Raw genomic sequence first — 144,179 nt, forward strand, 5'->3', positions numbered from 1 at the left:
CACAAAGCAACAACATATAGATTCTCAAGATTATCAACCTAAAGTTTAAAATGCAACATCAACTAAATATAACAATTTAGCATAATTAGAATATCTAATACCACACATCAAGACATAGATTCTCTAGGTTATCAACTAGAAATCTAAAAGTGTGAAATCAACTAAATATAGCAATTTAGTATGCATATACTTAACAACATCAAAATCACCAATAACCAAAACCACAAGTTAACAAGGTAAACATGATTGTCAACTTGGAATTGAATGCGAAAACAAACAGTGGAAGACTTGGACGTCACGCTCGGAATTCTGCCGAGACCTCAATGGTTATTCCGGGTACTAACCCGCAAGGAAGACCACCCTAAGTGCGCACTATCTCAATGACTTAGAGGACTCACGTCCCCGTACTAGAGCCAAACCCTAACCATCTTAACTCAACAATGTTCCAAGATTCCAAAATAAGCCAAATAAGTTCATAACTTATACATATTACTATTACATAGTAACAAGTTAGCAATATAACTCTCAATTGTGCATAATAAGCATTTCATATCCATAATGCTACGAAATCACAAGCCAATAATATATTCATATTAGAAACATACTCTCATGAATATAAACTTAACAACAATGCTTTTCAATGCATATAACACAATCTAGTGAATACATCACAAGTCTAAATCCATGTTCTTAAAATAGAAACAACTTCTAAAACATGATTAGATCTATGGATACACAAGATAGAATTTAATTATATCAAAATAATTAAACTCTCTAGATTTCAAATCATTTCCAATTGGCCCCAATTTAATATATGTTAATAGACATATCATGGTCATTACATATATTCACATACAAGCTTAATTAGGCCCATGAAACCACCAAAGTAGAATTTAATTAATTCCCTTAATTAAAGTCTCTAGATTTCCAAACTCAACCAAATGCTCTTAAATTAAAGTATGTTAATAAACATGCCAAAACTTAATTTAGAAACATAACACAACTCAATTCCATGCAAAGTATGGCCATGAACTTAAATCTTTCACAAAAGATAAATATTGATTAAAAAGAGCAATTCTTATTTAATTAATCCCAAATTAATATATGTTAACCAACATATTAAAATAAGAGTTTCTACCATACCACAATTCAAATCAAAGTCATATATCATTAGGAATTTTAAATCTTATACAAAAAATAAAAAATTACCAACTTTCTAGATTTGATACAAGGCACATATATAAGTTATATAATCATGCCAAACACTCAACACAACACACACAAAAGCATAAAACATTCCCTACCTCCATTTGAGATGAAATCTCAAATCCCTACCAAAATAAATCGGCTCCGATCCGACGAAACTCCTAGGTTTTGTCGGGGACAACACCCTGAACATGAATCCCAAGGAAGCCCTATCAAAAACACAACTTGACTTCAAACCCATACTCAAGAAATGGCCAAAACGAGATTCCAATCAGTTGGAATCGAAGGCCTCGCCGAGGGGAACAATAAACACAAAGGCATCACCACTTTTTAATGAAGGGAAGAAGTCCAAAAAAGGATAGAGAAGATGGAAGCCATGGATGGAGCTTCAACCGGCCATGAGAGAGGAGAGAGAGAGAAAAATCTGATTTTTCTTTCTAAGACCTGCTATTTATAGAAAACTCAAAAAGTGCCCCGAACGGGCCCCGCCGGGTCCGAAAAAGTGGAAATTGTGTAAACGCGCTCAAATGGCAAAACTCCGTGAACGAAAAAGATTCAAAATGAGATAAAATGAATAATGGAAGAAATGGCATCAAAAACTGAGTCCCGAGCAGAGAGTTATGCCCAAAACAAGTTTGGCACAAATTGGGGCAGAAACCCTAAAACTGGAAAACATCGTCCAGGAGGAAATTCTAAGAGTCCACGACTTGACAAAATGTGAAAATGAGTCCCGTACGAGGATCCAGACTCAAAACAAGGCATTGAGCAATAACTTTCATTAATTGCACAATGACCCCTCTAAAAAGTGAAAACTGCAAAACTGCCCCAGAATGAAAATATCTTCCAAAAGATATTTTCTTAGATACCCCTGAAATAAAATATCTTCAAAAGATATTTATGAAAAACACCCCAAGAAAAGAAAAAGTTTCCAAAGAACTTTGCATTTATGCCCCTATGTACACCGGGAGCAACCAGAGTACTTTCTCACGAAAGTAAAGATACATATCTCATAGAAATTATTGAGAATGAAGATACGTGAAGTCATAAACCAACTCTGAACACAAGAAGTGTGATTACGCAAACAGAGTGACAAACGAGGAAAAGACGGAACAGGGAAAAAAACAAAATAGGGAAAAGACAAAAAATGAATTCGAAAAACGAAAAGTGCGGAACTGACTCGGTCCTCAAAGAAAGTTGCCAATCCACAGAAAAGAGTCTCAGAAATCACTCTAGAGCACTCGAGACGACACTAATCGACAAGAAACCAAACTCAGAAGGGAAAAGACAACGGAAAAAATTTATCCGAAAAATCCGGGTCATTACACTGCTTTACAATCAAACTTGCTAAAGATTTTTGCTCCGCGAGTTTGATTAATGGGAACATCTTTTCGAGGAATAAAATATCCGTCAAAAAGTAAATGTTCATTAAGCCGTTTATAGTTGATTACTATACAGGCTTTTCCTCTTTTTACGTCACTATGGTTTTCTATCGTAAAAGCAAAACTGCTATGAGGGCTTTTGGTTCGTTCAATGAGCTTTTTTTCAAGAAGATCTTGAAGTTAATCATCAAATTCGTCTATATCTTTGCGGAGATATATCATTGGTTTTACACGAATGATGATGTGAGCGTCTTTGTGTTTTAATCTGCAAAAACGAGGACTTCGACTCCACAGATTTAAAGGATTGTCAAAGAAATTTTGTCTCAAAATAGAATATAACCAGTGAGATTCATTTAAGACAAAAAGTTCATTAGTTTCCCTTTTTGGGGGAGAAAATTTTTCATTACAAACAGAAGCTAAATTTTCTTGAATCAAAATTTCAACAACTGTTTTGTCTTTTAAAGTTAAAGAAATTGTTTATTCATTTAATGGTAAAGGAAGATAACTGTAAATAAAGTTACATCCTAGGATGGAATCACCATGCATATATGAAAAACAGAGTAATTTTGGTATGATAAATTTTTTGTCATTTAACCAGATAGCAATATCTTTTGCTTTAAATTGAATGACATTCAGGGGAGCTTCAGCATCAATACCTTGAACACCAATGGGATGTTTCATTTGTCGCCATTTTTCAAATGGGATGGCGCTGTAACGACAACAACTGGTTGTTGCTCCGGTGTCGATGAGTACACAAAGGCTATATGGTTTATAACCTTTGAAGTTAAGAATACCATTAACATAGGTATACTTTTGCTTTTTTCCTTGAGTAGGTGCGATAAGGATTTCGTCATTTCCATGTCTGAAATGAAAAAATTTTACGGATTTCATGGATTGATTAGAGCCAAGAAGGAAAGGTCCATCAATAGGAGCTTTTCCTTTCTCAGCCCAAGTAAACCTTCTACGTGGAGGTAGCAGGTCGGAGGTCTGAGCATTAGAAATTCTTGGGGGAAATAATTTATCCCATCCAGATGGACTGCTAGATATTCATGCTGAAGCTGATCGTTGCTGTGACGGCCCAAGTTTTGTAAACCCGGTGCGTCAGTGATGACCAAAAGATGACCCGATAATGGATCCGAAATACGGAAGCGAAAAGTGAAACAATGGTCTCTAGAGATATAATGCGTCTCTAAGACACCAATGTAACCCTCAATAAGGTCACAGAACCCAAAGGAAACAAATGCAGAAGTGTCGTTTCAAAAACGGACAAAAAGAACCTGGGGGCAAAATGGTTATTTTGCAAAAAGTGGATTCGGGTGCTATCGAGCACACCGCTGGAAAAACAATGACAAAATTTTCAAGTTCAAAATAAAGTTTACTCAATTTGGATTCCAGACGGGGGAGAAAGGTCAAAAAAAAAAAGATATGTCGTGGCGGCCCGACGAGGATAACCCACCACTGCTGCAACTGAGAGTAAAAACGGGCATCTAACGGACTTTTTTGGAAAACTCAAAGAAGAAACCCCCCCTAAAATCAAGTTTCCTACCCCAATCGCTAACAGAAACAAAAAAAAAATGCATTGTAAAATGCCCAGAATGCCCCCAAGAAAATCAGGTCAAGAGGAAAAAAACTAATCCGAGCTACTGCCCAAGTTTTGGAAATAGGGCTTCGGGAGGTTTTTAAATTGCCTAAATTGAAAATACAATCTTAAAATGCACCCACAAGACCTCTGGAAGTTTTAGATCGGTCGTGACGATTTTCAAAAAAAAGTCGATGAATATTACCAACTACATTTGTACTAAAAATTTGCAAAACCTGGCAGCAAGGATTTTTTGGAAAAATATTGATTTTGTAGGGCCAAGATGATATTTTCTGAAAAAACACAAAGAAGAAACCCCCATCAAAATTGAGTTTTCTATGTGACTCGTGAGGAAAAATGAAAAAAATGCATTGTGAAATACCTGAAATGCCCCTGGAACAGAATAGGATAAAACTCCCTAAAAATGCTACTTAGAGTTTTTGTTTCATTAAGGAAGGTATTGTTTGCCAAAGTGAGCATGCAAGTGTATGTAATATGATAAAATAGATGTTCTACAATGGCCTATGGCCTCATTACAATACATTTACAACATTTGACATATTAAACCTCCAAGTTAGAAAAATTACATTTCATAGACAAATCATGAACATGCTAACACTTGCATATGAACAAGAATACTTCTAAAGAAACTCAACTCAGCAAATCACCCAAGCAATTGCAAACTCCAATCTTGTACCCTGTACCTGAAATATGCCCCAGTATCGTAGGGGTGAGTAACATAAAGCTACTCGTAGGAAATGAGCATGCATCGACCTAAAGTTTTACAAGTTGCATGATTTAATTATTGTGGTTCATTCCACCTAACGTCTATGTCAAGGTGAGACTCAGGGAGCATCCTAGCTACCTAAGATCATTTCTAGCATCAATCACCTCATTCATGCAATTTTAACAATATAGGGTCATGCTTACACAAGTAACAACATAGGAGCATGCTTACACAAAGCAACAACATAGTGGTTCTCAAGATTATCAACTTGAAGTCTAAAATGCAACATCAACTAAATATAACAATTTAGCATAATTAGAATATCTAATACCACACATCAAGACATAGATTCTCTAGGTTATCAACTAGCAATCTAAAAGTGTGAAATCAACTAAATATATCAATTTAGTATGGATGTACTTAACAACATCAAATCGCCAATTACCAAAACCACAAGTCACAATTAAACATTGGTTGTCAACTTGGAATTGAATGCGAAATCAAATAGTGGAAGACTTGGACATCACAACTCGGATTTCCGCCGAGACAAGGCAAATTTGGAGCTACTAACCCCCAGGCAGCCTACCCAACGCGTGAACTTTATAGGGCTAATTTAGAGCTACTAACCCCTAGGCAGCCTACCCAATGCGCAAACTTTTGACTTAGAGGACTCTTGTCCCCGTACTAGAGCCAAACCCTAGCCATCACAGCTTAACAAAGTCTCAAGCAACTCCAAAATAAATAAGTTAACAACTTATATACGTATTAAACAGTACACGAAACTACCTTCATGCACAAGTAGGTTGTAACCACACAACACATGCTCTAAATCCACAACAACTATAGGATAACAATGTCGAATTTTCAGAGCGCAATTCGTTATGCGCTATAATAACATCACATATCGAATCTTCAGTGTGCGATTCGCTACACGCTATAACAATATAATCTAATATTGAAAACATAATTTATAAATCTATTACAAGTCTAAAATCATACTTCAAACATACTATCAATATCAATTTCAGGATTTAATCATTAAAGCAATAGAAACGGAATTTAATCAAATAAACTAATTAAATTCTCTAACTTTCAAATCTCAATCAAATGGCCCCTAATCAATGCATATTATATAATATAGCATAGTATAAACATACATTCACTAAAATCTCAATTAGGCCAATGGCACAACAAGGTAGAATTTAATTATATCATGATAATTAAACTTCTAAATTTCAAAGCAACTTCAAATGGTCCCAATTTAATATATACTAGTACACAAGTCCTAGTCATCATGATTATCAAGTAAAAAACTTAATTGGGTCAAGGGAACCATTAAATAGATTTTAATTAATCATTTAATTTAAAATCTCTAGATTTTCATTCTTGTCCAAATACTCTCAAATTAAAGTATGTTAACAAACATGCTAAGACTTAATTTAAAAGCATACTATAAGTTCATTTCATGAAAAGTATGGCCATGGAATTTAATCTTTCACCAAAGATAAATATTAAATAAAAAGTGCAATTCTTATTCAATTAATCCCAATTTAATATATGTTAACAAACATATTAAAACATGATTTTCTAGCATGCCACAATTCCATTCTAAGTTATACACATCCTTGTGAATTAAATTTCATACAAAGAAATAATTAATACTAATTTTCTAGAATTGATACAAGGCATGCAATTAAGTTGTATAATCATGCTAAACACTCAATACAACACACATAAAAGCCTAGAACATCCCCTACCTCAATTTGAGATGAAAATCTCAAAAGCCACCAAATGGAAACTGCTCCGAATCCGACGAAACTTCTAGGTTTTGTTAGGGACTACACCGTGCACATAACCCCCAAGGAAGCCCCAACAAAATCACAACTTGACTTCAAACCCAAACTTAAAGAATGGTCAGAAATGGGTTCTAATAAGGGTGAAAGAAGCGCGTAGTCAACATGAACACTAAACGCAAAGGCCCTTCTATGTTCTGACGAAGGAATGAAGCTCAAAAGAGGAGAGAGAAGGTGGCAGCCTCCCTTAGGCTACCATGGAAGCTTTAGGTCGTGCAAGAGGGTGGGGAAGATGAAAAAATAAAATATCTCACCCCTCTTTTATAGAAATCTCAAAAAGTGCCCCGAACTGGCCCCACCGGGTCCGAAAAAGTGAAATTTGAGCAGACGCGCTCAAATGACAAAACTCTGTGAACGAAAAAGATTCAAAATGAGAAAATATGAGAGAGTCAAAAACCGAGTCCCGAGCAGAAAGTTATGTCCCAAATAAGTTTGGCGCTAACCGGGGCCAAAAACCCTGAAACTAGAAAACAATAACCAGAAGGAATTTCTAAGAGTACATGACTCGACGAAAAGTGAAAATGAATCCCGTACGAGGATCCAGGCTCAAAACAAGGCATTTAGCAATAACTTTTATTAATTACACAATGGCCCCTCCAAAAAGTAAAAACTGAACTAATGGCCCTGAATGAAAATATCTTCCAAAAATATTTTCTTAAAAACCCCTGAAATAAAATATCTTCAAAAGATATTTATGAAAAACACCCCAAGAAAAGAAAATAATTTCAAATAACTTTGCATCCATGCCCCTATGGACACCGGGAGCAACCAGAGTACTTTCTTGCAAAAGTAAAGATACATATTTTGTGGAAACCACTAAAGATAGAGATACATGAAGTCAAAAACCAACTCCGAACACAAGAATTGTGGTTACGCCAACAAAGTGTCAAACGGGGAAAAGACAAAATAGGGAAAAGGACGAAATAGGGAAAAGGACGAAAAATGAATAGTGTCAAAAAACGAAAAATGTGGAAATGACTCAGTCCTCAAAGGAAGCTGACAATCCATATAAAAGAGTCTTGAAAATCACTCTAGAGCACTCAAGACGATACAAAGCGAAGAAGAACTGAACTCAGAAAGGAAAGACAACGGAAAAAAAATATCCGTGAAAATCCGGGTCATTACAGTTGCAACTGTGGTTTCTCTTTATTGGTTATATAAATATTGGAACCAGAGGCTTGAATAGTGGTAACGGTAGGCTCAGCTATGCACAATTTTGGTTCCGAGTTGATGTCTTCGAATAACCAGTTGCTAGGAATTTCCAGATCTGTCCATTTCAGTAATTTTGGTTCAATTACTGAGTCAAAGGGATAAGGTTCAAAAAAAGTGACTAGTTTTGAGTCAATTGTAGGAATGGTGGTAGTCTCGGGTTCACGAGTAAGCCCATAAAGAACTTTCCACTGTATCCCTAGACTTGGAGAATCAAAATCCATTTTGAGATTGGAAAGTTGAAGTTTGACTTGGAGAACTTTCTCAATGTTTGGGTCAAAAAGAGAAACAAAATAATTCGATTTGATTTTAAACTAATTTACGTTATTAACAAGATTGGATTGAACGCCACCAATGAGGGCATCAACAGGATTATGGAATCGATTATCCATAATGAGGGCAAGAATGGGTTGATCAGTTCCTTTGCGGAACAGAGAAGTAATTTTGATCTGAACCATTCCTATATGAATATACCGTGCGAGAAGATTCTGCTATTCACCATCGAGCAACCTTGTCGTTGTTGAGGATATTGAATCCATGCTTGCCACTAGAGGTGTAATCAATAGTGGTATCACCGCTGAATTGTTCAAGGATCCTTTTTGAAAAGATGGAGAACTTGGAAGTTTTGTAGACTTCTTTTTTTTTTCAGCTTCTAGAGTTTAGCGAACTGAATGAGTTGTTCGTTCGTAAACTAGACTTTTTCACCAATAATACTGCTTAATTTAATGTGAGGAGAGGTAAACTGCATCGTACGGATGTCTTCATCGCTGTCATCACTTGATTCTGAGAATTAACTTGAAATTTCATATAAAATATCGTCAGAATCAGAGAGGTCGCTGCCATAAACGACACAGAAATCTTCTGCGTTAAGGCGTTTGATCATTTTAGAAGCTTTTTTACTTTTATTGGGGCAATTGGGTGCGATATGGCCAGGTTCATTACAAATATAGCATTTGCAATCTTTTTTGATCTCCGGAGTCTTTTTCCCTTTGTGTTTACTTCGGTTAGAAGTAGTGGGGGACGAAGAAGATGGTTTAACATACTTCTTGGATTTTTGGATAGGTTTTTTTACTTTTCTTCCAATTCCGCCATTTGAATTGTTTCTTCTTCTTGGACGAGCGGCGTGTAGTGATAGAGCTACGTGATGCACAACCAACCTTCCAGGTTTCTTGAAGAATTTTGTCGCAACAACGCTGTCCAGCGAGGGTGTTGCTAATTTGATTCTTGACCTGTTTTTTGGCTTTGGTTTCTAAACATTTTTCGTTAATAAGACGATAAATGAAATTGGTACGAAAACCAAGGTTATCAGTTCGTTTGATTCGAACAAGAAAGTTGGGGTAATCTTTAATGGCTAACTTATCCCAAGGACTTGGAAGTTTATGGAAGAATTGGGGTAACAAATGTTCCATGGCATTTGGAGGAAGACGCCTAAAATATTTGCTAAATATCTTGATGTATTCGGGAAAACGGCAGATATCGCATAATTCGATTTTAGAAAGAGCGAAATTAGCGTTGTCTGAGAGAAGTACTTCACCGGTATGGCCGACTAGTTCTTCTTTAAGGATTTTCACAAAGCCGCGTAAAACACCATCAAGGTCGTCAAAATTGTTAAGAAGCTCGTCTTTTTGTCATTTACCTTGAGTGGTTTGATCCCATCGACGAAAGCGCGTTTTTGACACTATTTTATCGGTTACAACAACGTGCGGAATACACAACAAAATAAAAAAGCTGAGAATGTTTTACAAAAGAGATTGAATACAAGCCAGAGAAAATATAAAAACAGTTACAACAACGTGCAGAATACACAACAAAATATAAAAGCTGAGAATGTTTTATAAGAGAGAGAGAATACAAGCCAGAAAAAATATAAAAACTTCAGATGCCAAAACCTTCGCGGAGTTTCGGTTTAAATAGCGTTACAAAAGAAAATAGTCCTTGAGAGGATAAGAAGGAATCTTTCTTTATACTGTTCCTTTAAAGTGGATGTCGGCAACTTTCACTGTTGATGAATAGTTTGTCGGCTACTTTCACTATTGATGAATTGTAGAAGTGACAGCTCTTCTTGTTGTGTGCTGGATGAACTGCAGTCAATCAGAGAGAAGAGTGACAGGTTATCCTTCCATTGTATTGATGAGATTATGGAGTACATTTTCATCAAGTGGAGGAGTGCTGACTGGGGACTAGCGTCAGCAATGTCCCAATCCAGATTGATGTCATCAGCATCGCTGCGGACGGGTTCTGGAACATCGATTGTATTAGCCACGATTTCTTTTAGAAATTATTTGGCGGTCAGAATGTGGTTCTCTAAATATTCAGGATCATACATAGTCAGAGTGTTAATGAAAAGTCTTCGTCCATCACAACAATAACCGATTTGATCATTGTTATTAAAAGTGTCGTTTAGGATTCTTCGGGCTTTATCTTGCAGATGAATAAGACTGTGCATTACAAGGTAATACGGATCTATGCTGTTAGCGATTTCTTCAGAATTGAGAAGTTGAGTATGCTCAAGATCTGCTTCTTCAGTAGTTTTGAGGAACCAAATCTGGAAGGGTTGAAAGAAACGAGTTTTTTCTCGCCATCCAATAGTACTAGAAATCCAGAAAGTTAGATTTCGACTGTATTTCCAATGAGAAATGATTTTGTAGATCATTGCTTTGATCATTGCAGGAAATGCAATCTAGGAATGACAGTCATGAGATGAGAAAGTAATTTTGTTAATTACTCCCCATTCGACAGGTTCCATTGACCAGGAAAAACCGGGAACAATTAAAAGAGTCATTTTTGGGATTGTTTTCCCGTTATAGATCATGTCGAAAGTATTAATTTCTTCATGATTTGAGAAGTAAAATTTTTTAATTGTAGCAGAATGATCCACTGTTTTTAAGAGGATTATTCAAAAAAGTTCAGGAGGAAATATGTTCCTTGCTTTTTCAAGGAGACATATACGATTAATTTTAGCAAACGTATTTTGTGGAAAATCAAGTTCTCCAACTAACTGGCCAAGTTTAAGAAAACAATTTATTTGTGATAAAGAAAAATCTTTTTCCCAGTCATTGGTGAGACAGATTTGAATGCAAAGCTTTTTAAGCTCATCAGTCATAGCTGTTTGTTTAGCTACAAGAGAAGTAAGAGTACTCAGGTGTTGCCTGAATTTCTTATTAGCACCAATTTTGTGAAATTTCCAAACATTATTAATTTCATTATAAAAATTGTTTGGAAGACCGGGATTATAGAAGTCTTTTACCTCTACTTGCTCCTGGAGTTGAGAAAACATTTTTTGTGAGGCTTTACCCACATTATAGAAGACGTTTTGGGCTTCTAAAAGTGTGTCGTAAGCCTTGAAACATGAGCCAGAAAATGATCGCAACTGTTTGTGACAGTCGTTCCATTCGGAATAGATTCTTGGCTGGTGACCAACAAAAACCACCAACCATTTGTTAGGCTGTGATGGAGTTGGTTTATCGATTGCTTTTTAGCAATTGTAATCCAACCGTCTTTATCAGGAAGAGGCTTTTTACCTTGATCACTCATCTATAGTCAAAGAAATATCTTGGTTAGATACTTCATTATAATTCCTGCTTAAGCAATCTGCAAGAATATTATTAGTGCCTTTAATATGTTCCATACCAAAGGAATAATGAGCAATAACATTATACCATTTTAATCTTCCTCCTTCTAAACAATTCTTTTTGTTCATTAGGAAATCTTTAACTACTTGATTATCTGTTTGAATAATAAAATCTTCTGGAGCAAGATAAATATGAAATCGTTTTATTGCTAATTTAATTGAAAGAAGTTCTTTCTCAAAAATAAAATAATTTTGTTCATTGGGTTTAAATTTTCCAGAATTATAGCTATAAATCAATTGTTCTTTTTGAAGCTTTTTTGGGATAGGAGTTTTACGTGCTCATATATGATGATTTGTGAAAATAGCTTCATCCCACTTGTCCTATGGAATGCCTTTTAACACACATCCCCAACAAAAGTCGGAGGCGTCAGTTTCAAGAATAAGTTTATCACCATTTTGGGGAAAATAAACTTTAGGGATATGGACCGAATCTCGTTTGATTTGTTATACAACTGTGGTGTCGTTACCCGTCCAATCAAACATTGTATTTTTCTATAGCTTCTTTATTAAAGGGAGCTCTTTTTGAGATAAGTCTTTAAGAAAGTTGCGGCCATAATTCAAGATTCCTAAAAAGCTCTGTAGCTGCTTTTTATCTTGAATAACATCAGGAAAGTCACGGATTTTAATAATAATACGGTCCTATAGTTTTATACCATTGTGGGTTAAAACTAGGCCAAGGAAATCTATAGATTCCTGTTCAACATCTATCTTTGTTGGAGATAGAATGATTCCATGGTTTTTCAGTTTTTTTGAAAGAAATTGGAGATGTTTTTTGTGTTCATCTCTTGTTTTAGAGAAGACAAGAATATCATCGATGTATACAACAACAAAGTATTTAAGGTCATTAAAGATCTTATCCATCCATCTTTGATATATCCGAGGTGTAGTATTAAGACCGAATGACATTACAATCCACTGATAATGACCTCTTGGTGTGCTGAAAGTAGTTAATGGCTTAGATTTTTTTCGTAATTTTATTTGCCAAAATCCTGCTTTACAATCCAACTTGCTAAAGATTTTTGCTCCGCGAGTTTGATTAATGAGAACATCTTTTCGAGGAATAAAATATCCGTCAAAAATTAAATGTTCATTAAGCCGTTTATAGTTGATTACCATACGGGCATTTCCTCTTTTTACCACACTATAGTTTCGTACCATAAAAGTATGACTGCTATGAGGGCTTTTGGTTTGTTCAATGAGCTTTTTTTCAAGAAGATCTTGAAGTTGATCATCAAATTCGTATATATCATTGCGGAGATATATCATTGGTTTTACACAAATGATGATTTAAGCGTCTTTGTGTTTCAATCTACAAAAATGAGGACTTCGACTCCACAGATTTAAAGGATTGTCAGAGAAATTTTGTCTCAAAATAGAATATATCCAATGAGATTCATTTAAGACAAAAAGTTCATTAGTTTCCCTTTTGGGGGAGAAAATTTTTCATTACAAACAGAAGCTAAATTTTCTTAAATCAAAATTTCAACAACTGTTTTGTCTTTTAAAGTTAAAGAAATTGTTTTTTCGTTTAACTGTAAAGGAAGATAACTGTAAATAAAGTTACATCCTAGGATGAAATCACCATGTATATATGGAAAACAGAGTAATTTTGGTATGATAAATTTTTTGTCATTTAACCAGATAGCAATATCTTTTGCTTTAAATTGAATAACATTCATGGGAGCTTCAGCATCAATACCTTGAACACTAATGGGATTTTTCATTTGTCGCCATTTTTTAGATGGGATGGCGTTGTAACGACAACAACTGGTTGTTGCTCCGGTGTCGATGAGTACACAAAGGCTATATGGTTTATAACCATTGAAGTTAAGGATACCATTAACATAGGTATACTTTTGCTTTTTTCCTTGAGAAGGTGCGATAAGGATTTTGTCATCTCCATGTCTGAAATGAAAAAATCTTGCGGATTTCATGGATTGATTAGAGCCAGGAAGGAAAGGTGCATCAATGGGAGCTTTTCTTTTCTCGGCCCAAGTAAAGCTTCGACGTGGAGGTAGCAGGTCGGAGGTCTGAGCATTAGAAATTCTTGGGGGAAGTAATTTATCCCATCCGGATGGACTACTAGATATTCAAGTGAAAGCTGATCGTAGCAGCTGCGGTTTCTCTTTATTGGTTATATAAAGATTGGAACCAGAGGCTTGAATAGTGGTAATGGTAGGCTCAGCTATGCGCAATTTTGGTTCCGAGTTGATGTCTTCAAATAACCAGTTGCGAGGAATTTCCAGATCTGTCCATTTCAGTAATTTTGGTTCAATTACAGAGTCAAAGGGATGAGGTTCAAACAAAGTGACTAGTTTTGAGCCAATTGTAGGAATAGTGGCAGTCTCTGGTTCACGAGTAAGCTCGTAAAGAAATTTCCACTATAACCCTAGACTTGGAGAATCAAAATCCATTTTAAGATTGAAAAGTTGAAGTTTGACTTGGAAAACATTCTCAATGTTTAGGTCAGAAAGAGAAACAAAATAATTCGGTTTGATTTTAAACCAAATTACGTTATTAACAAGATTGGATTGAACGCCACCAATGAGGGCATCAACAAGATTATGGAATCAATTATCCATAACGAGGGCAAGAATGGGTTGATCAGTTCCTTTGCGGAACAGAGAAGTAATTTTGATCTGAACCATTACTATATGAATATAGCGTGCGAGAGGATTCTGCTGTCACCATCGAGCAACCTTGTCGTTATTGAGAATATTGAATCCAAGCTTGCCACTAGAGGTGTAATCAATAGAGGTATCACCGCTGAATTGTTCAAGGATCCTTTTTGAAAAGATGGAGAACTTGGAAGTTTTGTAGACTTCTTCTTTTTTCATCTTCTGAAGTTTAGCGAACTGAATGAGTTGTTCGTTCGTAAACTGGACTTCTTCACCAATAATACTACTTAATTTAATGTGAGAGGTTTCGTCATCTAGAGGATAAGTAAACTGCATCATACGAATGTCTTCATCGCTATCATCACTTTGATTCTGAGAATTGACTTGAAATTTCAGATAAAATATCATCAAAATCAGAGAGGTCGCTGCCATAAACAACACAGAGATCTTCTGCGTTAAGGTGTTTGATCATTTTAGATGCACCTTTACTTTTATTGGGGCAATTGGGTGCAATATGGCCAAGTTCATTACAAATATAGCATTTGCAATCTTTTTTGATCTCCGAAGTCTTTTTCCCTTTGCTTTTACTTCGGTTAGAAGTAGTGGGGGACGAAGAAGATGGTTTAACATACTTCTTGGATTTTTGGATAGGTTTTTTACCTTTCTTCCATTTTCGCCATTTGAATTGTTTCTTCTTCTTGGACGACAACGTGTGAAATACACAACAAAATATAAAAGCTGAGAATGTTTTACAAGAGAGAGAGAATACAAGCCAGAGAAAATATAAATACTTCATATGCCGAAACCTTCGTGGAGTTTCGGTTTAAATAGTCCTCGAGAAGATAAGAAGGAATCTTTCTTTATATTGTTCCTTTAAAGTGGATGTCAGCAACTTTCACTGTTGATCAATAGTTTGTCGGCTACTTTCACAGTTGATGAATAGTAGAAGTGACAGCTCTTCTTGTCGTGTGTTGGATGAACTGCAGTCGATCAGAGAGAAGAGTGACAGGTTATCCTTCCATTGTATTGATGAGATTATGGAGTTCATTTTCATTAAGTGGAGGAGTACTGACTGGGGACTGAGCGTCAGCAATGTCCCAATCCAGATTGATGTTATCAGCATCGTTACGGACGGGTTCTGGAATGTCAATTGTATTAGCCACGATTTCTTTTAGAAATTCTTTGGCGGTCAGAATGTGGTTCTCTGAATATTCAAGATAATACATAGTCAGAGTGGTAACGACAAGTCTTCGCCCATCATAACAATAACCGATTTGATCATTGTTATTAAAAGTTCAGTTTATGATTCTTCGGGTTTTATCTTGCAAGTGAATAAGACTGTGCATTACAAGGTAATACGGATCGATGCTGTTGGCAATTTCTTTGGAATTGAGAAGTTGAGTATGCTCAAGATCTGCTTGTTCAGTAGTTTTGAGGAACCAAATCTGGAAGGGTTGAAAGAAACGAGTTTTTTCTCGCCATCCAATAGTACTAGAAATCCAGAAAGTTAGATTTTGACTGTATTTCCAGTGAGAAGTGACTTTGTAGATTATTGCTTTGATCATTGCAGGAAATGCTATCCAGGAATGACAGTCATGAGATGAGAAAGTAATTTTGTTAATTACTCCCCAATCGACAGGTTCCATTGACCAGGGAAAACCGGGAACAATGAAAAGAGTCATTTTTGGGATTGTTTTCCCGTTATAGATCATGTCGAAAGTATTAATTTCTTCATGATTTGAGAGGTAAAATTTTTTTATTGTAGCAGAATGATCCACTGTTTTTGAGACGATTATTCGAAAAAGTTCAGGAGGAAAAAAGTTCCTTCCTTTTTCAAGGAGATATGTAAGATTGATTTTAGCGAACGTATTTTGTGGAAAATCAAGTTCTCCAACTAACTGGGCAAGTTTAAGAAAACAATTTATTTGTGATAAAGAAAAATCTTTTTCCCAGTCAATGGTGAGACAGATTTGAATGCAAAGCTTTTTAAGCTCATCAGTCATAGCTGTTTGTTCAGCTACAAGAGAAGTAAGAGTACTCAGGTATTGCCTGAATTTCTTATTAGCACCAATTTTGTGAAATTTCCAAACATTATTAATTTCATTATAAAAATTGTTTGGAAGACCGGGATTATAGAAGTCTTTTACCTCTACTTGCTCCTGGAGTTGAGAAAACATTTTTTGTGAGGCTTTACCCACGTTATAGAAGACGTTTTGGGCTTCTAAAAGTGTGTCATAAGCCTTGAAACATGAGCCAGAAAATGATCGCAACTGTTTGTGACAGTCATTCCATTTAGAATAGATTCCTGGTTGGTGACCAGCAAAAACCATAAACCATTTGTTAGGCTGTGATGGAGTTGGTTTATCGATTGCTTTTTTAGCAATTGTAATCCAACCGTCTTTATCAGGAAGAGGCTTTTTACCTTGATCACTCATCTGTAGTCAAAGAAATATCTTGGTTAGATACTTCATTAAAATTCCTGCTTAAGAAATCTGCAAGAAAATTATTAGTGCCTTTAATATGTTCAATAGCAAAGGAATACTGGGCAATAACATTATACCATTTTAATCGTCGTCCTTCTAAACATTTCTTTTTGTTTATTAGGAAATCTTTAACTGCTTAATTATCAGTTCGAATAATAAAATCTTCTGGAGCAAGATAAGTATGAATTCATTTTATTGCTAATTTAATTGCCAGAACTTCTTTCTCATAAATAATATAATTCTGTTCATTGGGTTTAAATTTGCCAGAATTTTAGCCACACATCAATTCTTCTTTTTGAAGCTTTTTTGGGATAGGAGTTTTGCATGCTCGTATCTGATGATTTGTGAAAATAGCTTCATCCCACTTGTCCTGTGGAATGGTTTTTAACACACATCCCTAGCAAAAGTCGGAGGCATCAGTTTCAAGAATAAGTTTATCTCCATTTTGGGGAAAATAAACTTCAGGGATATGGACCAAATCTCATTTGATTTGTTAGACAACTGTGGTGTCGTTATCCGTCCAGTCAAACACTGTATTTTTCTGTAGCTTCTTTATTAAAGGGAGCTCTTTTTGAGATAAGTCTTTAATAAAGTTGCGGCCGTAATTCAAGATTCCTAAAAAGCTCTGTAGCTGCTTTTTATCTTGAATAACATCAAGAAAGTCACGGATTTTGATAATAATATGGTCCTGTAGTTTTATACCTTTGTGCGTTAAAACTAGGCCAAGGAAATCTATAGATTCCTGTTCAACATCTATCTTTGTTGGAGATAGAATGATTCCATGGTTTTTCAGTTTTTCTAAAAGATATTGGAGATGTTTTTTGTGTTCATCTCTTGTTTTATACAAGACAAGAATATCATCGATGTATACAACAACAAAGTATTTAAGGTCATTAAAGATCTTGTCCATCCATCTTTGATATATCTGAGGTGCAGTATTGAGACTGAATGGCATTACGGTCCACTGATAATGACCTCTTGGTGTGCTGAAAGTAGTTAATGGCTTACATTTTTTTCGTAATTTTTTTTGCCAAAACCCTGCTTTATAATCAAACTTGCTAAAGATTTTTGCTCCGCGAGTTTGATTAATGAGAACATCTTTTCGAGGAATAAAATATCCGTCAAAAAGTAAATGTTCATTAAGCCGTTTATAGTTGATTACCATACGGGCTTTTCCTCTTTTTACCTTAGTATGGTTTCGTACCATAAAAGCAAGACTGCTATGAGGGCTTTTGGTTCATTCAATGAGCTTCTTTTCAAGAAGATCTTGAAGTTGATCATCAAATTCGTCTATATCTTTGCGGGGATATATCATTGGACTTACACGAATGATGATGTGAGCGTCTTTGTGTTTTAATATGCAAAAACGAAGACTTCGACTCCACAGATTTTAAGGATTGTCTGTGAAATTTTGTCTCAAAATAGATTATAACCAATGAGATTCATTTAAGACAAAAAGTTCATTAGTTTCCCTTTTTGGGGGGGGCGGGGGGGGGGGGGGGGATTTTTCATTACAAACAGAAGCTAAATTTTCTTGAATCAAAATTTCAACAACTGTTTGTCATTTATAGTAAAAGAAATTGTCTTTTCGTTTAACTGTAAAGGAAGATAACTTTAAATAAAGTTACATCCTAGGATGAAATCACCATGCATATACGGAAAACAGAGTAATTTTGGTATAATAAATTTTTTATCATTTTACCCGACAGCAATATCTTTTGCTTTAAATTGAATAACATTCATGGGAGCTTCAGCATCAATACCCTGAACACCAATGGGATGTTTCATTTGTCACCATTTTTCAGATGGGATGGCGTTGTAACGACAACAACTGGTTGTTGCTCCGGTGTCGATGAGTACACAAAGGCTATATGGTTTATAACCTTTGAAGTTAAGGATACCATTAACATAGTTATACTTTCGCTTTTTTCCTTGAGAAGGTGCGATAAGGATTTTGTCATTTCCATGTCTGAAATGAAAAAATCTTGTGGATTTCATAGATTGATTAGTGCTAGGAAGGAAAGGTGCTTCAATGGGAGCTTTTCCTTTCTCGGCCCAAGTAAACCTTCGACGTGGAGGTAGCAGGTCGGAGGTCTAAGCGTTAGAAATTCTTAGGGGAAGTAATTTATCCCATTGAGATGGACTGCTAGATATTCGTGCTGAAGCTGATCGTTGCAGCTGTGGTTTCTCTTTATTGGTTATATAAAGATTGGAACCAAAGGCCTGAATAGTGGTAACAGTAGGCTCAGCTATGCGCAATTTTGGTTCCGAGTTGATGTCTTCGAATAACCAGTTGCGAGGAATTTCCAGATCTGTCCATTTCAGAAATTTTGGTTCAATTACTAAGTCAAAGGGATGAAGTTCAAACAAAGTGACTAGTTTTGAGTCAATTGTAGGAATGGTGGCAGTCTCGGGTTCATGAGTAAGCTCGTAAAGAACTTTCCACTGTATCCCTAGACTCGGAGAATCAAAATCCATTTTGAGATTGGAAAGTTGAAGTTTGACTTAGAGAACTTTCTAAATGTTTGGTTCAGAAAGAGAAACAAAATAATTCGGTTTGATTTTAAACCAAATTACGTTATTAACAAGATTGGATTGAATGCCAACAATGAGGGCATCAACAGGACTATGGAATCGATTATCCATAACGAGGGTAAGAATTGGTTGATCAATTCCTTTGCGGAACAGAGAAGTAATTTTGATCTGAACCATTACTATATGAATATAGTGTGCAAGAGGATTCTACTGTCACCATCGAGCAACCTTGTCGTTGTTGAGGATATTGAATCCATGCTTGCCACTAGAGGTGTAATCGATAGTGGTATCACCGCTGAATTGTTCAAGGATCCTTTTTGAAAAGATGGAGAATTTGGAAGTTTTGTAGACTTCTTCTTTTTTCAGCTTCTGGAGTTTAGCGAACTGAATGAGTTGTTCGTTCGTATACTGGACTTCTTCACCAACAATACTGCTTAATTTAATGTGAGAGGTTTCGTCATCTTGAGGAGAAGTAAACTGCATCACATGGATGTCTTCATCGCTATCATCACTTGATTATGAGAATTGACTTGAAATTTCATATAAAATATCGTCAGAACCAGAGAGGTCGCTGCTATAAATGACACAGAGATCTTCTGCGTTAAGGCATTTGATCATTTTAGATGCACTTTTACTTTTATTGGGGAAATATGGCCAGGTTCATTACAAATATAGCATTTGCAATCTTTTTTGATCTCCGGAGTCTTTTTCCCATTGCGTTTACTTCGGTTAGAAGTAGTAGGGTACGAAGAAGATGGTTTAACATACTTCTTCGATTTTTGGATAGGTTTTTTACCTTTCTTCCATTTTCGCCATTTGAATTGTTTCTTCTTCTTGGACGACAACGTGCAGAATACACAACAAAATATAAAAGCTGAGAAAGTTTTACAAGAGAGAGAGAATGCAAGCCAGAGAAAATATAAATACTTCAGATGCCGAAACCATCGCGGAGTTTCGGTTTAAATAGCGTTACAAAAGAAAACAATCCACGAGAAGATAAGAAGGAATCTTTCTTTATACTGTTCCTTTAAAGTGGATGTCGGCAACTTTCACTGTTGATGAATAGTTTGTCGGCTACTTTCACTGTTGAAGAATAGTAAAAGTGACAGCTCTTCTTATCGTGTGCTGGATGAACTGCAGTCGATTAGAGAGAAGAGTGACAGGTTATCCTTCCATTGCATCGATTATATTATCGGGTTCATTTTCACCAAGTGGAGGAGTGCTGACTAGGGACTGAGCATCAGCAATGTCCAATCCAGATTGATGTCATCAGTACCGCTGCGGACGGGTTCTAGAACGTCAATTGTATTAACCACGATTTCTTTTAGAAATTCTTTGGCGGTCAGAATGTCGTTCTCTGAATATTCAAGATAATACATAGTCAGAGTGGTAACGAAAAGTCTTCGTTCATTACAACAATAACCGATTTAATCATTGTTATCAAAAGTTTCATTTAGGATTCTTCGGGCTTTATCATGCAAGTGAATAAGACTATGCATTGCAAGGTAATACGGATCGATGCTGTTGGCGATTTCTTAATAATTGAGAAGTTAAGTATGCTCAAGATCTGCTTCTTCAGTAGTTTTAAGGAACCAAATCAGGATGGGTTGAAAGAAACGAGTTTTTTCTCGCCATCCAAGAGTACTAGAAATCCAGAAAGTTAGATTTCGACTGTATTTCCAGTGAGAAGTGACTTTATAGATCATTGCTTTGATCATTGCAGGAAATGCAATCCAGGAATGACAGTCATGAGATAAGAAAGTAACTTTGTTAATTACTCCCCAATCGACAGGTTCCATTGACCAGGGAAAACCGGGGAACAATAAAAAGAGTCATTTTTGGGATTGTTTTCCCGTTATAGATCATGTCGAAAGTATTAATTTCTTCATGATTTGAGAAGTAAAATTTTTTTTTATTGTAGCAGAATGATCCACTGTTTTTGCAACGATTATTCGAAAAAGTTCAGGAGGAAAAATGTTCCTTGCTTTTTCAATGAGACATATACGATTGATTTTAGCAAACGTATTTTGTGGAAAATCAAGTTCTCCAACTAACTGGGCAAGTTTAAGAAAACAATTTATTTATGATAAAGAAAAATCTTTTTCCCAGTCAATGGTGAGACAGATTTGAATGCAAAGCTTTTTAAGCTCATCTGTCATAGCTGTTTGTTCTGGTACAAGAGAAGTAAGAGTACTCAGGTGTTGCCTGAATTTCTTATTAGCACCAATTTTGTGAAATTTCCAAACATTATTAATTTCATTATAAAAATTGTTTGGAAGACCGGGATTATAGAAGTCTTTTACCTCTACTTGCTCCTGGAGTTGAGAAAACATTTTTTGTGAGGCTTTACCCACGTTATAGAAGACGTTTTGGGCTTCTAGAAGTGTGTCATAAGCCTTGAAACATGAGCCAGAAAATGATCGCAACTGTTTGTGACAGTCGTTCCATTTCGAATAGATTCCTGGTTGGTGACCAGCAAAAACCACAAACCAATTGTTAAGCTGTGATGTAGTTGGTTTACCGATTGCTTTTTTTAGCATTTGTAATCCAACCGTCTTTATTAGGAAGAGGCTTTTTACCTTGATCACTCATCGGTAGTCAAAGAAATATCTTGGTTAGATACTTCATTATAATTCCTACTTTAGAAATCTGCAAGAAAATTATTAGTGCCTTTAATATGTTCAATAGCAAAGGAATACTGAGCAATAACATTATACCATTTTAATAGTCGTCCTTCTAAATAATTCCTTTTGTTTATTAGGAAATCTTTAACTGCTTGATTATCAGTTCGAATAATAAAATCTTCTGGAACAAGATAAATATGAATTCGTTTTATTGCTAATTTAATTGCCAGAAGTTCTTTCTCATAAATAATATAATTCTGTTCATTGGGTTTAAATTTGCCAGAATTTTAGCCACAAATCAATTCTTCTTTTTGAAGCTTTTTTAGGATAGGAGTTTTGCGTGCTCGTATCTGATGATTTGGGAAAATAGCTTCATCCCACTTGTCCTGTGGAATGGCTTTTAACACAGATCCCCAGCAAAAGGCGAAGGCATCAGTTTCAAGAATAAGTTTATCACCATTTTGGGGAAAATAAACTTTAGGGATACGGACCAAATCTCGTTTGATTTGTTGGACAACTATGGTGTCGTTATCCGTCCAGTCAAACACTGTATTTTTCTGTAGCTTCTTTATTAAAGGGAGCTCTTTTTGAGATAAGTCTTTAATAAAGTTCCGGCTATAATTCAAGATTCCTAAAAAGCTCTGTAGCTACTTTTTATCTTGAATAACATCTGGAAAGTCACGGATTTTAATAATAATATGGTCCTGTAGTTTTATACCTTTGTGGGTTAAAACTAGGCCAAGGAAATCTATAGATTCCTGTTCAACATCTATCTTTGTTGGAGATAGAATGATTCCATGGTTTTTCAGTTTTTCTGAAAGACATTGGAGATGTTTTTTTAATTCATCTCTTGTTTTATAGAAGACAAGAATATCATCGATGTATACAACAACAAAGTCTTTAAGGTTATTAAAGATCTTGTCCATTCATCTTTGATATATCTGAGGTACAGTATTGAGACCGAATGACATTACAGTCCACTGATAATGACCTCTTGGTGTGCTGAAAGCAATTAATGGCTTAGATTTTTTTCGTAATTTTATTTGCCAAAACACTGCTTTACAATCAAACTTGCTGAAGATTTTTGCTCCGCGAGTTTGATTAATGAGAACATCTTTTCGAGGAATAAAATATCCTTCAAAAAGTACATGTTCATTAAGCCGTTTATAGTTGATTACCATACGGGCTTTTCCTCTTTTTACCTCATTATGGTTTCGTACCATCTTAAAGTTTATCATCAAATTCGTCTATATCTTTGCGGAGATATATCATTGGTTTTACATGAATGATGACGTGACCGTCTTTGTGTTTTAATCTGCAAAAACGAGGACTTCGACTCCACAGATTTAAAGGATTGTCAGAGAAATTTTGTCTTAAAATAGAATATGACCAGTGAGATTCATTTAAAACAAAAAGTTCATTAGTTTCCCTTTTTGGGGAGAAAATTTTTCATTACAAACAGAAGCTAAATTTTCTTGAATCAAAATTTTAAAAATTGTTTTGTCTTTTAAAGTTAAAGAAATTGTTTTTCCGTTTAACAGTAAAGGTTAATAACAGTAAATAAAGTTACATCCTTGGATAAAATCACCATACATATATGGAAAACAGAGTAATTTTGGTATGATAATTTTTTTGTCATTTAACCAGATAGCAACATCTTTTGATTTAAATTGAATGACATTCATGGGAAGTTTAACATCAATACCTTGAACACCATTGGGACGTTTCATTTGTCGCCATTTTTCAGATGGGATGGCGTTGTAACGACAACAACTTGTTGTTGCTCCATTGTTGATAAGTACACAAAGGCTATATGGTTTATAACCTTTGAAGTTAAGGATACCATTAACATAGGTATACTTTCGCTTTTTTCCTTGAGAAGGTGCAGTAAGGATTTCATCATTTCCATGTCTGAAATGAAAAAGTCTTGCGGATTTCATGGATTGGATAGAGCCAGGAAGGAAAGGTGCATCAATGGGAGCTTTTCCTTTCTCGACCAAAGTAAACCTTTGACATAGAGGTAGCATGTCGGAGGTCTGAGCATTAGAAATTCTTAGGGGAAGTAATTTTATCCCATCCAGATGGACTGCTAGATATTCGTACTGAAGCTGATCGTTGCAGCTGTGGTTTCTCTTTATTGGTTATATAAAGATTGGAACAAGAGGCTTGAATAGTGGTAATGGTAGGCTCAGCTATGCGCAATTTTGGTTCCGAGTTGATGTCTTTGAAAAACCAGTTGCGAGGAATTTCCAGATCTGTCCATTTCAGTAATTTTAGTTCAATTACTGAGTCAAAGGGACGAGGTTCAAACAAAGTGACTAATTTTGAGTCAATTGTAGGAATGGTGGCAGTCTCGGGTTCACGAGTTAGCTCATAAAGAACTTTCCACTGTATCCCTAGACTTGGAGAATCAAAATCCATTTTGAGATTAGAAAGTTAAAGTTTTACTTGGAGAACTCTCTCAATGTTGGGGTCAGAAAGATAAACAAAATAATTTGGTTTGATTTTAAACCAAATTACGTTATTAACAAGATTGGATTGAACGCCACCAATGAGGGCATCAATAGGATTATGGAATCGATTATCCATAACGAGGGTAGGAATGGGTTGATCAGTTCCTTTGCGGAACAGAGAAGTAATTTTGATCTGAACCATTCCTATATAAATGTAGCGTGCAAAAGGATTCTGCTGTCGCCATCGAGCAACCTTGTCGTTGTTGAGGATATTGAATCCATACTTGCCACTAGAGGTGTAATCGCTAGTGGTATCACCGCTGAATTGTTCAAGGATCCTTTTTGAAAAAATGGAGAACTTGGAAGTTTTGTAGACTTCTTCTTTTTTCAGCTTCTGGAGTTTAGTGAACTGAATGAGTTGTTCGTTCGTAAACTGGACTTCTTCACCAATAATACTGCTTAATTTAATGTGAGAGGTTTCGTCATCTTGAGGAAAAGTAAACTGCATCATACGGATGTCTTCATCGCTCTCATCACTTGATTCTGAGAATTGACTTGAAATTTCATATAAAATATCGTCAGAATCAGAGAGGTCGCTGCCATAAACGACATAGAGATCTTCTACGTTAAGGCATTTGATCATTTTAGATGAACTTTTACTTGTATTGGGACAATTAGGTGCAATATGGCCAGGTTCATTACAAATATAGCATTTGCAATCTTTTTTGATCTCCGGAGTCTTTTTCCCTTTGCGTTTACTTCGGTTAGAAGGAGTGGGGGATGAAGAAGATGGTTTAACATATTTCTTAGATTTTTGGATTGGTTTTTTACCTTTCTTCCATTTTCATCATTTGAATTGTTTCTTCTTCTTGGATGAGCGGCGTGTAATGATAGAGCTACGTGGTACACAACCAACCTTCCAGGTTTCTTGAAGAATTTTGTCGCAACAATGTTGTCCAGCGGGGGTGTTGCTAATTTGATTCTTGACCTGTTTTTTGGCTTTGGTTTCTAAACATTTTTCGTTAATAAGATGATAAATGAAATTGGTACGAAAACCAAGGTTATCGGTTCATTTGATTCGAACAAGAAAGTCGGGGTAGCCTTTAATGGCTAACTCATCCCAAGGACTTGGAAGTTTATGGCAGAATTAGGGTAACCAATGTTCCATGGCATTCAGAGGAAGAAGCCTAAAATATTTGCTAAATATCTTGACGTATTCGGGAAAATAGCAGATGTCGCATAATTCGATTTTAGAAAGAGCGAAATTAGCATCGTCTAAGAGAAGTACTTCACCGGTATGGCCGACTAGTTCTTCTTTAAGGATTTTCACAAAGCCACGTAAAACACCATCAAGGTCGTCAAAATTGTTAAGAAGCTCGTCTTTTTATCATTTACCTTGACGGGTTTGATCCCATTGACGGAGCCAATCAAGAGCATCACCTTACAGGGTTGCTGCAATGTAATCGAGGAAACGATCTCTTTTCCAAATGGTTTTTTGGTTATTAATAAGAATTGCTAAAGATTGTGCCCATTCGTCAATGGTTTTGAGATGATCTTTATAGGGGACATTCGTAAGATCAAGATAAGTACCATTTTATGAAATAGGAAACTTATTGAGGTCATCCTTTCTGGTAAAGGTGGGAAAGGTCATATAATCATAATTATAGGACATAGCTGATGCAGTTGGTTTTGGTTCCGTGGTTTTAGTAGACTCAGCAGGTGTAGGTATACCGGAGGCTGGAATAGTAGTTTCTTCTGCTGGATGCATTTCTTCTGTTGGAGGAGGAAAATCACCGTAAAATGATTCATCTAAAATAGTGTCAGAAATGCATTTTTGTCAATGAGAGGAAGATGTGTAGGGCTGTGGATCAGCTTGTATTTCTTCATCAATGGATTCTGAGTCGTCAGAATTGTTGAATTCTTCGTGATCAGATTGGTCAGAGAAAACATGTATTTGTTCTTCTGATTCAGTATCACTATCGGACATATTGAAATTATATCCGAAGTGTGTAAGGAGAGCTTCATGTTGTAGAGAAGTCTCTCTTATCTGATTGATGATATGTGTGCTTTCATCAATAGATAGTTGAGGATTTATGTACATTTCTCGTAAGTAACTAAAAAAGTCGACTACGCTGTCATATTCCTCTTTATTGTAACTTGATGAGGGTTGCTCATTAAGTACTTTAATGTCTATATTACCATAGAAAAGGGGTTTTACCTTATATATGGGTTGAGTAGAAGTATACCGATTATCTTCTTTTGTGAAGGAGGAGTAGATTGTTTATTTACTTTGTCCGTTGGATCATCAGGAGGGTAAAGATCAGATAACTTTGCTTTTTTTAATTTTACTAAATCAACAGTCACTTGATGAATCTAATCTTTTAGATCCTGATTGTCAGATAGCGAGATAATCTGTGTAAGAGTATCAAGCTTATCATTCAAGGAAATCATTCCTTGTTGCAAATCATCAAATGAGGTTTCCATTTGAGAATTTGTAGATTCTAGGTTAAGTTGAAATGAGTATTTCCAAGTATACCTTCGACGTGGAGGTAGCAGGACGGAGGTCTGAGCATTAGAAATTCTTGGGGGAAGTAATTTATCCCATCCAGATGGACTGCTACATATTCGTTCTAAAGTTGATCGTTGCAACTGTGGTTTCTCTTTATTGGTTACATAAAGATTGGAACCAGAGGCTTGAATAGTCGTAACGGTAGGCTCAGCTATGCACAATTTTGGTTTCGAGTTGATGTCTTCGAATAACCAGTTGCGAGGAATTTCCAGATATGTCTATTTCAGTAATTTTGGTTCAATTACTGAGTCAAAGGGACGAGGTTCAAACAAAGTGACTAGTTTTGAGTCAATTGTAGGAATTGTGGCAGTCTCGGGTTCACGAGTAAGCTCGTAAAGAACGTTCCACTGTATCCCTAAACTAGGAGAATCAAAATCCATTTTGAGATTAGATAGTTGAAGTTTGACTTGGAGAACTTTATCAATGTTTGGGTCAGAAAAAGAAACAAAATAATTCGGTTTGATTTTAAACCAAATTACGTTATTAACAAAATTAGATTGAACGCCACCAATGAGGGCATCAACAGGATTATGGAATCGATTATCCATAACGAGGGCAAGAATGGGTTGATCAGTTCCGTTGCAGAACAGAGAAGTAATTTTGATCTGAACCATTCCTACATGAATATAGTGTGCGAGAGGATTCTGCAGTTGCCATCGAGCAACCTTATCACTGTTGAGGATAACGAATCCATGCTTGCCACTAGAGGTGTAATCAATAATGGTATCACCGCTGAATTGTTCAACGATCCTTTTTGAAAAGATGGAGAACTTGGAAGTTTTGTAGACTTCTTCTTTTTTCAGCTTCTGGAGTTTAGCGAACTGAATGAATTGTTCGTTCGTAAACTGGACTTCTTCACCAATAATACTGTTTAATTTAATGTGAGAGGTTTTGTCATCTTGAGGAGAAGTAAACTGCATCATACAGATGTCTTCATCGCTATCATCACTTGATTCTGAGAATTGACTTGAAATTTCATATAAAATATCGTCAGAATCAGAGACGTCGCTGCCATAAACGACACAGAGATCTTCTGCGTTAAGGCGTTTGATCATTTTAGATGCACTTTTACTTTTATTGGGGCAATTAGGTGCAATATGGCCAGGTTCATTACAAATATAGCATTTGCAATCTTTTTTGATCTCCGGAGTCTTTTTCCCTTTGTGTTTACTTCGGTTAGAAGTAGTGGGGGATGAAGAAGATGGTTTAAGACACTTCTTGGATTTTTGGATAGGTTTTTTACCTTTCTTCCATTTTCACCATTTGAATTGTTTCTTCTTCTTGGACGAGCGGCGTGTAGTGATAGAGCTACGTGGCGCACAACCAACCTTCCAGGTTTCTTGAAGAATTTTATCGCAACAACGCTGTCCAGTGGGGGTGTTGCTAATTTGATTCTTGACCTATTTTTTGGCTTTGGTTTCTAAACATTTTTCATTAATAAGACGATAAATGAAATTGGTACGAAAACCAAGGTTATCGGTTCATTTGATTCGAACAAGAAAGTCGGGGTAGCCTTTAATTGCTAACTCATCCCAAGGACTTGGAAGTTTATGGAAGAATTGGGGTAACCAATGTTCCATGGCATTTGGAGAAAGACGCCTAAAATATTTGCTAAATATCTTGACGTATTCGTGAAAACAGCAGATGTCGCATAATTCAATTTTAAAAAGAGCGAAATTAGCGTTGTCTGAGAGAAGTACTTCACCGGTATGGCCGACTAGTTCTTCTTTAAGGATTTTCACAAAGCCGCGTAAAACACCATCAAGGTCGTCAAAATTGTTAAGAAGCTCGTCTTTTTGTCATTTACCTTGAGGGGTTTGATCCCATTGACGGAGCCAATCAAGAGCATCACCTTGCAGGGTTACTGCAATGTAATAGAGGAAACGATCTCTTTTCCAAATGGTTTTTTGGTTATTAACAAGAATCGTTAAAGATTGTGCCCATTCGTCTATGGTTTTGAGATGATCTTTATAGGGGACATTCGTAAGATCAAGATAAGTACCATTTTGTGAAGTAAGAAACTTATTGAGGTCATCCTTTCTTGTAAAGGTGGGAAAGGTCATATAATCATAATTATAGGATGTAGCTGATGCAGCTGGTTTTGGTTCCGTGGTTTTAGAAGACTCAGCAGGTGTAGGTATACTGGAGGCTGGAATAGCAGTTTCTTCTGTTGGATGCATTTCTTCTGTTGGAGGAGGAAAATCACCGTAAAATGATTCATCTAAAATAGTGTCAGAAACGCGCTTTCGTCGATGAGAGCAAGATGTGTAGGGCTATGGATCAGCTTGTATTTCTTCATCAATGGATTCTGAGTCGTTAGAATTGTTGAATTCTTCGTGATCAGATTGGTCAGAGAAAACATGTATTTGTTCTTCTGATTCAGTATCACTATCGGACATATTGAAATTATATCCGAAGTGTGTAAGGAGAGCTTCATTTTGTAGAAAAGTCTCTCTTATCTGATTGATGATATGTGTGCTTTCATTAATAGATAGTTGAGGATTTATGTACATTTCTCATAGGCAACTCAAAAAGTCGACGATGCTGTCATATTCCTCTTTATTGTAACTTGATAAGGGTTGCTCATTAAGTACTTTAATGTCTATATTACCATAGAAAAGGGGTTTTACCTTATATATGGGTTGAGTAGAAGTATACCGGTTATCTTCTTTTGTGAATGAGGAGTAGATTGTTTATTTACTTTGTCCATTGGATCATCAGGAGGGTAAAGATCAGATAACTTTGCTTTTTTTAATTTTGCTAAATCAACAGTCATCTGATGAATCTAATCTTTTAGATCCTGATTGTCAGATAGCGAGATAATCTATGTAAGAGTATCAAGCTTATCATTCAAGGAAATCATTCCTTGTTGCAAATCATCAAATGAGGTTTCCATTTGAGAATTTGTAGATTCTAGGTTAGGATGAAATGAGTATTTCCAATCATTAACCATGTCGATTAAAAAGTTCATTCCTACGCCAAGTTGGCTAAAATTGGGCGGATCTGAAGTTAAATAGTGTGGTATATGACTATAGTTATTGGGGTCTTTTCCTACGATATTACATATACATCCGACAGAGGTAGATTGTGCTATAAGAAATAGTTAAGGGTTCTTAAGACCTTTTGATTCCTGTTATGGTGCCTAAAACCTTGTGTTCCTATGACAAAGCTTTTTAATAGTCATACAGACAAACAAGCAAATACAGGACAATATGGGCTTTAAACAGTAGTCAAACGTATGAGATTTATAACAGTAAATAAAGAACAATATAACACTGTAATATAAAAAGGAAAACTTACAATATTTGTCCAAGCTCGAGGTAAGGCTTTGATACCAGTTACAACAACGTGCAGAATACACAACAAAATATAAAAGCTGAGAATGTTTTATAAGAGAGAGAGAATACAAGACAGAGAAAATATAAATACTTCAAATGCAGAAACCTTCACGGAGTTTCGGTTTAAATAGCGTTATAAAAGAAAACAATCCTCAAGAAGATAAGAAGGAATCTTTCTTTATACTGTTCCTTTAAAGTAGATGTCGGCAACTTTCACTGTTGATGAATAGTTTGTCGGCTACTTTCACTGTTGATGAATAGTAGAAGTGACAACTCTTCTTGTCATGTGCTGGATGAACTACAGTCGATCAGAGGAAGAGTGATAGGTTATCCTTCCTTGCATTGATGAGATTATGGAGTTCATTTTAATCAAGTGGAGGAGTGCTGACTGGGGACTGAGCGTCAGCAATGTCCCAATCCAGATTGATGACCGCTGCGGACGGGTTCTGGAACGTCAATTGTATTAGCCACGATTTCTTTTAGAAATTCTTTGGCAGTCAGAATGTGGTTCTCTGAATATTCAGGATAATACATAGTCAGAGTGGTAACGAAAAGTCTTCGTCCATCACAACAATAATCGATTTGATCATTGTTATTAAAAGTTCCGTTTAGGATTCTTCGGGCTTTATCTTGCAGGAGAATAAGACTGTGCATGGCAAGGTAATACGGATCGATGCTGTTGGCGATTTCTTCGGAATTGAGAAGTTAAGTATGCTCAAGATCTGCTTCTTCAGTAGTTTTGAGGAACCAAATCTGGAAGGGTTGAAAGAAACGAGTTTTTTTCTCGCCATCCAATAGTACTAGAAATCCAGAAAGTTAGATTTCGACTATATTTCCAATGAGAAGTGACTTTGTAGATCATTGGTTTATTATTCCAGGAAATGCAATCTAGGAATGACAGTTATGAGATGAGAAAGTAATTTTGTTAATTACTCCCCAATCGACAGGTTCCATTGACCAAGGAAAACCGGGAATAATGAAAAAAGTCATTTTTGGGATTGTTTTCCCGTTATAGATCATGTCGAAAGTATTAATTTCTTCATGATTTGAGAAGTAAAATTTTTTTATTGTAGCAGAATGATCCACTATTTTTGAGAGGATTATTCGAAAAAGTTCAGGAGGAAAAATGTTCCTTGCTTTTTCAAGGAGACATATACGATTGATTTTAGCAAACGTATTTTGTGGAAAATCAAGTTCTCCAACTAACTGGGCAAGTTTAAGAAAACAATTTATTTGTGATAAGAAAAATCTTTTTCCCGGTCAATGGTGAGACAGATTTGAATGCAAAGCTTTTTAAGCTCATCAGTCATAGCTGTTTGTTCAACTACAAGAGAAGTAAGAGTACTCAGGTGTTGCCTGAATTTCTTATTAGCACCACTTTTGTGAAATTTTCAAACATTATTAATTTCATTATAAAAATTGTTTGGAAGACCGGGATTATAGAAGTCTTTTACCTCTACTTGCTCCTGGAGTTGAGAAAACATTTTTTGTGAGGCTTTACCCATGTTATAAAAGACGTTTTGGGCTTCTAGAAGTGTATCATAAGCCTTGAAACATGAGTCAGAAAATGATCGCAACTGTTTGTGACAGTCGTTCCATTCGGAATAGATTCCTGGTTAGTGACCAGCAAAAACCACAAACCATTTGTTAGGCTATGATGGAGTTGGTTTATCGATTGTTTTTTTAGCAATTGTAATCCAATCATCTTTATCAGGAAGAGGCTTTTTACCTTGATCACTCATCTGTAGTCAAAGAAATATCTTGGTTAGATACTTCATTATAATTCCTGCTTAAGAAATCTGCAAGAAAATTATTAGTGCCTTTAATATGTTCAATAGCATAGGAATACTAAGCAATAACATTATACCATTTTAATCGTCGTCCTTCTAAACAATTTTTTTTGTTTATTAGGAAATCTTTAACTGTTTAACTCCCTGTAATCTATACATAGGCGAAGTGAACCATCCTTCTTCTTCACAAACAAAACAAGTGCTTCTCGGGGTGAAGTACTCTTACGAATAAACCCTGGCTGAGTAATTTCTGAATCTGCTTCCTCAACTCTCACATCTCCACTAGTGTCATCCTGTATGGTGCCCTAGCAATAGGCGTAGTACCTGGAGCTAAGTAAGTCACAAAGTCTATCTCTCGACTAGGTGGCAACCCTGGAATCTCCTAAAAACATCCAGAAATTCCTATACAATTGGTATGCTATCCAACCCCACAGTAATCTCCTCCTCCATTTTCTCTTCTACATAAAACAAAAAATTGTTAGTAACCCCATTAGAACATGGTATAGTGACAACGTACATATCCTGACCAGGTATGGTGGACACAATAAACCTATTAAAATAATTAACTTGGGTATGATAATGAGATAACCAATACATCCCAAGTAATACAACATAAATGTGCATGTCCAGGACCACTAAATTGATTAGAAATCTAAGTCTACCAAAATCTAGTGTCACAGGCCCATCACTCTCATGTAAAATGGCAAGTATCGGCTAAAGATATAGATATACCCTGAGGTCTATCGCATAATTATGTCACCAATTAAACTATAAAGGCCCAAAAGTTTTGAATACTTCATAGAGCAAAACACATAAGGTAATACAAAATGCTCTGAAATCTACTCACTTTTAGATTATCGCTCTATCCTGGGAATTCTTTCTTCGAAATCAAACTTACCATAATGATTTACATAATTCCTTTTATAAACTCCTTGATAATCATCCCGTCTCAACACAACGTACTTACATACAAATATTTGTTAGCCCATCCAAAACCAATCACTCCACAGTGACATTACTTTATTATTGCAACAAACACATTCAAATATAGTTTAATACAACCATTTATGTAACCATCACTAAAATGCTCTCATAAAACACAATAGAGATACCAAAATCACTAGTTCACTTTATTAAGAACTTTTTAAAACCATAAATTGTCAAAAGAATAATCGTAAAATATTCTTTAACATACTATTAACGTACATGATTAAATCCATACTACACTTTTACTAATACCTCCATCATGGTCTTCTTCGCGGTCTTCCTCTCACTTGGCTCAACTTCGAGCCAATCTCACACACCAGAAACCTTCCTTGACTTATACTCCGAAGCAACACCTATTGGAACCAATTCCTTGGTCTCCAATTTTGCTTGCTTGGTTGGCCGTCGCAGGGGAATCATCGGAGTAACCTTTTTCTTCCTTGGGTCCTTCTTTGCTTTCATCACAGACCGCATCTTTTTCTTAGTGCCAAACATTCTGAAATTACAGAATAAGATTGACATCTGTACGTTCTAAGTGAACCGTAAAGGAATACAACGAATCCTAAACTTAAGCTCTAAACAAGAGAATACGCAATGCGGAAGTCTTATACGATAGAATCCTAGAGACACTTGAACCTGAAGTGCTCTGATACCAACTGTGATACCCCTCAATTCTAGAGCCACGGATGATCAAGTCCGAGCACAAATCTAAGGGATACCAAGCAATTAATATTTAAATGAACACAGATGACAAAAAGAATTAAGAACAAAATAATAAAGGTTGAAAGAATTCTAAATATTAAATCCTCAAAAGTCAAAACCAATAAAATTCAAACTTATCAATCTACGTACAACTCGGGAATCCATCTAGTGGACCCTTAATAAAATCCCAATGGAAAGTAAAGTACGGAAACAAAAATCCAAAACTAAAACATGAAAAATAATCCTATGTAGTCGGAGGAGAGAGTGACTGTATCTGCTCAGCACGATCAAGCTCTAAGCCTAGAACTGATGAACACCTGAAAAATAGGAGTGGGTCAGACCCACTAGCAAGTTCTATCCTACTACAATCCATATAGAAACCCGATATGCAGATACATCTTAGATAGCTCAGCAATAACTAAACTAGTCCATATAGATATAAATATACACTATAGGACGCTCACTAGCCCACAGGTCTGTCTCAGCCTGAGTAGAAGGTAACATGCAAATCGTACATCACGGTGGGCATGTATACTTAAACCTACCAGGGAACAGCAAATAGGTCCAGTTATCCATCCTAGGCAATATACGCACCCTAACCATGATCCTGAGACTCAAACTCATATCACGGTACCATAAGTATATATATAAATCCTTCCTAATACAGAATATAAAACAAACATCCAATATGTTGTTTAACTGTTTTATTTGACAAGACATGAATCTATGTAGGATTTAACTATTTTAGTTAATCAATTCCGTATGTATGAATAGGTGGGAATTAGTGTTTTGATCTAATCCATCCCTAATATGCCACCGTCCCATACCGGTGCATATAATACATATAATCCATAAATTATACAACACTCAAAATAGTACATAAAATAAAATCCACATAATCCATATAGTTAATAGAAACATAATTTAATGGTTCATCAACCAAAATCCAGAATAACATCCCTATAATTGATAGAACAGTATTTAATAGTTCATCAATTCAAGTCCAGAATAAGCATCATAAAATCTAATAAGTATATGACCCTATTATGCATCCAATACAGATTTAAAAAACATATTATAGTCCGTTAAATTGCTAGGATAAGACTAAGCATTTAAATCCTCCAAACAGTCTAATAATTGATGCAATTTACAATAAATTAAAACATCAATTAATCCAATCTAAGCATAGTTTTTTTCAAATAATCCACTACTCTTATAACATTGTTGAAATATGATTAAACACTATTAAATCATATACAGAAGATTTGCTAAATTTCAGTAAACAAATAAATCAACAAATAGATACTCAACATGTAGGCTTTTCTTTAACTTTATGTTGCTCCATTCCTTAATACATTAATCTAGGATTGCTTCCAAATATTCTTATAGGTCCATAACCATTATTTAAATCATTTATTGCAATTTAAACAACGTAAGAATACCCCAAACGTCCAAAAAGAGCCCTAAAAATCAATTTCTGTGTATTCCAGGGCAAGAGCAGGCTCTCAAAAGTTGAGATCCAGCTCCATACACATGGGAGCAAGCTCCTCACATGTGGGAGCTGGCTTCATACTCCTGGGAGCCGGCTCTGTCCTTGAGGGAGCTGGCTCCCTCATTCAAGGAGCCGTCTCTCTCTCCCTAAGAGTCGTTTTTCCCATTCTGTTCATCTTCTTCACCTCCGGTAATGTGTAAACCATCTGTACTTCTTTTATTTATATTCTTAGGATTCAATCTTAGTCCCAGATTAATTATAAGACATTATTATACATCGACGACATGAATTATATACAAGCTTAAAACCAACGACAACAAAACTTTAATTAAAAACTTCAATCAACTACAAACCAGTTTAATTCAACGCAATTAAATACAGTTCAAACATGCTTAAAAGATATATTTTAACATTAATTTAAACCCTGGAGTCTACCTAGTCATGAACAGAACACAAGTTGAAGGGAAGGAGTTAGAATAAGAACTTGCATTTGGTTTTAGTTTTAAAACATTAAACCGTCTTCTCTAGTAATTCTAGTGACTTTAATTGCTTTCATCGACTTCTATTGCTCCTGGTTCAACCCACGAGCAAGCTTCAATTACTCCACCTTGATTCAGCCCTTGTCCCTGGCCAAACCCTAACTTTCCTCTCTCTGTTTTTCTCTAAAAACTCTCTGTTCTTTCTCTCTACCTCCACTGTTTGTGAATAGGGTTCTAAAACCCTTGTAGACATATAACTTTTATATATATAGGCTTTTATGAAAACCTAATTCTAATACCAAACTAATTATGTAGGCTAACCTAACCCACGTGCTTACATAAACAAAAATATAAAACCCTGAACCTATAGTTATACACATAAAAACTAATGACACGAATTTAAATCATTTACTCGCAACAACAATTACATGAATGGCCACATAAGCATATAATAATAAAAACAAATAAAGCAATTAAATAACTAAAAAAAACAATTACACAAATAAACACATAAATAAATTAAATAATTAAACAAATAAAATAAATACGCAAATAATTCATTTAACCAATTAAAAATGTAATAAAACCATTGATTAAAATGCCGAAACGATCCTTTTAAAATTAAGGGTATTATAGTGTGTGTGTGTGTGTGTGTGTGTGTGTGTGTGTGTGTGTGTGTGTGTTACCAATTGAAACAATGAGCATGGATGACAATAACAAGTATGAATTGTTTACCTAAGCTAGTGTTGTACAATTCATCAAGTTAAGGCATTAACCATTCAATAAACCAACAACCAATACATACATAAATCTAGAGAAATATACTAATTGCAATCATAAGCATGAACCATCAAACAACAAGCATGGTTTGTTTACCTATCTAGGAATTTAAAACAATTATACTACAATTATACTAATGACAAGAAATTTAAACTAATTAAACTAATGGTGTAGAACAACCCATCAAGCATAAGTATAATCCATCAAATAAATCACAAAAGTAGCCAATAAGCACCATGCATTGACCATCACTAAATTCACAATTCCAACACACATAGACATGTATTAAATTTGTAGAATCTAATGTAGAGACATAATCATCCATTCCATTACACATAGACATGTAAATAAAATTGAAAGATAATTGGAAGTATTAAACCATACAAATCATGTAGAAACTCAAGATCTATATCATTGATCATAAGGTCAATACATTAATTATAACATGAATCCCTTAAAAATAACAAAATACTAGAGTTTATGAGGTAAGCCTAGGGGCTATCTCTAGCCCCAAGAGAAGGATCTAGCCACTTATGAATGTGGTCTTGCAACTCTCAAAGGCTATCTTCAATGAAATTTGCATCCTCTTTCTCTTCCTTTACTCAAGAACCCTAATCTATAGAGAGAAAAACTATATCTAGTCTATGTAAAAACTAGCTAAAATATGAGAACTCAAACAAAACGGTTCAATTTGATTTAAATACAAGCTCCTATGTGTGGTCTCCAAGTCAGAATATAGCCTTCTAATTAGTACAATCTTGCAACCCAAAGTTAGGTGGAATTCAGGCGCGTTCAAGAATTAAACAGCTCACTGCCAATAAGATTTTGATCAATTGAAGGGGTCTTCGACGGATCGGGGACTTCAGCGATCGATCGAAGATAACATAGCATATTAATCTTGACATCTGGCAACCTTATCCACTAAGCTGGCACCTTATTAGCTGCTTCTCGGTGAACGATCGCCAATTTTGGCAATCAATCAAAGACTCTCTAATGTAGTTTTTCTGACTTTTTTTGGATTTTCTTCTTGACTCCACAAAGGGCTTAGTAGGTTGTTTTTAGCCCATTTAAACCTTATTGACCTAAAATAGACAAAAACACGAATTAGAACTAAAACGAGAAAGTAAGATAGATGAATGAACTAAAATACCCTAACTTAGGTGCTAAAATGCGCAATATTTAAGCACTTATCAATTGTGTAGCTTGATTTAATGATTTTTGATAAAGCACTTAGGATCTTAAGTTGCCTTTTGTATAAGTATAGTAGTTGGTAGTTTCAACTGTTACATGTTATGTACTTCATGCTTTATGGTATATGCTAATTGTTGAGTATGATTATGTGATAAATGTTTATGTTGGCTTCATGCTATGTGATGAGCATACTTATTACAACTTGTATTACTTATTTGGTTAAAATGCACTTACTTTGTGACAAAGTATGTTTTATGTGTTTCATTAAATACTTGTATAAGTATTTGGACTAGTTATTATAATTATATGTTATATGCTAAATGTTTAGCATGCCTATATGTAGAAAAAAAAGGTGTACTACTTGCTTAACATTATTGTGCTGATAACATGAGATGCAACCATGTAAGGTGTTTATTTTGAGATTTTGCTAAATAATACTCATAATTTTATTGGTAAGTTGCATTGACCATATGCATTGTTCATTTTGGGTGGGTGAGATAAATGATAGGGAATCATCTCTTGGAGTCTATAGTAACCTTAGATGCATTTTATCATTGAGGGTTTTATTCCTTGGTTACGAGAGCTTGTTTTCGTTAGACCCCACATCGGGAGCCTTATGTTATATTTCATTAATGGAGTTCTTTATATGGTGAAATGGGATGTGGGCTATGGTGGCACTATTTGGTCTTATTTCCTATGTAGTTTTATGACATGGTTGTAGGTGTGTTTGAGGTATTGGCACCATCTCTTGGGGTTTATGGTGATCTTAATGCAACGACATCATTAGGAGTCTTGTTCCTAACGTCTTAGGATGGTGAGTCGTGATTGACTTGAGTCCTTCTTTGATGTACGAGAGGTTTGTTTTCTTGGGCTCAACAGTGAGGGCCTTGTGTCTTGCCTTCTTGGGGTGATAATTTTGGGACTTGAGAGGTGTGTTGACTTAGGGTTCATTTTTTAGAATGATTCGGGAAGCTCTTATGAGCTACGATGTTTTGGGGTACGCTTTCTAAGAGATGGTCCTTTTGAGAGGCATTTCATTTTGCCGATGATTATATGGCATTTTTATATATAGTCACCCTTACATGTTTATATGTTTTTTCATTTTCGAGCATGCCTAAGAAACATGTTGAGGATGTGTGGCTATATGTTGGTTTAAATGATGATGGAAATGATGCGTTTATCACATGCTATATTTGCTTATTATGCTAGTATCATTAGTGATGTGTAGTGTGTCATTGTTTACTTGGTTCCTTTGTAATAAGTGGATTATTTGATTGCCTTATGTAAGCTTTGCGGCGTATTTGTAAGGAGTTATTTGGTTTATATGATATGACATTTTGACTATGTGCTAGGTGAGATTGTAGTGCATGCATGGGTTCATTGTGTTGCATTAGAATTGTATACATTGTGTACATTTATTTCTGAGATTATGACATGGTCATTATTGTGCTTATTTTACAATAAAGGACACGGTCCTATATTGATATTTTGTGTTAGCATTTATTTGATGATTTTATTATGATAAGGGGTTTTGCGACCTTAGTAGTCGGGATTGTGATGTGTGAGTTACATGGTAGATTTGTGTTTTGAGGATTTCGTTATCCCTTATAGGAATTTTGATCCAATGTTGTGATTTTTATGTGTAGCCTTATGATAGGTATGTTTTGGAATGGTGAGGTTTTGCACGATTTTTTGATCATTGATGGATTTCTTTGGAGAGATTGGCTTTTGAGCTGATTTTGGGAGACTTATTGACACTTTCATTTTTGGATTCGTTCGGATTGGTCATATTGGTGATAGGTGACCATTTGATTCTCTTGTGAAGAGACTTTGTTTAAGGGATAGATTTGAGATGTGATGTTTGGTTTGGAGACTCATGGTATTGATGAGACTTTGTGTTTAGAATTTTTGGTGGAGTGTCTTGAGATGAGGATTATTGTCATTTGGGAGACATTAAGCTTTCTGTGATTTTATGGAGTTTGATCCTTTATGGCTTGAGAGCATAGACTTGTCAGGCTTTGAATTTGTGACTGGGAGTTATTTGATAGTGGTGTTTTGAGGAATCCTCAATTTGGTTTAGTGACTTGATCTAAGAGTTTTGAGAGATAAAAGTTGTTGGTTTTGGTTGTATTAAAGATTTGAGACCTTAAGTGTAACGGTGTAGATGGTATTATTGTTAGAGTTTTGGGATTGGCTGAGATGGTCTTGCCAGAAGTCCTTCGACTATACCCCAACTCTTACAGAATGCCGAGTTACCATAGTGCTTTTGGCAACGATTGTTTTGTGACATTGATTTCATTAGTATCAAGAGATTTCACAAGTAGACTTAGTAAGGGTATATTATGAGCTAGTGCTTTATATCGTCAAGCTACCATACTAAGTTATACGTCGTGGACGGATGCTAGTTGCTGGCAATGCTACCTTACTCGCGAGTATGTGTGGGCGGGCATTAGACACTACCAATGCTACCATACATTTGAGTACACTGTGGGCAAGTTCTAGTCACTATTCATGAAGTCGTATTGCCTTTAGTTAGGTACCTTGATTCGATGTGTTAGTGTCTTGGAGTTCTTTTAGTGATTTTCATTGGATTCGTGTGTTGATTTGTTTGGAGATGTGTTTCATGATTCGGTAGTTCTTTGTTTCTTTCATTTAATCATGCACTTTTGGGAGTTATCCTTTTAAACTTGATGATGCATTCCTAGGTTTTGACCTTGTGTCTAGTCCTAGTTTGGTTCTCCATAGGATGTGCCTGATTTTGGGGACGAAATCTCCTTAAGGAGGGTAAGTTGTAGAGATCGATTCCTTTTTTCCATTTTTATAGATTTTCTTTTTTTTTTTTTTTTTTTTTTTTTTCGAGTTCGGGTTTTGTCAGACCGGGTTAAGTCAAGTGCTCGGGAATAATTCCCGACACTTCTTTTATTTCATACTTATGTGTTTAACCCTCATATCAAATCGGATTTGTGTTATACTTGTTTATACTTTACCTTTTGGCATTTGGGGGTATTTGTGCGCTTTCATTTGGTTGACATTCCCATTTTTGAGGGTCTTTGTGTAAATATCTTTTGGAAATATTTTTATTGAGGGGTTTTAGTGTGATTATCTTTTGGAGATACTTTATTTTGGGGCATTAGTGTGATTATCTTTCGAGATATTTTCAATATGGGGACCTTTGTGTAATTAACGAAAGTTAAGGAAAAGTGTCTCATTTTGGGCTAGGATTCTTGTACAGGATTCCATTTAGCAATTCGTCGAGCCATGAGCTCTTAGAAATGCATTTCGGACTTTTTTCTCCCGTTTTAGGGTTTTTAACCTTGGGAGTTGCCGTGTGGGTCCGAGATTGATTTTTCTACTCAGAACTTATTTTTCAACGTTGTTTCTTTTATTGTTCATTATTTTTTATATCGGTGTTTTTACGTTTACAGTTTTATTATGTTTGAGCGCGTTTCGATGACTTTTACTTTTCGGGATCGCGTGGGGCCGTTCGAGCGATATTTTTGGAAAGTATTTAAGAAAGAGGAAAATCATATTTTCCCCTCTCTTAGCCGGATTCCTCTTCTTCTTTTCTTCTTTTTTTTTTCATTATTAGATTCAAACCTTCCCTCCCCCATTTGATCTCCTTCCCTTGTGATTCAACCTTTGCCATAGAAGGGTTTTGTGATGGCCTTGGTACGGCCTTGCCTTTCATCCAATTAAATTTTTGCTTTGTCTGTTTTTGAGTTTTGGAGTTGAGCTCGGGATTGGGTTTGGGTTATGTTGTAAGAGGGTTTATTGTTCTCTTCGTTGTCCCCGACATAACCCCGAAGTTTCGTCACATTCAGAATGGTTCTGTTTTGGCGTTATTTGATATTTTCATCTCAAATTGAGGTAGGGGTGGCTTTTACTTGTAATTTGTATTTTCTTTGGGTCTTTTGGGATGTAGGGAATTGTAAAGCATGTATGCCTGTTAAATGGAAATGTGAGTCTAATTGCTTACTTAGCATATATATATATATATATATATATATATATATATATATATATATATATATATTGTTAAGGTATAGAAATGTTCTCATTTGTACCTTAGGTTTACTTTGGGTTTTAGAAATATTAAGCATGATAGGAAAAGGTGAAATTTTGAGTACTTGGTTGTTTTATAATTGCCTAATCATGCCTTATATGGGAATGGTATCATTAAGGATATTTTTGTACATATGGAAGATTTGGTTATATGCATTTAGAGGATTTGGTTAAATGTCTATTTGTGTAGTTTAGACATTATTATAACATTGTGATGCTTAGGTTTATTTTCATCATGAATAGGTCATGGTGTGTGTGCCACTTTGTTCATGAGTGCGTTGTGGTCATCATTGGGTTCATGAGTTATATATGCATGGCATGCATGAGATATTCGATAGATAGATACTATCTATAGGATGCGGAAGGGCACTGATTTGTATTGCAGGTGTGGAATGAGATTCTGGTGATTCCAGCACATCATTATTGCATGAGATATTTGATGGATATGTGTTATCAATAAGGTGCGGAAGGACAATCATTTGTATTTCCAGCACATTATCATTGCAGGTGCTGAATGAGATTCTGATAATTCCAACACATCATCTTTTTAGGTGCGGGATAGGATTCCGGTGATTCCAATATAGCATTATTGCAAGTGCAGAATGTTATCCCGGTGATTCCAGCACAGTGTCATCATTTTTGCATCATGGCATTCACATGTGTGAGTTGTGTCATGGAGAAGTTTATGGGTTCGGTTGATTTCTTTATTTGTGGAATTATGTAGATATTGTTATCGTTATAGTTTTGTGATAGCCGTTATATGATAATGTGCCTTATGTGGTTTATAACTCGTTTGTAAGTTTACTTGTTGGCTTGTATTTCTGCTACATGACTTGGTTATGTGTTTAACTTGTTGAGTCAAACTATTATGCTGCGGAAACTAGAGTTAGAGTGTATAATCCCCTTGATATTCCAAGAAGCTTAGGCTTTAGGTTACATGACCTTTCATCCTTGGGATGCCAAGTATTTTTGCATATCCTTATGAATTCTGAATGACACATTTTCTTGTATAATCCATTCCCTATTGAGCGGCTGTGCTCACCCCCTATATTACAAACATTTTTCAGGAAAGGAGTTACTTTGGACGACCTTTGAAGTTGATGACATACCTTGATTCATTTGTGGTTTCATTGTGCTATAAATGTAACTTAATGTTTATGTTGTATTTCTCTCCTTCTTCATTGTAAACTTATGTATTTGATATCTAGTACTTTGAGGACATGATGTATTGAGGCCATACGGCCATTTTATTGTAATGTATTGATTATATTTAAAATGCACACCAATGCATGATTTCACAAACTCATTAGTTCATAACTGTCCATTCCATGATTCATGGGCTCCCAACTATTTTAGGATGTTACCATTAATGTTCAGGACTGGTTTCGGTTGGATTTAGGAACTTGTAGGGTGCCGAGGGGGTACCTGGGTCTTAAACCATCATTTTCTAGAGTTTTCAGCATTTTTTTGAGCTTAGGGTTTGAGCACTATCATCCATGCTCAAGCACACGTTTTTTCCTAAAGAAAAATCACCGCATGAGGAATAGTGCTCGAGCACTACCTTCAGTGCTCAAGCACTGTGTTTTGACCCTCCATCTTCAAGTAGCCATATCTCTCTCATTTTAACTTCGAATTGGGTCATTCTTATGTCTAAACTGACTGTGTCGAAACGAGCTTTCCAATGGTACCAATTCCACTATGAGATTACATTCCCACTGTGAGATATTAACGTTTTAGTGAGAGACTGTCGTCCAATGGCCTTCGGACTTCTTATGAGCTTACCAAAGGATTATATTAGATTTGTTTCATCTCATTTGACTTGTTGGGAGTAAAATTTCCTTCACTTTGCGTAAAATAACCATTTTACCCCTATTTACGCATTTTGTTCATTTTAACCTGAGCTTCCGCATTTGTTTTTGATTTGTGCCTCATGGCTTCTTAAGAAGTTATTTCATTGTCATATAGGTGGTATTTACCTCTAGTGACCTCTTCTTTTGTTCTCGCTTCTGCATTTCGGACTCGATATCGGGTCAAATTTCGAGTTACTCATTAACATTTCAGGTTATGAAAATTCAAGCAGTTACAATAAAAGAGCAAGTTGAACCTATTCAACCCCTCTAAGTTAATTATCCTTATTTATTCCATATCCATTCCACCTTACACAACTCACATAGTTGTGGTAAGCATAGTTCATTTTGTAAAGTTATTCTTGAAACAACACTTTTGAAAGCTCAATCCATGATATAAAACTTTAGGACCATCATTTAAAGTGAAACATATCATCTAATGGAACCTAGACGCTTACTTAGAATTTGGATTAAATAGATTTTTCTTATTAAGCAATGCCTTTATTGACGTATTCCTCTTTAATTTTTTTTATTAAGGGTTCATTTGGTTAGCTTGAAGTAGGTAGAAAGAAAAAGAAAAGAAAAATTTTTGAAATCTTTGGGAGTTTAGTTAGATGGAGTAAAATGTTTGGGAAAGTAGGATTCCTGCATTCGATGAATTTTGTCAAAATATTTCACCCCGTAAAACACAGAAAAGTTTTACTTTCTTGCCAAAACTGTGATTTTATTTTTAAGTTTCCTGTTTTCCCCTAGTTGAGTTGTTTCTCTATATTCGGCTTGCTTTTATTATTCTTTTCACATATTCACATAACATGTAAAGTTTTCATACTTTCAAATTGTTTCAACTAGATCATAATAACAAGTTCAAATATATGTGGTTGATTAAATAACTATTATTTATTGGTTACATTATAACGACTTAGCTTTGGACACTTCATCAATACCTTGGTTAGTTTCAATTTGTACAATATTTTGGAAATAACTCCCATTCATATGTGGTTGATTAAACAACTATTATTTATTGGATACATTATAACGACATACCTTTTCATGACATATTTAACATCTTGTTAGCTTCAATGTGTATAATATTTTAGAAATAAAGTAAGAATTTCCTTGTTCTTTGGCTTTAGTGGCAGAGGCTATTTCTTTTCGTCGTGCTGTATTTTGGGCTCATTCTCTTGGTTATCAAAATGTGTGTTTTGAATCTGATGCGAAATTAGTTATGAATGCTTTGGTCGAAGGTAGCTCTTGTCCAATTGAGCTTAATTCAGTTGTGTTTGATATCAATTAGGAATTGCAAGCTTTCTCTAGGACTTTGTTTTCTCATGTCCGGCGATTTGGTAATCGGGTAGCTCATGCCCTTGCTAAGGTTTCGTGTGATCTATTGGATTTTGATCGCGTGTTGGAGACTTTTCCTCCTCTGGTTGCTGCTTTGGCCTTGGGTGATATTGTGGGGTTTCTTGATTGATTCCTTTGTTGGGTTCTGGGTTTGTTGATTTCTTTGTTTAGTTGTATTGTTGTTGCCAGGAAAAAAAATAAAATAAAAATAAAGTAAGAATTGAATAGTGAAATGTTAAATAATATCACTTTTAATTTTTACCAATATCTCAATAGAACCATAAGTAAACAGAGATGGATAGGAATCATGATGGATGTCAATTAATATAATATCTATTTTTTATTATCTATATAGCTAAAAAAATAGATAAAGTTTTATACTCGAACCATGTGTGAGTTTTGCAAAGAAAAAATTACATAGATGTGATTAGGCCGGTAAATTATGTTACTTTTGCATGAACCACAGAATATGTTCTTTAGCTTGACAATTTTTACTTGTCATTTAGTGTTTCTACCAAAGCACTTAAATAATGATATATTTAATATTCTAACAATAACGTGAATATGTTATGATGAATAAACTACATTTTACATATGAATATAAATAATTATTATTAAAAAAATAATAATAATTTAGTAACTAAAATCCAATCCTCAATTTGTTCTAATTTAAATATGAAAATAAATAATAATGATTATTTTTAATAATCCATCATTTTACTATTTATTTGCTAAAAATTGATATAAATAATTGGATATAAAGAAAATTCTTCAAAGTTAAATTAGTTTTTAGTATTTGAAATCATGAGGGTGGTTTTGGTAAATAAATCATTTTCTTTTCCATTTCATGCCATCCAAACTAAGAAAATAATATTTTCTCACAACTTGATTTCTTGAAAAAATTTCCTCCTAACCAAATGAATGTGGGATACTTGATTTTCTTTTTTTTACTTCACTTTCTTTTCCCTCACTTTTACTTTTCATCATAAATTTTCAACTAACCAAACAGACCATACATAATGACATCTACGGCCTTTTTAACAATTCATCCACGCAAAAGATCACTTACGGACCAACTAGAGTTGATTTTATTCTGCTGGCTTGATCATGCAATCTGCAATTGTAACATTTATGACAAGATTGAACTTGGGGCTGTGTTTTTTATTTGTATAAATTTGCAAAAACACTGCTTTCAATTCTGTATCCGTTGCAGTGCTGTATGTATTCTGACTAGTACTCGCAGCTACGTTAAGGCACAGCAACTTATACTAGAATGAAACGGTTACATATTATCTGCTACATATTCTCTTCAGTAAGATTACTATGGTGATGTTGGTGGACTATATCCTCCCCATCCTGTGCCATAGGTACGTGGTAATTCATAATCGCTAAGAGCCCTTCGTCCTGCAACACAAAAACAATATATAAATGCTCAGAAATATATATAAAGATTTCATGGTCACCATTTGCAAGCATAAGGGTCATATAATCATGTACCTAGTCCCATCTCCCACCACAACCAAAAAAAAAAATGAGGAAAAATGATATGAAGGCATGAAAAGCTTATCATGGAGTCCAGAGAATATGCTTGCATATTGATAGCTAGCGCATCAAGATTTACACACCCACACACACACACATACCATACATTCATGCGTAGCACATACATATGCATATGTATATATATATATAGTGAAATGTTATCGCCTTTATACTAAGAATACAAAAACTTCAATGAAATACTGGGAAAACTAAAAATTAAAATAAAAATTAAAAAGATCGAAAAAAAAAAAAAAAAAAAAAAAAAAAGCTAACCAAGTTTGAGTTCTGGTGTTGTGTCATGAAGAATTGCAGAAGCAACATTAGACATCATAAGGAACAAGATTGCTAGAGAAATGGTGAACACAATTACATGGGAGGACTTCAATAATCCCATTCTGACTGGCAAATGAAGATAGGTGGTATCGCTCAAACAAGTAGAGTTGTAAGAAATTAAGTATAAGTGTGTGGTGTGTTTAAATGATATCTACTACTGCTTATAGGCAAAAATTAAACTTTTTAGCCTTATTGCATTGGAAAAAAGTACACCTATAATGGTTTGATTTAAAACCTTAAATTTGAACATCACTTCAATGAAAAAATGGAAGGAACGACCTCACTTATTTTCCTTCTAGATTCTATTAATTTACTCAGTCACAGGTAAATGCTAGTTTGGGATTTTTTATTATTTTATTTTATTTTTAAAATTTTGGGGGATTTTTTTTCCATCTGTTAATGACTTTGATGTTTACATAAATGGTTTTAAACGATGGCTTTGGAAATTTTCAAAGGTAGACGTTTCAAAGTTGTGGTCAACACACATAGTTAGCCAGTGCCAAATTTCAAATAAAAGTAAACGGTTCTTTATTACCTACTCTGGAAAATTCTAGCCAGCAAACTTTGTCGTTCATAGTACTTGGAACGAGTCTAAGGCTATTAAAAGTGCAACATCGACGATGAATTTTCTTTGAAAAATGATTCCCTCGATATTTGGGGGATGAGTTAGGCTGACTTTTTTTTATCAAATATATTTTTTTAGTTATTAATGCAAGAGATAAAAAAATAAAAAAATTTATTTTTTTATTTTTGACATATATTAACTAATTAAAAGTATTCAGTTAAGAAATTCTACCCAATTACTTAACTTCAAAATTATTTTTCTTTAAACAAATATTAATGTTTTTGTCTGCGTAATAGACTTCAAAAAAACTTCTCTTGTTGATGATAAGATAAATGTCCTCGTTTATTATAGTGTTATCAAAAGAGCCCTCTCATGATGTGCTTGTCTTTACCAACCACTAAGAAAAAATTTATTAAATAATTTATTTAATTTTTCACAAATCTTAAAAACGTCTCAATTCAATAATTAAATAAAAATAACACATACTCCTTGTCACGAGTGGTTTTAAACAATGGTTTTGTACAATTTCAAAGGTAGACATTTCAAGGTTGTGGTCAACACACATAGATAGCCACTTTAAAATTTCAAACAAAAGTAAATAGTTCTTTATTACCTGCTAAAATGTACTTGGAACGAGTCTAAGGCTATTAAAAGTGCAACATGGACAACGAATTTTCTCTGAAAAATGATTCCCTCGATATTTGGGCGGATGAGTTAGGCTGACTTCTTTTACCGAATATATTTTATTAGTTATCAATGCAAAAGAGAAGAAAATGAAAGATTTTACTTTCTGATGGTTCGGCCCGCAAAAAAGTGCTAGTTCTGTTATACAGATTGTATGAAATGGTGGATAGTAGAATAGAATAGTTGGGTTGCGGGAGTGCCAAGAACTGCTGTCGTTCCAAAGTAGATATCCGAATAATTATCCAGTTGGAGGTTTGTATGGATCAGGCAATTGTACGAATGTCTGGAATGACCACCTTCGAAGGGTCTTTTTTGCCTTTGAAAAATGACTTCGGGACTATTCTATGGCTTATGGAAATGAAGACGGTATTGAAAGTGCAAGGATAGAAAGTAAAGTAATTTAAAGTGCAGGATTAAAAATTGAAGATATGCAAATGCAGTACTCGATTGCAAGTAGTAAAAGGAGTGTTGGACTTAACTCAAGCGTTATGAGAATTCATTACTGGAATGAATGTTATACAAGATAGTAAAGTACTGGACTCAACTTAAAATGATGTACATTCATTGCTAGAATGGAAAATACATGTACTAGCAAAGTGCTAGGTTTAGACATAATGTAAACTCATTGTTGAAATGAGAGTTACATGATTTAGCAAAGATGCTTGTGTTGTGTGCGTTGAGCAAGTTGGGCTTTGAGCAGTGTGTGAGTCGTCTTATCCGTTACACCTTGGTGTTCTATTTATAGAATTCTTCATGCATGCAACAACTTGATGTGGCAACCTTGACAGCTTCCACTTGGCTAAGCTTCGGACTGCCAATTGCCCCGTAGTTGTAACCTCCTTCTTCTATCGTCTTCCTTATCTTTATTTCCTTCTAGGCATGATTTCAGACATGTTCTCCATGATTTTAAGTTTGTGTATAGTTCTGAAATTAACTCTTTACTTGTCTTATTTACAAACTGACATATGCCCCATGTCTTGCTTAGTCTTCTTTCTTTACCGTAGACTTCTTCCTTTATTTCAAACACGATTTTGTTAACTTCATCCTTGTCTTCCATGATCTCTGACAACTTCCTTTAGTTAGTGACAGTTACCTTTTGAAACACCACCACTTTCAATTGATGTATTTGCATTCAGCCTAGTATCCCACGTTCTCTATAATTTCTTCCTAATGGAGAATCCTTCTTTTTCTATAATTCCATATATATACATGCATTTATGTCTTGCAAACCCCCGTCTCCTTGATTTTATGTATCCTTCTTTGGCTGAACTTTCCATTTTGCTTCATGGTGCCGTGGTCCCTTTCCATAGTTTCACTCACTTTACATCGTGGGTTATATTCTTGGCACACCCCCTTGACTTTAGCGACCTCCTTCCATCATGGGTAATATTCCATCTAATAACTTTCCTTCTGAGCTTTAGAGTTTCATGGCGCCATGTACTCCTTTATTTTAGCAGTTCCTCAGTGTAGGTAATATTCCAGTGTGTGTGTATATATATATATACACTGGAATATTACCTACACTGAGGAAACTGCTAAAATAAAGGAGTACATGGTGCCATGAATATACACACACATATTCGAAAATACATTTTTGCCCTTTTGAACCAACAACCAACCTCCCCTCTTTTATCAGCCATGTTTGTTTGAATTAGCTAGTAATAACCGTTGAAGCATCCTAAAATTTAAGAGATAATCTAGCCCCACGTTCTCCTTCTTTTGACTGGTCAACCTTTGGTCTTGTACAAATGGAAAATATCTATTCACTTGGAATATGATTTGACCTAACAACAATCCTTTAAAGAATTGATAAAATGTGATAAGTTCCATAAAATTCGCCACGTGTCGAGAGACAATTGGGTCATGTGTTGAGAGACAATTGGGTAGATGAGCTTTGACTTGGATAATTGTATGAGGTTGCATTCATGGTAGTGATTCCATGCCACCTTTCTATCCTTTTAAACATTGCGTGTATTTATTTTAAAGTTGGTAAGTCCTAATGGGGCTGACCACTTTCCTTTTAATCAACAATTCCACGTGGTGGAATTTAACTAGACCAATCATTCTTTGTTTCCATATGAAATTAACCATGTAGTTTTAATACACTGAAGGAAATTATATCAAGGTTGCAATCCAGCGTGGCAAGTTCCATTAGAACTCACCACATACTCTTTTTTTTTATTGGTGGATAATGTAAAATCAACCTTCAATAACTCCACGCTATGCTCCATCTTTTAGACTTTAATTTAAAGCACTGATTCAATGTGGCAAGTTCATTGGGACTCGCCACTTGTCATTTTTCCATTGGGCCAAAAATAAAGGAGTAAATACTTATATTTTATATGTATTAACCAATTAAAAACATTCAGTTAAGAAATTCTACCCTACGCCTCAGCTTTAAAATTATTTTTCTTTAGACAAATATTAATGTCTTTGCCTGCATAGTAGACTTCAAAGAAACTTCTTTTGTTGATAGTAACTCAAATGTCTCGTTTATTGTAGTGTAATCAGGAGAGCCTCTCATGATGTACCCGCTTTTACTAACCACTGAATAGAAAATATTTATTAAATAAGTTATTTGACTTTTTATATATCTAAAAACTATCTCAATTTAATAATTAAATAAGAAGAGCTCATATTCAATAATTAAATAAGACTACCTCATACTTCTCGTCATAAGTGATTTTAAACAATGGCTTTGGAAAATTTCAAAGGTAGACAATTCAAAGTTGTGGTCAACACACATAGTTAACCAGTGCAAAATTTCAAACAAAAGTAAACAGTTCTTTATTACCTACTATGGAAAATACAAGACATCAAACTTTGTTGTTCGTAGTACTTGGAACGAGTAAGGCTATTAAAAGTGCGACAATGACAATGAATTTTGATTCCCTCGATATTTGGGCAGATGGGTTAGGCTGACTTCTTTTACTGAATATATTTTATTAGTTATAAATACAAAAGATAAAAAAATGGAAGATCTTATTTTTTTTATATTTAATATGTATTAACTAATTGAAAGTATTCAGTTAAAGAATTTTATTAAACTCCTCAATTTTAAAATTATTTTTCTTTAGATAAATATTAATGTCTTTGCTTGCATAGTAGACTTCAAAGAAACTTCTCTTGTTGATGGTAAGTTAAATGCCCTTATTAAAGTGTTATTAGGAGAGCCCTCTCATGGTGTGCTCACCTTTACTCATCACTGAATAAAAAAATTTATTAAATTATTTAACTTTTCACATATCTCAAAAGCGTCTCAATCTATTAATTAAATAAGAATAACTCATATTTCTTGTCATAAGAGGTCTCTTGTGATAGCATTACTTGAATAGAACAATATTTTTTTAGTTCATCCTCTCTCTCTATATATATATACACATATATATTTATATAATGTTTTACATATTCTATTATTCTTTTCTTAATTGAAACCATCATGCGTAACTGCAAAAAGTAGTAATCGACATATTATGTTCAAAGTCATATTTGAAAAATCCAAGAGTATACTAACGAAAATAGTCCGTTTAAATAATATTCTCTTTTGCCATCAATTTCAGTAAAATTACCTCCCAATTGCATTGCAAATGCCAATTTGTTCTAGTAATAAGTGATCACAAACATATTTGAAATAAGCAATTAATTAAATATAACAACGCATTTGAAATGTTCAAAGTGTATAAATCCATCCAGCGAAAATAGTCGGACTTAAATAATATTCTCTTTTGCCATCAATTTCACACACACACAATCAAACCTCTAGAGCACATCGCAATACAGGTGCACTAAATAGGATGCCGGTTTGTTCTCGTAATAAGCAATCAATCAAATGTCGATAACAACATATTTGAAATGTTCAAAGTCATCAACGAACTAATGGTCTAGCAGTATCAGTTTCTTACTTTTTAAAAGAATGTCATAAGTTAAATCTAAAAAAGAGACAATTGTGTATACCAACTAAAAAAACAAAGAAATGTTCAGAGTCATACTTGAAAATTCCAAGGGTATGATAAACCTAGCCAGCAGAAATTGTCGGACTTAAAAGTCATTTTCAAGTATGACTTTGAACATAGTAAGTGGGAAATAGTCAGACTTAAATAATCCTCTGCCGTCAATTTCAGTAGGATCAATATGCATTAGGGTCGTCATATTTCCTCTAAGTCAAATGCAAAAGCGACTTCTGCACTCTCCTCAACCTTTCAAATTAATAAAAAATAAAATAAAATTCAAGTCTTTAATTGTAAAATATGACCATATGCTTTGCATATCAGGAAAAATGGAAAGGTTTAGGTGTATGAAAGTTGATCAATTGACCTGAGAGACTTCTGCAGAAAGCAAAATGCAGGTGCTCTTGTTATATATAGAGGACCCTCTAGATATATATGTTCTTTTGCTTGACAATTTTTACTTGTCATTTAGTGTTTCTCCCAAAAGGACTTAAATAAACAAAAACATAAATATGTTATCATAAATGAACTACATTCTACATATGAATATAAATTATTATTATTATAAAATAAAATAAAAATAAAAATAATCTAGTAACTAAAATCCAATTCTCAATTTGTTCTAATTTAAATATGAAAATAAATAATAATTATTATATTTAATAATTCATCATTTTACTATTTATTTGCTAAAAATTAGTATAAATAATTAGGTATAAAGTATTTAAAATCAGAAGGGTAGTTTTGTTAAGTAAATCATTTTCTTTTCCATTTCATGCCATCCAAACTAAGAAAATAATATTTTCTCACAACTTAATTTCTTGAAAAAATTTCCTCCTAACCAAATGAATGCAAGATACTTGATTTTCTTTCTTTCACTTTCACTTTTGATAATAAATTTTGGACTAACCAAATAGACCATACATAATGACATCTATTGCTTGTTTGACGAATTCATCCATGTAAAAGATCACTTACAGACCAACTAGATTTGATTTTAAGCTGCAATTGTAACATTTATGACAAGATTGAACTTGGGGCTGTGTTTTTTATTTGTATAAATTTGCAAAAACACTGCTTTCAATTCTGTATCCGTTGCAGTGCTGTATGTATTCTGACTAGTACTCGCAGCTACGTTAAGGCACAGCAACTTATACTAGAATGAAACGGTTACATATTATCTGCTACATATTCTCTTCAGTAAGATTACTATGGTGATGTTGGTGGACTATATCCTCCCCATCCTGTGCCATAGGTAGGTGGTAATTCATAATCGCTAAGAGCCCTTCGTCCTGCAACACAAAAACAATATATAAATACTCATACATATGTATATATATATATTTAATGAAAGATTTCATGGTCACCATTTGCAAGCATAAGGGTCATATAATCATGTACCTACCACAACCAAAAAAAAAAAAAAGAAAAAAAGGAAAAATGATATGAAGGCATGGAAAGCTGATCATGGAGTCCAGAGAATATGTTTGCATATTGATAGCAAGCACATCAAGATTTTACACACCCACACACACACATACCATACATGAATGCATCACACATACATATGCATATATATATACATATAGTGAAATGTTATCGCCTTTATACTAAGAATACAAAAACTTTTATGAAATACAGGGTAAAAAAAAAAAAAAAGGATCGAAAAAAATAAAAGCTAACCAAGTTTCAGTTCTGGTGTTGCGTCATGAAGAATTGCAGAAGCAACATTAGACATCATAAGGAACAAGATTGCTAGAGAAATGGTGAACACAATTACATGGGAGGCCTTCAATAATCCCATTCTGACTGGCAAATGAAGATAGGTATAGCTCAAACAAGTAGAGTTATAAGAAATTAAGGACAAGTTTGTGGGGTGTTCAAATGATATCTATTACTACTTATAGGCATAAATTAAAAATTTTAGCCTTACTGCATTGGAAAAAACTGTCAATGAAAAAATGGAAGGAACGACCTCACTTCTTTTCCTTCTAGATTCTATTAATTTACACAGAGGTAAATGCTAGTTTGTGTTTATTTTATTATTTTATTTTATTTTTAAAATTTTGGGGGAAATTTTTTTCCATCTGTTAATGACTTTGATGTTTACATCAGTGGTTTTAAACAATGGCTTTGGAAAATTTCAAAGGTAGACATTTCAAAGTAGTGGTCAACACACATAGTTAGCCAGTGCAAAATTTCAAACAAAAGTAAACAGTTCTTTATTACCTACTCTGGAAAATTCTAGCCAGCAAACTTTGTTGTTCATAGTACTTGGAACGAGTCTAAGGCTATTAAAAGTGCAACATCGACAATGAATTTTCTCTGAAAAATGATTCCCTCGATATTTAGGCGGGTGAGTTAGGCTGACTTTTTTTACCCAATATATTTTATTAGTTATTAATGCAAGAGAAAAGAAAATGAAAGATTTTACTTTTTCATATTTGACATGTATTAACCAATTAAAAGCATTCGGTCAAGAAATTCTACCCAACTCTTCAACTTTAAAATTATTTTTCTTTAGACAAATATTAATGTCTTTGCCTGCATTGTAAACTTCAAAGAAATTTCTCTTGTTGATGATAGGTTAAATGTCCTCATTTATTATAATATTATCAGGAGAGCCCTTTCATGGTGTGCTCACCTGTATTAACAACCTATGAAGCACGAACACCGACACGGGATACGAGTACGATACGACACAGACACGGCGATACGGAAAATTTTTAAAAAAAATAGGACACGAACACGACAAAGATACGGTAATAAAATAATAATATATATATATTTTTATTATATATAAAATTTTAATTTCTCTTAATTTTTAATTTACATTAATAGACATGATCCATTTAAATTATGTCCAATCCAAATTCTATTAAAATTCAAACAATAAATATGTAATATATCTTTATATCCAATGCTAGAATTTGTATCAATACTAAAATAGTTTTAACTTTGTAACCAAACACATTGACTAATATTCTCTCTCCTCTAGCCAGACGCATCTACTCCGTCTCTGAACTTCCATCTACCCTCTCCTCTGCATATTCTCTAAAAATAGACAAACAAATTTTCACTCAAACAATGAAATTCTTTCATTCTGTCTTCGATTGATCCACACCAACCAAAGCATAATCATCAAATTCTTCATCATCTCTTTGTTGATTTCCCCTCTCTTCCAGTTTCTCTCTCATCCACTCCATTTTTTTATTTAGAGTTGCTTTTGGTTTGTTATCTTCGATCAGTCCACACAAAACACACACACATATCTCTTCATCCTCTCTTCCTTTCAAACAACAATCTGAACTGCGATGTCCTCTGGTGTACCAGTCATGTCCTCCGGCGTGTCCCGGCCATATCTTATGGCGTGTCTTATTTGAAAAAATGAATAAAAAAATAAAACACCAGTAGAAGGGTGTCGGGCACGTGTCTGAGGCTGGGACACGCGTGTCCGTGTCGAACACGTGTCCGACACTGGTATATCACCCCTACCAAGTGTATTCGTGCTTCATAACTAACCACTGAATAGAAAAAAAATTATTAAATAATTTATTTGACTTTTCACGTATCTCAAAAACGTCACAATCTAATAATTAAATAAGAATAACTCATACATTTTATCATAAGTGGTTTTAGACAATGACTTTGGAAAATTTCAAAGGTAGACATTTCAAAGTTGTGGTCAACACGCATAGTTAGCCAGTGCAAAATTTCAAACAAAAGTAAACAATTCTTTATTACATACTGGGGAAAATTCTAGCCAGCAAACTTTGTTGTTCATTCTACTTGGAACGAATCTAATGCTATTAAAAGTGCAACATCGACAATGAATTTTCTCTGAAAAATGATTCCCTCAATATTTGGGCGGAAAATGATTCCCTCGTATTTGGGCGGATGAGTTCGGCTAACTTTTTTTACCGAATACATTTTATTAGTTATTAATACAAAGAGATAAGAAAATGAAAAAATTTACTTTCTTATATTTGATATGTATTAAACAATTAAAAGCATTCGGTTAAGATATCCTACCCAAGTCTTCAGCTTAAAATTATTCTTCTTTAGACAAATATTAATGTCTCGCCAACATAGTAGACTTCAAAGAAACTTCTCTTGTTGATGGTAGGTTAAATATCCTTGTTTATTATACCCGTGTAATGCTATCAGGAGAGCCCTCTCATGGTGGGCTCGCCTTTGCTAACAGCTTAATAGAAAAGATTTGTTAAATAATTTATTTGACTTTTCACACATCTCAAAAGCGTCTCAATCGAGTAATTCAGTAATTAAATAATTCAGTAATTAAATAAGGATAGCTCATACTTCTTGTCATAAGAGGTCTCTCCTGATAGCATTACACGGGTAGAACTCACCTAGAAATATTTTTTTGGTTCATCCTCTCTCTATATATATATACATATATATTTATATAATGTTTTACATATTCTATTAATCTTTTCTTAATTGAGACCATCGTGCATAACTGCAAAAAGTAGTGTAATCAACTTATGTGACAAATATAAATAGTAGCCCAAAAAAATAGAAATGCAGTAATGGTGTATTAATCAATAATTAAACAGTATGTCAATATTTGCGAAAAATTACTAAATAAATTAAAAATGCATTATTGACTTAATAAAGTTACAATAACAAATTTAAATAAGAAGAGGGAAAAAAAATTAACCAATAGAAAAGAAAAGTTACACTACATACATCATGCATAACTGCAAAAAGAAGAATTTTAAGAAGTGGAAAAACAAAATAAAAAAATAAGAAGAATAAAGAAAATAAAATAAAAATGAGATAACTTTGAGAGGAAAAAAATTAAGATTTGAATGAAGGAGCGGATTGTAAATTAATTAAAAGATAAATTTTAAGGAGACTGTAAAATTTTAAACCCCACCCCCAAATCACCCCTCTCAAGCATATCGCGAAATACAGGTGCATGGGATAGGATCCCGTTTCGTTGTAGTAGTAAGTAATCAATCAAATATTGACAACAACATGTTTGAAAGACTCAAACGTATCACGGGATACAGGTGCACCGCAGAGGATGCCAATTTGTTCTAGTAATAATTGATCAATTAAATGTTGATAACAACATATTTGAAATTATCCAAGTCATAATTTAAAATGTTAAAAAGTCATATTAAAAGTCATATGCATATATTGTTTTTGGTTCATCCTCTCTCTGTATATATATACATATATATTTATATAATGTTTTACATATTCTATTAATCTTTTCTTAATTGAAACCATCGTGCATAACTGCAAAAAGTAGTAATCAACTTACGTGACAAATATAAATAGTAACCCAAAAAATAGAAATGCAGTAATGTTGCATTAATCAAGAATTAAACAGTATGTCAATATTTGCGAAAAATTACTAAATAAATTTAAAATACATTATTGAGTTAATAAAGTTACAATAACAAATTTAAATAAGAAGAGGGGAAAAAAAATTAAGCAATAGAAAAGAAAAGTTACACTACATACATCATGCATAACTGCAAAAAGAAGAATTTTAAGAAGTGGAAAAATAAAATAAAAAAATAAGAAGAAGAAAGAAAATAAAATAAAAATGAGATAACTTTGAGAGAAAAAAAAATTAAGATTTGATTGAAGGAGCGGATTGTAAATTAATTAAGAGATAAATTTTAAGGAGACATTATGTAAAATTTCAAACCCCACCCCAAAATCACCCTTCCCAAGCGTATCGCGAAATACAGGTGCATGGGATAGGATCCCAATTCGTTGTAGTAATAAGTGATCAATCAAATATTGACAATAACATGTTTGAAATGTTCGGACCCAAACGCACCGCGGGATACAGGTGCACCGCATAGGATGCCAATTTGTTGTAGTAATAATTGATCAATTAAATGTTGATAACAACATATTTGAAATGATCCAAGTCTAAACACCCCACCCACCCCCCCCCCCCCCCCCCCCCGGCGGCGCCCAAGTTGACCTTCCCAAGTGCATTACCTCCCAAAATTTTGAAATGTTAAAGAATAATATTCTTCTTTGCCATCACTTCTTTGCCATCAATTTCAGTTAAATTACAAGTGTATCGCGGGATATTGGTGTACTAGATAGGATGTCAATTTGTTCTAGTAAAAATTGATCAATCAAATGTTGATAACAACATATTATGTTCAAAGTCATATTTGAAAAATCCAAGAGTATACTAGCAAAAATAGTTGGCTTAAATAATATTCTCCTTTGCCTGTCAATTTCAGTGTAATTACCCCCATTCAACCCTCCCAGTTGCATTGTGAATGCCGATATGTTCTAGGAATAAGTGATCAATCAAATGTTGGTAACAAACATATTTGAAATAAGCAATTAATCAAATGTAATTGCATTTGATTAATTGCTGTGACTAAGGAGCAGTGATCTAGCGGTATTAATCTCTTACCTCCTAAAGGGAAGTTAGGAGTTCAAGTTTTAAAAGAGACAAATGTGTGTAAGTACCAATTAAGAAAAAAAAACTAATAATAATAATAATAATCAAATGTTGATAACAACGTATTTGAAATGTTCAAAGTGTGTAAACCTAGCCAGCGAAAATAGTCAGACTTAAATAATATTCTCCTTTGCCATCAATTTTGACACACACACACACAATCAACCCTTCAGGGCACATGGCAATACAGGTGCACTAAATAGGATGCCGGTTTGTTCTAGTAATAAGCAATCCATCAAATGTCGATAACAACATATTTGAAATGTTCAAAGTCATACTTGAAAATTCCAAGTCTATAAACCTAACCAGCAGAAATAGTCGGACTTAAAAGTCAATTTTGAAGTATGACTTTGAACATAGTAAGTGGGAGATAGCCAGACTTAAATAATATTCTCCTCTGCCGTCAATTTCAGTAGGATCAATATGCATTAGGGTCGTCATATTTCCTAGTCAAATGCAAAAGCGACTTCTGCACTCTCCACAACCTTTCAAATTAATAAATAAATAAATAAAATTCAAGTCTTTAATTGTAAAATATGACCATATGCTTTGCATATCAGGAAAAATGGAAAGGTTTAGGTGTATGAAAGTTGATCAATTGACCTGAGAGACTTCTGCAGAAAGCAAAATGCAGGTGCTCTTATCATATATATAGGATCCTCTAGATATATAATAAAATGACAAGGGAGCTTGAAACATATAATAACATCATCAAGGTTTCCTAATTTCTATAACATCATATTTCAAAGTTATTTATTCTATGCACTTGGGTAAAATCTGTTTGAAAAATACAGATAGTCCCTTTTTTATGCAGTAGCCCATTATCCATATTCTAAAAATGCAGCATTTCTCTGTTTCAATGCTCCTTTGTATCCAATTTCACATCATCCTATATTGCAGCATGAACATGGTGGGTGCTCTTGACGCCAACACAGATCACAAAACACTTTTACAGTTCAAATCATCGGTGTCTGATCCTGGAAATGCTCTCTCTGGATGGAAATCCAGTTTATCTCACTGTACTTGGTTCGGTGTCTCTTGCGCTGACGGTGATAACAGAGTCCGCTCTCTCCAGCTTGCAGGACTTGGGCTATCTGGTTCCATACCACCTCAACTCTCCAACCTCTCCTCTCTTGAAATACTAGACCTTTTCAACAATTCTTTTTATGGCCAAATTCCAAGGGAATTTTCCAGGCTAACCCTCCTTCAGCACATTGTTTTAGCGACAAACTCCATTAATGGCACAATCCCTGCTGGTCTCTCTCAATGTCATAACCTCAAAGTGATCAGGTTAGAGTTCAATCAACTCACTGGAAACCTTCCATTAGAACTTGGTCATCTGCCAAGACTAGAATTTCTCGACATTGCAGTGAACAATCTCACTGGTTTAGTCCCTCCTTCATTTGGAAATCTCTCTTCCCTTACTTTTCTAGCACTAGCAAGAAACCATTTCTCTGGCAATATTCCAAGTGAGATTGTTCTCCTCCAAAACCTTCGAGCTCTTCAGCTCTCCGAGAACCAATTCACGGGTAACATCCCTCATTCCATCTTCAACATGTCTTCTTTGGTCTCTTTATTCTTAACGGACAATGGACTTTCTGGAGAACTACCAATTGACATGGGGACCAAACTTGAGGAAGTGTTCTTGGGTAATAACAAACTGGAAGGACTAATTCCCAGTTTTTTATCCAGTGCCTCACAAATTCGTAACCTGGACTTGAATTCAAACAATTTGCAAGGAACAGTTCCATTACTTGGCGCCATGGAAGATCTTGTCATACTACATCTAGGCAAGAATAATCTCTCTTCTAACACTTGGTTGAATTTACAGGTAATGAACTCTCTTGCAAACTGCACCAAATTGGAGATTCTCATGCTGAATTCCAACAGACTAACCGGTGATCTTCCAAGTTCAGTTGCAAATCTATCAACCCATCTCAAAGAGTTCTGCATGGATGAAAATTTTCTAACCGGGGGCTTTCCACAAGGATTTGATAGATTTCAGAATCTCACAGCCTTGGCTTTGTATCAAAACTCATTCACTGGTGAAATACCGGGCTGCATAGGAAAACTTCAACAACTAAGGAGATTTATGGTACAAAGGAATATGTTTTCTGGACAAATTCCTGATATATTTGGCAATCTTACAAAATTATATATACTCACATTGGGATATAACCAGTTCTCTGGTAGAATTCCGGGGAGTATAGGAAAATGCCAGCATTTAAAGACATTGGGTCTACCCCGGAATAAGCTTGATGGAAGCATACCATTGGGGATTTTTGGGCTTTCCAGTTTAACTAATTTGCATTTGGCACAAAATGCGCTGAGCGGTTCCTTACCCCGTGAAGTTGGACGATTGAAACAGCTTGGAGTCATGGATGCTTCCGGTAATATATTGTCAGGAAACATTCCAGCAACAATTGGTGCTTGCTTAAGTCTGCAAAACCTCAGCTTAGCAAGAAACAGACTTGTTGGCGTAATACCAGAGTCAGTGGGTAAATTAGCAGCACTGGAGAGATTGGATCTCTCTTCTAATACTCTCTCTGGCCAAATTCCCAAAGTTCTAGAAAATCTTCGAGTTTTGAAGAGCCTAAATTTATCATTCAATAACTTGGAAGGACAAGTTCCAGCAAAAGGTGTCTTCATGAACCTTAGCTGGAGTTCTCTCCAAGGAAATGAAATGCTCTGTGGCAGTGACCAAGTACTAGAAAGGCTTAGAGTCTCCAAATGTACTACGGAAAAAAAGTCGAACAAGCATTTGTTACTTGAGATAATGATCCCACTAGCCATTTCCATATTACCTGTGTGTGCAGTATCATATTTCATATGGGCTTGGATCTTCAATAAGAAGAAAAGGAACAGAGGAAGTTTTTCATCTCCTGCTCTCAAGGGATCTCTGCAAATGATTTCTTACTCTGAAATCTGCCTTGCCACAAATGGTTTTGCTACAGAAAACTTGATAGGAAAAGGAGGCTTTGGATCCGTCTATAAGGGAATATTCGACACAGGAGAACATGGAATCCACACCATCATGGCAATAAAGGTTCTCAACATGCAGGTTAGCTTACTGCAGAATGTGAAGTTTTGAGGAATATTCGCCACCGAAACCTTGTAAAGGTTTTTACTTCGTGCTCTAGCATTGATCATAGAGGAGCTGAATTCAAGGCATTTATTATGGAATTCATGACTAATGGCAACTTGGATCAATGGTTATATCCAGAACACACTATGTCCGGTTCCACTCTGACTTTAACTCAGAGATTGAATATTGTCATAGATTTAGCTTCTGCCATGGATTACCTACACCATGACTGCAATCCACCTATTGTTCACTGTGATTTGAAACCTGGAAATGTACTATTAGATGACAACATGGGGGCTCATGTGGGAGATTTTGGATTGGCAAGATTTCTATGTCAAAGTCCATCTCAGGATGAGAGCAGCACAATAGGACTAAAAGGCTCAATTGGTTACATTCCTCCAGGTATTAAAAACAAGTAGTGCTTCAAATCATCAGAACTTCTCTTATTTTTGGGTAAATTGATAATTTTTCTGAAATGGGTATGTTATATTAATATGATCTTGTGTTTTGTTATAGAATATGGTTTAGGTGGCAGAGCTTCAACTGAAGGTGATGTCTACAGTTTTGGAGTTTTGTTGCTTGAGATATTCACAGCAAAGAAACCCAGTGATGAGATGTTTCAGGAAGGCTTGAACATGGGCAAATATGCATCTGCTGTTCAGGGGAATCATGTTCTGGGAATTGTTGATCCAAGGCTTTTAAATGACGAATTTTCCGAGCAAAGCCAGTGGACAAGTTCTTCTCCTGCCATTGACAGTAGCAGCAGCAGCACCGACGCAATCACTATATGGCATAGTAGAAGTGAAGAGTGCCTAATAGGTGTGATAAGAATTGGTTTCTCGTGTGCCGCTTATTCAGCAAAAGATCGTTTAACCATGAGAGAATCCTTGATGAAGTTGCAAGACATTAGAACATCTCTGCTCGAATGCTAAGATGTAGAAACTGAAAGACTGTGCATACAGCATATGAATATATATATATATATATATATATATATATATATATATATATATATATTTCTTCTCTTTTAGCAATAAAGCTTTGAGTTACTAAAGTTTCAATTTAAGTGAGTCAATTCTCTTTGGTAAAGATTGCTAACTGTGAATAAGTTAGGTAGCTAATATATACTTGATATTCTGTACTTCTTTACGTTTCAGAGGTCACCACAACAGTGGTACAAAGGGTATGACAAAGAAAATGAAATTCAAACAAGCAATCGAATTTTACAATCATACAATAACAGCAACATAAACCTTAAAAAAACTTTTGATTTGAAAGGAAAATCATATTGCATTTGTGAGCGCTGTATGAATGATTTTTCTTTATAATAGGTTTCCTATAAGTCACACTAGACCAGGGTTGCAAATGAACAGCTCAAAATCAGCTTGTTTAGGGCTCAGCTTTTATCTGTTTATTTAGTAAAGGGGTCTAACTCGGAGTCATTAGCTCGGGAGCCACTTAAAGAGGCAAACAAGTCAAGCTCAATCTTGTCAAGTAGAAATACAGCTAGACTTAAAACACTATTTCTGGAGAACTAAACACCACTCTTATTTGATTTTGACCATGCAAATGTTGAACAATCAGATACTCTAGTCAATTTGATTGCAGCCCTATACCAGAGGCATATTAAGTATTTCTTTCTTTTTAGCAGTAAAACCTCAAGTTCTTAAAGTTGCAAACTGAATTGATATTTATTCTCCCCAGTGAAGATTGCTAACTATGAATATGTAGGGAGGTCTATACTCTATACTTTGTAACGTGAGTGAAAGTTAAAATACAAATTTGTCTTCGTGTGAGATTTGACCAAACCTCGGGGGTGGTGTTGTAAAAAACCTTTAAAAGAATATACTCTTTGGTTGTGCATTTTTACTAAATGATATCCCAGTCTCTCCTTTGGTTGTTTGAAACATTTTTGGCGGTAATGGGGAATAAGGCACTGCAAACAAGTTTCTTGACTGTTGTAACCTAGTTACATGAGCTCGAATATGTTATGCGCTGTTGTTGTGTGTCGATCGCTGAGAGTCAAATTTATTAGATCTCCAAACTGAAGGGCACGTCACAACTAAATATTTATATTTTCAACATTTTCTAGAGTGAACTATTGTTTTTAAGTACCATATATCGTCCAACAAAGGCACTTCAATCATTTTAAAGTAAAAATGTAATTAGAGAAACATAGATATTACATGCATGCCACGAGACATTTGTATTATACTTAATTTATACCCAATATCCATTCTTCTAGATGGGTAGCTGAAAATGGCAAAATAATACCAGAAGGTGGAGGAGGCCCCTGGGCCCTCGCACAAGGTTTATATTAGCTTTGATAATAAGAACAAAAAAATTTGTCCACGCGTGACATAAAAACAACTTAAAGAAAAAAATAATAATAAAAAATAAAATAAAAATAAAAGGACATGAAAACAACAATATGGTATAACTTTATCTGGATCATCAAAAGGAAAAATTTGCATGCAATATCCATTCTGTAGGTTTTTATGGTAAGTATCCTGCCCGTATTCTATGGCAAATATACATGCATAAACGTGAACAAGAAAGTATATAAGCCATTAGATAACAGAATATTTAGTACTTATCCAATGTGGTATAACCTATTGTATTTTAGTTGATTAATGTGACCATATTATTTAGCACATACCCAAAAAAGCACGGTTATTGTCCAGAAGCTGAATCCTTAGTATTGCTGCATAGTGATTTAAGCCTCCCTTACAGCTGCATGGATGCATCAATAGCAAAATCAAGCAGAGCTTATTGTCCAGCTTTCACAAGGGAATCTATAACGACTAAATGGGCTATGGTAATGTCATACAAACAGAAATTTTCCATCTACTTTAAACTAGCTTCTATAACAGTATTTATTTATTTTTAGACCATACATATACACTTGTTGCCTGTCTCACAATTTGAACAATAATACATGGCATATGTAAAAGTTATAGGACACAATAAAACTTTACATAACAATAACTTCATCATCTTGCCGTACATGAATACTGGAGGGATACTAACAAAAGAAAAAGGATAAAAGTTACATTGTGACAATAAAATAGTGATCATCGATTACTAAGAAAACATGGCGCACCTGAAAGGAACAGCATCACAGATTACAGCTTTGTTTCTGGATGCCACTTTATGCTGCATCCAACACTTTTGGCAAATGGAGAAATGACTTGAACTTGTAATCAACACCATTATTAAGAAAAAGAATAGAAGGAACAATGAAAGAATAAAAATAAATAAACAAGGGTACCTGGGTTTTTGAACTGATGATGCAGGCTGGGCACTCAGAACACGGTCTATTGCTAGGCTTAAGTCCCTGAATATGTGTTGTAGAAGATAATTAAGAACTCATGCTTAAGGGATAGAAATTGAACGAAGTTTTACGTTATATTTATTCACAAAGCTAGGTATTGCAAAAGCTAACCTTCCTGTGACAGGCACATTATTACTTGGTCGTGAATCATCAAACTGACCATGATACACCAGCTCAAAAGGCCTTCGACCATCCTGTTATAAGATGATGATGTTTAATGCCTTGCAGAAAATGTCAAATATATTGACCTTGTCATTTCAATGACGGATTGATATGTTCAATAATTGTATCAAAGTGATCAGTTCACGATTTAGATTTTCACGAATTAAGATTGAGAACTCCAAGAAAAACTGAGATAAAGATGCCAAGTTGGAAAAATAGAAGCCAATAACTGCAGATCGTCATTACCTTTTTGAATAGGAAAAACTCTGGTGTGCAAACAGCTCCGAAGTCTCTTGCAACATCTTGAGACTGTAGATTAACATTTCAAGCCATGTAAAAAGATCTATTAAAACTTTACCCGCAGAAGAATTTGTTAATCTGTCTATTTTTCTTATGGTAAGCACTAGTTATCAACTTTGGAGGAGGAATATTTTTGTATTTACCAACAATATAGCATAACAACATAGTCAGTGTGTGAATTTATGTATTTATGTTGGATTATTATGAAGCATGGACACAGACAAAGGATATGGACACAACAAAATGCATACACCAGAATACCACAAATTTTTAAAAGATAGGATACAGGTACAGTGAGAACATGACAATGTACATATGCATGCATATCCTGACAAACCCTGAGATTTATGGAATCACCATTGTTTTCAAGTGTTGAAAAAAATTTGTGCCCAACCTCCATTGAGTTTTCATGAAATTAGTTATTAGTCCAGTTAAAGAAGTAATTCTTAAATCCCCAAAATGCCTTTATGTATAGCAAGATAACAAAACTGATATATTATTCATATGAAATGACCATTTAAATAATAATATTTTGGTGCCTGTTCCTGGAGGTGTAGGTGTTTGGAAAGACATTCAAAAGGGATGGAATGAGTTTTCTAAACATATCAGATTCAAAGTTCATGATGGTAGGGAGATTCGGTTTTGGAAGGATGTGTGGTGTGGAGACCACAAGCATGCATATTCTTTCCCTAGACTGTTTAGGATTGCGGTGAATAGGCATGCCTTGGTGGCTGACTGCCATCGTCTTGATAGCAGGAGACCGGTTTGGGATGTGCTGTTTCAGCGATCTTTTCAGGATTGAGAGATGGATGATGTGTTTGGTTTTTTAGAGTTGTATAACAAGGTGATCTGGAGAGGAGGTAGGGATTCTCTTGTTTGGGTTTCATCTGCTAGGGGAATGTTTAGTGTGAGATATTTTTTCGGATGCCTGGTAGACTTGGATGGGGTGGTATTCCCGTGGAAGGCTGTGTGGCGCACTAAGGCGCCATTGAAAGTGGTCTTTTTTGCTTGGACGGTTGTGTGGGGTAAAATTTTGACGTTGGATAATTTGAGAAGGAGAAAGCTTATCATGGTGAATGTGTTGCATGTGTAAGTGCAATGGCGAGTCGGTTGATCATCTTCTATTTGCATTGTCCAGTGGCAGTTGATTGTTGGAACCTTTTGCTAGGTTTATTTGGAGTTTGTTGGGTCATGCCTAGATCTACGAGAGGCCTGATGGACACATGGAGAGGGGGTTGGGTGGGAGCACAGGCTCGAGGGTTCTGGAGGATGGCGCCTTTATGTCTTTGGTGGTGTTTGTGGAGGGAGTGAAATAGAAAATCCTTTGAAGGACAGGAATCTTCCATTACTGTTCTGAAATCTTCTGTTATTAGCTCTCTTTGTTTTGGGGGTTCGGGTAGACTCTGTTCCTCTGCTGAGGAGTCTATTGAGTTTTTGGCTTCCTTGGGGCCTTAGGGTACTGGGTACCCAGGTTTTTGTGATTTGTCAGGGATGCGTTCCCCATTTGAACGCATTTTTTAATGAATTATTTATTTATCAAAAAAAAAAAAAAATGGCTAGATTTCCCTAATCATTTTAACACTTTGATTACAAATAATAAATAATTTAACATAATTAATATTTTATATTTAAAATACTAGATACATTAACTGAAAATTGAATATAAAATTTATCAAATTATATATTTATATACATAATAAAATTTATTCTATTAATATATAATTGGATATTTTAAATGTATGTGTGTTTCCAAATTAAAAATATAGTTTAAGTATCAAATAAAAAATTGGAATCAAATATATATTTCTATATGTTGAAAGAGAGAGAGAGAGAGAGAGAGAGAGAATATATGAAAACTTATATGTTATTGAGTAAGTAATACAATAATACAATGGTATTTATATATGAGAAGCTACAGGAGTAGGTGAGTGGAGAACAAGAAAACCCTATTCATGGTAATTCTATATATGGTAATAAGGGGTAGGTGACAACTCATACAGTACTAACTGTACACGTGTGACAACTCATACAATACTGCACAACACTCCCCCTCAAGCTGGAGAGTAAATGTCAATAACTGCCCGCTTGCTACATATGGAATCAATAGAGTTCTTGAGTAGCGCCTTAGTGAAGATATCTGCCAACTGTCTACCAGAAGGAACGAAAGGTGTAACAATCTCATTCGAGTCAACTTTAGATCGAATGAAATGGCAATCTACTTCAATGTGTTCAGTCATCTCATGGTAGACTGGATTGCTAGCAATATGAATAGCTGCTTGATTGTCACAATAAAGAGGAATTGGGTACTGGACTGAAATCCCAAGTTATTGTAAAAGAGTTTTCAACTAGGTAAGTTCACAGGCAGTGTGTGCCATGGCACGATACTCTGCTTCAGCACTGGAACGAGCCACAACTGACTGTTTCTTACTCCTCCAAGTTAAGGTGCAATAACCCGTGGTGGATCGTTGGTCAGAAGGAGAACCGGCTAATCTGCATCTATATATCCGAAGATATCCAGAAGATTGATAAAGCAGACCACATCCCGGAGCACCCTTGAGATACTTCAAGATGCGTTCCACTGCATCCATATGAGGTACTTGAGGACTGGTCATGAACTGGCTCACAACACTGACTACTGATGGTCACAAATTGTTACCACTTAAAATTACCACTTATAACAATAGCACATATATCAATGTACAATAATGCTATAGTAAGGGATTGTCGAACCACAAGGATCGCTTATTTATGGCAACCAAAATTGTAAAATTACTTTTTAGTTTGATAAAAGAGATGATAGTTTGACTGATTTGTCACAATGAATTGAAATTGCATAGAAAACAGTAAATAAAATGGATTAAACTTATAGAGAGAAAGCTACGGAATTGACTTCACCAAAACCTCATAAACATGCTAACTTGCACTCAACTTGGGGAGAAACAAGTATGTATATAAAATGATGTGTAGAAGTATAAAACAACCATAACAACTTCCAGAAAATCATACATTTCAGGACTAAGCATAACCCATCTTTGGTTGGCATGGTTCATCCACCTAAGCTAGGTTGTGGTATGAACCATCTTCCCTAGGCATGGCCTATCAAGGTCTTTCAATTGTATGTTGCAGCACATAAAATTCAATTATCTATCATAAATTATCTTCAGTTGATATGTACCATCTACCTAACTAAATTAATCTAAAGGTGTAGCATGATCCATCTTCCTTAAGTATAATCTATATAAATTCTCAACTACATGCCAATAGAACCATTTCATAAATTCACTCCCATTGTTACTATAGGAAATCAAGTACATAATTGTGCCAATATGATTTCTAAGACAAGATAAACATATCAACATAACTATATATCCAAATGAAAATCACATACATTAATTCAATGTAAAAACACATCAATTCAATGTAAACAACTTCCAATTTATGAAATCAATATATACAAGATGAATCCCCAAACTGAAATAGCAATTACAACATATTTACTTGATCTAGGTTACATCAACTCCCTAGGAAGGAGTTAGTTCCTCATAGACATGGTAGCAACTTCAAGGATTGAAGAAGAGAAAGATTTCCCTTGCTGCCCCATTGTTGCAAAACTCAGCATAAAACCCTAAGGAAAATCCTCTCTCTCTATATCCCCTTTTAGAATCCAAAATTAATTAATTCCAAACAAGCCTTTACCCCCTCTTAATCCCTAAATGAGTTTCCAAACAACCCAACTCTTCAAAATTCAAATCCCCTTTAGAAAGGAACAAACTTTTGACTTATTCAAAATGGGGGCACGATGCATGGTGTCTGGACGCGAAGCATGGCGTCCGGACGCGAAGCATGGCGTCTGGACACGAGGTGTGGCTGCATGGCTTCTTTCTTCTCTTCTGCAGTGCTGAATGTATCCATAGAATATTTGGGCCATCTCTTCTTGAAAACCACTTGATATTGAGGCCAGATATGACTTGTTCTTCAAAAACCCTTAAAACCTTATTTTATTTCTTTTTAGCAAATAAACCTGAAAAAAACATAAAAACACAAAAATGAAGATAATCTATATACAAAGATCAAATAATGGGCTTAACTAATGCAATTAAGGGCGCTTAAATATGCAATATCCGGCACTTATCAACTGCATAGGAGATGCCTGGACGAGTGATTGTGAACTAAATAAGTTTACCTACAAGTCTTCAATACATCTCTGGATCATCGAGTGGGTCACCATCATCCACCTTAAGTTTTACATTAGTCTCCATGGGTGCAGCTACAGGTTTCGAACCAAGATATCCAGTATCCTGTAGTAGATCAGGAGTGTACTTCCGCTGAGAAAGACTAATGCCTTGTTTCGACCGAGCCACCTCAATTCCAAGAAAATACCGAAGTTTGCCCAAATCCTTAGTAAGGAAGCTAAAACTTAAGTGATGGATTAGAACTTGTATCCCATCTTTGTTACTGCCGATGATAACAATATCATCTACATATACCACAAGAATCATAATACTATGTTTCGTTTTCTTAAAAAGGAGAGAGTGGTCAGCTTGGCTTCTAGTCATACGATGAGCTACTACTGCTTTACTGAACTTATCAAACCATACACGAGGGGACTGTTTGAGGCCATAGATAAACTTCTTGAGACGTCACACACACTCCCCTTTATACTCAAGCCTAGGTGGTTCAGTCATATAGACTGTCTCATTGAGGTCACCGTGCAAAAAGGCATTTTTAACATCAAGTTGATGAAGTGGCCAGTTTAGATTAGCTGCAAGAGAGATTATCACACGAACAGAATTCAGTTTGGCCATAGGAGAGAACGTCTCAGTATAATGAAGGCCATAAGTTTGAGTGTAGCCTTTAGCAACAAGTCAAGCTTTGAGACGGTCAACAGTACCATCAGGCTTCTGTTTAACAATAAAAACCCAACGACAACCAACAACCTGAGTATTAGCAGGCTTAAGAACAAGGTCCCAAGTGTGATTCAATTTTAAAGCGTTTATTTCTTCTTCCATAGCTTTCCTCCACCCTGGATGAGAAAGCGCCTCCATGTAGAACTTAGGAAGAGCAATAGAGGATAGGGTGATTGGTACAAGACCGTTTACCTTTCCGAACAGCAATAGATTGATCAAGATCAGAGGGATGGAAGAATCTCCAGGCGTTGAAGCGACTGGTGGAAGTGGCAAGGCTGGGTTTACTACTTTAGTCGTTGGAACATGATTAACTACTCTTTTTCCAGCGACAAGCATAGACACGAAGAGCTGATGGGATGTCAGAATCAAAAACTGGGGTTGGAAGAACACACTCTTAAAGAACAGAGTCCTCCAGGCAACTGCCTTCTTGAGAATAATAAGGAACATCCTCAAAGAAAGTTACATCTGCACACACAAAATGTTTATGAAGAATTGGTTGTCAGAAAACATCATTTGGAAGGGCGATTTTCCTTGAAGGGCCCTAGAAGGCATGTGGTTTAAAAGATAAGTAGCAACCAGAACTGCATCTGCCCAAAAATGTTTTGGAACATGCATTTGAATTATTAAGGCATGAGCAATAGCTAGGAGTGGGCAATTCTTCCGTTCAGCAACTCCATTTTGTTGAGGGGTATCAACACAAGATGTTTGATGGATAATGCCCCTCGACTCAAGAAACTTTTGAAAAACATTAAGTTTATATTCAAGGGCATTGTCAGTTCTAAGAACAAGTAATTTTGCATTAAATTGACTTTGAATTTCAGCATAAAAGGATTGAAAACAGAGAATACTTGAGATCTATCTTTAAGAATATAAACCCAAGTTAATCGTGAATAATCATCAATAAATGACACAAAATAACGAGCATCAAATAAACCAGTAGTACGAGATGGTCCCCAAACATCTGAATGTACCAACTTAAAAGGTTTTAAACTTTTATCAAAACGAGACTTAAAAAGTAGCCCGACGATATTTACTAAGTTCGCAAGTAGTACAATTAAACTTAGAAAAATCAACTAAAGAAGGGACCAAGGCTCAAAGACTATTTGAAGAGGGATGTCCAAGGTGGCAATGCCACTGGTAAGCTGAAGAAGAGGTGGAATGTAAAGCTGTCGGAACAGTAGTTGGTTGGAAGTAGTAAAGACCATCCTTCTCAAACCCCCCATCAATCGTTTTCTTTGTCTTGAGATCCCGAAAGACACAACAGGAAGGAGAAAAAGTAACTGAGCAATTCAAATCTAATATAATTTGCAAACTAACAATAAATTGAATGAAAATTGAGGGATATATAAAACTAATGAAAAAGTGAGACCCGAAGTGCGGAAGGTACCAATTCCATGAACAGGCGATTTGGCACCATTCGCTATAGTAATAACCAATGGTTAGAAAACATAAGAAATATCAGAAAGAAGAGATAGGTTACCTGTCATGTGATCGGATGCCCCTGAATCAATGATCCAAGGTGTAGAAGATGAAGCATGGAGACACGTATTACCTAAAGTAACGATAGTAGCGGTGGAGGAGGGCTGATTTGCATGCTCATGCTTTACCAGTTTGGTGCTGGTGATTGACCCAAGAAGATGGGATTCCTTAGTATCCATCACAAAAGCTGCCGAACAAATGAGATATAGTAGCAAGAAGGAGCCGAGATAAGAGAACCAAGATCTAACCGAGATGAACCTGAGAGAAATTATCGAGGAGAGAGCCCAGGAGGGATCCGAGAGAGATTGTTGAGACGAAAACTGAGATCACCGAGGAGAGATCGCCAAGAAGAGATTGAGAGAAAGCCGAGATGGAATCAAGATCAGAGTCTAAATGAGACTAAAAAAAAAAATTTAAGAGGGATCGATTTCTGCTCTGATACCATGTTGAAAGAGAGAGAGAGAGAGAGAGAGAGAGAGAGAGAAAGAGAATATATGAAAACTTTATGTTATTAAGTAATACAATAATACAATGGTGTTTATAGGAGAAGCTACGGGTGTAGGTGAGTGGAGAACAAGAAAACCCTATACATGGTAATTCTATAAATGGTAATGGGGGGTAGGTGACAACTCTACAATACTAACTGTACACGTGTAACAACTCATACAATATTGTACGACACTATATATATATATGTCATGTATAATCCACTAACAAGTCACGATCTTGGAAAATTCAAGGAAAACTTGAATGCTATGTGTTTTTTGTGATGTCTAAGTGACCCACCAACAAAGCTACTCATATCTTCTAGGATGTCATTCTTAGTGATTCAACAAAATAATAATAGAAGACGTAAAAAAAAAAAATTAATAATAACAATAATAATAACTAGGAAAAATGAAAATGATAATAATAATCTTTTTTTATGTAGAGGTAAATAATTAATGAAGAATGCATGTTCAGCTATCAACCAAAGACATATGAGGAATTTTTTTACCAAAATCAAGCCAGCCACTGAAGCATATGGTTCAAGGCAACAACGATATGCATAATTCCGGAAGCTTTAAAAAAGAAAGAGAAGAAATAGCATGTGACTGAAGAAAAGAAGCAGGTAGAAGCTTACAGTAGCTTACCTCATCATAAAGATAAGGGAAAGGATAATTAAATTGTTTAGCTTCTTCTGCCATGAGTTGTGGTCCATCCTGTGAGGAGCAGTTCGATTTTGGACAAATCATGTAACAGCATCAACAGTTGATCTGAAATTACGGGATAATCAGTACCTGTGGGTGGGTAGCTACAGAATTCGAAGATATCGCAACAACTGCAAGCCCCTTCTGCAGAAGAGTACAGGAAACTTTAAACATGTCGCTTTTGTGTGGTAATTAGTTCACCCAAGTGCATGGTACAAAAGACACAATTGCAATCCTACGAGGAGGAAATCAACTGGCTACCGGCCTACCTTCATATAGAAATTTGAAAGCTTCACAATATCTTTTTTCAAGTGCTTAACAAATGGGCAGTGGTTGCAAATGAACATGACCTGCACTATCACATTTAAGTCCTCATAATTGCTTATATTAAAAAGAGGAAAAAATGAACACCAATGCAAGTTCAATAACAATGCAAAATTTGGGATGCTTCTCATGTTCGGGATGACTAGAGGATCAAAACACTTGTTAGGCCTCGAGGGCCAAAACCATTCAATATATCTATGACCAATGTCTTAGTATTTTATGATTGCAACTTTTCCATGGTAAGAACTATAGTGCAACATACCAGCTCAGCACAGATTCACCATGCTAATATACTGACGATGACCTAATTTATGTCAGCCAGATCATACAATGTCAAGATTCTTGATCCTATATCAGTAATTTCAATCCAAGTAATAAATTAGAATCAGGTGTGCACTCTATCTGTTCTGTGAACAAATGAGTCCAATAACTTTATTTTATTCTTATGTGATGCAAAGGATCAACGGCAATGTAAGTATTTTTCTTTTTCTTTTACCTTGGCAAGAAACTCACACACCCCCTTTGCCTATATGAGGACTTGAACCCTCACCCTTCCACTTTGGAAGGCGAGGAAGTACCACCAGGCGACAGCCCTTGGTGACAATGTAAGATTTAGTACCATAGGATCCCTTTAAACCCCAATATTATGTTGTTTTGTCTCAAGATGATAAATGCCAACTTATAACCGTAATCATTCAACCAGAGAAATGGTTTGATTTAGGTCAATGAAATCCTGGGTCACTATTCTGGGATATCAAGTCACATATTACTCTTTGCTGCAACTTTGTCAGGTCTAAAGTGCAATATCAACATAAATATTTTATTAGGTTATCAGGCCTATTGAAGAATCCAAATATCTTTCATTGACCATTGTTTCCTTCATATTACGAAGCAAGATTTTAAAAAATAAATAAATAAATAATCAGAAGTAATAATAATTGGAAATTGGTAAGATTGAGTTTTTTATGAAAATGTTTACCTAAAAGAACACAACACAATAACAACTCAACTCGTATAGGATGCACAAATTTCAAAGTTTCTTTTTTTTTTCCCTCCCTTTTTGCGCCAGTAAGTCAAATGTAATAAAATTTTAAAAGCAAAATATAAAATAGTTAAAGTATATAATACTGAGAAGATTTAGGTGAGAAGAGAAGAGATGAAGAGAAAGTGATTAGAGAAAAGGTTTAGGGCAGACAGCTGATATTACCCTGACCCTTCACCTTGCCACATATTTATGTTAGAATAGAGACAAATACAATAATACCCTTAGGGTAAAATAACCAAATAAAATAACAACTCTAAAATATAATAACTATAACACTATCCCTCAAGCTGGAGCATATAAATCAAACATGCCCAGCTTGAAAGACAAACGTCGAAATGAAGCATTAGCTAACGGCTTCGTGAGAATATCTCCCAGTTGATCATCCGAGCTAACATAAGGAATGACAATTTGTTTCTTCATCAGCAAGTCCCAAATAAAGTGACAGTCAACCTCTATATGTTTAGTACGCTCATGGTACACAAGAAAAATAAGAAGTTTTGGGTTTTGGCTTTACTCAAATCGAGAGCCAAGATCTATATTTATATACAAGAATAAGGTACAAAAAGAAAGGGAGCCAAATCAAAGAAAGACAGAAAATATACCAAAATCTACGTGATCCCATAATTATAGGGATCTTAAATAAAACACCTAATAAAATGCCAAAACAGCTAATAAAAATAATAATAATAATAATAAAGATATTTCAACACTCCCCCTCAAGCTGGAGTGAAGATATCAATCAAGCCAAGCTTGGTAATCGAGAAATGAAGCAAAAGATGGACCAACAGATTTGGTGAACACATCGGCCGACTAATTAGAGTAACGAACAAAGCACGGCTTTATAATTCCCGAACGAACCATCTCCCTAATAAAATGAATGTCCACCTCTATATGTTTAGTCCTCCCGTAAAGAACAGAATCTGAAGCAAGCATGATAGTTGATTTATTATCACAAAACAAGTCTGAGGACTGTTTTTCACCTAGCCCTAGCTCCTCTAAGAAAGATCGAAGCCAGAGAATCTCATCAGTACCCTAAGCTATGGCACGATACTCAGCCTCTGCTAAAGATCTCGAAACTACAGATTGTTTCATACTTTTCCAAGATATAAGATGGTCTCCATAGAAAGTACAGAAGCCAGATGTGGAACGTCTATTAGTCTTGGAATCAGAAAGGAGATCTCTGAACTCAGCCGAGATCTTCAGATTAGGATCCATAGGAGTTGAAGTAGGTTTACACTCAAGCATACCCGTGTCTCGAAGAAGATCCAAGACATACTTCCTTTGCGGTAAGGAGATACCCTGCTTAGATCTAGCAACCTCAATTCCCAAGAAATATCTGAGCTGCCCAAGGTCTTTCACATCAAAAGCTTTAGCTAATTAAAGTTTCACTTGAGTAATCCCAAGGACGTCATTGCCAGTAATGATGATATCATCAACATAGACAAGCAGAATGATACATCGACCAGTGAAGAACGAGCAACCTCAATTCCAAGAAAATAACGAAAAACACCCAAGTCTTTATTATAGAATTGTTGGCCCAAATGTTTTTTTTAAATTAGCAATACCTACGGAGTCACTTCCAAAGATAATATTATCATCCACATATACAATCAAAATAATAGTACCCGTAGAAGACTGATGAACAAAAACTGAATGATCAGAAGTAAAGGGTGGAAACCATAGGCAAGTACAACTGCACTAAAGCGATCAAACCACGCACGGGGGGACTTCTTTAGACCATACAAAGCCTTTCGCAGTCGACAAACAAGATTTTCGCTGCCAGCAACAACATAACCAGGGGCTGATCCATGTACAATTTCCTCCTGAAGATCACCATGGAGGAATGCATTCTTTATGACAAGCTGGTATAAGGGCCAAGAACAACTGACAGCAACAGAAAGTAAGATCTGTACAGAATTTAAACGAGCCACAAGAGAAAAAGTCTCTAAGTAATCAATGTCATAAGTTTGTGTGTACCTTTTAGCGACCAAGCGTGTCTTAAGACGCTCAACAGAACCATCAGGAAGGTACCTAACCGTATAAACCCAACGACAACCTACTGTTTGTTTTCCAGGAGGAAGAGTAGTAAGCTCCCAAGTCTGATTCTTATGAAAGGCACTCATTTCCTCATCCATAGCATGTTTCCATCCAGATGAAGACATAGCCTGCTTATAAGATATAGGAACAAAAATAGAGGACAATTGAAGATGCAAAGAATTAACTCTCTCTATTTTGACAGAGTCTCATTACATTTTCAATTCAAAGATCCCTTACATTCTCTCCTTCCTGCCTATTTATAGGCATTTACAAGTGCTATTAGAATGCTACGAGTGATTCCCTAAGTTAGGTCTCTCGACCTCAGGCCTCATTCCTTATGGGCCTAGCTCTTCTCGGAAGATCCTATGCATTCGGCCCATTCCGCAACGTCATCTTGTGGGCTGAATCCAGTTTCTCGGCCTAATCCTCTTTTTGTGAGTCATATTCGGCCCATATCACTTCCAGTATCCTCAACTGCCCCCATAATTACTCCCTAATTAATTAGGGGGTAATTATTAGAGGCTGCTAATCATGGCTTGACGGCTCGAGAAGATCTCATGGAAGAATGGATGGTTGGATTTGGGAGTCGGTGCTTCGAGATCCAAAAAACTCCTCGCTTTCCTGACTCTTCGGCCTTCGGGCCCACCTTGTCTTTATAAGCCTCTGAGATGTTCCATCAATCCTCTTTACCGTCTCTATCTTACTTTACTGTTAGTCAAATCTCCATTTGTCTCTTTTGAGTTGAATCTCCTCCGACGAACCTTTGCAAAAGCTTCTTTTTTCGGTGATCTTGCGGTGCTCTTCGCGGTGTTCAATCTTTCGAGGTTAGTCTTGCTTTTTTCTCCTCCTCTAGGGATTTGCTGTTCTTCCTCAGAATCTTTGTTCGTTTTCACCATGACTATAGACTTAGATGTTATTCGTATGCAACTTAACCTTCCTGATGACATTCAAATTAGGGCTTGGCCAAAAGATGTAAATATTAGGACTGGTGCTGGCCTTCTTCCCGGCGAGGTCTTGTTTTCCAATCTTCAATTAAATCTCATTAGGTTCCCTCTGCATCCCTTCTTTAGCTACGTTTTTAATAAACTGAAACTTTCCCCTTTGCAAGTAAACCCAAATTTTCTTAGGGTTCTATCCGTTATGTTGCTTCTGAACCGTGACCGAGGTCTAGATCTTGACCTCATAGATCTTCTCCTCTGTTACAAGGTTAGCAAAATCCGAACTGATGAATCGTTTTACCATTTCTACCCAATTGAGAAAAGGTCCATATGCAAAGATAAAATCAAATCTGAGAAGGGTTGGAGGAAAAATATAGTTGGGATTAGGGGAACCTGGTTTTCTCCATCCGCAGAGGACTTCCCTATCCCGAGCGCTTTTGGCGAGTGCTCTGTTTCTTCGTATAAAAAATACAAAACCCATAAGAGTGACTGTCCTTGCTAGATTTGTGTTCCTCGCTTTTGTACTTTCTTATGCCGTTCCTTAGGCATTCCTTGTGATGATTTGAGCTACAGTGTTTGCAGGGATAGGGATAACTATTTGAAGAAGTACGTTCTGAACGACATTCCCTCTTGCTCGGACCTCCTTACCTCAGACAAACTTCTTGCTCTCTCAGCCCTTGGCAAGACAATGAGTCAACTCCAGATCCCTTCCTTCTGCAGGAAGAAAGCTGCCCCCAGCTTCAGCTGTTACCCCTGCGGCAACTTCTTCCCCAGCTTCAGCATCTTCTTCTGCTACTATTTCTAATACCATTCCTTCCATCGACCCGACCGTGACAGCTACCGGCCCGGCCTCCAACGTTCCACCCGTCAATCCGAACGTGACCCCTTCTATCAGCAACCTTCCCAGCTCTGCTACTGTTGCTACTCGGGAAAAGGCGAGAGGAAAAAGGCCTCAGCCTGCCAGTGCTCTTAGCATTGATGACATCCCTTTGTCACAAAGGGTTAGGCCCTCTAGGCCAAGTGTGTCCGTGCCTCCTCTGACTAGGCCCCCTCTAACTAGGCCTCCTACCCTCTCTGGGGATATCTCCGTTAATGCCTCTGCCTCTGTATCGGCCCCATGGAACCCTCACTTTATTTGAACGAACGGATCGTCTGTAAAGCCGGACGAGACCAAGTTCAAGGATGGTCAGACCGCAATGGCATACTACAGGAGCATGTGGACTCCTAAAGATATTGAGGTAGCCAAGGGTCTGTCTCAGAAAGAAGTGTTCAGCCGGTTCCCCTTGTCTGCCATGGAGGTAACTTTTGCCCCTCAGTCAATGAATCTTTACATAGTCTTTACATTTGATTTCTTCTGACCATCTGCTTGGCTTAATCAGTTATCATGTATATCTCTACAGACCCTGTATGGGATGATGGCCATGCAAAAACAAGTTGAGCTGGTTAATGCCAAGGTTCGTATGTTCTCTGACAACCTTGGTGCAGCTAACAAGGAGAACGATGCTTTAGGTGCTCAGAATACCGAGTTGATGGTTCAACTCAACAAAGTTGAGAAAGAGAGGGACGCTCTGAAAAAGGAAACTGACTCCCTTCAGGATGAAAAGGATGCTCTTCAGATTGAGAAGAGTGTTTGGCAGACCGAGCGCGAGTCGCTCAGGAATGAAAAAGGAGAACTTCAGCGCCTTCTGGCTGATGAGCAATCTGCTCGAATGGCCTTCGAGAAGAGAGCTCTGGCTGAGCGTGATGCTCTGCTCAGCACCATCGGTAAGGTAAATGGTGGTATGCTGGCTCTTCATGCTCGGTTTTCCAGGGTTGGGGCTCTCAGGTATGCTCAGGGATTCCGAGAGGGCTATACCGATCGTGTTCCAGCTGAAGGTCAGACCGGTTCTACCCCTGATGAGGTTGACAAAGAGCTGGAGATTGATCCTCCGGGTGTTTATGCCGACCCAGACTCCACCCCTGCTGAGGGCATATTTGATGAATGCCAAGAGATCGCCTCTTCCAGGATCATTCCTAGTCCCTCTACTGCTCAACCTCTGGACGTTGTTCCTCTGTCCACCGTGACTCCATCCGCCACTGCTGCTGAGGATGAACCTCGGCAAAATGATTCTTCCAATGCTACTGAGGATAGAACTCAGCAGAATGATTCTGTCATTCAGCTTGATACTCCTCCTCGTGAGGACGGAACCGCCAACAGTGATGAGGAAACCGTTCAGCACCATCAAGAAACTGACGGGGCAAATGCTTCTAGTTAGAACCTTTCTGATGTACCGACCTCCTTCCTTCTGCACTTTTGTCATCTGTATACCTCATTTTTTGTAACTCAGAAACTTCATTATTAATGAGATGGCTGACTTTTGGTTGAATTTTTGCCAAAAATCCCTTTACTTAATGATTTAATGCTATCTAATCTGGTTTCTCTCTGTATGTCAGTGGTTGGCGTTCGGCTAGTGTGCCACTTTGCCACATTTTTTTTTTTTTTTTTTTTTTTTGCAAGTTTTTGGCGTTCGGCTCATAGTGCCAGCTGCCACTTACTTTGCTGAGTGGTTGGCGCTCAGCTAGAATGCCACTTGCCACTTTCACTCTTTTACTTTTTGGCAAGTTTTCGGCATTTGGCTCATAGTGCCAGCTGCCACTTACTTTGCTGAGTGGTTGGCACTCGGCTAGAATGCCACTTGCCACTTTCACTCTTCTACTTTTTGGTAAGTTTTCGGCGTTCGGCTCATAGTGCCAGCTGCCACTTACTTTGCTGAGTAGTTGGCGCTCGGCTAGAATGCCACTTGCCACTTTCACTCTTTTACTTTTTGGCAAGTTTTCGGCGTTCGGCTCATGGTACCAGCTGCCACTTACTTTGCTGAGTGGTTGGCGCTCGACTAGAATGTCACTTGCCACTTTCACTCTTTTACTTTTTGGCAAGTTTTTGGCGTTCGGCTCATAGTGCCAGCTGCCACTTCGTTTTTTTTTTTTTTTTACCCAGTCAATCCTTTTAAAAGAAGACAAAATCTTTATAGACTTTAGAATTCATATGTACACAATTGAAAATGGATGAAACCAAAATTGAAATGCAACTTTCTATTGATAATACCTCTTTAGAGATGTAGCATTCCATGGCTTACTAACCAGCCTTCCAGCCATGGTCTCTAAGGTATATGCACCCTTCCTTATTACTTCTGCAATTCTGTATGGGCCTTCCCATGGTGGCATCATCTTTTTTACTATTCCCACCTTCTTTTTCAGAACCAGATCACCAGGGGCAAAGTCTCTATGCTTCACTCTCTTGTTGTGACTGTTCACCAATGTCTGCTGGTAGGATGCGAACCTTATTGCTGCAGCATCCCTTTTCCCTTCTAACATATCAAGGTTGAAACTTAGCATACTGTCGTTTTGACTTTGACTCCATGCTAGGCTTCTGATAGTCGGTACCAAGTGCTCAACCGGTATAACTGCCTCTGAACCATATGCCATTGCGAATGGACTTTCTCCGGTCGGCCATCTCGGGGTCGTTCTGTAAGCCCATAAGACATTTGGGAGTTCATCTAACCATTTTCCCTTCTTCTCCTCGAGCTTTTTCTTGATGCAAGCGAAGATTGTTCTATTCGTGATCTCAGCCTGACCATTTGCCTGCGGATGGCTAACCGCTGCCAACTTCTGGTTGATTTCATATTCTTCTAGCAATTCTTTTACTTGCTTGCTGTCGAGATTAGTCCCATTGTCCATGACGATCGACCTTGGAACACCAAAGCGGCAAATAATATTACTCCATATAAAGCGCCTCACATGTGTTTGGGTTACACTAGGAAGCACGGACACTCCAAAATGAGCGAAGAATCCGTGTCCGACACGTGTCGGACACGGACACGCGTCGGACACGTCCTGACACGTGTTGGACACGCCAAAAAACGTGTCTGGAATTTTTTTATTTTTTTAAATTTTCGGACACGGCTCGGACACACCACGGACACGGCTCGGACAGCTCGGACACGGCTCGGACAGCTCGGACACACTTTTCTGGAATTTTATTTTATTTTTTTTAATTTTTAATGCTGATATGTTATTTTTATTTTTTTTTTTTTTAAATTTTTAATGCTGATATGTTCTATTTTTTATTTTGTACTACCCTAAAGATGTTGCTATATATATATACTAACCTAAAGATGCCACAATTCACCGTGTCCGTGTCCTAAAGATGCTGATATATATATATACTAACATATCAGTGATATATATATATATTCCAACCTAAACATATCAGTGTTTTTTTTTAAAAATTATTAATGCTGATATATATATATATATATATATACTATTCGCCGTGTCCGTGTCCTAATTTTTTTGGATTTTCCGTGTCGCCATGTCCATGTCGTGTCGTATCCGTGTCCGTGCTTCTTAGGGGTTACACTTGGATATGGTTCTGCCTCAACCCACTTAGTAAAGTAGTCTGTCGCCAGCAGAACGTACTTGTTCAGAGCTCTTGCAGTTGGCAGAGGACCAACCACATCCATCCCCCACTGTGCGAAAGGCCATGGTGTGGCCATTACGTGCAAGTCTTCAGGTGGTTGGTGAATCAGAGGTCCGAACCTTTGGCACTTGTCGCATCTTCTAGAAAATTCTTCGGCATCTCGACATGTTCGGCCAAAAGTACCCCTGTGTCATTGCTTTGTGCGCTAAAGACCTCCCCCCTGATTAATTGCCACATACTCCTTCATGGATAGTCCTCAATATCTGCCGAGCTTCTGTAGGAGTGACACATTTCAAGTATGGTCCGGAAAAAGAGCTCCTGTATAACTGGTTATGCACTATGGCATACTTTGCAGCATTTGATTTGACTTTTCTAGCTTTATCTCTTTGCTCAGGCAGAATGCCATCCCAAATATAAGTTACGATCGGATCTATCAAACTTGGCTCATATGGGATAACATTCACCTGCCAAGGATCTGAGCCCAAGGGTTCTTCGAAAATGGATGGCTGGTTCAACACACCTACTGGAATCACCCTTGCCAATGTCTCTCCAGAACCCGAGGCGCTACATGCTAGCCGATCGGCATCTTCGTTATGCTCTCTCGGTACTTGGATGAATTCAATGTTTTCGAAGTCTCTGGCCTCTCGCATGACAACAGAATGGTATGCTTCCATCATTACATCCTTGGTTTCATATTCGTCGTTGACTTGCCGAACAATCAACTGCGAATCACTAAAGACAGTCAAATTCCTGACCTTCAGCTCTTTGGCTAACTTAAGTCCAGCCAACAGTGCCTCGTACTCTGCTTCATTGTTAGTGGCTCGGAATTCAAGTCGGAGTGCTTGACTTAGGGACGTGTCTTCTAGTGTCTGCAGTTTGACCCTAATGCCCGCCCCCATCTGATTTGAGGATCCATCAACAAAGAATTTCCACAAGCAACCTCGAAGGTCTTCCTCCACGTCTTCTGAATCACATTCCAGTAGGAAATCAGCCACTGCTTGCCTTTTGATTGCCGTTCTGGGCTCATACGTTATGTCAAATGAGCTTAATTCTATGGCCCACTTCGTCATCCTCCCTAAGAGGTCTGGCTTGTGTAGGATTATTCTTATAGGAAAAGTGGTTAGAATGACGATGGGATGGAATTCAAAATAATGCCTGAGCTTTCTTTTCGCATATACTAGTGAGAGTATCACTCGCTCGGCCCTTGAATATCGTCGTTCTGCCTAAGTCATTGTTTTGCTAACATAGAACACAGGATATTGTTTTCCCTCTTTACAACAGATCAGAATGCCACTTGTCGCGATGCTGGATACCCCAAGGTATAAAAATAGCTTTTCTCCTGGTTCAGGGGCTGACAGGACCAGAGGGTTCTGCATATATTCTTTCAAACTAGTTAGTGCTTGCCGCTGTTCATCCCCCCAGGCTTGTCTCCCATGGCTTCGAATGGTATCAAAGAACGGTTTGCAGCGATCTGACAACTTAGAAATGAAACGGCTCAATGCAATTATCCGGCCTGTGAGGGCTTGTACTTCTTTAATTGTCTTTGGTTCAGTATTCTTGGTCAGAGCCTCTGCTTGGACTAGGCTGGCTTCTATCCCTCTATGGTTAACCACATGCCCCAGGAATTGACCAAAGCTCACGCCGAATGAACGTTTGGTTGGATTAAGCCTCATTCCATATCTTCTAAACACATCAAACACGTCCTGAAGATGTTTCAGATGGTCAACTTTCTTCTTACTTTTCATCACCATATCGTCAATATAAGTCTCTACAGTTCTTCCCATTTGATCTTTGAAAATCTTACTGATTAGCCTTTGATAAGTTGCCCCAGCATTCTTTAGTCCGAACGGCATAACTTTGTAGCAATAAGTCCCTCGTTCGGTAACAAAAGAAGTTTTCTCTTCGTCAACTAGGTCCATAAGGATTTGATTATAACCTTAATAAGCATCCAAAAAAGTTAAACGCTTGTATCCATTAGTGGCATCCACTATTTGATCAATCTTCGGCAACGGGAAGCTATCCTTAGGGCAGGCTTTGTTTAAATTTGTGAAATCAATACACACTCGCCATTTTCCATTCTTCTTCTGCACAACAACAACATTCGAGAGCCATTCTGGGTATTGCACTTCTCTAATGAACCCTGCATCAAGCAATCTATCAACCTCCTCGGCTATGATCTAATTACGTTCTGGAGCAAACCTTCTCTGCTTTTGCCTTACAGGTTTGACGTTCGGATTAACGTTAAGAGAATGACAGGATACAGAAGGATTGATTCCAGGCATGTCTAGGTGGCTCTATGCGAATACATCGGCGTTCTGAGACAAGAAATCAACTAACTCCTGTTTCTCCCCCTCAGCAAGTCTTACCCCCACTCTGGTTGTTCGTTCTGGTCGAAATTGATCGATCTGTACATCAACTAGGGGCTCTTTGGTCAAGTCTACTGGCTCCTCCTCCTCATTCTGCTTTGGTGGAAGTTCCTATAATTGCTATCTCGGGCTTGCCGAACGGATAGGTGCTTTCCCTTTTCAAGCATATTTCAGCGTTACCGAATAACATTCCTTAGCTGCAACCTGGTCCCCATGAATGTCAATCACCTTGATTCCCGTCTGGCCCCAGGCATCTCATTACTTGATGCAGAGTGGAAGGAACACCTTGAACTCTATGGATCCACCCTCTGCCCATCAGAAGGTTGTAAGAGGGATGGATCTCGACGACCACAAAGCTCTCCATCAGAACCCTTTTCTACAGCATGCACTGCTACTTCCACCACTCCAACGGGTTCCACCCATTTTCCATCGAACCCAAGCAAGGGATTGCTAGTGGGCTTGAGCCTATCGGGCTTTATATCGAGCCGATCGAACATACCCCTCGGCATAACATTCGCACTGCTTCCAGGATCAATCAGAACTCTTCGTACCAAGCATTCAGCCACTGTCAAACTAACAACTAACGGGCCCTCATGAGGGACCTGAACACATAACAGATCAATTCTGTCAAACTTTATCTGTGTTAATGAGCTCTGCTGGTGCAGAGTGCTTACACTGCTGATCCTCCTCTTCATCTGTGCCTGGCGGAGCCGTGTTCGAAGCAGTTCATCTGACTCTTCAGTGGGTTCAGGCCGGCCATGAATTGCATTGATTATTCGAACTGGTTGCGAGTTGTGGGAGTTCGGCTTCTGATTCCTCTTCACTTGCTCTGTCGGTTGGCTCTGCTCTACCGCCGGGCCTTGAATATAACTTGCGAACTCCCCTCTGGCTATCAACATCTCCACCTGCCTCCTTAAGTTCCTGCATTCATTAGTCTGATGGCCAAAGTCAGAATGGAAAGCGCAATGCTTAGATTGATCTCTCTGCTCCAGGGGTTGTCTGATAGGTAAAGGGGGTCGGAACTTATCTTTGTTTTCTTGGTACAGCCTTACCAGAGTGACTTTCAATGGAGTGACCAATTCCTCTTCCCTGGGCCTCTATTATGCTTTCCAAGGGATCTGCCGCTGCGATGGAGCTGGTTTTTGCCTGATCTTGGCTTTAGACTTTTCCTCTGTTGAGATAATTGACGTTTTCCTTGCATTAGCTGCCTCTTCCTCTTCCAAACGAACAAATCCATCAGCTCGTCCATGGTCTGTGGCGTGTTCACTACCAGACTTGTGTGGAACGGAGTCCCACGAATCATAGCCAGCTTGAATGCCTGAACCGCCGTGGACAGATGGCACTCGATCACCATGCTCTTGGTTAAATTGAATCTGGTAAGAAAGGCTTGGAGGCGTTCATCTTCATGCTACCTCATCGTGAACAAACTGGAGACATCTTTTGCCGGGCGCTTATTCCCATAATACTGGCTGATGAACCGATCGTAAAGGCTTCAGAAACTATCAATCGAGCCCCTCAGTAAGTTTTTGAACCAATTGAGCGCTGGTCCAGCTAAGCTTATTGGAAAACATTTGCACATTAAGGAGTCGTTCTCCGTGTTCAGAGCCATCTTCAATTGGATATGATACACATGATCGATCGGATCAGTCGTTCCGTCAAACAAGATGAAAGCTGGCATGGAGAATTTCATCGAACTCGGAGCATTCAGAATTTCATCGGTAAACGGCGAGTCAACCGTCCGAGCTGCTGAACGAAGGGCCTCATTCTCTCTATGGAACCTTACGGCAGCTCTCTGATTCGTAGATCTCCTTTCTGAGCTTCGGTAGTCTAACGTAGCCATTGGAGGTTGATATAGCGAATCGGATGATCGTTCCTCTATGTATTCCTTATACCAGATCGGTGTAGTTTTGCGATGTCCAAACTCCACGACTTCTTCTCGGTTGAACCTCTCCTGATACGGATTAAAAGTCATTGCCTCGTTCCGCCTGATCTGCTCACGCAGTGGATCTAAATGAATTAATCCTTCTCGATCATCAAAACGACGAGGATTTGGCGGCAAATCATCTAGCCTAACCTCCTCGTGACGAGGATTTGTCAGATTGTTCTCTTCCTCTTCACCTTGACGCGCAACAACAGGATGCATAACCTCTTCACCCGCCGGAAGCAGTTGCAGAATCGCCGGAGCTTCTTGGCGCTGCATTCCAGCTTTCAACTCTGCATTCTCTTTCCTGAGAACTTCGATCATGTTCATCAACTCATCAAGCTTCATCTGCTGGACATTCTCCACCGGATTGGAGCTCTCGCCTCCTATCATGATTCCGGAGCGAAGCAAAGGCATGAATCACAAGATCTTAATCAGATCTGAGCTTTACTGATGCAAATCTCGTCGGATCTGGACTTAAATTCGCCGAATCGCGATCACAGTTTGGTAGATCTGAGCTTTTCTAGCTTCTAACTCACCGGATCTAGTTGCGATCAAGCAAATCTCAGCTACGTAATTCCAACGTAAACACATCAAAACCAACAGTAATCAAGAATTCCTTCAGAAAAAACTGCAATCTCTCATATCTGGATTCAATTTCTAGAAATCTAGCTTCGTCTTCACGGATCAGTTTGAATTAACATGACATCAATCAAGCATGAATGAATGTTCTTCATCGTTTCCCACAGACGGCGCCAATTGAAGATACAAAGAATTAACTCTCTCTATTTTGACAGAGTCTCATTACATTTTCAATTCAAAGATCCCTTACATTCTCTCCTTCCTGCCTATTTATAGGCATTTACAAGTGTTATTAGAATGCTACAAGTGATTCCCTAAGTTGGGTCTCTCGACCTCAGGCCTCATTCCTTATGGGCCTAGCTCTTCTCGGAAGATCCTATGCATTCGGCCCATTCCGCAACGTCATCGTGTGGGCTGAATCCAGTTTCTCGGCCCGATCCTCTTTTTGTGGGTCATATCCGGCCCGTGTCAATTCCAGTATCCTCAACAATGCACAAGCAAAAGACTGCAAACAAGGTGAAGCACGATTATAGGACACAAAATGAGCAATAGGATGCTGAGTACAACTGCGCTTACCTTGTTGTAATGCAATACGTTGATCATCAATGTTAATATTAGAGGAGGAAGAAATAAGGACCTCTTACAGCGAAGATGTGGTATCGGGTTTAAAAGAAACAACACGCCTATGCCGGGAGCGCTGATAAACCTGCAAATGAGGATTAGTCGAAGGAGAAATAGGTGGTGAAATTAGTGGTGCAGGAAGAGTAGGCAAATAAGACTCCCCCTCACGACAAGATATGATATCTGTAGATAAGGGATGACTAGATGAGGAAAAGAAAGAGGCGGACTCAAAAAATGTAACATCGGCATTGACAAAGTAACGAGGAGACTCAAGACAGTAACGACGAGACTCAGGACAGTACAAGAGTACCCAAGAAAAACACATTTGTGGGCACGAGGAGATCATTTGTCCCGATCAGGATCAAGAATATGAACAAAGGAAACACAACCAAAAACACGAGGAGTGAGTTGAAAAGGAGAGAGACTAGGGTATCAAAGAGAAAACGGAGACTGCTGATTTAAAACAACAGAGGGCATACGATTAATGAGATGGCATGCAGTAAGAACATCATCACTCCAAAAATGGTTTGGTACTAGCATATTAAACATCAAGGTGCACGCAACATCCAACACATGGCGACGCTTTGGTTCAGCAACGCCATTTTGTTGAGAGGTGTGAACACAATTAATGGAGAACAAGGCGCAACTCAAGAGCTAGAACCACATATGACCTGCCGAGAAGAACCATCAGCCAATACAATATGATGTTTAATAGGGTTAAAATTAGAAAAGAGAGAAGGTATACCATGGGAGCTTGCTCCGGAGTCAATTGCCCAGGTTGAAGGAGAATGGGCCACACATGCAATATTACCTGAATCAGCCAATTTAGCAGCCGAAACAGATGAAAGAGCAGTGCATAATGTCTGAACCAACTCGCTCAGCTGAGTAGTGAGTGCATCATGTGAGCCAGAACCAAGAGTTCCAGATAGGGTAGGAGTCGACTATGGCTATGTAGTGCCATCAATGACTTGATGGGCATAATTCGGCTTGACATACTTCACCCAACAATAAGGTTCAGTATGATAAGTGCCACCACAATGATCACACTTCATGTCGCCACAACCACTGATGCGACCACCCCCTCTTGAATCACCACAAGAAACACGGCCTCCATGACCACCACGAAAACAACCACAAGAACTAGACCCACGACCTCCACTACTAGTGACTGAAGTATAAGAACTCTAAACAAGTGACAGTCGAGCTTGTCAAGGTGGAGCTCTGTCCCAAGGATGAGCGCTATAATCGAGAATAAGCATTGTCTAAGTCTAAGCCAGATAACAAAGTAACAATCATAAATTCTTCCCAATGTTGTTTTTGTTGCTCCAAATCAGTAGTAAATGGCTGATATTGTAATAATTGACCCCACAAATCTTTCAAAATGCTGTAGTATTCAGACAATCATTTTCCAAACTGCTTAGTAGTGAAAATTTTCTCATACAACTCATAAACCCGAGAAACATTACTCTTTTGCGAGTAAGATTCTGCAATCAAGTCCCAAATCTTCTTAAAGGAGTAACAAAATTCAACAAAAGTAGCAACATCGGATTCCATACTATGCCAAAGCCATCCCATAACAGTTGAATCCTCACACATCCAGTCCTCATATTTCGGGTCCGTCTTAGTAGGTGGATCATCTGTCAAATATTTTAATTTGTGCTTCCAATGCAAAAAAAAAAATAAAATAAATAAAATAAAATAAAAATATCACAGCATTTGACCAAGCTAGGTAATTCAAACCATTCAACTTCTTCGAGGTAATAGATTTGGGAATATCATCATCCTTCACCGGTGGTGGTTTTTCTTCAACCATGGCAAATCAAACACAACTAATCCAGGCCAAAACTCAAATTAAATGGAAGTCAATAAAAATTCCCAACTAAGAAAGAGGAGAAACAGTGAAACACTTTTGCCGAATGCAATTTAGGGAAGGAAAAAAAAAAAAACCCAAAAAGAAACACCAAACTATTCAGTGAAGATAACAACAAAAAATAATTAAAAACAACATTGCTGGGAACAATTTAGGGAAGCAATGAACCAAAAAAAAAAAAAAATGCTGTCGCCCACCCCGAAGCAACCAAATCAATCAAGAATGGCATTAGACTCTTCATAAATCAAACCAAACGATCTCACAGGCTTAGTCGCACCTCTGTGTGTGGATTAGTCCCAGAAATTTTGGGCCAAAAACTCATCCAAGAAACAATTGATCAAAAAGAAACCAAAATTCCAGATATACTTCAAAATTAGAAAACACGTATCAGATGGTCTCAAAAATTGTAAAAAAATCACCATAATTACCAGGAGGAGGAGGCGATCCTGGACATAGGTTCAGCACATGCTGACGTCACCTATGTGCTAACATCAGCATGAAGATGATGACGTCAGCACCTCAAATTGAAGGGTCTGATCTCCTAGCGACTTTCAGATGATTTTCAAGGAGTTTAAATGGCTTCGGATCATTTGCTCTAATACCAAGTTTGTTTGTTTTTTTTTTTTTTTTTTTTTTTACCCTGGCAAAGAAACAACAACCTAATCAAAACACACAATCTTTGGCTGCGAGAGCAATAATATCAGCAGGAATATAAATTAAAGCAGTATCCTCGAGAATGTGCTAAAAGGAAAGTTGGGCAAGAGCATGGGCGACCTCATTACCATGCCTATGCACATGGCTAAGTCGAGAAAAAGAGAATCGCCAAAGTGCCACTTGAATAGCAAACGATACTGACTGAATCTCAACCAGACCACAATCATTTCCATCAACTGCCTGGACCACCAACAAAGAATCACACTCAAACCCAAACTTAACAAAAGACAAGGTTGAGGCCCAAAGAACCGCTTTACACAAACACATAGCCTCAGCCATAGTAGCAGTCGAAGCCTGAAAAGGAGAAAAAAACACTGCATGTAGAATAGTTCCCCTAGAATCCCGAAACACAGCACCACCACCCCCAATCTGAGAAACTGATGAAAAGGAAGCATCCACATTACATTTAACAATACCCTCTGGCGGAGGCAACCAACGGGAAGGGGAGGGGTGGGGACACAAAGCTGATCTAGGCCCGACCTGAGAAGAAGTCAAAACAACGCATGTGGAACTGGAAGCCTCCTTAAACTCTCAGAAGGAGGAACAAGCTAACGAAACCACCCTTGGCGGATCAAAAAGCCGTCCATTAAAAACAAATTTATTCCGAGCCTTCCATATACCCCAACAACAAAAAGCCACCAAACCTAAAACATCCTGAACCTCATCCTACAACTCCAACCTCCCTAATAATGTCATCCACCAAGCCGCAAACGAGGTAGGTTGTTCCACTGAAAAATCAAAACTTAAAGGCAATAATTTCCAGATCTGGATAGAATGAGGGCAAAGGAAATGCATGTGTTCCTACGATTCCTCCTCAACGCCACACCTGGGGCACACTACATCAATAGACATTCCATGTAGTCGAAGAAGTTGGCGAACCAGAAGAGCAAGAGTACAACATTTCCACAAAAAATGCTATAACTTTGGAGGTATTTTGCATTTCCATATACTGCGCCACATCAAATGCTATCGAGAAACAAGAGAAGCAGCATCCTGGATTTGGACTTCCCCCTGGCGCCCCAATCTAAAAGCCAGATGATAGGCAGACTTTACCGAAAACTTACCGTTAGGCTTGCCATCCCACCCCAACCTATCTTCTCTAAAAAGAAACTGAAAGAAGAAATAAAGATTGAATCAAATTGACGTTCCAACCAGTCCGTTGAGAATCAAATAACTCCCCCACTAATTCAGGAATCACCAACTGAGGAGGTCGTATCAGCCTACCAGACATACCATGTACCCATCGATCATTCCAAATATTAATGGATAGACTATTTCCCACAATTCATTTAGATCCAACAACAATGAGAGACTGCGTAAACCAAATACTGCGCCAAGCCCAAGAAGGATTTGATCCCAACTGCGCCTCTAAAAAGGAACAATTGCGAAAATATTTGGCTTTAAAGAGCTTAAAGCCATCCCATTATGGTGGACCAGAAAATTCCAACCCTGTTTAGCTAACAAACCCCCCTTCCTCTTGAGCATCACATAAAAGCTCCCATTTAACCTAATTGATAGTAGCAGAGGCACCCTCTTTACCCCACCAAAAGCTACGAACATACTTCAGAATGGAATTGCAAAGGTTACGGGGAAGCTTAAAGCATGACATAACAAATGTGGGCAAAGCACTCAAAACTGATTTAATTAAAATTGCTTTACCTGTGGGAGATAAGAGCAGAGATTTCCAAGATGCTAATCGGGTAGCGACACGTTGGGAGATAAATTGAAAAACATCCCACTTGGACCGAACAATAATCGCAGGCATTCCCAAATATTTTGCACGCAGACCCTCCTCCTGAATGTCCAGTAACTAACACAAAGCAATATGATCGTCCAAAGAAGTATTACATGAAAAGAAAATAGAGGATTTAGAAAAATTTATCTGTAGCCCATATGCCCTTTCATACCTCTGCAACAGGTTCTTAAGAAAAACAATCTCAGTAGTAGAGGCTTGACAGAACACAATGGAATCATCCGCAAAGAATAAGTGAGAAATAGAGGGAGCATGGGGACACACCCGAATCCCAGATAAAACCTGATGCTGAAGGGCAACCTGCAAAGAATGAGAAAGAGCTTCTGTGCACAAAATAAATAAATAGGGAGATAAAGGATCCCCTTGTCGGAGGCCTCGCGTGGGATGAAACAGCCCCACAGGTTTACCATTAATCATCACAGAATACGAAACCGTTGAAATACAGGCCTGAATTAAATTAATCCAATGAGCATGAAAACTCAATTTCCAAAGCATGGTCAACAAAAAAGGCCATTCAATGCAATCATAAGCCTTACTCATATCCAATTTCAAGGCAAGAAAAGATTTTTTACCTTTACATTTATTTTTAAGGTAGTGGAGAATCTCATGAGATATCAAGATATTATCCGTAATTTGACATCCGGGAATGAACGCGCTCTGAGATTCACTAACAATAAAGGGAATAATTTCTCGAAGCCTATTAGCAAGCACCTTAGCAATAATCTAGTAAGCAACAGAACATAATCATATTGGTCTAAAATGGGAAACATGGGTTGGGGATTCAATTTTAGGAATTAAAACGATATTAGTGTGATTCAGACTAGATAAAAGATGACACGAATGCATAAAACTACATACCGCATCAATGAGATCTGCCTTACTAAGATGCCAATATCACTGATAGAATAACGGAGTCATACCATCAAGACCCGGAGCTTTGCATGGCTGCATATCAAAAATAGCACCAGAATTTCCTCCTTAGATGGCGGTCGAATTAATCTAGTATTCATATCAGGAGTAACTCGTGGCTGAATGTGCCGTAGGAAATGATCAATACCAATCGGATCAGATGTACGAAACAAGTCCTTAAAATAGTTGAGAAAAAGATCCTGAATCTGTGAATCCTCTGCAATCCAACGACCAGAGGAATCCTCTATCCCAGAAATATGATTTCGCCATTGTCGACGAAGAGTAGATGTATCGAAAAATTTAGAGTTTCGATCCCCATTTGCAACCATTGAATCCGTGACTTCTGAAACCAATACAGTTCCTCCTGGCGCCACGAAGATTGCAACTGGCTCTCCACTAGACGGACCTGCTCAAGATCGTAGTCATCCGGGTTCTCTTTCAAATGTTGTAATCAAATTTTAGCTTGTTCAATCTGTCGCCAAGAGTTAAAAGCTTTAGTCCTAGCCCATTTGATCAATGAACGTTTACAAGACTTGAGTTTTTCAAAGCACCTAAACAAACGAGACCCGAAAATTGGAACACTCCAAGCATTCCTAATGATATCCTCACACATAGGATCAGACACCCATCGGACATCGAAATGGAATTGACAAGATTTCTTATGAAAAATCGGTACAAGCTCAAGAAGCATAGCACAATGATCAAACCCCGCCACCGTAAGATGACGAAGTCGTGCCAGGGGAAACAACTGTCTCCACTCCTTACTGCTTAGAGCGCGACCCAAACATTCCTTAATATTGGCCAAACCACGACGGTGGTTACACCACGTAAAGGGATAGCCCTCAAATCCCAAACCCAATAACCCACAATCAGACACCAAAGTTTGAAAATTCTTTAGAACCCAATATGGTTTTGGAATACCACCTCGTTTTTCCAACGGAGATAACAAATCATTAAAATCACCAATAATAAGCCACCTATTCCACCACAAACGTTACTATCGTTTAAGGTATTCCCATTGGACCGCACGAATACCATCATCAGTGCTAGCATAAATGAAAGTAATAACCCAAGAGCCTTTTCGAACTGAACATAACTCCACTGTAATTTGATAGTCACAAAAATCCACTATTTTAAATAAATGGTTGACCCGCCAAAGCAAAGCGATACCCCCCGCCGTTCCCACTGAATCCCACACCAAACAGAATGCATCTTTAGTCGTCTTTTCAACCGTTGAAGGTTTCGCAGACCAGTTTTAGTTTCAAGAAGAGCTATAATATCCAGATTGTGAGCCCTTTGAAGTCGCATTAATTGTCGAACAGTAATAGGATTACCAATACCTTGACAATTCCAAACCAACACTCGTAGAGAATTTTGATGAAATACACATTGAGATACAGTTGGAATATTATTAATATATGGAACATCAAAGGTACCTGAGGAAGACGCAATACCGCTAGAGACAGGACAGGGACGACACAAAGGTTGATTTCTCGGTAAATAAGGAAATGGTCAGCCCAAATCATTAGAAACCAAGTCAGAATGGCAGCCCAAACTAAAATCCCTACTTGGGCTCGGCCCAGAATCCAACACCAGATTTAAAGCAAAGGCCCAACAGGATGTAGAATCCCGGTCTACAAAGTATGGCTCAGCAACCTCGCGTACACCATACGCTTGAGAACCTGCTTGGGATGCGTGCACATCATCAATGGACTCCGCCGCCGGGCAAACCATCACCCAATCGGGCAATAACTTCAAGAAATCTCCAAAAAGCAATACCAGCAAGTTAAGAAGATACCAAGAGACCAACCACTGCGTAAACAAGTAATCAAAGCCACCCACACAATAGAAAGAAATGAACCTTTTCTCCGTGACTCCCCAATTCAACCAGAAGTAGAAATTCTAGACAAACAAATGCGCCAGATACGCCACCGGAACCAACACCATGAAACAGAGTAAGATGAAATTGGGGAAAGAAACAAACCCAACAAAAGCAAGAAGATTTAGGTTGAGAAGTAAGAGGAGAGATGAAGAGCAAGTGATTGGAAAAAAGGTTTAGGGCAGACGGCTGATATTACCCTGACCGTTCACATTGCCATATATTATATTAGAATAGAGACAAATACAATAATACCCTTAGGGTAAAATAACCAAATAAAATAACAACCAACTCTAAAATATAATAACTCTAAAAAAAACTTATGCATTTTAATAATACAATAGATCAGTACTTATTGATTGTTAAACAAATCAGTCTCAATTCTAACAATACCTCAATATTTTCCAATTATGAGATTAATCTTACCCCAACTTTATGACATTTTTTAAAATAAAGCGTAACATTTATGTTCCTGTTACACATACTGAATACTAAAACAATAGTATTTCAAGTACAGCTCTTACACATATCGAATATTGAAACAATAGTACTTCAAGTATAGCTCTATATATATATAAAATCACTAAATTACAACCACCAAAAAATGAAAAAGGTGAGCTAGCATCTTGTTTTAAGTATTTCCTTTATTGGTTTTCTTTTTTTTTTTTTTTTTTTTTTTAATAACTAAACTGCACAATAGCACAACTTTTTTTCTTTTTAAATTTTTTGTAAAATAATATTGCAAATAGGCAAGGGTTATTGCATGGTGCAACATAAAAGCTCGGATTGACAAGTGAAAGGTTGAGGGTTCAAATTAGAAAACAACCACTTTATGCAAAATAATAATCATCATCCTTGTGTTCCCATATCTATGGGATCGGCCACAGGAATCCACTTTGTGCAGAATAATATCAAAAGCTAATTTTGTTTCTAGTCTTCCCCACTAATGCGGGATACAGACACCAGGAAATGCACTTTTAATATGACAAATTGGCAACTGGTATTCCAGAAATTTAATAGAAATGCCATATACAAGCCAATAAAAACTTCCTCTCAATTATGTGATATCTCCACCATTCCAACCTGGAAAACCATGTTTTCAATCAAAACATGAGAGGTATATCTTCTTAAGTACATTTATCTGCGTTCATCCACAATTTTTTGTTAGCTTTTGCTAGCATGAACCTTCATCTTCACATGTGTATTATCCCTATTCTTCTCATGCACTGTGTATCATCATTGCAAGTGACGATAAATTTTTTTTTTTTTTTTCCCACCTAACCTTTCCCACTCATCAATCCCACTTCACTCAATGCCCATACGTTGCAGTCTTGGTTGGCCATTTGTGGATATGCTTCCTAAAGTATTTTCTGAAAAAACAAAAATAAAATATTTACCTAGTGTTGGCCCCATCAAAGTATGATGTATGAAGTCATAAGTCGGGTAAGGATTTACTTCCACAGTGTTTTTACCCTCAAAACTCCAGTCAAGTGCTCTCACACTTTATTAGCGCAAAACATCTCCTAATGCTACTGTTATTCTAAGGAAGTTCTTCAAGTTTGTTTAACATAAGGAAATCATAGAACGCAACTAAAATCTTCCCTAGTATTTGTATCTGCCTCAAATTAAAATTTGAGTTGAGGTGAGCAAGGTGTTGGGAACTCAGATGCCATGAAATTCATGAAAAAAGAAGGCCAATTTGGAAGGGTAGATATATTGAAGCTATATCTGCATGCGTTTAATAAATATAACCCTTCTTATACACCTTCCAATCCTATTCTACAAAATCTAATAATTTTGCACAATGGAATCCACGAAAGGGGTTCGAAACATCCCGTTAACTGTTGTGCTACATCTGAAAGGAGAAGAACTACCAACGGCTCATTGGCCTAGATGGTATAACCTCTCCTTCCCAAAGGGGAAGAGAGGAGTTCAAGTGGACCAAAATTGTGCGGACGTGTGAGTTATTTACCTAACCAAAATATATATATATATATATATATATAAAGGAGGGGACATATTCCAGACTGACAAGGTTTTTGTTCTGCTTTGTAGTCTATATTCATGATTGTGCTATAATCTATCCTTTTCATTCTTCCTTTTTTTTTCAATCCTAAATGAAGATTTTTTATTTTTTATTTTGTTAATATAACAACACAGTACAAGGATAAAAGTGAGGGCATACCCTCACAACACACACAAGAGCCCTAACACAGCAAGGGTTTTGTTAAAGATAAGCTATTAACTAAAGGCACCTGTCAAATAATGTCTTGGAGGCATACCCCCAAGAGTAGTGGAGTGGCGAGAGATTTTAAAATGATTTACTGTATCCAGAAGAGAAAAGAGGCCGTCCTCCAGTAGCTGAACGCGCTCCATCCTAAGAAGATTGTGGATGCTGTGAATCACATGAATAGGCTCCGATTGGAACTAGAAGTTCCAGAATCACTCTTTTTGAATAACAGGGAAGTTATTCAAGCAAGAGAGGAAGCGTCGTGACGCTTGCAAACTAAGGAAAAATGAACTCTAGGTAATAAAACTCCTCAGATGGTTATTTTCTGTCTACAAATATGTTTGATTTGCACCCTCTAACATTCTTACTTACCAAAAAAAAAAAAAAAAAAATTAAAGAGAGAGAGGGGAAGAGAAAAATTGTAGTTGAGGTACCAAAAATGGTTCTATCTTAATCTGTATCCTTGTTTTATTTTTATTTCATTCCAATCCCATAATTGCGAATTTAAAGAATCTCTGCAAAACTCTAACTTTTTCATTAACTCTATTTTAGTATAATCTACTCACAACATACATGTACTCCATAATCAACGCATACGATAAGCCCAAGCATTCTTTCATTGTACTACAAATCGGTACCAATTTTTACGAGTAACTATGATGATATCAACACATCTTTCAAGTGTCTGCTTTCTTATATAAACCACAGGAAACCCCTCAATGCCAACATGAAAAATCTCATTTGCGTTATCTAGAAAGTGCAAGCCACATGCAAGTATATTTCCTTTGCTCTAACCTTAGCAAATTGATCAACTAATCAATGAATTAAGAATCCCCGTCGTATCCAAATTGATATTCTAATATCCTACCTCATTTTATGGAGATTTTTGTTCTCTCTCTTCTAGGGTAAGATCATCTACATGTTACATGTTACTTATTATGGAGTAATACATATAACAAAAAGAATTTCAATTAATGTATAGTTGCTGAGTCCCTTCACTGTGGGTTGCTGTTGAGTGAACCATTTTGTTTGGGTTTCTCTGATCTTCAATTAAGCTTTTATATTTTCGGTTTTTTTTCTTTGTTGTTGGAGAATTGTCTAAATGTCTAACATGGATAATCAAAGTAGATTTTCAGAACACCAACTGATTCAACACCCACACCTACTTCAGCATCACCCTACACCTTCTTCAAAATCAATTAGTATGGTTACAGTAATACATTTAGTTTAGTGTGTGTACCATAGATTTCTTCCGCAATCATCTGGAACATTCTAGTTTTCAAAATCTCATATGAGAGAAGTAGGCCATAATATAATCCTCTGCATAATTTTAGGGTTGTATTATTCAGGCCGCATCCTTGACAATATTCCAACAATAAATTCAGAAAGACACCCCTCAAGTCCACATTTGAGTGTCTAATGGAAATTGAATTGCAACATTATGTTTTAATGCAGTTTCAGATGAAAAAATCAACAAAAATGTAGTCACTGCTGAATATAGAACCTCACAACGCAATTGATAGCAGAAAGTTAAAAAACCATAGCATTTGTATGATAGTAAAGGGGATCGCATATTCACATCCCATCATTAGCGCTTATGAATCAAATTCTGTATAATCACTATAATGACACCACAGATACTATGAGAAATGCAATAAAACCGATGAATTTCCATAATAGGACAAAAAAGAACATTCTCGTAATAGAGAAGGAAAAACAAAAGGCAAATTCACATATCCTATTGCAAAACATGATAAGATTAAGAAACCAAATATAAGAACAATAAAATCTTTGCAGATGTAATGAGAATTTACCAGTAAAGCAGGATATGATTCAAAGTCTTCCAATTTCCACATTTTCCCAGTGAGTGGTTCTGGAAGCTAAATCAAGAGAGAGAGAATTTCAACTGTAAAAGGATTATGTTCAAATGACACACACACAAACACACACAAGTAAGTTTAGAAAGTAGAAGAAAGAACCTGAAATTGAGGAGGTCTGAAGCCAAGAGAGGCCCCTTTGGACTCGGTTCTTGCGGCCCGAACCACGAGCTTTCTTGCGGATACAGATTTCCGGAGTTGAAAAGAAAAGAACCCCAATTTTGAGGAGTAACGTGAACTCCAACACAGTGGCGATACGAGAGACAAAGACCTCGATGTCGCTAACGTGCGCGACTGAATCAGTAAACGTGCGGCGGCTGAAGATACAGAACACATTGTTGTTTCCCTTCAGTACTCTCTCTCCGGCTCACCTGAGCTTCGTCTTAGTAATTATTATCCTAGAGAGACAGAGAGTGGTATTTTTGCCTTTCAAAAGATCCCTAGGTGGATCATGAAGAAGCCCATACTTCTATCTAAAAATTGGGTTTAATATTAATGGCAAGCAAGCCCGGCCCAGGTATTGTTGGGGTTCGGCAAGCCCATCGAGAGCAGGCTAGGTGAATGACGATAAAGGAAAGGGATTACACCAACCTTTCCACTAAATTAATAAACGGAATAATTATCACTAAATTAAATTCTCCGTGAGTTTGGTAGAGAGTAAATAAGGATAGAAGAGAAAAAATATGAAACGGTCATCATTCCGCCTTCATAAATTTGTATTCTTCTCAAAAAAAAAAAAAAAGATGAAAGAGTCATCATTCCTCCTTCATAAATTTGTATTTTTCTAAATATGGACGGAAGACAAGATTATTATAAATGTTTTGAAATTACAAAACTTTTCTTTTATAAATATTTTTAAATTATGAAACTTTCATTAGCACTTTCTCTTTTCTTCTCTAGTAACAAACAAAATAAGTATTGTCTTATTTGCTTTTTGTTCCATTCAACCAAATAAAAATAAAATAAAATAAAAAAAGATACAACCTCTTCCTTAGGAATGTTTTATTTATCTTTTCTTCTCTTGTCCCTTCCATCCAAATTTCTTTCATCCTCCAAAACAGAACATAAAATCAAACAAAGCTTCTATGTATTGGAATTGTTAGTTTTTTTTTTTTTTTTCCTTAATTTTTATACTTTCCCTTCTAAAATCAAATAAGCTTTTCTATAGAACATCATTCCTATTTGGTAAATATTTTATGACAACCGAACACCCAAAAAAAAAAATCTAAAACATATTTTACATTCAAACAAACAAAACAAACAAACGAGATTTATTTATTGATATACAATTTGGTTCTAATTTAAATATTGTTTAGTCTAATCACATGCCTTTTATTATCCTAATAAAAATTCTAAACAATTGTGTCCATTATTGGCATCCCAATGGATAAAATTTATTTTGATTGATTAAGAAGAAAAAATATTTTCAAAATCAATTCAAAACATAAATATTCTAACAAAAGAAGAGAGCAAAAATTTAGAAGGGTTGACTAATTCATAGATTTTTGAGATTTCTTCAATATTGTTTGTCTTTACAAGTTCAGTAACTTCTAACTTATCTTCTATTTTTGCGAGAATGGGAGAACCGTGAGAAAAGTTATAAGAATTTACAAGTAGGAGAATTCTACCTTTCAGCCCAAAAATCCCCCAACTAGGCTTCAAACTTAGATAAAATGAAGAGGAAAAGAAAAGAATTAGAAAATTTTAAAACTTTTTTATAGTTTGGTTAGATGGAAAAGGAAAAATTTTAGAAAATTAGGATTCTTGTAATTCTTTATTTTTCTCGAAATGTTTTCGAAATGTTTCCTTCACAAAACACGGGTAAATTTTATTTTCCCACCTTTCTATTTAGTATTCCTATTTTACCCAACAACTTCATTAATATTATTTTACCCAACAACTTCATTTTATATTGGAAACAATAATAATTTTTTACTAAGTTCAAAAAATTAGAGTCCACTAACAACTTTATCATTGATAAATTTTTAATTAACTTGACTTCCTTTCTTAGTTGTTTTTCATCATATATGAATAATAGTAATTCAAAAGGTCTAAATTAATTAAAAATTTTATTATTTTTTTAATATATTTTATTACCAATTCTTTATTATTTTATAAAATAAAGGTAATATAGGTATCCAAACTCTAATATGATATTTTCCTATAATTTTTTTGAAGAAAATTTCATCCTAATCAAATATGTACTTAGAAAATCACTTTTTTTTTTTTTCATTCACTTCTCTTTTCTTTTTATTTTTCATTTCGTGCTATTTCCATCTAACCAAATGGAGTCTAATGGAAAGGGCAATTATAAGATTGAAAATTGTAAAAAATAAATCTTGTGTGGTGTGAGGGTTAATTTGTAATTTTAATTTAGGAAAGAGAGAAAGTAGAAGCCTTAGGATCGATTGTCAGCTATAAATGTACTGTTTTTATAACATTTTTAAACTATCTTTTGACTAAATAAGTGCACTAATTACGAAATATTATTTTGTACTATCACCGTTCCAAAATAAATGTGCACAATTTTCAAAGTAGACATTTATTTTGAAACGAATAAAATATATATTTATAAATTCACTCTTATCAATATAATAAAAATTAATAAAACCTCACTAATATAAAAAGTTGAATTCTCAAATAGGTCAAGAATTTTGCGATGGAGTATTATTTAGAGTTACAAGGTATGTACAAAATACTTTTTCAAATTTTCTAAAGCCTAAATTAAATTTAAAATAAATTTCATGCATGACATAGTAAATCAAAATGTCTCTAAACCCTTCACGCGTGTAGAAAGTCTTTATTACGCGGTATATGTCTACCTTTGACATGAAATGACACATTGGGCACTATCCTGGATCAAGACACAAGTAATATGGAGTCCGCTAAATGACATCTGTGACCCATCCTTCGATTCTTCGCCCCGGCATCAATTAAAAAAGGGCCATCTTAGCCGATTCCCTTCATCAGTTTCTTAACATAATTGCCTATATATTAAAAGAAATGAACATTTTGTTATTTAATAGGCAAAAATTCCTTTGCTAGTTACCAATAAAGACATCTGTGACCCATCCTTTGATTCTTTGCCTCAACATCAAATAAAAAAGGGCCATCTTAGCCGATACCCTTTATCAGTTTCTTAACATAATTGCCTATATATTAAAAGAAATGAACATTTTGTTATTTAATAGGCAAAAATTCCTTTGCTAGCTACCAATAAAGGATAAAGCAAGGCATTGGTCCTTCACTATATCTTGAAACTGATGTATGTGTATGGGGGTGGGCCAGTTTCAAATCCAGATAAGGTCCTTGAAATCATTTAAAACTCTACTTAAGCATAGTCTTGCTTATAATTTTACTTTCTCTACCTAAACCTACCTTCATCTGCTGCTAGTCAGAAGGGGAGATTGTTTAGGACTCTCCTCCATAAGCATTTCGGAGATGTTACAATTGAACATCGCAGCAGATTAATTAATTCCAAATGAACATCTAAGTTGTTGCCAAGTATCAACTCTAAAGAGGGTTGAATAGAGTCTATAGCAAATAATGGTCAATTTTTTATTTTAATTGTTTTGCAAATTTTAATAAACACCTTATAACAATTATGCAATAATCAGGATATAAACTCAAGCAATTAATAGCACAATTGTAACAGAGATAAGGGAAGAAAAATGCAAACATTTGACACAATGATTTAACGAGGTTCGATAGTTCCTACTCCTTGGTTCAATATCCCTCTTAAGACTTTCCCAATCCCAATGACACTTTCTTACGGGTGGAGAGCAAACAGGTACAAGAAGCGTACCGCTTCTAATTCTCTTTGCTAAGAGAACAATCTTCTCTTAGACTTCTACTGGGTCACACCAACCCTTACAATTGATTGTAAATAGAAATTTGTTGCATAAGAATATATCTCTTAAAGATTGATATGCAAATCAAAGATCATAACTAGAGTATAAATGAATACAAATGAAACTCAATACTCTATGAACAATATGTATGAGAGGATGAAGAAGATGAAGAACAAAAGCTCTTTGATACTCAAGAAGAATTCTTTATTTCTTTCCAATGCATACCCACAATGTCCAAACATTATGTATTTATACCCCCTTTGAAGAAGATGAAGAACAAAAGCTCTTTGATACTCAAGAAGAATTCTTTATTTCTTTCCAATGCATACCCACAATGTCCAAACATTATGTATTTATACCCCCTTTGAAGAATATAGCCGTTTGATATGAATTCATTTTCTCAGATCTGAAATTTTAGTCCATCTGATCGGTGCGTTCACTTGGACTCATCTAATTGGTTAGTTGAATGATCTGATCGTTTACTTTAGATCCAAATGTCATCTAATCGAATACATGAATCATCTGATCAGTTAGTTGGACACATCTGATCTGTCAGATCAATGAAGTGGTCGGTTACATGATGAATTGCATAAAAGATGATTGTTCACTGTTTTGTTATATTATCGGTTACATGGGTTGATCTGATCGGTAAATTAGATAAGTAAATGAAAAAAAAAATGAGTTTTCTCTATTTTGGTCATCTAATCGACAGTATGGTGCCTTTTAGTCAGTTACTTCTGTAATCACTTCTGCATACCTTATTTCCATTGAAAACATTTAAGTAAAACTACTTTAAGTTTACAATGTAAATAAGGAAGTACCCCATATTTGAATTCAATAAAAAAAAATACAAGAATATTAAAAATCCAACTAAATCAAAATGTAAAAATTCAGTTTTAGTGCAAATTGGGATTCCCGATAGTTTTGGTAAAACTTGATCGTCCATGTAGGTCAATGTAGAATTGATGAAAAAATCTCAAAAAATCATATTTGACTAATTGAAGTATAAGGAGTAATTACCGAGTACAATTATTTTGAAATTATTATTATTACAAAAATTCATTTTTCACACTTAGCCAAAAACACAATTTTTCATGAGGTGCATTCAAGGGTCCTAATGTCCGTTACCAAGTCATGGTAACAAAGGCTACATAGGCCTTAACCTTTATATTATAGTGACTAATATGAATCATGTGATTGATGTGCATGAAATGGCATTTCTAGCTCAAGTGATGAGTTCTTTCAAAGCTTATGCAAGCTTAAACTAACTCATTCTTTAGCAATGACTTTATATCTCAAATATATATATATATATATATATATATATATATATATATATATGATAAAGTTCGTAGTCTATTGCTAATGGTATAGGAATATATAAATGATGATATGATATGCATGATCATATAGAGATGAGCTCCAAATGGATTCATAAATACTTTGACATTGAATCCATAAACACTCACCAAGCTATCTACCACTTTCTTCAAGCTTTGTTCATGATCGTTTAGGCTTTAAGATATTCTTGTTTTCTTCCTTTCTTTGAGTTGCTTGCTTACTCGTTGTAGTCTAAGCTATTTTTGGATAGACTTGCATTTGTTTCCTTGCAACTTCACGTCTGTTTGTATCCACTATTTTCCATTGATGTGATCTTGATTACTTCATTGAGGTCATTCTTTGAATATGAGTCATCTATAACACTCAATATAAACATTAGTCCATAAACACCATTAATGGTTTGTAATCATTAAAATCACTAGATTATCCTTAGTTAAATGCTTTGTGCTAACAAAAGCAATGGAGCTAATAATTGGAGGAAATTAAAAGATACATGACCAGTCTTATAAAAGCTACATAACCCTTAAACATTCATTTTAATGAAAACTGAAGAGAAAATGTATGTGGGGGGAATGAACTGTGTTGATCCCAAGTTTGGTTTGCACTTTCAATGTCAACTATGTTGTATGCCACACTCAAAGGGATTACAGTCATTACCTTAGCATGTCAGACTATTACAAGAATACTACATTTACAGCATTATCAATTAAGAAGTTACATTGTGTTGCTAAGGTTAGTTACAGGCTAATGAAGCTTAGTTTGTTGGTTCAACATTCATGTTTTAGCTCTAGTCACTCATAGGGGCATTCTTGCCTTTTTACATGTGTGTGTGAACTTATTACATTTGTTAGGGATACTACATTACACCATAGATTCAATTTCAGAGTTGATTTGCACACACACACACACACACACACACTGTGACACCCCCAACATTTTCCACGCATAAGTTGATCAGGCTTATACACGAAAAACAAGGGATATCAAAAACAATTGGCAATATACAAGCATGGAATACAAAATGATGATAATAAAAGAATTTAGACAGGAAAGGAATACTAAATAATACAACATCCATCCATCCTTTATTTAAATACAGTACTCCATTACAACTTGGAAATCCTATATCAAGGATCCCTAAATATAAACCTAAGAGTTCAACGTCAAAAGTAAATAAAAACTGAAACTGAAGTAATACATAAAACTTCTACCCTGAACTGGATCGTAAGAGTAGATGAGTTCGGATGGTGGTCCCACACTGCTAACCTCAACCTTGGAACGGGTACTGACCGTATCCTGAAATAACAACAATGGTGGGTCAACCCCACGAGCAAGTCCTCTCTACTATGACCCAAATCAGATAATCAAATAAATTAATCATTATGAATCGGATGAGTACTATATCTATATACATCCTAAGGGAACTATCCAATGTATAACATGACCTCAACCAGAATAGACGGTGATCACTTAGACTCATACTAGGTGGTTAAGTGTCGTCTTTCCCTACCCGGGAAATCAGCTATTATACATAGTGCACGGTACTGACAACACAGACTATAACGAACTACACAATGATAACACCTCTCAAAGTACTGATGAATATACTGAGCATATAAATTAGGCAACACATGCCAATAATATTACTAAACATACTGAGCATGTCAATTAGGCAACACATGCCAATAATATTAAACCACATACCCCGACAGCCACACATCTGTCTATAGCAACGAATGCATAAGGTATAAATGAGTCTAAACTTATTAGCCAGCTCACATGGTTCTATATGGCAACACATCCATGTAATATAAATGCGACATAATTTAAACAGTCCATTTATTCTCTGAAATGCACACAGCATAATAATCATGGTTGATATATGATTAACAGTATAAATATCCCATAACATCTAATGGATAACTTATATGACGATAACCGTGACATTATTAACAGTACTAATGAATACCATTTAATAAAATAATAACACCACCTATAGTAATGTTGTTCAAATGAATCACATTCATATCCGTACGGTAAACGGGCCAATTAAGGTTTAGAAATATTAATCGGCCATAATAACGCTTAACGGGTATTGAAATAATAATTTCGTGGCCCGTTGAACCCGTAAATACCAACACCGTACCTAAAAATCCAAGTTTAAGGCTCTGGAATTTACAAAACAGACCCTAGGGGTAATCTGGTAATTTCCAGCAGCTGACAGGGCCCCTCACGCGCCCCCACGCGCCGCCCTAAGCTTCCCCACGCGCAGCCCAATGTTTTCTACTCTCCCACGCGCGCGTTGAAGGCTCCTGCAGACGTGGCATCCTCCGATTGGTTGGCTGCATCACCTTTCCTACATGCGCGCCACACCGGATCAATCCACCTATGCTCCTTTCATCCTACGGCTGATGATTAGCGCGCACCATCATATGGTGTCCCGCGCTACACCGAATCCATCTTTTAATCAATTTCCTATCAACCGGTCATGGATCCATGCGCACACAGGGTACCTTGTGCTGCAACACACCGGATTGCTCCGGTCTTCTTCCCTGCTGCCGGCGACCGGAAATCTAGCCGGAGCCTCGCCGGAAAATGCATAAAATTACCGGAAAATTCTAGAAAATTCTAGAAAAATCCCTGAAGCCTTAAATAATTATTTTTAGCTAGATTTAATTATATAGGATAATAATTAAATATCTACCATCCTAAATAATTAAAATTTTATTAATTAAATAAACTAAGAATAATAATTTATTAACTCCTAACATGCTCTCAAGGCTCCATAATAATTTAAATAATTTAAACAATTAATTTATGGATTCAAAGGGGAAAAATAGATAAGAACTTGCCTTTTTGGATTTAAAATAAATCCGCCGGTTGTGCGTAGTCGGGTAAATTTTTCCTACACCGGTCCAAGCTCCTTTCTTTCTCTCTCTTCCTTTCCACACTTTTACAATGGCTCACTAGAATTTATAATTTGTTTCTAACTCCCTTTCTTTCCTTCTAAGGTAGGCTAGCTAATTTATATACAAGTTATATAATATAAATATTACAAATATCTATTTTTGCATTTAATTAACCACATTCCCAACCATATGGCTTTAAGGCAAGCAAGCCAAGTCAAGCAAGATGTCCTAAGGTTCAACTATGGGAATGAAATCCTATCCTAAGATTTAATTTCTTCATCATTACATTGATTTAATACTATTATTATTATTATAATAATTATTATTATTAAACTATTACAATTATTATTATTATAAATATTATTATTATATTATTATTATTATTATTATTATTCAATACAAATTAAATACTTTAATTAAAAAATAATAATTAATCTAAAACATAACCAATAAAAATTTCAAAACTAATCATTATACTATATAGAACATAAAAATCAATATTACATGCACAAATAAATAAAATTAATTAACTAATTTAACATATATAATTACAAGGTGAATAAATCTACACATTTAAAGAATTAACCTAACACAAAATTAATTCAAAATGAATTTAAATAAACTCTTTAAAATTACGGGGTATTACACACACACACACACACACACACACACACACATATATATATATATATATATATGTATATATATATTCTGCTGTAGTCAATTCTCTGATGTAAGTGACAAGTGTACCATTAAAGAGTATTGCAGTAATATTGTGTACATCATCAAGGGTATCATGGTCAATCCAGTTGGCAGAGATAATTTAAAACCCTTTGCTGAAGGTACATTATAACAATGTTCCTTGTTCTCATGCTGAAAGTTACAAGTTTGGCGTGCAACAATTGTCATCCAAAGGGGAATTTCTGGAAGTTTATACACAAATTATGTTGTTGTGAATATACTACTGACAAGTGCACTATGGTCCTTCAGAGAGAATGTTATATCAAATTGATTAGCTAATGATGATTATGCCTTATCCATATTAGGGTTGCAATATGTAGTATAAAAGGGGCTATTATAGCTAGCTGCAAATGCATGCCTCAAGTGTGAGAGTTGAGAGCCCAAAATAGAGCTGCTATATGTAATACTCTCGAGACAAGAAAGAACAGAATTATAACTGAGTGGTAGATTAATTTAGTGAGCTCAAATTTACCTCATGATTATACACTTTGAGAGTATACATTTGAAGATGAAGATCAAGGCCTAGTACGTGGATTTTCTGGTGTAAAAAGCTGGTGCAGAGGCTCAGAACTGGTGTGAGGTGTCCACAGGGGTACTTGAAGGCTGTGACACATTTGTTTTGACATTTTACAACTGTAGAAAACATGTTTTGTCTTATATTCTCACTGTAGTAGATTTTAGTATCTTATACCTCATGTTTGTTCAAGTTTTCTAGTTTAAATGTATGATATAAGCTTGAATTGCTAATATCATGCTATAAATATTTGGTTTAGCATCTGAGCTTGTTTTATTTACTGATTTGTGGCTAATCAAAGTGGAACTTGACCAAGAAAGTGACTATCTCAGTTTGTGGTCTTGCAAATCTCACTAGTTAGGGTTTTCAGCTAATACAAGTTCGTTAAGTGAACTGACATTGATATATTATGCTTTTACTTCTATGATAATCATCTGAGTATAAACATACAACTGAAATAAGATTGAGGGAATTTAGCTCAGAACTGTGTTGTTAAATTCCATATTTGCCCGTCAATTGAGTAATTATGCAGAAGTTATACAATTTAGTTAAGTGATCTGATATTGATATACTCCCTCCGTCCCATATTAGTAGTCCATTATTTTCTTTTTACATGTCCTAAATTAGTTGTCCTCTTTGAAAAGTCAAAGCAAATAAATTCTATATTTCCATCATTATCCTTTATCTTTTTAAACTTTGTAACTATATATATTTAAATTAGAAGGGACAAGTTGGTAATTTTAAAAGGGGACAATGCATTAAATGCATGTCCCCTTAAAAACTCCAATTTCTAAACATGAACCTCTAATGTGGGACGGAGGGAATATTATGTTGTTATTACTATAATAATCATCTGAGCATAAACATACAACTGAAATAAGATTGAGGGTATTTAGCTCAGAACTGTGTTGTTGTTAAATTCCATATTTTCCCTTCAGTTAAGCAATTCTACAGAAGTTGTACTTAGAGCTTGTTTTTGAACTATCAATTGAATCTTGCTTGTTGTACATTGGAGGTTGTTGATCTGAGCAAGTTTATTGTGTTGAATCAAAGTTGTGGACCTAAGCTTCGAGGGGTGTTGAGGTGAAATACCAGATTTGCTCCTCAGATCAATAATATTTCAGTTTTGCAGCATAAAGGCTGTTGTGAGCTCTTCATTACTATTTTTTAGCTTACAATTGTTCTACCTTGCTTATACCTCTTGAATATCCATCTATGCAAGTGTACTTTGTTGATTTAGCGCTGTGTGTGATATTAGTTGTACTGAACTGTGGCTGTAAGTGACACTCTTATATGTGTTCAAGGGTGCTGGTGCTATTTACTGAAAACTAGTTAGGTTGGGTGTTTAATTGTCCTTACCTTGCTATATATTTGAAGATTATCATTTGAGCAAGTGTAAATTGATGATAAAAGATTGTGGAAGACATTTGTAGTTCAGTTCTGAAGCTGTATTGTGAATTTACTCTTCTACCCACATAATTCTGTTTTGAAGCCTATTGTAAGCTGTTAATGTCTTCTCTTGCTGTGTTCACTAAATATTCCATTTGAACAAGTGTATTTAGGGATTTCAAGGCTTTGGAAGCAAAGAAAAGGTCTATGGTGAAGCTGTATTGTGAAATGACTATTCTACCCTCTGATTTGTGTTTTAACCCTATTGATCGAGTACTAATATTGCTTTACCTTGCTAATCATTGTGGACTTCATTCAAGCAAGTATATATGGATGAGTTAAGGTTGTGGTAACCTAGCAAGATCTTGTTGTGAAGCTACATTAAAATTTAACTGTGATAATATGTCATTTGCAGAGCTTTGTGATCTAGGGTTTCATTTGTATTACATCTTAAAGTTGTGGTTGCACTCTTATTATTTGTAACAACGTGTATATGATATACTTGGTGTGTTAACACCTTTATTTTATGTTGAGTGAGTTGTGAGAGCTCTTTAGGGTCCAAGCAATGGATAGGGGGAGTGTTGTGTGCACTTAGTGGAGCTAGGGTGTATGTAGAATGTTAGAACAGAAAGGGGTGAATTGGTCTAAGTGTAAAACTCTTTTTCTTTTTCACTTGAGTACAAACATGTTGAATATAAGAGACATCAACAATGAAGTCAACCAAACCAGATGAACACAAGGTATACAAGGAAACCCTCTCAATAGGGAAAAACCTTGGTTCTTGCCCTTAGGCAATCATAAGTTCCACTAGTTGTATGCAAGTAATTACACACTCAGCTATTTCACACTCTGCATAAACCCTTGTACAAGTTAATACACTAGTTTTCACAACCTCTACACACATACACTAGCTTAACACAGTGCACATTACATTCCCCCTGTCCTAAGCACCCTTGCTTGGACCTTAATGAGCTTTCACAACTCTCTCAACATAAGAATGAAGGTGTCAACACCACCAATTACAAACTACTTAAGTTGTTACATAATATATGAATGGATACACAGTCTTAACTACACAACAATGTGAAACCTTAATTTACTCTTCTCTGTAATCAATAGGATAGAACTATCAAACACCAATGCAGCTTCAGTTGTAGCTCAAGCTAAGTTTCCATAGCCTTTTCTCAACAATACAAACTTGCTTGAATGGAGTACACAGCTAGATAAGCAAGGTAGAACAATGTTAGAACACATAAGGCTTACACCACAAAATTGCAAGTAGAATAGTCACTTCACAATGCAGCTTCAATTTAGATCTGCAATGGACTCCCACAACTTGATATCACCAAAGTACACTTGCTCAATAAATAAGGACAATTCAAATAACAAGGTATCTCAATATAAACTCACCAAGCGACAAACCTTAGCTTTTTAGCTTTAAAGGGTAATTCTATAATGTTGCTTCAATGAGATCCTTCTAAGAATATTAGGTCGGCCCTCAAACCTATAAATCCTAGACATCACCGCTCTCAAATCATCTACTATTTCAAACCTAACCAAGAAAAAACCCTCTTTGAGTTATAAAACACTAACACATGTTTAAACCATCTTCGTTCAACATACAACTTAAAGTTAGGATAGTAAGGCCTCCTACCCATTACATAACCAACAATGGAGTTTTTCCAATAAGCAATCTCATCAGCAACATCGTTAACCCTTATTAATATCTTCGCGTTCTTACTGCTATAATAATATTCCAAATTCACAAATTGAGGAGAAGTAGACTCCTCAAAACAACTACGCCATAACAGATGTGGGGTGAGGAGGATTCCAGGCCATCAGACATCACCGATGGGTTGGGGGAGGAGGTTTGACCCTCCTCTATGATTGATCCTCCCACACAAGCAACCAGTTACTCCAAAATCCTAATCGCCTTGCAATCGCCCCAGTAGAGAGGAAAAGGGTAAAATTGCCTTTAGCTTTGATCTTGTCTACCAAAACTGTGGTACCCCTTAATTTCAAAACACAGGTTGATCAAGTCCGCGTATAAAATCAGGGATATTAAAACAATTAAAGTATTTTAACAAGCATAGATTACAAAATAAAATAAAGAATAAGTAATATGCTGAAGAAAAACTAATAAATAATAAATCCACTAATAATTCTCCAATGGTTACAATTTGGGAATCCCGTAACTCAAAGACCCCTTAACCAAAAGTCACTATCCAGAATTTCAAAAATAAATATTAATATCAAATAAAGTAATAATATCTTACTTTGAAATAAACTGAAAGAATAAATAAGTCCTCCAATTGCAGATCCTCAACTTTGAGACTTGGACCTCGAGTAACTAACCTAAAAGAATAAAAATAAAGTGACTCAAACCCACGAGCAAGTTCTCTCTACCAAGCATCTGAAAACCAATAAACAAATCATCTATACCAAAACCAACCCTAATAAAGTTTTAATTTTAATGTACAATGATACACACATATATAAATACTTATACAGTACAATAATCCTATTCATTAATAGGTTTATTAAATTGTCAAACCATTAACCAATGATTAAGTAATAATCATACCTAAACCAATCCACCAATATATATTTCTTTTAAAAAGAAACTCATCCAACCTTAATTCCATCTTAGACAGTAATTTAATTAAATAACAAATTTTAACTAAAATAATACTACAAAACCAAATAATAATTTCAATTGTTTATATCACATAGCTAATATCTATGCTTTGACAATTAGTTCATGTCTCTACCAATATTATTTTAGTAATATAATAAAATAATAACTAACCTGTAGGTACTAGATTATTCTAATAAGAATATCCAATCCTAATTCAACTCATACATACAATATCCATAGATGAATTTTAAATCATCTAACACATAACAATTTAATTATGTTTTGGTAAATTAACCATGTCATTATAAATATATTTATTTATATATTAACAACTCAACTATGCCTCCATAAGTATATTTACTTATATATTTAATTAGAAACTCAACCATGCTTCCCATAATAAAAATTATTCATAACTAATAAGGCAATATATTTAAGCTTTTGACAACTCATCCATGCCTACAATTCAACTATATACTAAGCTTAAACTTAATAAGAAGTTAATCCATACATATAAATCTTATACATATTATACGCATAACATTAATTTAATAAGCAGCCTATCCAGGTACTCTAAAAAAATTTATATATATATACATATATATTATTTAATATATATCTATATATATATATATATACACACACCTCCTTACATACTAATCATATATTAATTAATTCATATATTACATATATAAAACAAATATATATATATGCACTTCCTTCCATAACCAACGTATTAATTAATTATAATTACACCAAATAAAAGCAACTAAATATCATAGTAGCATCCTACAGCCCTCAAACCCTTAAAATACATTATCTAATGATTAATTTCAACATTAACAAGCTTAAAATCAATCCTGGGACATCACCGAAGTGTACAATAACTTCCCAGATCTCTAAACAGTGGCTTACGCACCCCCACGCGCTACCACACTCTCCTTCACACACTGCACGCGCCACCATGCGCTCAAACACACTAACAGGAGCGTCCACGTGCTTGCACGCGCCTGTTCAAGCCTTCTGCGTATGCTAGCATGCCTCCATTGGTCCTCCTCTTATGTCCAAATGAGCTTGCCCACACCAGATCCACTTCTAATGATTAAGCCGCCACCTACAGTTCTGATCCGTGCATGCACAATAACGATTTGAGCCGTAACACACTAGATCATTTTCCCTTTGATCAAGCCCCATCCATGGTACTGATTTGTGGTACACCGTAATATAATGGACCGTGCCACGCTAGATCCTACCCCTTTTTTAGTATGCTGATTTACTACTACCCTCCAGTGTGTATGTTAACATAATTTAATTATTTTTTCCTTTGCAAAATAATTCTAATAATATTCTAAACAATTTCTGAAAAATATAAAATAAATTCAGAAAATTCCCAAAAACTTAATTTATTAATTTTGGGCGTAAATGAACATATATAATTGTATTAAGATCTATTTAATTTAATTAATCATGCTACACAAAGTTAAAGTAAACTATAAAAATTACAGAAAATAAAGTTTAATTAACATAACCTCACATACAAGATTTAAATTATCAAAACTATGCATACATATTTAAATCTATAATTTTGTAAAGAATAAACATGATTATATAATCCGATTAATAAATTAATTTAATAAAAATAATAATAAAACTATAATTTCGATAATCAAGGTGATAAGCTTATGAGTTCTAAGAGGAAAAGTAGAGAAGAACTCGCATGTCTCTTCCAAATCCGACGTCCTATTTCTTTGATCCGGCCTCCTCTTGGTCTACCCTTTTTCTTCTCCTTTTTCTGTTTCTCTTATTTTTCTAACGTGAAAACCTTTAACCCTAAAGTCTTATACGTATATTTATGCACATTAAAAATCTAAATCCTTTTTCAATTATGACTACCAAATAAAATAATAAAAATAATAATCTTTAAATAATAAATATATATACACATATATATTATATAATATATATATATATTCCTTCCATAAAGAATCATTAGTTAAATAAATCATCTATACCTATATATATATATATATCATTCCATAATGATTATTATTTAATTATATATATATATATATATATATATATATATATATATATAATTATGTAAAGATCATTATTTAAATATCTTCATAACCATGGGTCTTTATTAATTAACCCAACAAGGCTTCATTCAAGCCCAAGACCACATCTATTGGTCCCACTATTCTTAAGCCCAAACAAATTAACTTAAATAAATAAAATAATTAAATTAAACTTATTAAATATAAATAATTCACAATAACATCAAGCAAGCATAAAATCACATAGTCAAATAAACATTTCACTCATAGCATTCTACAAAGCAGAACACCATATCACTTTAACAAATATAATTACGAAATATAAATTAATTAAAACAAGACAATTAATCTACGCACTTAATTAAATGAAATAAATTATTTAAAAATAAAATAAAATTAATTAATCACAATTAAATCAAACAAATCATTTAAAAATAAACTAAAAGTAATTAATCCCAATTAATAAATCCTTTAAAATATCGGGGTATTACAAAAACCCTAGTTCTTTTGCTGTTATTGCTGCCTGACGAGCGTCGATATACTTTGCCAAAATGTGTGAATGAGAGAGTGGTTCATAGAAAGCCTTTTTGGTTAAATTTAAATTTATAGAAACCACTACTACTAACGTAGCAAGAGTGAGTAGGGATCGCCCCAACGGATTTGCAAGATACTACGGAATCAAAATTGGATTAGTAGGTTGAATGATCAAAGTGAATGGTTTGTTGGTTGAATTGTGCTATGATTAATTAAAAGCAATGCAATGTAAAACAAGTTACAGTAAATGAGGTGTAGAGAATGAGAAAGGGGTCTTGGGACATAAAGTTTACCACTAGGCTTTACCTCACTAAACATCTAATACTTGTTAATTTAGGGGGATTAAATATTATAAATCAAGTGTGTATGCTAGTGATTGTAATACTAAGCATGGATGGCCAAATAAGCATATATTGTTTAGTCAATCTAGTGAGTAGCATAATCTATCAAATTAAGCCATTAACCATTCAATAAATCACAATCTAAACACATACAAAAATTTAGAGAAATGTACTACTTGCACTCATAAGCATGAACCATTAAACAACAAGAATGGATTGTCTACCTATCTGGGAAATTAAAGCAACTATGCTACATTACACTAATAACAAGAAAATTAAACTAATTAAACTAATAAGATAGCACAATCCATCAAGAAATAATCATAGTCTATCAAATAAAATATAAGAGTAATCAATTAAGCACCATGCATTGACCAACACTAGATTCATTACTTTAATACACATAGACATACACCAAATGTAAAGAATCAAGTGTAAACTTATAATCATCCATTCCATCACACATAGACATATGAATAGAATTGAAAAATTAATTGGAAATATTAAACCATACAAATCATGTTAAAATGATTTATATAAATATGAGGTCAATATAATATTTACAGCACAAATCCCCACTAAGTACAAAGTATTAAAGTTTAGAAAGTAAGCTTAGGGCCATCTCTAGCCCCAAGAGAATGATCTAGCCACTCATAGTTATTGTCATCCAACACTCAAGGGCTCTCTTCATGGTTAGATTCATCTTCCTCCTCTTGGTGTTCTTGGTAGAAACCCTAGCAATTAGAAGAATCCTCCCCAAAATGTGTATATTCTCTCTCTCTAATCTCTAGCCAATCTCTAACTAACTAACCTCTCAACTAAAAATATCCAAATTCTTTATATAGGTAGCTCAAATGTCACCCCAAATGGTTAGACCTCGTGCACTAGAACCTCCAAATGATTGCACCACGAGCAAACCTTCAATTGGGCTTGAAATCTATTTTGCACGAATTTTGAGGTGGTTCAATCGATCACACTGTTGCTTCGATCAATTGAAGCATGGTAGTGCAATTATTTGGATAAGGACAAAGGCTAAGATATTTATTGGAAAAAGGACAAAAGTGGTTATGAGGAGAAGATCAAAAAGGTTGGATCGATCGAATAAGACATTTTCCTGAGGATAAGGATAAAGGCTCGATCCATCAAGGAAGGGTTGGAATGATCATAGTGTGATCGATTATAGTATGGTTCGATCGATCGAAAAGAAAATTTTCACCAATTTGCTCCTGTTTTGCACTAGACTCTGGATTGCTTCCTTTAATGCTCTAATTCAGCTGATTTGACTTATTTTCGGGATAAGCACCTAAAAAGGAGAAAAACATGAAATAGATTAAATGCGCACCTTTCAACGCTTATCACACCCCCAAACTTAAATATTACTAGTCCCTAGCAATGAACTACGAAGTAAAGCAAGAAATTAACAACTATACAAGAATGAACTAGAAAGCAATAAAAATATAATGCCACTTTCATAGAGAACACGATTGCATTTAGCGCATGCAACAAGCCTTTTAAACCCCTAGGTTACCCCTAGTAGATGAGTGAAGCCTCGTGAGGGTTTCCAGAAATGATACACAAAAACATCAAGCTCATTCTCACTAAAGAGGCAGCAACATTCCAAATAAGTATTGAAAAAAAATTAACTCAAGTACGTAATTTTTCAACCATCTTTAAGCAATTCCCCAAAATTTCAATAACAAGCAAGCAAGTATGGTTCTCCACACATCAAGAAAATGATCCGCAAATCAAAACAACTCTAGAATCCTTTTTAAGTGAACCGGCATCAAATATGTTACTATCTAAGCCAACTAATGAAATGGTCACAACCGGCCTCAAGCTAGCATACAAATCTAGTACCGATCATCAAGACAAAGAATGAACCTTTTATTAAAGTTTTATTCAACTAGGTGCACTTATTCTTTTCACTCGATTTTTATTTTTTATTTTTATTTATTTATTTTTCAATGGGATCAAGGATAGAAACATGGTGCAATGTAGAGATCTTTTAAGTTTTCTAGAAGATCCATATAACGAATGTTAGGTCAATGACTCTCAAACCGGATGGCTTAAGGGCATTAGATGTAGAAACACCCTTAAGGACTTACAAACTCAAGTCAACTAGGTTATAAATCAAAACAACCTTATTTAATCACTTCTCACTCCTCACCTTTGGTAAGAAGTTCTCACTTTTTATTTTTTATTTATTTATTTATTTTTAGAACCTAGAGTTTGGGTCCTCCACCTTTCGGTGCGAGAAATTTAATGCTTGATGAGGTTAGAATACCAGCTACTTAGTGAAAAAAGTTTGTTATCCACCTTTGTCAAGAATGAAAGCTTTCAAAGCACTACTAGCTCAATTGGGATATAACCAAATTAATAATCAATAAAGCATGTACCCCAGAAATGAGTGCTATTGTGCACCTGTGCTAGTACAGAACTCCAGAGTGAATCTCAAGCAATCACAAAATTAAGATGATGTGGGCCATAAAAGCAAGTATGATATCAATCTTTCAAAAAAATTTGCTCCTAGATGGCATCCAAAAGGTATACAAGGAGTATTGAACTCTCAAGTTAAGCAATTTTTAAATTCTAAAGAATATATGCCTCAAAAGATCAAAATCATTGCTAATCATGGACCGAATAATAAATTTCTCAAATGCACAAGTCATCATAAATTAAATGTAAAGAACACACATTACCTCCAAACTTAAGCTGCACAATATCCTCAATATGCAATGAGAATAAAGAAAAGAGGAAAGAGTATTTCAGTGTAGCTATGAGAAGAATGGGCGGGAAACAAGGATCCGAAGTGGGTGGTATAACCCCCCCAAACTTGGGATCAACTGTGATCCTGAAAAGATGGCACTAGGATAAAATCTCATCAAATAACAAATGGGATAAATAATGGTGCACAGTGGACATACAAGTGCAAGTGGGATAGTAAATGAAAGAGAGAAGGGTAAGAATGGTCCTGAAAAATATGGGTTGCACCCTCTCACTGAAATCACTGTAATGCACCTGATATGGAGTCAACATTAATAAATAAATCAATATATGATCATAACATCCAAAATATCCAAAAATAATGAAAATATAATGTAGATCATAGATAACAGGCCAATAGACTGGCCGCAAAAATGGAATAAAAGTATCAGAAGTATCAGTCTAAAATAATAGGTATAAATATGAGAAAGAGATAAAGATTAGGCAGAAGATGACGGTCTGGCAGGAAGTGTAGGTCTGACGGGGTTTATACCCTAGATCTGCCTGGTAATGATCCGCATCTCATCACGGAGGTAGCCTATACCCTCCTATAGTGCTATCATGACATCCATACGGAGATTAGCCATATCTAATTAGAGTGTGAGGATTGAGTCCTACAATGCCTGATAACGCTCCTCTGGCATATCAGACTGAGCCTGAATGTTAGGAATGACTGAGTCATCCCAAAGGTGCAATCGTGAGTCAACGGTAGACTATTGCTCGTCCTAGTTCTAGGAGTAGTGGCTCTGATGCTCTTGAGAATGGGGTGGTGATCAGACTAGAGGCTCATGCACTAAGTCTATCCAAACTCCATTTGATGCTGCTACTGCTTCCTTCTCTGCTTTTGCATTTTTGGCTGCCTAGCTTGCCTCTTCTTGTAAGCTCTTGATAAGAGCATTATAGCTCTTTTTCCAGTCCGACCATCTGTAATGGCAATCACCAGAGATCTCCTGCGGAGCAAAGGGATAGTGCTGATCCCGGAGGAGTTGTATAATTAAGTGAGCATAAGGAAGAAACTTGGGCCGTTGGAGGTCCTCCTTGTTGATAAACTCATCATACAGCTTCATCATAATGCTCCAGATGAGCGTAGGAACTGAGAACCAATGCCCTATATCAATGGCATACAAAGCTGCAAGATAATCAGCCTATCGCTAGGTCTTGTGCCCAGACATATACACACTTTGGTACAAGACTGAATCGAAGAACCACATGCAGTCGGGCAGGTAGGTCCGAGTGGAAAAGTGTCTATGGTAGTGGTAGTGCCATGGAGAGCTGTGGCTATGTCTGTTAATGATGGCTTATGTATAACCAGGTAATTGACCCCCAGGGGACATGTATACCGGCAGTGAGAAGCTATCGATAGTGTCTCAACAATGATACTAATAGTATGCCCATCAATAGTGGTCCACAGCTCGGCCAAGTCACTCGGACTCGGCTTAGGTTCTGATAGAAATGCCAAACCAGTCTCGGATAAATTGGGTTGGCTACTGGAGCCAAAATGGGTGAGAGGCGCCAATGGTAGATCTCGTCGTATGACCACTTGGTCGTGGCCGCATCTGCAGAGGCCTCCTCGTTAACTATAGACTCATACACCATGGTAAGGTGTGAAAACTTTCTGGTGAACCTTTCTCGGCTGACAGCGGGCCCAACTGGCTGTGCAGGTGGTGGCACGAGAGCAGGTGCTAGAGGTGGCTCGGAAGATGACGACTCAGATGGCTTAGATTGGGCTTAAGTTGGCTGCTTTGTCCGGGGCCTCACCTAGTGTGGTACCCCTCGATTCTAGAGTCACGCGTGATTAAGTCCGAGCACAGATCCTAAGGATACCAAACAATTAATATGTAAATAAGCACGGAATACAAAAATAAAATAAGAATAAAATAATAGGCTGATAGAATTCTAAATTAAAAATCCTCAAAATACTATTATTAAAATCCAATAATCCAAAATCTCCATTAATTTAACAACTTGGGAATCCATCTAGTGGACCCCTAATAAAATCCCAAACAGAAAAGGAAACAACTGAAACAAAATATAAAGCTAAACATGCAAAGCAGTCCTACGTAGTCGAAAGAGTGAGTGATTGTATCTGCTTTGTACAATCAAGCTCTAACCCTGGAATTGACGAACACCTGAAAAATAAGAGTGGGTCAGGCCCACATGCAAGTTCTATCCTATTACAATTCATATAGAAACCCGATACACAGATACATCCTAGATAGCTCAACAATAACTAAAATAGTCCATATATGTATAAATACACACTATAGGATGCTTACTAGCCTAATAGGTCTGTCTCAGCCTGAGTAGAGTTACCATACAAATCGCACATAACGTGGTCATGTGTACCTAGACTTACCAAGGAACAGCAACTATGTCCAGTTATCATCCTAGGCAATATACGCACCCTAATCATGGTCCTGAGACTCAAGCTCATACCATGACACCACAACCATAAATATATAAAGTTCGTATAAGTCTAATACAAAATATCATCCATCTGATATAATGGCATGACATATGTATAACAATCTATCCAGAAACCAAAGTATGTCATTCAATTATTTACTGACCTAACACAAATATGAGTAGGACTTAACCTTTATGGTTAATCCATACCTCAATCCAGAATAGGTAGGACTTAGTGTCTGAACTAATCCATCCCTAGTATGCCACCGTCTTATACCGGTGCGTATAATCCTCCAAATAACATAATTGATAAAACAATAATAGGTATTCATCAACAATTCTTCAGGATATGTATAAATAGAGTTTTATACATATATGACGATATTAGGCATTCATTATAAGACCTAAAAATCATGTACCCATCCTTTAAATTGCCAAAATAAATCTAAGCATTTAAATCCTCCAAACAGTCCATAAATTGATACAGTTTACAGTAAATTAAATATCAATTTAATCCAAACCAAGCATATTTAATTGCAGATAATCCCCTATACTTATAACACTGTTGGAATATGATTAAACATAATTAAATCATATACAAAAGATTTGCTAAGTTTCAGTAAGCAAATAAATTAACAAAATAGTATTCCACATGTAGGCTTTCCTTTAACTTTATGTTGCTCCGTCCTTAATATATTATTGTAATAATGCTTTCTAATATTTTCATAGGTCTATCACAGTTATTTACATCCTTCAGTGCAATTTAAACAGCTTAAAAATACTCTAGACAGCCCAAACAGCCCCTAAAAACCAAATCTGTGCATTTCAGGGCGAGAGCAGGCTCTCATAAGTTGAGATCCTGCTCCAAAACAGTGGGAGCCAGCTCCCCACCCTTGGGAGCTGGCTCTAAGGAGTTGGGAGATGGCTCCCTCCATGTGGGAGTTGGCTCTTGCCTTGATAGAGCTGGCTCCCTCCTTTTGGGAGCTTGTTCTTTTTCCCTTAAGAGCCGTCGTCCGTTTTTCCTTTATCTTCTTCGCCTCCGGCGATATTCAGAGCCTCTGTAATGTTTTTATTATTTGTTCTAGAGTTTAATCAATGTCCTAAATTATTTATAAGACATTGATATGCATCAACGACATCAATTAAACAAAGCTTACAATCAACAATAACATGATTCAGTTAGAGACTTTAAGAAATCTCAAACCAGTTTAATTCACCGAAATTAAATACAGTTTAAACATGCATAAAAGAAATATTTTAGCATTAATTTAAACCCTGAAGTCTACTAGGCATGCACAGAACACAAGTTTAAGGGAAGGAGTTAGAATAGAGACTTGCTTTTAGGTTTCAGTTCAAAACCTTAAACCACCGTCTCTGAGTTTTCCAACCACTTCCTAGAGTGCCGTTCTACACCTCCGTTGCTCTTAGTTCAACCCAGAAGCAATCCGTCCCATCCTCCTTGAACCCCTTTTTAATCTTTCAAATTTCACTCTCTGTTTCTCTCTGCCTCTCAACACGTGATTAGGGTTTGTTTGTAACCCTATATAGGCTTCTAATGTTATATTTATAGGCTTCAATACAACCCTAATCCACTTATAATTAGAGAGAGAAAACCCTAATTAAATCCTAGTTGGCCACAACATGAATCATAAAAGAATAATCAAACCTAATTTAAACATTAATAAAACCCTAATTTAATCCAATTAACTCATTTAAATAATTAAAACAATTACTTCAATTAAAGAAAATAATAATACAATTAATTCAAGTAAAAAAAAAAAAATACAATAAAATAAACAAGTTAAACATATAACGCAATTAAATAAAATAATTAATCAATTAATTCAAATAACCAGGCAAATAAACAAAGAAACAAATAAAAATGCAATAAAATATTATTAAAATGCCAAGACTATCATTTTAAAATTAGGGGTATTACATTCTTCCCCCCTTAAAAAAAGGAATTTCGTCCTCGGAATTCGCTCTTACCTTCTTCTAATATTTCAGGAAACTCCGAGCGAATGACATCCTCCCGTTCCCAAGTAGACTCAGCCTCATTGTCGTGACTCCACTGAACACGCACTAAACGGATAGCCTTTTTACGAAGAATTTGATCCTGACGGTCGACAATACGACACGGTGGCTCCAAATATGTTGTATCCAGCTGCAACTCAATCTCCCCAACATCAATATGCTGATACCGATCCTCATCTCGCAGAAATTTTCGCAACATGGAAACATGAAACACATTGTGTACGCGATCCAAATTATCCGGAAGTGCCAACTGATAAGCGACAGCTCCAACATGATCCGTAATCATGAATGAACCGACAAACCACGGTGAAAACTTCCCTTTCTTCCCAAAGCGCATTACTTCTTTCATAGGAGATACCTTGAGTAGAACCTGATCCCCAACCTGAAACTCCAAAGCACGAGTGCGACGATCGACATAACTCTTCTGCCGACTCTGGGCAATGCGCATACGATCCCTAATAAGAGCAATCTTTTCAGAAGTATCCTTAATGAATTCAGGACCCAAAAATCTGCTCTCGCCAACCTCTATCCAACAAACAGGAGATCGACACGGTCGGCCGTACAATGCCTCAAATGGTGCTATACTAATAGTCTTCTAAAAACTATTGTTATATGCAAACTCCACAAGTGGCAAATAATTCTCCTTGGCCCTTGAAATCAAGAACACATGAACGAAGCATATCCTCTATGATTTGATTAACCCTCTCAGTCTGTCCATCAGTCTGAGGATGATAAGCAGTGCTAAGATGTAACTCTGTATCCAAAGCCTGCTGAAAACTCTTCCAAAATCCTGACACAAAGCTCGAATCCCTATCCGATATAATAGACAACGGAATGCCATGCAGCTTTACAATATCTGAAATGTAAAGTCTCGCCAACTGCTCCAAAGTGAAGTCAGTGCGAATAGGTAAGAAATGAGTTGATTTAGTCAATCTATCAATGATGACCCAAATGGAATTGTGATCCTTAAAAGAATTAGGCAATCCCTCCACGAAATCCATAGAAATGCTCTCCCTTTTCCACTCTGGTATAGGTAATGGCTGTATAGCTCCTGGCGGCCGCTGATGATCAATCTTGACCATCTGACAAGTACTACACTGAGAGATAAAAATAGCAATGTCCTTCTTCATACCTGCCCACCAAAACTGCCACTTCATATCCTGATACATCTTGTCTCATCCTGGATGAACAGAAAACTCAGAGTGGTAAGTCTCCGTCATCACATCCTTCTTCAAATCATTAGCAGAAGGTACCACTAAAAGTCCCTTGTACCTCTAACCTCCATCAATCCCTACATAGTAAAATAGGACCTCTCCAAAAGTTATCTCTGCAATCTTGTTAATGCACTGCTGATCAGTGAGTTGTGCCTTCAAAACTTTGTGAATGATAGAAGGTGTAACTACCATGTAAACCATAAAAGCATCCGACAACTCATCCACCGTCTTCAAAGCATTCCACTCTGTAGTGAATAAAGTAGAAAGACTAGCAGCGGCTCGGCGACTGAGTACATCTACCACCACATTCGCTTTCCCTAGATGGTACGGTATAGAGAAATGATAGTCTTTCACAAACTCTAACCATCAGAGCTATCTCATATTCAGCTCCCACTGAGTGAACAAATACTGTAGACTCTTGTGATCACTAAACAATCTGAAGGATTCTCCCAACAAATAATGCCTCAAAATGCGTAAGGCAAAGACTATAGCCGCCAACTCCAAATCATGTGTTAGATAATTAAGCTCATGAGGCTTAAGCTTTCAAGATCCATATGAAATCGGTCACTCCTCCTACATCAAAACATATCCAAGACCTTGCAAAGAAGCATCTGTGTAGACAAGATACTCAACCCCGCTCTGTGGAGTAGACAGAACCAGTGCAAAAGTCAACTTCAAAAGCTTTCTGTTCATCCCACACAAACCGTACACCATTTTTAGTCAGATGAGTGAGTGGTCCCGTTATCTTTGTGAACCCCTGGATGAACCTACAATAATATCCTGCCAATCCGAGAAAACTCAAATCTCGGTAGGTGAAGTAGGCTGTCCCCACTCAACCACTGTTGAAACCTTGGCTGGATCTACCGATATTCCTCTTTTTGACACCACGTGACCCAGAAACTTCACTTCTCGCTGCTAAAATTCACACTTCTCGAACTTGGCAAGTAACTGGTGCTCACGAAGCGTCTGCAAGACTATGTGTAGATGTCTAGCACGATCGTCCTCTGACTTTGAATAAATCAAAATGTCATCAATGAAGGCAATGAAAAATTAATCTAAGTAAGCTCTAAAGACTCTGTTTATTATGTCCATGAAGACTGCTGGTGCGTTAGTCAATCCGAATGGCATAACACGAGACTCATAAGATCCATAGCAAGTGAGAAACGTTATCCTTGATGATATCCAGAATCCAGATCAATCTTAGAGAAGTATATAGCTCCCTTCAATTGATCAAAAAGATCATCAATCCTGGGCAAAGGATACTTATTACGAAAAATAACCTTGTTCAATTTCTTATAATTTATACACAGGCGAAGTGAACCATCCTTCTTCTTCACAAACAGAACTGGTATTCCCCAGGGTGAAGTACTCCTACGAATAAAACCCTGGCTGAGTAATTACTGAATCTGATCCCTCAGCTCTCGCATCTCTACTGGTGCCATCCTATATGTTGCCCTTGCAATAGGTGTAGTGCCTAGAGCTAAGTCAATCATAAAGTCTATCTCTCGACTAAGTGGCAACCCCTGGAATCTCCTGAAAAATATCCGGGAAGTCCTGTACGATTAGTATGCTATCCAATGATACAGTAATCCCCTTCTCCGTTTCCTCCTCCATATGGAACAAATATGTGCCAGTAACCCCGTTAGAACGTGGCATAGCGATGAGGTACATATCTTGACCAGGTATGGTGAACACTATAGACCTATCATAATAATTAACTTAGGCATGTTAGTGCGATAACCAATCCATCTCAAGTATCATATCATAAGTGTGCATGTCCAGGACCAATAGATTGGCTAGAAACCTGAGTCAACCAATGTCTAATGTCACAGGCCTATCACTCTCATGTAAAATGGCTGTATTGTCTAAAGGTGTAGAAATACCCTGTGGTTTACTGCATACCCGCGTCGTCATCCCAGATAAAGTAACAAAAGATCTAGATACAAATAAGTGTGTAGCACCCGTATCAAATAAAACATGCCCCAATGAACCATGAATAGGAAACATACCCTCAATAGCCTCAGGTGCCTGAATATCCTGTGGCACGGGATTGAAAACCTTGCCATAATGCAACTGCTGTGGTGCATGTCCCTGAGGCTGTGGTGGTGCTGGTAGAGCCAGATATGTCTGTCCCTGAATCCATGGAACCTGTGGAGCGAGTAAAGGTACCGGTGCCCTCTATCCCTGCTGCACATGTTATCCCTGTCCCTGTCCTGCTTTAGGACACTGCTTGGAAGTATGACAATACTCTCCACAAGTGTAGCAACTACCCTGGAAAGTGCTAAATGGCCTTCTCTGTCAGTTAGCCTGTGGTAAACCCTGTCCTGCCTGTGGTCCCCCATTCTGCTGCCTCTGAATAGGTGCCACATCCTTATGAGCATCTGAACCACCCTTGTGCTTCTTCCAAGACTATTGTCCCTGGAATTTGCCCTTGCCATTCTGTTGGTGTCCATTGCCATTTTCTTTCTCAGCTGACTGATTAGTAGAGTCTCTATCACCCCACTTCTCCCCCTTAGCCTGTCTGAAGTCCACGGTCAACCTCTTCCAGGGCAAAAAGAGATAAGCGCGTGAACTGCTACTCATCCTCTGCCACTGTCATGTTCCCCTGCTGTAGATTAAGGAACTCAATCTTTATAGCTGTCCTAACTACATAAGGAAAGTACTTCTCATTGAAACGAGCACTGAACTGATCATAGGTCAATGAAGTCCTCTCCTCAGCGGTGATAACTGACTCCCACCACTGTAGTGCATCTCCGACAAGTTTGAAGGTAGCAAGCATCTGTTTCTGAACCTCTATGCACTGAACCATCCGAAAATGTCACTTAATGTCCTTCCACTGGTGAGTTGCTTTCGTATCGGTGGAGCCTGAAAACTCAGGTAGGCTCCTTTTTGTGAAAGAACTCCTAGCCTTTTCCCAAGGATCAGTCTGAACCATTGGTGCTGGTATAGGTACTGGCTGTACCTGAGGCTGATTCCGAAGTGTAGCTGTTACCCCTGCTTTTATAGCCCGAGCAATGAGGTCATTGATATGAGAAGGATACTCTGCATCTCTACCCTGATCCTGAGTCTGCTGAACTTCCTTCTGCTTTTCATAGAACTGACCATCATCATCCTGAAACCCAAGTAATTACTGCTCTTCCTCTACTTGCTGACACCGTAGGAGGTCTTGCTGCCTACGTGCCGCTTACCGTCGCCGCTGATTGTTCCGTCTGGTTCTAGCGTTAGCCATTCTGTGAACACAGAAGGACAGACATTAGTACAATATAAACCGAACCGTAAAGGAATACAACGAATCCTAAACTTAAACTCTAAATAAGAGAATATGCTAGCGTAAGTCTTACATGATGGAATCCTAGAAACACTGAACCTGGAGTTCTCTGATACCAACTGTGGTACCCCTCGATCTAGAGCCACGGGTGATCAAGTCCGAGCACAGATCCAAGTGATACCAAACAATTAATATGTGAATAACCACGGAATACAAAAATGAAATAAGAATAAAATAATAGGCTGAAAGAATTCTAAATTAAAAATCCTCAAAATACTATTATTAAAATCCAATAATCTAAAACCTCCATTAATTTAACAACTCAGGAATCCATCTAGTAGACCCCTAATAAAATCCCAAACTGAAAAGGAAACAACTGAAACAAAATACAAAGTTAAACATGGAAAGCAGTCCTACGTAGTCGGAGGAGTGAGTGACTGTATCTGCTCTGCACGATCAAGCTCTAACCCTAGAACTGACGAACACATGAAAAATAAGAGTGGGTCAGACCCACATGCAAGTTCTATCCTACTACAATCCATATAGAAACCCGATACACAGATACATCCTGGATAGCTTAACAATAACTAGAATAATCCATATATGTATAAATACACACTATAGGACGCCCATTAGCCCAATAGGTCTATCCCAACCTGAGTAGAGATACCATGCAAATCGCACATAACATGGTCATGTGTACCTAGACCTACCAGGGAACAGCAACTATATCCAGTTATCCATCCTAGGCGATATACGCACCCTAACCATGGTCTTGAGACTCAAGCTCATACCATGGCACCATAACTAGAAATATATAAAGTCCGTATAAGCCTAATACAAAATATCATCCATCTGATATAGTGACCTGACATATGTATAACAATCCATCCAGAAACCAAAGTATGCCATTCAATTATTTATTGACCTAACACAAATAAGAGTAGGACTTAACCTTTATGGTTAATCCATACCTCAATCCAAAATAGGTAGGACTTAGTGTTTGAACTAATCCATCCCTAGTATGCCACCGTCCCCTACCAATGCATACAAGTTAATGGGATGATATAAGACTCCTAAGATCAGTTTGTGAAGAGGAACAGAGGGATTGGAATAGAACTATAGTTTCAGTTTTGTTCATAACGCGTGTTAGTTCGGTAGCAAATTTAATCTCTGTAATTGATTTTAATTATTGTTATCAAGCCATTGGGATGCTACTGGGTATTAATATGACACCTAAGATTAGTTTTAGAAACCAACGGAATGGTAGAAATAGGTCGGAGTTGAAGCAGAGGTCAGAAACGGAGCAAACGAAGCTAGAACAGAGAGATAGCTCAGAGGGGGGGAGAGAGCCGTCTTTGGAATGTCAAGAGCTGGCTCCCACTTGTTTAGAGCCGGCTCCAAGGTGGTTTAGAGCCAGCTCTATGCTGCATTGAGCCTGCTCAATTTTTTTAGAGCAGGCTCTTTCATTATTTTGTGCATACAGTGACTTTTCAGTTACTATTTGGGCACTTGGGGTTCTTGAACAGTTTTAGAAATTTAATGGATTTTTAAATAATTAGTTTAACATGTAACTAAGGTCTTGAATTGCATAAATTTACCCCTTAGTTATAATAGAATTAACAGTACGCTATTTGACAACTTTGCGTGCGGTTAACGGCTGGAAGGAGGTATTGTGATACTTGTTTTAACATATTTATATATATAGATCTTGTTTATTCAATGATTTGTATGGTTTAATGCTTCCAATTGATCATTTCATTCTATCCATATGTCTATGTATGCTAGAATAGATGTTCATGTGTCTATCTCTATTTCTTGTGTTGTTGATGCATGTCTATGTGTATTAATGCTATAGATCTAGAGATTGTCAAGACATAGTGCTTAATGGAGTGGCATTTATAAATGTAAAACTTGGCCACACTCACTTACACACAAATTTGGTCGAGGGGGCGACACCACACCACTACTAAAACCGCCGATCACGAAGTCATGGTTGAGTTCATTCAAATGAACATTTTTAGTCAGTTTGGTATGCCATGAGCTATTATTAGTGATGCGGGTGCTCACTTCTGTAATAGGTACTTCAGTACTTTGGTACAAAAATACTCTATCACTTATAAAGTTGCTACTCCCTATCATCCCCAAATAAGTGGCTAAGTTGAAATATCCAATCATGAAATTAAGAGAATTCTTGAAAAAATGGTTAAGCCAGATCGTAAGGATTGGTTATTCAGGCTAAATGATGCTTTATGGACTTACTGAACAGCTTTTAAGACTCCTATTGGTATGTCACCTTACCATCTTGTTTATGGTAAAGGGTGTCGTCTTCCTGTAGAGTTAGAGCATAGAGTTTTCTCGGCCAAAAAAAGGCTCAATTTTGATATGAACTCTGCTGGCTCTAACAGGAAGCTTCAACAAACTGAGCTTGAAAAATTGCGTAATGATGCATATGAGAGTGCTAAGGTTTATAAATCTAAGACTAAGGCATTTCATGACAAGCATATCTTGCGTAAGACTTTTGAGCCCGGCCAAAAGGTTTAATTATTTAATACACGACTGAAACTTTTTCCTAAAAAGCTTATGTCATGTTGGGAGGGTCCATATATGATTATTTCTGTTACACCTTATGGTGCAATAGAAATACAAGATTACAATACTGGACAAGTGTACAAAGTTAATGGACAAAGACTGAAACCCTACATTGAGGGTAGTGTGCAGAGAGACACAGTGGAGGCAGTAGAACTTCATGATCCTATTTACTTGGACTAGAGAGGTCATTTGTCACTGAGCTCGGACGTTAAACTTAGTACTCTGTCGAGCTATCGACGTTAAACTTAGCATTTGCATGTTGTACTTTAGTTTATTTTATGTTTTTATGTTTTAATTTTTATTTGGTTTTTGTTTTTGTTTTAAATTTTTGGTTTTATTTTAATTTTAATTTTTAGATTAGTTTAGACTTAGATTTGTTAAGAAAAAGAAATAAAAATTGAAAAACACAAAAAAAACAAATAAAAATGTTCCACAAAGCTCGAGCTTTCATTCTGAAGCTCGAGCCTTAGGTATCAAAAGTTCGAGCTTACACATGCTGACCTCGAACTATACTCCATCGTTAAATTTATGGTTTTCAGAGGTAAAGCTCGAGCCTTAAACCTAGGGCTCGAGCTCTGGTCAGTTAAAATAAAAACAAACCCTCGTGCTGAGCTTGAAACCCTCGTGCTTTCAGTCATTCTTTGCTCATTTCTCTCCTAAATCTCTCTAATCTCTTAAAATTCATCCTCTACATTATCTCAGGCTTCAATCATACATCAAAAGGGAAGGCATATCACGGATAACATCCTTTTCACACATGAGATCCTCCATTACCTTAAAAATAAGTGGAAGGGACGAAAGGCTTTTATGGTGTTAAAGCTTGATATAAGTAAAGCTTATGACCGCATTGAATGGGCATTCCTATTTCAAATGTTGCATCATTTGGGGCTTAATTTGCATTGGATCAAACTTATTTTTGTCTGTGTTTCTACAGTAACTTATTCTCTTACCATTAATGGTAAATCCGTTGGATTTTTTCATCCTTCGCGTGGGTTATGATAAGGCGACCCTCTTTCACCCTATTTAGTTATCCTTTGTGCTTAAGCTCTCTTTTTGGTCATCCATAGAGCTCAACAAGCAAGGGTATTAATAGGAATTAAAATTTGCAGGGGTGCTTCAGAAATTTCTCACTTGTTTTTTACAGACGATTCTGTTATTTTTTGTTTCGCTTCAAAAATTGAAGTCCAATCTTTAAAAAGAATTTTGCATCAGTATGAGAAAGCCTTGGCACAACAAGTAAACTTTACCAAATCTTCAGTATTTTTGTCCAAAAATACTTCACGGAATTTGTAGCGATCATTAAGTAGTTTGCTTGGTCTTTCTCAGGAAGGAATGCATGCTCGTTATTTAGGAGTGCGGACAACTATTGGTCATTTTAAAAGGGATGTTTTCTAATTTGTTTCACAACACATGCAAAAGCGACTGGCTTTCTGGAAATCTTTTACATTATCACCTGGAGGGAAATAAATTTTGATAAAGGCCGTTTTAAATGCCTTACCCACTTATGTTATGTCTTCTTTTAAGCTTCCTAGAAATCTATGTTTTGAGTTGATGAAACAAATTTGAGCTTTCTGAAGGAGCAAAAAAGAGCAAAAGAGATCCATTCATTGGACAAGATGGGATCTTTTGTGTCAAAATAAGAAGCTTGGGGGGATAAGCTTCCATGATCTAGAGGCTTTCAACTTGGCGTTACTGGCCAAGCATGCTTAAAAATTTCAAGTTTATAAAACTGACTTGGCTTACCAATTGTTCAAAGCAAAGTACTTTCCTTTGTGTGCTTTTTTGGAGGCACAGTTGGGATCCAATCCGTCATGGGGGGTGGCGAAGTATCTGGTCTTCCTAAGAACTTTTGAATTCATGGCTGAGATGGTTAGTTGGCAATGAAAAATCTATTCGTATATAGTGTGATCACTGGGTGCCTAGTTTTCTGACTAAACTTACTCCTTGCCAAAGTGTAAATGTTCTTTTTTCTACTATGTGGCAGATCTGATTGATACTCAAACTTAATCATGGAGACTGGATGTTCTAAACCAACTCTTTGAACCTCATGTAGCCTATGTTATTTCTTGTATGACCTTTAGTCATTGGGATAAAGAGGATACTCAAATTTGGGCTCCTGAATTTATAAGAAGGTTTACAGTAAAGTCTGCTTATCGAATGGCTTCATCTCTTTGTGGTCAACCTAGTGCATTGACTGATGCATTTAGTTTTCTACCTTTCTCTGTAAATCGTGATGCTGGTTGTTCAAAATCAGTTTCGCATGGTGAAACTCTTTCTAAAATGAAACATTTTTTGTGGCACTGTTGTCATGATGCACTTCCAACGAGTATGGCTCTTCTTCATAGGGGTTTTCAAATTTCTCCTCTTTGCACGCATTGTGGATCTGAAGAGGATGATTTTTTTCATCTTTTTGTGAAGTGCCCACATTCTTTACATGTGTGGAAACTGTTACCCCTCAGGCTTGATTTCTCAAATGCCACTTTTTCTTCTTTCTTGAATTGGTGGTTATGTATTAATGACAAAGCTGTCTCTTTTCCTGATCCAAAACTTTTCTTGAGGTTGATTTCTTTTTACACTTAGTTTATATAAAGGGCACGAAATAAAAAAGTGTTTGAGAATGAGATGTGAAGTCCTGTGGTAGTGGTGAAACTTACTGTGGCTAGATTCTGGGAATATGCGGAGGTTTGATTGCAGTGTAGGAGGATTTTTTGCACTAAAAGCTCTACATCTTCTCAATCATGGATTCCTCCATTACCTGGGCTAATTAAATGTAATATAGATGCTTGTTTTTTAGTGAAATCCTCAGTCGGTGGAGGGCGTGCAATATTTCGTGACTTCTCTGGCTCCATCATTCAATCAATGGTCTTTAACATCTTTGGTATTGGTAGCGGAAGCTGTTTGCCTTAGACGTGCTATTTCTTAGGCTAAATCACTACATTTCCTAAATGTGTACTTTGAATCAAATGCAAAGTTGCTTACTGATGCTGTAGTTGATGATGAGAGTTGCTTTACCAAAATTGCATCTCTTATCTTTGATATCGAAAGAGCGTTAAAGGTCTTTCCCTCTGCCACAATGTCCTATGTTAGGCGAACTGGAAATAGGGTGGCTCATGCTCTTGCATCTTTATCTCGGGATCCAATGGATTCCGATTGGATTCTTCCTTCTATGCCACCATCAATTCTTGATCTTGCTGCTCAAGATGTGCTAAATATTTGTAGATAGTTTTTGTTTTGTGTTGTTTTTCTGTTTTCCAGGGAAAAAAAATGTGCAAAAGTTTTTCTCTACTGTTTTTATGTATCTAAATAAAATAAAACCACTAACATATAGGCCTTTATAGTCCAATGAGTCGAGTATTTGGATAGTTCTACTAATTTTTTTATAAACCATCATGTTTTTATTGAATCATTAGTGATTTGGAAAGAAAAAGAAAATAAAAGAAAGGATAGTATGAAGTATGCTTGGGTTATCTTAAGTAATACTTTCATAATCTGAAAAATACTTTTAAGAATTAAAAGAAAAAACTTGTCAGAATACTTAAGTCTCATCTTATAAAAGGGCATGATAGTAATTTAGTTATTATTTTTTCTTTTCGTTTTTCTCCTCGTACCTTTTTTCAAATAAGAATACTATCATTTCCTTTCGTTTCCATCATAATTTATCTAAATATGAATAGAGATTATTAATATCCTTTTTTTTTTTTTTTTTCTTATAACTAATAATATCCTCTCTCTTTTCCTAGCCTGTTTATCTAAACAAAGCGGTATTGTTATAGCATACCCCTTCCAATAGGGAGTGGTCAAATTGCCTATCCATGCAAGCAGGATTAACACCATGTAATAAGTAAAGATTGCCTTTGTTAACAGAATATTATGTGTATTATACTATAGCCGTTGTACAGTGATTGTAGCCGAAATTATAGCTTAATCACAGTTGCTTACTGGCTTATATTTGTTCCTTTGTACATGATTCATATTACAATCATAATACATATATCTTTCTCTCATATTTCTTATATCTCTCTTATAATTCTTATATCTCTCTTATAATTTACATGGTATCACTGTATTGAAATTAGCAAAATTATCTGCTCATTTTTGCCTAGAGTAACTTTCATCATACTACCTGACTTTCATCACTAATCTGCACCAACATTAAAATCAGGTTCTTGAAGCTACTAAAATTTGAGCTTAAAGTTTCATCTTCTGCCTTCTGATTTTGAGCCAAGCATACGAAGTTCAGCCTTAATCACCATTGAACGTGCCCACACGAGTCACCTGAAGTTCTACACATGGACATAACATGCCATAACACACTATCATGCACCCATGTGCCACTCAATCTGCTATTAAGATCTCTGCGCGTAGATCTAACACGTAACCACACAAAACACACACCCATTCATGTACGCATCATATGTTGCATCATTTTTCGGTGTTTGATTCTTTCATTGTCGACACCATTATAGACTCCACGATCTGTAGTTAATACCTCTTCATTATCGGTGCTCATCTTCATCGTCGGCTCCCTTTACCATTGGCAATCAAGATATCTTTACTGTTGGTGATCGTTTTTTTCTCCATCGGCGCTCCTTCCTCCGTCAACGACATCATCAATAATTGAAATAAGGATTTTTAAAAAAATCTTTCACTACATCTGGAATCGGCTATTCGAGAACCAAAATCCTTCACCGTTAGTGCCGTTAGTGCTCTTTCTAGCATGCATCTTATTGGTTCGAACCTATTCTTAAACTTTGTGACATCTCTGAAATCACCTCCTACACATACCTCACATTGTGTGTGTACGTGATATGCCAAACAATTGTGTATTATGAATAGTGAAGAGTTTGGGGTCATAGTTTGGGTTCTGCCTCTGTTGTGACGACCCTGGATTTACAAACCCAGTGTATCCTGTGATGAAGCGATAACGGATCCGAAATGCAGAAGCAAAAGAAAGAACAAGCCTCTAGAGATGTACGTTATCCCTAAGACACCAAAATGACTCCCCATGAAGCCACAGAACTCAAATGAGTCAAGTGCGGAAGCTAGGGTTTCAAACACGACAAGAAATGAACTAAGGGTAAAGTGGTCATTTCAAACAGAAATGGATGCTACCAAGCATACCATTGGAAGGATAACAAAAAATTAATGTAGTTAGACTCAAGAATCGCCTAATTTGGAGTCTGGACAAGAAAGATTTAGAGATAGGACAAAGTAGTATCCTCCGATTAAGAGATATCACGACCCTATCTCACTAAAACTGTTATAAGTCTCACTACGATTGGAGTTTTTGTGTGTTTGGTTTGTACCATTGGAAAGCTAACTTTAAACTCTTGAAAATGGACTCAAAAATCACCTAGTTTGGATTAAAAACGAGTGAGATATGGTTGTTCAAAGTCAGCGCAACAAAACTGTCCTAAAAACTAAAAGGTTACTGAGATGAATGGAGGATCAGCCGGCCAAACCAGCAACATCAGCCGGCCGAAACTGAATGTTCAGCTAGCCAAACCCTATGACACCCCTCGATTCTAGAGCCACAGGTGATCCAGTACGAGCACAAAATCCAAGGATATCAAACAATTAATATTTAAACAAGCATTGAGTACAAAAAAAATTAAAAATAAATAAATAAGAGGAAAGAAATCTAAATAATAACTCCTTAAACAAAAACATTAAATAAACCTCCAAATGACAAAATTCAAAATATTTGATATCGTTACAACTCGAGAATCCATTATGTGGACCCTTATCCATAATCCAACTAAAAACTAAATGCTGAAAATAAAATGAAACTAAATACTAAAACATAGGAAAGACTCCTACGTCGAATCAGAATAGTGAATGGATAGTCTCTGCTCAACACGAACCACCTCTATGGCTGGATCTGATGAACACCTGAAAAATAATATTGGGCCAGGCCCACGAATAAGTTCTAATCTGCTACATCCCAAACAAAGACTCGATACACGTATACATCCTAGTCAATTCAACAATAACTATATAGTCCTTATATGTATAAATACACACTAAAGGAACCTCACTAGACTATAGGATTGTCTCAACCTGAATAGTAGGCAACATGCAAAAACGCACATATAGTGGGCATGAATACCTAAACCTACCAGGGTACACAACTACACTATATCTAGCTACACATCCCTGGCAATATATGCGCTCTAACCACTGATCCTAAGACTAAAACTCATATCATGGCACATAATTATATATATATAATCAAGTAACCATCTTATCTAGTATAAAGAAATCCTCTGTAAGTGAATCAACTTGTTCAGCAAACCTGACTCGAATATAAGGAGGACTTAACATTTTTGTTAATCCATTCCTTTATACAAAATAGGTAGGACTTAACTGATAAGTTAATCTGTCCCTAGAATGCCACCATCCCATACTGGTGCATTATATCACACAATCCATAATTGATGAAAATAAATATACTATTACATCAATTTAAATCCAAAGATGAACATAATATAAATCAGTCATGTATATGATAATAATATGCTACCAATACATGATTATATCACATAAACATCATTAACATTGCTAGATTAAGGTGAAACATTTAGATCTTCCATCAACAACATATATATCAAATTAAAGTACATGTTCTTCTTATCATTAGCATATTAATATTAACCATGCTTTCCCAATCCTCCATGAATCTGATTAATTAATTTAAATTATTAAAACAGATTCTAGTAAGTATAAAGATATGAACAGTGTACCAAAAATCCCAAAAATCCAGTTCTAGCGCCAAACCGGTTGATCGAAGTACCAAACCGGCCAACCGATTCAGCTATTTTGGTCGACCAAAATTCCCAAACCGGTCGGCCAAAATACTAACTCGTTCTACTCCTCTGAACCACTTCGGTCGACCAGAACAACAAACCGGTCGACCGAAACCCCGCGACTGTTCATCTTCTTCTTCTCTGCCGAACCTGCTCCTTCAAACCTCTATTGTTAAAGGTTCAAAGCTTACTAACTATGTCCCAGAGTGTTCCCTTAATGATTTTAAAGCATATAAACATCTTTACATCAATTTAAATCCACAGGTCATGCATCAAAACAATAAATTAAGTAAAAACTATACAAACCCATCACATATACACACATACTATAAAATCAGATTTTTAACATGTATAAAGATTTGTTTTAATCCCATTAATTGTTTCTGGAATTGACTAAGCATGTACAGAAATACAAGTCAAACGAGAAAAGACAGAATTAGAACTTGCCTTAAGATTTTAGATTAAAACCCAAGCCTCCTTCTTTGTTTTTCCTCCTCTGCTTCTCTCTTTCTCTCTTTAAAACTACTGCCTCCACTATGTACGTGAATATGGTTTTTGAACAACCATTTTGGCAGACATAACCTCTCTCTATATATATAACTATACTAGCTTATCCTAATCCAAACTCCAGCAACGTAAAGAAAAAGAAAAAAAAAAAAAAAGGAAAATATAAATATAAATATATATATATATTATAATAATATATTTATGTATATAAAATACTAACTCCCAAATCACGTGATATATATATATATATATATATATATATATATATATATATTTATATATATAAAATACTAACTCCCAAATCACATGATATATATATATATATATATATATATATATATATATATATCAGATTAATGTCAAATTATATTATTACCAATAATAAAATCATAATACTAATAGTAATAATAAAACTATCCTTAAATATATACATTTCCTTAACTATATATATATTCAATTATCCGTGGGTAAATATCCATACCCATTAATACCTCCATCTAAGTAATCCATGGGACCTAATTGATTAGCCCATTATTACTATCCATGTCCAACTCCTTTAAATATAAGACAGAAAATAAAACATTTAAATCCTAATAATTAAATTATACATCAATAGGTAACAAATAATTTAGTTAAATCATTTAATCAAATAATCACTTAATCAAATAATCAATTACTCAATTAAATAATTTAAACACATATATAAATAATCAATTAATCAATTAAATAATCTAAAAATACAAATAAAATAATTAAATAAATACCGAGATTATCCTTTTAAAATTAGGGGTATTACATTCTTCCCCCTAACAAAAAGGAATTTTGTCCTCGAAATTCGTCTTTACCTTCTTACATTATTTCTGGAAAGTATAAACGAATTACACCATCTCGTTTCCACGTGGACTCAGCCTCATCGTGGTGACTCCACTGGACACGCACTAACAGTATGATATTGTTGCGAATAATTTGATCCCGGCGGTCTACAATACAACACGGTAGCTCTACATATGTTACATCTAGCTGCAACTCAATCTCACCAACAACAATATGTTAATAACGATCCGCATCTCGTAAAAATTTACGTAACATGGAAACATGGAATACATTATGGACATGATCTAAATTGTCCAGAAGTGCTAAGCGATAAGCTACAGCTCCAATTCGATCTGTAATCATAGAAGAACCGACAAATTGTGGTGACAACTTCCCTTTCTTCCCAAAGTGCATTACTCCTTTCATAGGAGACACCTTGAGCAAAACCTGATCTCCCACCTGAAACTCCAAAGTACGAGTGTGAGGATCTGCATAACTCTTCTGCCTACTCTGGGTAATGTGCATACGATCCCTAATAAGAGCAATATTTTCAGAGGTATCCTTAATGAATTCAGGATCCAAAAGTCTACTCTCTCCAACCTCCATCCAATAAACAGGAAATCGACACGGTTGGCCATATAATGCTTTAAACGGTGCCATACCAATAGTTTTCTGAAAACTATTGTTATATGCAAACTCCACAAGTGGCAAATAGTCTTTCCAGTGACCCTTAAAGTCAAGGACATAAGAACGAAGCATATCCTCCATGATCAGATTAACCCTTTCGATTTGTCCATCTGTCTGAGAATGATAGGCGGTACTAAGATGTAACTCTGTACCCAAAGCCTGCTGAAAACTCTTCCAAAACCCTGACACAAAGCTCGAATCCTTGTCTGATATAATAGATAATGGAATGCCATGCAACTTCACAATCTCCGTAATATAAAGTCTCGCTAACTGTTCCGAAGTGAAATTGGTACGAATAGGCAAGAAATGAGCTAATTTAGTCAACTTATCAATGATGACCCAAATGGAATTGTGATCCTTTTTTGAATTAGGCAATCCCTGCACAAAATCCATAGAAATGTTCTCCTATTTCCACTCCGGTATAGGTAGTGACTGTAAAGAAATTGGCGGCCTCTAATGATCAATCTTGACCATCTGACAAGTATTACACTGAGAGACAAAGATAGTAATGTCCTTCTTCATACCTGCCCACCCAAACTGCCACTTCATATCCTGATACATCTTGCCCCTTCCTGAATGAACGAAAAACTGAGAATGATGAGTCTCAGTCATCACATCCTTCCTCAAATCGTCAGCAAAAGGTACTACTGAATGTCCCTTGTACCTCAAACCTCTATCAGTTCGAACATAGTAAAATGAAACTTCCCCAGAAGTTATCTCTGCAACTTTGTCAATACACTATTGATCCATAAGTTGTGCCTTCAGAACCTTATGAATGATAGAAGGTGTAACAACCATGTAAGCCATAAAAGCATCAGATAACTAATCAATGGTCTTCAAAACATTCCACTCAGTGGTGAATAAAGCAAAAAGACTCGCATAGGGTCGGCGATTAAGTGCATCTGCCACCACATTCATTTTTCCTAGATGGTACTGTATAGAGAAATGATAATCTTTCACAAACTCTAACCATCGGCATTGTCTCATATTTAACTCTCGCTGAGTGAACAAATATGAATTATGAGTTCAATACATCCTGTTTAGCAGAAAGACGGATATTCCTTGCTCATTATCAGACAATCACTTATTCACAAACCTCGTGTGGGGCTAATAGTTTTCATTTCCCGTCTCATGGAAAACCCTTTTCGCTCCGCTTAGCCTTATCCACTCAGTCAGCCTTGGGAAAACCTAGCTCTACTAATATGGGTAGGTGCTCCTTGTGACCTGATGGTTCTTCGATCCGATCTCCTCTTCTCGAAAACAAACTATTGTGATCACTAAATAGTCTGAAGGAATCTCCCAATAGATAATGCCTCCAAATGCGTAAGGTAAAGACCACAGCTACCAACTCCAAATCGTGTGTCATGTAATTAAGCTCATGAAGCTTAAGTTTACGAGATCCATACGAAATTGGTCGTTCCTCTTGCATCAAAACACATCCAAGACCTTGCAAAGAAGCATCTGTGTAAACCAGATATTCTATCCCGCTTTGTGGAGTAGATATAACCGGTGCAAAAGTCAACTTATTCTTTAGCTTATCAAAAGCTTCCTGACAGTGTTCATCCCATACGAACCGTACACCCTTTTTAGTCAAATGAATGAGTGGTCCTGCTATTTTCGAGAACCCCTGAATGAACCTACGATAATATCCTGCCAATCCGAGGAAATTCTAAATCTCTGTAGGTGAAGTAGGCTGTCCCCACTCTACCATTGTAGAAACCTTAGCTGGATCTACCGTTATCCCCCTTTCTGACACTACGTGACCCAGAAATTCACTTCTCGCTGCCAAAATTCACATTTCTCAAACTTGGCATACAGCTGGTGTTCACGAAACGTCTGCAACACCGTGCGAAGATGTCTAGCATGATCGTCCTCTGTCTTAGAATAGATCAAAATATCATCAATGAAGACAATGACAAACTGATCTAAGTAAGCCCTGAAGACTCTGTTCATTAAATCCATGAAGATTGCTAGTGCGTTAGTCAATCTGAAAGGCATGACGCAAAACTTATAAGAACCATATCTAGTGAGAAATGCTGTCCTAGGAACATCCTGCTCTTTAACCCGAAGTTGATGATATCCAGAATGTAAATCAATCTTAGAGAAATAAGTAACTCCAGTCAATTAATCGAAAAGATCATCAATCCTTGGTAAATGATACTTATTATGAATAGTAACCTTTTTCAACTCCCTATAATCTATACACAAGCAAAGTGAACCATCCTTCTTCTTTACAAACAAAACCGGTGCTCCCTAGGGTGAAGTACTCCTATGAATAAAACCTTGACTGAGTAATTACTAAATCCGATCCCTCAGCTCGTGCATCTCCAATGGTGCCATCCTGTATGGTGCCCTAGCAATAGGGGCAGTACCTGGAGCTAAGTCAATCACAAAGTCTGTCTCTCGACTAGGTGGCAACCCTGGAATCTCTTGAAAAACATCTAAAATTTCCTGTACAACTGGTATGTTATCCAGTGACATAATAATCTCCTCCTCAGTTTCCTCTTCCACATAGAATAAATAAGTGTCAGTAACCCCGTTAGAACATAGCATAGTGACAACGTACATATCCTGACCAGGTATCATGAAAATAATAGACCTATTGTAACAATTTACTTGGGCATGGTAGTGAGATAACCAATCACTCTCACGTAAAATGGCAGTATCGCCTAAAGGTGTAGAACTACCATGAGGTTTATCGCATTTCTGCGTCGTTGTCCCAGATAATACAACAAAAGTACTAGACACGAATGAATGTGTAACACTCGTATCAAATAAAATATGACCACGTGTACCATGAATAAGAAACATTCCTTTAACAACTTGAGGCGCCTGAACATCTTGTGGCATGGGGTTATACACCCTGCCATAATGCAACTACTGGTAAAGCCAGATATGTCTGTCCCTGAATCTGTAGAATCTGTGGAGCGGGTAAAGGTAATGGTGCCCTTTGTCCCTGCTGCACATACTGTCCCTATCCTGCTTTAGGACACTGCCTGGAAATGTGACCAAACTCTCCACAAGTATAACAACTACCTTGGAAAGTGCCAAATTTCTTCCTCTGTTGGTTAGCCTGTAACTAACCCTGTCCTACCTGTGGTCCCCCATTCTGCTACCTCTGAATAGGTGCCCCATCTCTATGAACATCCGAACCACCCTTTATGCTTCTTCCAAGACTGTTGTCCCTGGAATCTGCCCTTATCATTAGGTTGGTGTCCATTGCCATTCCCTTTCTCAGCTGACTAATTAATAGAGTCTCTGTTACCCCGCTTCTCACCCCTAGCCTGTCTGAAATCCACAATCAACTGATACTGCTGTAAAGCAGCATCTACCACCTGAGCATAAGTAGTTTAGGCTGGACTACCTATAATAGATCGCTTAATAGACCATATAAGTCCCTCAACAAAGTTATTACATTTCTTCTCCTCGATATCCACCTCATCTGGAGTAAAAAGAGATAAGCGTGTGAACTGTTGCTCATACTTTGCCACTGTCATGTTCTACTTCTCTAAATTAAGGAACTCTGTCTTCATAACTATCCTGACTGCATATGAAAAATACTTCTCATCGAAGCAAGCGCTAAACTGATCATAGGTCAATAAAGTCCTCTCTTCTGCGGTAGTGACTGACTCGCACCACTGGACTGCATCTCTGACAAGCTTGAAAGTAGCAAGCGTCTGCTTTTGAACCTCTGTGAACTTAACTATGGGAATATGTCGCTCTATATCCTTCTTCCACTGGTGAGTTGCTTTCGCATCGAGGGAGCCTGAGAATCAAATGGGCTCCCATTTATAAAAGAAATCCTAGCCTTCTTCCAAGGATCAGTCTGAACCATTAGTGCTGGTATAGGTGCCTATTGAACTTGTGGCTGATTCTGAAGTGCAGCCACTACACCTGCTTCTATAGCTCAAGCAGTGAGATCATTAATATGAGGAGGATACTCTGGATCCCTGCCTTGATTGTAGCACCAATCCTGAGACTCCTGAGTCTGCTGTACTTCCTCCTGCTCGATGTGCAACTGACCATCATCCTCCTGCTTCTCCTCCTGAAACTCAGGTAGTTGTTGCTCTTCCTCAAGTTGCTGATGCTGTAGGAAATCCTGCTTCCTACAGGCTAGCTCTTTGCCTGTTTCTCTGATTATCCCTTCTTTTTCTAGGATTGACCATTCTGTTAACATAGAAAGATAGACATCAGTACGATTTTAAATGGACCATAAAGGAATACAATGAATCCTAAACTTAGGCTCTAAACCAAAAGAATACGCTATACGGAAGTCTTATAACGAAAGAATCCTAGAGACACTTGAACTTGGAGTGCTTTGATACCAACTGTAATACCCCTCGATTCTAGAGCCATAATCGATCAAGTCCAAGCATGGAACCAAAGGATATCAGACAATTAATATTTAAACAAGCATTGAATACAAAAAGAATTAAGAATAAATAAATAAGAGGAAAAAAATCAAAATAGTAACTCCTTAAACAAAAACATTAAATAAACCTCTAAATGACAAAATCCAAAATATCTGATATCGTTACAACTCGTGAATCCATCATGTGGACCCTATCCATAATCCAACTGAAAACTAAATACTGAAAATAAAAATGAAACCAAATACTAAAACATAAGGAAGACTCCTACGTCGAATCAGAATAATGAATGGATAGTCTCTGCTCAGCACAAACCACCTCTATGGTTGGATCTGATGAACACTTGGAAAATAATAGTGGGTCAGGCCTACGAACAAGTTCTAATCTACTACATTCCAAACAGAGACCCGATACACGTATACATCTTAGTCAATTCAACAATAACTATTTAGTCCTTATATGTAAAAATACACACTAAAGGAACCTCACTAGACTATAGGGTTGTCTCATCCTGAATAATAGGCAACATGCAAAAACGTTGTGACAACCCTGAATTTTTTAACCCAGTGTGTCCTGTGATGACCCGAAGCGGATCCAAAATGCGAAAGCGAAATGAAGACAAGTCCATAGAGATGTACATTATCCCTAGGACACAAGAATGGACTTTTGAAGAGTTTCAAGGCTCAATGGAAACAAAACAAAAATAAAGGTATCAAAACCTTACCAAAAGAAGGACCAAGGGTAAAATGGTCATTTTACCTTAAGAGGAAGGAATTTAACTTCCAACTAGTCAAATGTAGTCAAAAGCATCCAAAAATATCCTTTGGTAACTTTTCATGAAGTCCCAAGGCCAAAGGGAGAGGAATCCCAAATGAACCCTATCCCAGTTCGAACCAAATCAGACACCCTCTCATTAAAATAAGTATATCTCAAGTTAAAAGAAAAATATAAACTAAAATTGATACCACTGGAAAGCTTACTTTGACGCGGTTAGTTTAGACTCAAGAATGGACCAATTCAGAGTTAAAACAAAGAAGTTACAATAGATCGAAGTTGGAAGGCCAAAGCTGAACCTACAAACAGGTTCTGGAAGACTTGAACTGGTTCAACATTCTTGAACTAGATTAACATTGGCAGAAAGACATACTAAACCAAAAATAACACCTTGAACCGGTTCAATAATTCCTGAACCGGTTCAACATGACCAGAATTGAACCAAACAGCAGAAACAATAGAAAAAACAGAAAAAAGAGTTTGAAAACACGGTTTTCGACACCAAAATGACATTTTTCGGAAAAAGTCCATGAAGAAACTCCCCCCGAAATCACATTTTCTATGTGACAAAGTCAAGATCGGAATTTATTTCCTGAAGAAAAGTTCCAAAATGCCCTTAAGCCAAAATATGCACGAAAAATATGAAACGAGTCCATAGGAGGCTCATTTCACTAAGGAAGGAGTTTTTCATAAAAACAATCATACACGCAAATGTAAATAGTGATTTTGAGCATGCGGGAACGGTCCGCAGCTCCCAAAAATGGCCGATTCAAAATCCGACCCCCCGACGGCCAAAAAGGAGAAAATGAAGTTAAAATGGAAATTTTGAAATCCAAAATTATAAAATGGTTTCAAATTACTATTTGGCCCTTGGCCACACTTCATACATAAATAATGAGACCCTATGAAAGAATAAAAATGGAATTCCCACACCCGATGCAACCATGATGAGACAATAACTTAACATTTTTCAATATTTTCATAATATTTTATGAAGTCAAAATTTACATTGGATACAAAATACATGTCATTGGCCTCCAGCCTTATCTCATACGTGTCAAATACAACACAAAAGGTGTACTTATGTACACATTACATATATGGAATCAAATACACATGTTTTGACATATAAAGCTACAAAATGACATTTCATGCTAACATTTGCATGAAATGGAAACTTAAAAGCTACAAGTCATCAATGGAATGATGCATCACGAATCAAGTCTTCGTACCTGA

At 36.3% G+C, this 144,179-nt stretch overlaps 2 protein-coding genes and 1 long non-coding RNA gene across 15 annotated transcripts; all 3 read right to left on the minus strand.

Annotated features, from left to right (window-relative positions):
- Nucleotides 1-24,280: 24,280 nt before the first annotated feature.
- On the minus strand, nt 24,281-24,940 carry LOC132272407 (uncharacterized). Its single transcript, XM_059773564.1, has one exon. It carries the CDS (start codon nt 24,938-24,940, stop codon nt 24,281-24,283), a length of 660 nt encoding a protein of 219 aa, XP_059629547.1.
- Nucleotides 24,941-46,009: 21,069 nt separating this feature from the next.
- Nucleotides 46,010-47,131, minus strand: LOC132273224 (uncharacterized). Its single transcript, XR_009470053.1, has 2 exons — nt 46,688-47,131; nt 46,010-46,276 (listed from the first exon to the last, which is right to left on the minus strand). It is a non-coding gene; the product is annotated as an uncharacterized LOC132273224 (long non-coding RNA).
- Nucleotides 47,132-52,968: 5,837 nt separating this feature from the next.
- On the minus strand, nt 52,969-98,813 carry LOC132273580 (uncharacterized). Of its 13 annotated transcripts, none has more exons than XM_059774549.1 (11): nt 98,497-98,808; nt 98,332-98,397; nt 73,139-73,219; nt 72,960-73,013; nt 72,813-72,881; nt 65,240-65,302; nt 64,943-65,025; nt 64,769-64,834; nt 64,601-64,693; nt 64,157-64,230; nt 52,969-53,235 (listed from the first exon to the last, which is right to left on the minus strand). In XM_059774549.1, exons 1-11 carry the CDS (start codon nt 98,728-98,730, stop codon nt 53,153-53,155), a joined length of 966 nt encoding a protein of 321 aa, XP_059630532.1. In that variant the 5' UTR covers nt 98,731-98,808; the 3' UTR covers nt 52,969-53,152. The 13 variants fall into 13 exon arrangements, 12 of the variants coding, with proteins under 12 accessions (XP_059630532.1, XP_059630534.1, XP_059630535.1 ...); XR_009470163.1 differs by having other exon boundaries at nt 53,191-53,235; nt 64,601-64,665; nt 98,497-98,807; XM_059774551.1 differs by lacking the exon at nt 73,139-73,219 and having other exon boundaries at nt 98,497-98,811.
- Nucleotides 98,814-144,179: the final 45,366 nt, after the last annotated feature.

This window comes from Cornus florida, unplaced genomic scaffold (genome assembly GCF_030987335.1).
Source record: "Cornus florida cultivar Cherokee Brave unplaced genomic scaffold, ASM3098733v1 CherokeeBrave_3.0.0_Hap2_Chr09, whole genome shotgun sequence".
Classification (NCBI taxonomy): domain Eukaryota; kingdom Viridiplantae; phylum Streptophyta; class Magnoliopsida; order Cornales; family Cornaceae; genus Cornus; species Cornus florida.

What these genes read in the sequence shown, in the direction of transcription:
- LOC132272407 (XM_059773564.1), bottom strand. Translation starts at nt 24,940, where the DNA reads ATGATCAAATGCCTTAACGTAGAAGATCTCTATGTCGTTTATGGCAGC.
- LOC132273580 (XM_059774549.1), bottom strand. Translation starts at nt 98,730, where the DNA reads ATGTGTTCTGTATCTTCAGCCGCCGCACGTTTACTGATTCAGTCGCGC. An exon ending in CTGTAGCTACCCACCCACAG is followed by an intron (nt 72,882 to 72,959) that starts GTACTGATTATC and finishes TGCTCCTCACAG; the next exon opens with GATGGACCACAACTCATGGC. An exon ending in TGTGATGCTGTTCCTTTCAG is followed by an intron (nt 64,231 to 64,600) that starts GTGCGCCATGTT and finishes GCATCCATGCAG; the next exon opens with CTGTAAGGGAGGCTTAAATC.